The 144,179-nt window shown below is 44.7% G+C and overlaps 1 protein-coding gene across 1 annotated transcript; it reads right to left on the bottom strand.

Moving 5' to 3' along the window:
- Window positions 1-2,447: 2,447 nt before the first annotated feature.
- Window positions 2,448-89,361, bottom strand: SLC7A6 (solute carrier family 7 member 6). Its single transcript, XM_077455481.1, has 10 exons — window positions 89,207-89,361; window positions 67,634-68,170; window positions 56,602-56,727; window positions 53,858-54,002; window positions 43,607-43,730; window positions 33,516-33,619; window positions 25,895-25,991; window positions 19,559-19,708; window positions 9,560-9,743; window positions 2,448-3,055 (listed from the first exon to the last, which is right to left on the bottom strand). Exons 2-10 carry the CDS (start codon window positions 68,139-68,141, stop codon window positions 2,952-2,954), a joined length of 1,542 nt encoding a protein of 513 aa, XP_077311607.1. The 5' UTR covers window positions 68,142-68,170; window positions 89,207-89,361; the 3' UTR covers window positions 2,448-2,951.
- Between the last annotated feature and the right edge of the window lie 54,818 nt (window positions 89,362-144,179).

Genomic DNA, 144,179 nt, shown 5'->3' on the forward strand with positions numbered 1-144,179 from the left:
CGATCCGTGCAAGTGGTCGATCCCGACCCCTTATTCCTCCTCGCGCTGTCCTCCCGGCGGCCGTGATCGGGACATCAGTCCCGATCATGGCCAGCCCTGCTAGTGCCCACCTGCCCCATGCAGTGCCAAATGTATTAAAGTAAGTGCCCCCCCGTCAGTGCCACCCAGCAGTGCCCACAATCTGCCTCAAAGGTGCTGCACCCCGTTCTTGGACAGGCCAAAACCTGTCCAACAATGTAGAGAGGTTTGGAGTGCCTTGGTACCTGACTTTGGAGGGGAGGATTGGGACGACATGTGGGGATACCCGTTCCAGACCTTAGTATCGGATAGAGACAGACTTATCCAGTTTAAAATCCTGCATAGAGTATACTACACCCCAGCCAGACTGACTAGAATTTACAGTACGGGGACGGGGGGATGCTGGCGTTGCACAGCTGACCGAGCTGATTTTGACCATGTGTTTTGGCAGTGCCCGCGGATTGAGGAGTTCTGGAGGGGAGTGACACAGGTTATACAATCTGTCCTTTCGGTGCCAATTCCAGTCACAGTTGCGGTATGTTTGCTTGGATTCGTGGAGGAGTTGGCACCTCGAAAGGCGCAGAGGACTCTGATCTCTCTGACGCTGTTTTATGCACGCAAATCTATCCTGCTATGTTGGAAGAAACCCGAACCTCCTACGGTTTCTTATTGGAAAGGTTTAATTAATAAATCTTTACCGTTATACAAAGCCACCTATCTCAACAGAGGGTGTCCTAACAAATTTGAGAGGGTGTGGAGGTATTGGCTTGATGCCGCTGACACTGTGAATTGATCGCTAGGCGGGTGGTGTACTCCTTGTGTGTCGGGTGAGGGGAGGGGTAGGGAGGTGCTATCCCTTGGGTTGGCTTACATCCCCATCTCGGGTAGCTAAATACTCAGTAACGGTACAATTAATGTGTTTCTTATTTGTGTGATACTGTCGATGATCACAGACTGAGCTCCAGAAGGAGAATGGAGGGCTGCACGGGAGGGAGTTTTGTTGGGTGGGGGGAGGGAGTGGCTGGGAAGGGCGGGGGGGCGGGGGGTTATGTTTATGTTTGTATGTTATTACTGTGTTGAAAAACTTTCAATAAAAATACATTTAAAAAAAAAAAAAGGTGCTGCACCCCAGTGCCACATCCGTGCCCATCAGTGTCATCTACCAGTGCCCATCCGTGCCGCCTTATCTGTGCCTATTAGTGCCGCCTTAACTATGCCTATCAGTGCCCACCAGTGCAGCCCATCAGTGCCGCCTAATCAGCGCACTTCAATGAAGGAGAAAAATTACCCGTTTGCAAAATTTTATAACAAACTATTAAACATGATTTTTTTTTTTGCATCTTTTTTTGTTTGTTTAGCAAAAAATAAAACTCCGAGCTGTAACTAAATACCACCAAAAGAAAGCTCTATTTGTGGGAAAAAAATGATAAAAATTTCATTTGGGTACAGTGTTGTATGCCCGCGCAATTGTCATTCAAAGTGCATCAGTGCTGAAAGCTGAAAATTGGTCTGGGACTGAGGGGGGTTTAAGTGCCCAGTAAGCAAGTGGTTAAAGAGGAAGTAAACCCTGCTGGGTTTACTTCCTCTTTGATTCCCTGCCAACGTTCTTTATTGTGCATGCGCCAATGATGTCGGCACTTGTCCATACAGTGAATATGTCCTAAACGGTGCAAGTTTAGAAGATATGCATGGTACCTACAGGTAAGCCTTATTATAGGCTTACCTGTAGATAAAAGTGATACTACGGGGTTTACAACCACTTTAAGTCCTTCCTCGACACACTTAAGTCTAGTGCACATGGGGCCGAATGTTGGCCGGTTTCTACTGAACTGGCTAACATTCGACCCATAGGTATGGCAGTCGAATGCTCATGACCATTAAAAGGTCTGCCGACCAGCTGCCCATTAGTGCTCTCAGCCAATGGCTGAGAACGCGGACCAGAGAGTTCTGGCAGGGGGCCGTCCCCCTGTCAGAACACAATAGCTCAGCAGGGGAGATTGCTATAGTAACATTGGATTGGTTGAACGAAAATAGTAGCGTGTATGAGGCTTTATAGTTGCCGTTGCAACATCTCCTACCACTCCTTTCTCTGTTTGCCCTGATTATGCAAACGATTGTTCTGCAATATTGTTCCATAGTTTGCAATCCTTTGAAAATATCAACCAAAAATCGAATCTGAAAGAAACATTCAATCTGTAATAGAACCGGTGCTCTGATACTCATGCAGATATTTGTTTTATCAGAAGCAATTAAGAGCTTACTAAATTGACTGAATAAATGCAAATTTTATTCAATTCAATCAGTTTAGTCGCATAAAGTGTTTGACTCATTGATCATATAGATAAACAAGGTCACCAGAACAGGTAACTGATAAATACTGGCTTTATAAAAAGGGGTACCTAGTTCAAATAAGTAGTGAAACACTGGTCTACAACACCGTTAGATAGTTATTTATCATAGTACAAGGGTTTAACATGAAGAGCAGCAATTTTCATGTACAGAACTCAACCACAATCCACACATCTCTTCCCCCTTAACACAGCTGGGTATTGGACGTTTGGGTGTTCTTTATTTTTTAAACTTGAAGGCTGTAAAGGTTAAGTAGTTTCCCTGATGAGCAGTTGCTGGTGGATGTGGAAAAGGTTTTTGGCAGTTTAAAAAAGGAAAAAACAAAAATACACATAAAAATGACATTAAAAAGGAGTGTAGAACACTTAAAACATTTAAGATTTGGAATTGTGAAACCTTTCGAAAAGGTGTCGTTTTAGCAATCGTTTCTTTTTTTGTCCATCTTCACTGCTGCTGGGCCTCTTCTTGATCAAACAAAAGCAACAGAAACCGTCTTCAGTAAAGCAAAACACTTGTCAAATGAAATTGCCTTTTCTTAATAACAATGTTTTTGTTCTTTTTTTTTTTTTTACCAAGGTCTGTAATCATAATGGCTTCTTTGATTTTACCATTGGCTTTTTCTCTTCTGCCATGTCCATCTCCGTCAAGACACAATTGAAAATCAGCTGGGTCCATCTCGTGAGGAAAGCTAAAAAGGCAATATAAAAAAAATAAAGTTAAAAGTAAAAAAAAAAAAAAAAAAAAAAAAAAAAAAAAAAAAAAACACACAACACACTTCAGACTATGCACTTACCAGTATTTCTCTAATTATACATTTACTGTGGCCTTTACCTTCACATCAATTACACGTGTTGTTCCCTAACCATAGACATTGAAAGTCTTATATTTTCAGTTTATACTGCTGGCTACCAGAGCATTGGACAGTGGTAGCCATTAAAAAACAAATCTGAAGGCTAGCCCAGGATAAACCCTGCCACTACCAATATGCTTCAGTTTTGCAGCCAACATTGTGTTGAGAGCATGACCATGAACACAGAGTGGTGGGACCTTTGTCCCCCAATGGACTTCTGGAAATGGGTTTTACAGAGAGTATGCAATCCTACTTACTTTCTCATCTTGTCTATTGAAGGACACAGGAAGTCAAACCTCTAGGATGTCCAAAAGCATTTTAACTGCTGGGTGGGCAACAAAACAATGTTGCACCAACATTCGCAAGAAAACCGGACACTGTCTGCAGCTCAAAGAGCTGGCTGAAGGACCTTAGAACCTAATGCCAGATTTACTGTCTTTAAATTTGTTTGAGTCAAGCTGGCCCAGACAAACTATTTGTTACACCAACAAGTGCACCTGCTGGACGTACTGTATAAACTGTATTTTTAGCTACAGGCACCATATAGCACTTTGTTCTGGCAGCGGAATGAAAACTTCCCACCCCACACACCTGTAACAAATTTGAGCCAGATTGAGCGCTGCTCAGCCATTCATAGGCAGCTTTGTATTCTAGGAATACAAAAAGGTTCCTTTGATTGACTGAGGCAGAGAGGCAGGTGGATGAAATCACAAGGAAGCTTTGTATTCATTTATAGAATACAAAGCTGCCTATTGAGCAGTGCAAAGCCAGACTCAGTTTTTGTTCCATGAGTGGACAGGAAGTTCTAATCCTGCTGCTGGAACACAGTGCTGTAAACTGTATGTAACTGATAGCACATACAGTTTATACAGCACACCCAGAGTGTGCATCTGTTAGTGTAGCCAATAGTTAATTTGGGCCAGCTTGGCCCAAATAACTAGTTGAAGGGGCAGTAAACCTGGAGTTAAGCTTTAAGCCTGAAGCTGGTATCAGAGAAGGCCACAAGCTCTTTGAGAATCTTTGGGACAGAAAAACTGATTCTGGAACAGTTTTAAACCAAAAAGCTGAGGATGCACAGATCTAGCAGAGTGTAGAACCCGATCCTGGAGTTCAAAAGCCTGAAGGATTGTCTCAGTCACCTAGACTGATAATAAGAAGCCTATGCACCTTTATGGGATTCATCAAGGATCACAAAAAGGGATCCAGTCTTCCTTAAAAAAGCAGGGATTGAGAGACTATCATAGCCTGGCACTAAATCCAGATAGCGGGAGGGGAACATTTCTTTTTGGTGAGATGGAGGAAAATGGGTACGAAAAAACAAAGTCCTGACTGAAGTGAAAGCAGAAACTACCTTAGGCCTCATGACCACCTTGTACCTATGCAGAACCAGAAATGGTTTCTTGAAAAATAAGGCCACCAGTTCCAACACCTTTTAGAGGTGATGGCAACAAGAAACATCACCTTGTAGGTGAAAGTAGAGAGAGGAACATCTTTAATGGGTTCAAAGGCAGTTTCTAAAGTTCAGAGAGAACCAGATTCACAGGTTAATGGGCAGATAGAGTTATATGTAAGACCCCCCTGCACAGAGGTTGTTTGAGAAAGTGAGATACCAATGGTCTCTGAAACAGAACAGAAACCTGACTCTTGATAATTCTGAGACTAAAACACTTATTTAGACTCCAATTCAGAAACTCCTGGGGTGGAAGCACCTAGATTCACACACCTTTGTCTGATAACAGATCTTGCAAGAAATAAAAACGTCTTTTAGCTTTTACTATTGTAGGAATCACAGACTCAGATTTGCCCATTCCTCAGAACCTGGGCTTCAACATGCAGTTAAAGCCAGCTACTGTGAAGTAGGATTACAAAGTGGTCCTTCCCACAGTGCACAGCTTAGTGCACAAAAGGTGAAATTCCAGGTTAGCCTTGAAATGTACAGTGGGGTCTGGGTATGGCCTCCAAAGCTAATGCAGAAGAAACGCAGATTCAAATAGCTGCTATATAGAGCAGGGTTTCTCAACCAGGGGGGCCACAGGACCCTGGGGTGCCACAACAAAAAGCATAAAAAAAAAACATCCCCAACTAAGGCCGGCAAAAACATTTAGGCCACTTTTACACTGAAAGCACCTCTAGTTTTAGCAGTGCTTTACCGTTGTTTCAGTGGCGCTTTTTGTCCGCTAGCGGGACACTTTTAAACCCCCGCTAGCAGACGAAGAAAGGGTTAAAAGTGCCTGTGTTGCGGTACTGCCAAAACTCTTTGCAGGACTTTTCAGAATGTCCTGCAAACGCACTATCCCAGTGTGAAAAGTCACACTGAAATTAATGAGGAGGTGTTTTCAGGCATTAGTTTGAGGCCATTTCTAGCCCTGAAAACCACCTCAACGTGAAAGTGACCTTACTGCCGGCTAAAGCTTTTGTTTAACGGCACTGCCAATCTTGTGCCTTTTAAACTGGCATGTAACCTCCTGGGGTATTCTCTGCTGAACAGACCTCCCGAGGGTATCCTGCAAACTGATGATGTCATTGGTTGCTGAGGAGCGTGTCAGAAGCCTGCCCAGCATCCTTAATTTCCCCCGACTTGCCTCCCTGGCTGATAAGGGGGTACAGGCCAGGGACAAGGAGCTGTCTGTGGTGTGCTTATCTCTGAGTTTGCATGCAATTTTCCTCCCCAAACTTCTCCCAGTGCAGCCAGAGGTGGTGGAGTGGGGATGTAGCCACCTTCTTCCCTTCTCACAGAGGTGGCTGCTATGGTTGATTCAGCAGCTGAAGATGGAGGAGGAGAGAGAGCAGCCCAGCAAGTCTTCCTTCACCTCCAGTGGTGTCTTAAGTGACTGACCTAGAGAGGCTTCTCCAGTAGGCATTCCATGCTTTTACTCACTGACTGATGCTACCATACCACTGACTGATTTCTACAGGTATAAGGCAAGTTTGCCTCACAACCTACATTTTAAGGCTTGTTCACACCAGGTGTGGTTTGGGAACATGTGCTAAATTGCGTTTTCCTGCACCACACAAAAAAAAGATACCTTTTGCAGACAATAATTCTTAATGGCAACCCCACGCATCTAGTAAATGTGTATGTGGCTGCTAAAATGCATTTTACTGCAGTACCATGCAATTTGTTGTGGCACGATTTAAAAAATGTGACACATGGGAAACTTTGCTTGTTTCACACACATAGGCCAGCACATTGAAAAACACAGGAACCTGCAAAAAAAGCTTGTACTCAGACGTGTGGCCAAAGAATTCTTTCTAAACTTGCCTTGACAAAAAAAAAAAAAAGGGGGGGGGGGGGGGAGGGTTGACAAACACCGATCTAGAGACCAGCGCTAGCAACAGTGTAGCAAGGAATCCTAACTGACCCCACAGAGAAAGGATTTGCAAAAAATTCTAGATTTTTCTCAGCAGAGCTACAATTAAAAGTGCCCAAACTACTAGGACACTAGCAAAATAAGGTATTCTTGGTGATTGTCCGTTTTTGTTTTTGCGCTGGCGGCTCATTAAACTGAATAAGTTGCCTTAACGCAATGCATATCACACGTTAATGCACCAGAGCATGAAGGTGTGAATGGGGCCCCTTTAAGGCTATGTGCACATCTTCATGAATTGGATGTGGGTTTCTCTGCATCCAATTTGCATAGCAGGAGATTGTGATCTGCTCTCTATGGAGACGGTTCACACATCTCCGCAGCGGCTCCGGTGCAAATTGCACAGAAGCCCTGTGCATCTGTTTCTTTTGTTTCAGGTCTGAATTCAGCGCAAAATTCAGGCTGAAATCGGACCTAAAACGGTGAATGGAGATGCACCACACTGTGAACCGCTGCATGTTCTAGTGTGAACCCAGTTCAAAGCATTAACTGAACTCTTAATTTGTGTTTCAAGACATTTTCAGGTCTCCTTTCTGCATCATTTGTGGTTTGTAATTTGGTTGCTTCTATTGATAAGTATGAAAATGTTCATTCAATTTAACATTCTCAACACTAGACTGTCAGATTACAGTTGAATCGGTAAGAAATCATTTGTCTAAAAGGACTCTTCCACCAATTGACTGCAGGGAAAATAAAGAAAAAAGTTAAGGCCATTGCAAAAGGTGCTAGAGGAAGTAATCAAAAACATAGGCAAAAGGACTGGATGTTGATACAGTATATTGGCAAAAGTGTTTGACACAGTCCCCCACACATGGCCAACGTGCAAGTTAAAGTCTATAGGCTCAGAAAATTCAGTCTTACGGCGGTGGCAGTAGGGGGCTTTGAACCCTGCATAAGCCAAACTTTCTACTGAAAGCAAACTGGTGGCTGGATCATTTTCTGTGAACTCTAAAGTGTACCCCATGACCCTCCCTCCCAACGTGGGACCCCACATGGCATGTGTCACTGGGTGGAGGGAGGGAAAACCAATGAACATATGATCTCCCCTAGCTGGAATGAAGCCAAAACCAAAGTGTACGACACTCCAGTTTCTCGCGTCATTTTGCCTGGCCTGTGATGCTAAGCCAGATTAAGGCTCTGCTGCCTCTGAATGCCAGCCTCCGGGAATTTGCTTGTGTCACTGCTCTGTGCAATGAGTGCCACGCTAATCCAAAGAAATGTTTTTAAATGTACAGCAAGAAAAAAAAAAATTATTAAAAAAATAAATAGCTTTAAAATTCTGAAATTCTGAAATCACATATCAAAAAAAAAAACTGCAGAAATTTTTTTTAAATCAAATCCACGGCGCATGTAATATCAAAACTACTACGGAAATAATTGTAGCATGAATAACAAAGTCCAAAATTCCGAGTGTAAATGAGATTTGGAAACAACAAAAAAAACAGTCCAAGCAAACTCTGTAGTGAAATCCACACCTCCATGACCCCCATAATCAGGGTGGCCATGAAACGTGTGCTCTCCTTTCTGTGTGTTCATATGGCATTTATGAGAGGCTGGCAAATAAGTTAAAACTGGAGGATTCCTTTACTAACTTGCTGGTTCATGTGTTGTCTGTGCTTTCATGACTACGTAAGATCATGGGGGTCATTGTCTTCTTGTAAATGCCCAAACGTTACACATTGGTGGTGTAGCATTCACTACAGTATGTATGGATTTTCACTGCTGTGCAGCTAACTGTTCTTGTTGGAGGCTGAATCATGTAGTAGCAGCAGTCCTGCCTCTACCATGATAGCTGCATTCAAATAGAGACAAACTGCAGAACATGGCATGATAAGGCTTCGTTAAGATGGGCATTGTCAACCTGCACCTAACCCAGACTGCGTGCAGGCAGCGTGTGAAGGCGCATGCAGAAGCACTGGCTGCACAGATACAGCTACGTGTCAAAATCTGACAGTCGTGCAGGAGGGGCTCCACAGCCCCTCCTTGAGTTTGGGGGCCATGCAGCATTACTGTCAAATTCTGACATGCAGCTGCCAAGATTAGCTGCAGGGGACCACAGCCAGTCCTTTGTCCTCTGCATTTTTGGGCACAGCTTGCATTATTCAGTTCCTCTTTAACCACTTAAAGACCGTCCCACTTACATATACTGTGGAAGGGTGGCCCTTAAGCACAAAATCGCCTGCCTGTACTTGATTTCCTTCTTAGGCTCTGGGGCGTGCACCAATCAGCGGGTCCGGTGGACGCACTGTGTGCCGGGAACCCATCGATCATTCGGAGAGAGGCGATCTGCCCATGTAAACAAAGCAAACCACTGTTCTGCCAGAGGTGGAAATGGAGATCTTGTATTCCTTCTAAGCAGAAACACGGATTTCTGTTTTCCTTTATTTAAAGCGAGGCCTTCCCTCCCCTCCAAGTTAGAAAGCACTCATAGGGAACACATTTAACCCTTTGTTTGCCCCTGATGTTAACCCCTTCTCTGCCAGTGACCGTGCATATTTTTTTTTTAGCACTGATCGCTGTATTGATGTCACTGGTCCCCAAAAGGTTTCACTTAGTGTCAGATTTGTCCGCAGCTATGTCGCAGTCCCGCTAAAAATCGCTGATCGCTGCCATTACTGGTACAAACAATAAAAAGTCCATAAATCTAGACCCATAGTTTGTAGCCGCTATAACTTTTGCGCAAACCAATCACTATACGCTTATTAGGATTTTTTTTGCCAAAAACATCTAGCAGAATACATATTGACCTAAATTGATGATAAGGTAACGCATGCCGTATTGCAAAAAATTGTCTCGTCAGGAAGAGGGTAAAACCTTCAGGAGCTGAAGTGGTTAAGGACTAATTGCGAGTGATTATGGTTTCAAGCATTCCTAAAAGTTGCATTTGATCCAGTCAGGTTTCATATGTTAGCTTAGCAATAAAATGAAAATAAGCACTTTATGAAACACGCACTTCCTTCTCAGCATTACTTACCAAATAATTTGCCAATAAACGGTGGCCTTTTAGACTCTGGAAGATAAACTCCCATGAAATAGACAGGAACACCAGAAAGAGCAATCCCTATTCCAATGAGTGAGTTCACTGTATCACTGTACAACGGGACTGCGATGAGGAATACTGTACACAAGCAAAATGTGATTGGATAGAAGAGACTAAGCTGAAAAGAGAAAGAAAATATTGGAAAAACCATTAATCATCAAAAAAATAAAAATAAATAAAAAATACAGGTAATTTAATAAGGTAGCAATACTGATACAAAGTGCTTTTAACCAAATACAAAATTCCCATTGCAACCCAGACAATGGTATAATTTCTACTGTGTCTGGCAGTATTGTAAACTGAACCTAAAGTGGAACTTCCTCCCCCAAATTTTTTTTTAAAAAATCCATGTTGCACACAACATGCTGATATCAAAAGCATCAAAGTTTCTATAGTGGAATAAAAATTAAATTGGCTATTACTCAAATTTAAATTACAATTCACGTTTTTGGGGGCACTGGTGATGCACAGCCATTGCCAAAAGTTTTGGGAATGACACAAAGATTACATTTCACAAAGTCTGCTGCTTCAGTGTTTTTAGATCTTTTTGTCAGATGTTACTATGATATACTTACAAGCATTTCAGAAGCGTCAATGGCTTTTATCGACAATTACATTAAGTTTATGGAAAGAGTCAATATTTGCAGCATTAACCCTTCTTTCTTATTGTACATCACAGGACACAGAGCCATAGTACTTACTAGGTGGGTTTAATAGGCCCCCTTCAGGTGCTGGACACTGGCACGCCCTAAATTAAAAAGTGCCCTCCCTATATAACCCCTCCCACTGGTGGGAGTACCTCAGTTTTTTCGCCAGTGTCTAAGGTGTTGGGGAACTGATCCAGGAGGTCAAATCAAAGAAGAATCCTTCTATTCGTCTTTGCATGAAATTGTTGGGAAAGATGGTGGCTTCTTTCAAGGCCATTCATTATGCGTGATTTCATTAGAGACTGTATCCTAGCTACTTGGAACAAGAAGGTCCATGCTCTGGACTTTCCAATGCATTTATTGCCCGGTGTGCTTCAGAGCCTCAACTGGTGGTTGAAGGGAAATCCCGACAGTCACCTGGAAGGTGGTAAGGACAGATGCCAGCCTTTTAGGCTGAGGAGCAGTCCTGGAAGAAGCAGCTGTCCAGGGGAAATGGTCCATCTCAGAGAAGACCTTGCCCATCAATATTCTAGAAATTCGGCCAGAACGCCTCGACGCTCAGACTATGGAATTATCAGGCGGACTACCTGAGTCACCAACAATTGTTCCCGGGAGAATGGTCTCTTCATCTTTCTGTCAATATGTAAAAAATGGGGTGTTCTGGATGTGGATCTGTTTGTGTCCAGGTTCAACAACAAGATCGACAACTTTGTGTCAAGGGCAAGGTATCAGACGGTATGCGGAACAGATGCCTTGGTCTTTCCTTGGGATCAGTTTTCACGGATCCATGCGTTCCCTCCTGTTCTGCTGCTTCCGCAGCTTCTTCGCAGGATCAAGCAAGAAGGGAAGGAGGTGATTCTTGTAGCCCCAGTGTGGCCCAGGAGATCTTGGTTTGCCGAGATCATAAAAATGGCAGTTGGACCTTACCACTGTGGCCAGACCTTCTCTCGCAAGGTTCGGTATTCCATCCTACCTTACAAACGCTAAATTTGACAGTTTGGCTATTGAGACCCACATGGTAAAGGACCGTGGGCTGTCAACTTCAGCAGTTTCTACTATGGTTAATGCTAGAAAGCCGGCCTCCAGAATCATATACTATAGAGTCTGGAAGGCATAGGTCTCCTGGTGTGAATCCAGGTGTTGGCACCCAAGAAAATATGTCATAGGTAGGATCCTTGAATTCTTACAAATGAGATTAGAGATGAAGCTGGCCTTGAGTACTATCAAAGGCCAGGTGTCGGCCTTATCAGTGTTTTTTCAATAACCACTTGCCTCACATTCTCTGGTTCGTAACTTTATTCAGGGGGTAACACGGATTAATCCCCCAGTTAGATCCACCTTGAACCCTTGGGACTTAAATCTAGTCCTATCGGCTTTGCAAATGCAGCCTTTTGAGCCTATTCGAGATATTCCCTTGGTCCTCTTGACAAGGAAATTCGTTTTTCTTGGTTGCGAGTTGGCTGCTCTTTCTTGTAAAGAGCCATATTTGATTCTGCATAAAGATAAGGTTGTATTATGACCTCATCCTAAATTCCTACTGAAAGTAGTATTAGGTTTTAATTTAAACCAAGATATTGTTCTGCCTTCTTTTTTTCCAGAGCCTCATTCTGTGAAGGAAAAGTCACTAAATTGTCTTGATGTGGTGAGAGCAGTCAAGGTCTATTTGAAAGTGACCGCTCAGATTCGTAAAACAGATGTTTTGTTTGTGTTGCCAGATGGTTCTAAAAGAGGACAGGCAGCGTCAAAATCTACTATTACATTTTTAAATGTATTTGTCAAGTGATTGTGCAAGCCTACGGTTTAAAGAGGAAAATTCCTCCTTTTCAGATAGATGTGAGAGGTCATGGGGATAGCGCTTTCAGGCGCAGTGTACTGCAGGCTGCAGTATAAGTTCTCTAGCCTCTTGGTGCCCTACTTTTGTTGCGTCTCCCTCCCTTCAGTTAGCATTACTATGGAACATCCTACATAGTAAGGCTCTGTGTCCCGTGCTGTACGATAAGAAAATAGGATTTTTATAACAGCTTACCTGTAAAATCCTTTTCTTTGAGGTACATCATGGGACACAGAGGTCCCTCCCTTCTTTGGTATACACATGTATTGCTTTGCTACAAAACTGAGGTACTCCCACCAGTGGGAAGGGTTATATAGGGAGGGCACTTTTTAATTTAGGGCGTGCCAGTGGCCTATTAAACCCACATAGTAAGTACTATGGCTCTGTGTCACATGATGTACCTCAAAAGAAAAGGATTTCACAGGTAAGCCGTTTTTAAAAATCCTATTTTTTCAAGACCTCTGCAATTCTCCCTGGCATGCTCTGAATTTCTGGGCCACATCCTGACTGATGGCAGCCCATTCTTGAATTATCAATGTTTATAAAAGGAGCGAAAAAAGAGAAAAACTGCGCTACGGAATACAAATGGTATTGAACGGAAGCTGCAATTCAAATGTACACCAAGAATACACCAAACAGAAATAGCAAAAAGAAAGAACTGCGCTAACCACGAATACCCAATGTGAGTAGGGTATGTATATGTGCCAGACCCACGATATGGGTCTTAGTATCTTAATGTCTCCAAGACCACCTCCAAAATATAATACAAACCATATACAAATAAGTGAAATTTAAATACAAAAACAAACCATAAATGCGTGTCAAGAGTGTGAGTTCCCCAAACACAATATGAGTATATCAAACTCAGTACATATACCTCTAGAAAATAAACAATTAAAAAATAGAATAGAATATGAAAAAAATGTTTGCAATTTTTTACATAAATGAACTATCAAGAAAAAAAGAGATTGTATTTAAAGACACTCTATATAATGTCCATATAGTCATATGTCAAAAAATAATAATAGAATGTCCATATAGTAGACAAACACCAGTGAAGTAAAGCTTCTAGTGGAGTGCAGCAGTGAAGGACAAACTTCAAACAGCTGAGTTATAAGTACACAAATTAAAATCTTCTCCAAAGATGTGCTGTGCTTTTCCCAACACCGAATGAATGAATTGGCTCCTTACCAGATCCAAGCGACCCCCCGTTACAGAGGGTCACCACAGGCGACAATAGTCAAAGGATATCCGGATAGCGATTCCTCCTCAAGCGATCCTGAATCTTTCACGCGATAGGGTTATGGCTGTTATTCCACATATCACTCCCAACTCAACGTGGTATCACATAGGGAAAAACATAGGCTCCAGATAGTGTAAAACCAAATGACTTTAATTTGCAAAAACGAACGTATACACTTACATAAAAGACTTTAAAAGCAGGTTCAAAACAGAAGCGTGCACCGGCCGGGCCCCTGGACGACGTAAATTATTACGAAACGCGTAGGGCGGTGCGAACGTGTCGACGTCACCCCAGTCGTGTTCGTTCTTTGTGGACCAGGAAGGACGGGTCGGTTTCTGCGTTGGCGTGCATCCGGCCGGTGCACGCTTCTGTTTTGAACCTGCTTTTAAAGTCTTTTATGTAAGTGTATACGTTCGTTTTTGCAAATTAAAGTCATTTGGTTTTACACTATCTGGAGCCTATGTTTTTCCCTATGTGATACCACGTTGAGTTGGGAGTGATATGTGGAATAACAGCCATAACCCTATCGCGTGAAAGATTCAGGATCGCTTGAGGAGGAATCGCTATCCGGATATCCTTTGACTATTGTCGCCTGTGGTGACCCTCTGTAACGGGGGGTCGCTTGGATCTGGTAAGGAGCCAATTCATTCATTCGGTGTTGGGAAAAGCACAGCACATCTTTGGAGAAGATTTTAATTTGTGTACTTATAACTCAGCTGTTTGAAGTTTGTCCTTCACTGCTGCACTCCACTAGAAGCTTTACTTCACTGGTGTTTGTCTACTATATGGACATTCTATTATTATTTTTTGACATATGACTATATGGACATTATATAGAGTGTCTTTAAATACAATCTTTTTTCTTGATAGTTCATTTATGTAAAAAATTGCAAACATTTTTTTTCATATTCTATTCTATTTTTTAATTGTTTATTTTCTAGAGGTATATGTACTGAGTTTGATATACTCATATTGTGTTTGGGGAACTCACACTCTTGACACGCATTTATGGTTTGTTTTTGTATTTAAATTTCACTTATTTGTATATGGTTTGTATTATATTTTGGAGGTGGTCTTGGAGACATTAAGATACTAAGACCCATATCGTGGGTCTGGCACATATACATACCCTACTCACATTGGGTATTCGTGGTTAGCGCAGTTCTTTCTTTTTGCTAAAAATGTTTATAGTTTGTCAGAATTTGTGTTTTTTGTTCACCCACCTGGAGGATTAACCACAATTTCTCAATGGGATCAAGTTCTGGGAAGTTTACTGGCCATAGACCCAAAATGTAGATGTTTTGTTCCCTAAGCCACTTCATTATCACTTTTGCCTTATGACAAGGTGCTCCTTCATGCTGGAAAAGGCATTGTTGGTCACCAAACTGTTCTTGGATGGCTGGGAGAAGTTGCTCCATTCTTTATTCATGGCTGTGTTCTTTGGCAAAATGGTTAGCGAGCCCACTCCCTTGGCTGAGAGACAACCCCACACATGAATGGTCTCAGGATGCCCCAAACAATCGGAAAAGGGGGATTGATCAGAGAAACAGTTTACCCAAGTCCTCAGCAGTCCAATCCCTGTACTTTTTGCAGAATACAAGTCTGTCCCTGATGTTTTTTCCTGGAAAGATGTGGCTTCTTTGCTGCCCTTCCTGACACCAGGCCATCCTCCAAAAGTCTTTGCCTCACTGTGCGTGCATATGTACTCGCACCTGCCTGCTGCCATTCCTGAGCAAACTCTACACCAGTGGTGCCCAGACCCTGCAGCTGAATTAACTGCAGGAGACGGTTTTAACGCTTGCTGGACTTTCTTGGGTGCCCTGAAGCCTCCTTTACAACAATTGAACTGCTCTTCTTGTCAACTGTCAAAATAACCAAACTAAACCAAAACATCCTAATCCTATCAAAAAAGTTGGCACACCCTAAATGCCAGTGAAGGCTGAAATAATAGGACTATTACTCAGTAGATCCTCCTCCCAGACATTCTACAGAGCTTGACTCATGAAATGATAAACTATGCCCTTTAACAGATTGCAGGACCGACTCCCCCAAATAGAACATAAATGTAAAATTCCACCACAATGTCAACAGTAAGTACCCAACTACATGTCAACTAGTCTTCTGTAGAGTCACTAGTGTAGGGAGATTCCATCCAAATGTCCCCCACTTTATGTAATTTCTTGGCACAGCCTCTAGATAAATATGTCGTTTTGTATAATGGAAGGGCTGAATTAATCAAACATTTCCATAAGGTAATTGATGGGGCAGAGGAGGATTTCCATCGTAGGACAATAGCTTTACGGGCGTAATAAAGTAGTATCCCCAAAAGGGTTCTAACTACCTGGGTATGGGCTAGAGGAGTCAAGTCCCAACAGACATACTTCCACCTGTAGTGGGATTTGAACTGTAGTGCTTGCCTCAATAGTTGCAGCAACCTCACCCCATAAAAGTCTCGACCAGGGAACAGCGCCAACAAATATATTTAAAATATGCTGTGGGTGAGGCACACCTCCAGCAGGAGTCAGTTATAGATGGGTATATTTTGTGTAGACGTCTGGGCATAAAATACATATGCATTATTTTAAACTAGATTAGCCTGTCCCTGGCCAAAACCAGTTGGGAAAAGGAGCACTCCCACTCCTCCGAGTCCAGTGTGGGAAAGTCGTTCACTCATTTATCTTTTAAAGCATCTAGTTCTGTATGTACATTGAGTAATAACTCTTTATAATTGCTGGACAAGGACTTGTGTAGGGATTCATCCCTGAGGAAATCCTCTAGATTTGAAGTATAAAAGGCCATCTGGGAATTCTCAAATTGTGCATTGAAGGCATGTCTAAGCTGCAGAAACCTAAACAAAATGCGAATTAGGGAGGTCGTATTTTTGTTTCAGGTCAATGAAAGTTTGTAGGTGGCCCCAATATATATTTGGTCCACATATTTAATATCCTTGAGTGCCCACACACTGGGGTCAGAGATTGACAAATTCTGATAATCCTCTCTGGTATAATCTGAGGCTATGTGGTGAAATATCCCCAGGGAGGTTAGGACGCAAAAAACTAGCTGCTAGCCATGCTTTCACAACGGCTTTCATGGCCAATGTCAGAGGGAGGGTGTGCTGGGCCCGCAGTAAAGTAGGTTTCTTAGTGCTTCGTAGGAGCCCAAGTAGGCTGCCTCCAGAACCACCACTGCGTTGGACTCATCTGAGACTAGCCACATGTGTGTATGCAACAACAAAGCCACTAGGAAATATTTATGAAGGGTCAGGCCAGACCCCCCCCCCCCCACCAAGGTCTTTGCAGTACTTTCAATTTAAATCTTGGCTGACCTGACAGGAGACTGTCTAAGAACATATAGCAATACAGGTAAAAAGATTCATCTTAGATTGAGTTGCCCAATCAGGGATAAAGAGAGATGCGCCTAAGCCTTCAATCTAGCCCTCATGACTTGCATCAGTGGGGCAAGATTCAATGCACAATCGAGGGTGGATGAAATAGAAATGCCAAGATATTAAAATTTTGTCCCTCATTACTAATGGGAGATTGAGGCACCACACTCCTTTTAAAGCTTCCAGCCTGGTGTTCTAACTCAATCAGCATTACAAAGGGATTTTCAGCCTTGCCCTCATCAACACTGTCACCTGTGTTAACCAGAGAATCACGACATCAGCTGGTCCTTTAGTAGCCATGCTGAAATGTAGTGGAAATGTTTTTTGGGGATTAAAGCCGAGTTCCACCCATTTAAAAGTCAGCAGCTACAAAAAGTGTAGCTACTGACTTTTAATAATCAGACACTCACCTGTCCCAGGGTCTAGCGATGTGGGTGTAGGAAGCCCCGCTCCTCTCTGAGGCGCCAGCGTTCTAACTGTGGGCGCCTGGCTGTGGCTCAAGCCGCGCTGTGAATGGCCGGGCAATCTACTGGGACCTGTGACGTGTCCCAGAAGATTACAGGGAGGGAGAAGGGAGAGGTGATCTTCCTTCCTGGCGCCGCGGAGCCAGGGGAGGAATTGGCAGCCTGTAAAAACAGGGCATCTGTCCCCCCCCCCCCCCCCCCCCAAAAAAAGACATGCCAAATCTGCCATGTTAGGGGGTCACCAGTACTTAAAGCGGAAGTTCCATTTTTTGGGTGAAACGCCACTTTAAGTTCATTTTCATGGCAAAGAGGGACTTTGCAATTAATTGGATCACTCTTCATAACATTCTGGAGTATATGCAAATTGCCATCATAAAAACGGAGGCAGCTGACTTTGTTAAAATGAATATGTGTCATTCTCAAAACTTGGCCAGGGCTGTAGTCAGAGCCTCACAAATGCATTCTGGGAAGGCTACCTTACCCAGTGCCTTATTGGCCTATCTCATGTACATACTGTGAGATCTCACAAGATTTCTGGCAAAGATATATTTTTCTTTACTCAGATGATGTCACATAGGCAAAGGGGGCGGGTTAGGACATCAGGTAGTAAGGGGGAGATTGAATGCCTTTTGAAAAAGGACTGTGAGGAGGAGAGCGTGTTGAACAGACGAAAACTGTGAAAATTCTGGGAAAAAAAAGCCTGCAAGAGTAAAAATGTATTTTTTGTTATGTCCTTTCCCTTCTTTGCGATGGTCCAGGGAAGGCCTATTAACCAATTTGGCAAATATCAAATTCCAACATTCCTGTAGCCTCTTTGTTCCTGCTACTTACAAACCTTAGGAAGTGTGCCCAAACGGGAATAACGGTACTCAAAAAATGCCATAGTAACTGAAGTGAGTGCACCAATCTGAGATGCACCAATAGTGTTAACACCCCCTTTGAATGGTTCAGCATCTTACCTTCTAATTGTCCTACATTTTACAGCAGCTACAAAAACTCACTCAGCGTTTGTGTCTGGGATTTGCAGTAAATGAGGAGTTGATGTCACAAGGATTATAGCGATATGTACTTCAGTCACCGAGTAATCAGGGTTTGTTTGTTTTCAACCAAACATTACTATTGAATTTTACTTCTAAAAAATGTAATTCAATTGTTATAACCAATATTATGAATTTGGGGTGTGTCTGATGGTGTGGACACCCCATCAGGTTTAAAAGACATACAGATTAAATGGTCCCTGCAATAGAAAACCTTTTAAACTCCTTTCTGGCAGCCTGTGTAACCTACCATCCCACCGTTTCAGAGCTGCAGTCTTTGTAAGCCACTTTAGCAGTCAACATTTCTGGATCTGTCAGATGCCTGTCTTCCCACCATGTGCCAGGATTTAACTTTCCAACCCGTTTCAACAGAGGATACAATGATGATGTAGTGGCTGGCTGATGGAACCACGGTGCCCCGGTGGGGGATGCATTTGATACATCAGAAGTTTTAAATGCTGGAGGAGGGAAAAGTAGGAGACACAGGCTGCTGGAGAACGAAGTATAATAAAGCCAGCCATAGACGGATTGTAACTCAGCCAGTTCAGCAGGAACCAGCCGAATTTTGATCCATCTATGGGCAGGTTGGTTGTACTAAAGTCGATCTATCAATTGACTTCAGTATAACCAGCCTGTCGGGTTTTGTTTGTTTGATCACTACCAGCGGCTAAAGCTGTCAGCAGCGATTATTGTAAACCTCCGGTTGTCAGAATACAACAGCGCAGCGGAAGGGATTTCCCCATAAACACTGACTGTGTTAATGAGGGAAAGCAAGCAATTTTCTTTCCTTCAATCCGTGGTTGAAGGAAAGAAAATTGCATAGCGTATGGCCTGCCTAACTCTTCTTTTGCCGGCACTTTTCATCTGGATTTTAAAGCTGGCAGGCTTACTCTAACCTCCTGAGCTCCAGCATGATTATTAAAGTACAGGGATCAAGGGCTTTTAAACACACTCCCAGCTACTGTGTGTACTCGTGTTAAGCTGTCAGCTGGAAATTATTCCAGCAGCTTTGAAGGCACCCAATTACTTCCATAACCACTGTAATATGCCGACTCCCATCCCGCCATGTATCCCCATCTCTACTTTCCCACTTGCGGGTCCAGGGCAGGGTGACGCTAGGGAAGCTCAGCAAATGTCCATTCGCTGATCCTCCCACCGGTGAACCAGGAAGTGACATGTCTTATGTCATTTTGGGAAATTATTGCTATAAAGTGTCTGCAGCTGCACACAATAAATTCTTTGTGTATTTTGACACAATACCAATTGCCATTAAATCTACTACAAATGATGCAGTTTCTGGACCTGTATTATAATGTTGTCACTTACCTTAATAGGTCTCGGCAGGTCAGGCTGCTTCCAGCGCAGATATATTTGTCCAGCAATGGACAATCCAACAAAAAACCAGTAACTGAAGCTGTAGTAATTTATCAGCTGGAAGACATCTCTCACAGACAGGTATACAAGGGTAGCAGCACACTGCAAAAGGGAAATACCATTATTAAATCTATATTACAGCTCTAGCTATTCTCAATTTAAATGAAAGAATTTATCAGCAAGAGACAGATCATTCACTGTTCAAAATGAAGAGCGTTTCCCCAACTAAAAATAAACTGGAAAGCACAAAAGTAAGAAAAACCTCATTAGGCTGTATGATTTCACACAGACAGCTATAAAATGTACAGAGACTTAAGGTGACACTAAACGCTGGTTTTAAAAATAAATAAATAAAATTCTATATAAAACTTAAAAATGTCCCTTCTATTGCGCTTACATTCATTCCTCTAAGCCCTTGTACACACGGTCGGAAATTCTGACCACAAAATCCGTCTGATTTTTTCTGACAGATTTTGTCCGAAACTGGTCAGACAAAATTGTTGGAAAATCCGATCGTTCGAAACGTGATGACGTTCGTTCGTTACGATGGCACTACATTCAGGCTAGTAGCCAATAGCTTTGGTCTCGTAATTTGATCTGAGCATGCGTGGTACTTTGTCCGATCGGAATTCTCTACAAACGCTCAGATCATGTGGTCGGAAAATTTTATATCCAGCCAACATTGCTGGCCGGACATTCCGACGGAAAAAGTCAGATGGAGCCCACACACGGTCGGATTATCCGACAACACAGTCTGATCGGACATTTTCCGTCGGAATTTCCGACCGTGTGTACAAGGGCTAACTCTCCAAATTCCTTCTTTTTTTGTATTGCTGCTGTCATCCAACATACTGTTAAGAGGGTGGCTACATTATTGCTTCATGGCCCCACTGTATGTAGGAACTACTTAGCCACCCTCTCTTGCTTGATCCAGAGATGGCCTATGGAATTTGTAGTGTGCATTAACATGACCACAACTACAGCCCTGCCCAAAAGTTGAGTACGACACAAATATTAATTTTCACAAAGTCTGCTGCTTCAGTGTAGATCTTTTTGTCGGATGTTACTATGGTATACTGAAGCATTTCATAAGTGTCAAAGGCTTTTATTGACAATTACATGAAGTTTATGTAGCTTTAATATTTGCAGTGTTGACCCTTTCTTTCAAGGTCTCTGCAATCGCCCTGGCATGCTGTCAATCAACTTCTAGGCCACATCCTGACTGATGGCAGCCCATTCTTGCATAATGAATGCTTGAAGTTTGTCAGAATTTGTGGGGGTTTTTTCTTCACCCGCCTCTTGAGGATTGGCCACACGTTCTCAATGGGATGAAGATCTGGGGAGTTTCCTGGCCATGGACCCAAAATTTCAATGGTTTTGTTCCCCAAGCCAGTTATCGCTTTTGCCTTATTGTAAAGTGCTCCATCATGCTGGAAAAGGCATTGTTCCTCACCAAACTGTTCTTGGATGGTTGGGAGAAGTTGCTTGGAGGATGTTTTTCTATCATTCTTTATTCATGGCTGTATTCTTAGGCAAAATTGTGAGTGAGCCCACTCCCTTGGCTGAGAGACAACCCCACACATGAATGGTCTCAGGATGCTTTACAGTTGGCATAACACAAGACTGGTGGTAGAGCTCAGCTTTTCTTCTTCTGACAAGATTTTTTCCAGATGCCCCAAACAAACAATCAGAAATGGGATTCATTCGAGAAAATGAATTTACCCCGGTCCTCAGCAGTCCAATCCCTGTACCTTTTGCAGCATATCAGTCTGTCCCTGATGTTTTTATGGAGAGAAGTGGTTTCTTTACTGTCCTTCTTGACACCAGGATATCCTCCAAAAGTCTTCTCCTCACTGTGTGTGCCGATGTACTCACACCTGCCTTCTGCTATTCCTGAGAAAGCTCTGCACTGGTGGTGCCCAGACCCCGCAGCTGAATCAACTGTAGGGGACGGTCCTGGCGCTTGCTGGACTTTCTTGGGCGCCCTGAAGCCTTCTTTACAAACGCAGTGGTAATGTTTTTTATGGGATTAACTTTAATTTCATGGCAAAGAGGGACTTTCATCTGATCACTCTTCGTAACATTCTGGAGTATATGCAAATTGCCATTATAAAAACTGAGACAGAAGACTTTGTAAAAATTAATATTTGTGTCACTCTCCAAATGGTTTGCCACGGCTTTAATGTGCACTGCTCATTCCAGATAAACGAGGGAGCTCACAGAGGATGTTACAATGAGGCAGAAAAACACAGTAAGAAACAATTTCATGAAAAATAATTACAGGGCCACTAAGTAATGGTTGTGTATGAATTAATTTTGCAGAATAAGGATATTGTTTAGAATCGCTTTAACCAATCAGATTGGATGTTTCAGACCTGCAGAGACACACTAGTGACAAAGGGGACAGCTATAGCCACAGCATACAGCTGGGACACGCAGGCATCAAAACATACTTCTAAAGCAATCATAACAAGAGAGAAAATATCTGATTCACCAGAGGGGATACGAGTAACTATAGGAATTCTTGATGGTCGTGTCTCTAATGAAAAGCTGAACTGAGGGAAACCCAGGGGGCTGACATTGCTGACTTCTTTCTGAAAATGCTACTTTTGTTGGTTGTTACACTTTTGACATGACATGGAACAAGCATGCAGCTAGAGAAGTCAGAGCAATACTCTGAGTAACTGCATTAGAAAAAGTACACTGATTAACCAGTGTACTTTCTATAATGCAGTTACTGCCCTTACACTGATTAACCAGTGTACTTTCTCTAATGCATATTTTCTCAGTGCAGGCTCTCTTTAAAACTTCAAATGAAGGAATTGCTAAGCTTGTAGAAGAGTTGGCTTTCAAGCAGCCAGTATATAATGTCTGTTCAGTAGGAAACTATATAAATAATAAATGAGAACACAGACAATCAATGTGATGGCCTCAATTTCCTAGGCAAACAACAACACAGCAGAATACATAAAAATAAGTGAAAAGCTAGGCAAGAACGCATAGTCAAAGAAATCAAGGCTAAATCTTAGCAAGTAAGAGAACCTCAAAAGGGTAGAGAATAAAAAGTAGACCACAGTTATAAAAAAAAAAAATGGAAATGGGAGGAGAGCAAACAGACAAGACAAAAGGAACGGGAAACTAAAGCCTCGTACACACGATCGGATTTTCGGCAAAGCGTCAGACTTTTGTCCGAAGGGAGTGTGCCAGGAACTTGTCTTGCATACAAAACTGTACACAACTGTCAGCCAACAAACACAAATGTAGTGACGTACTACAAGGAATGTCAGCTCTTAAGCGCCACCCTTTGGGCACCTTCTGCTAATGTCGTGTTTGGTGAGCATTGATTCTGAGCATGCGTGTTTGTACTTTCAACTTTTGTGTGACAAACTTGTGCACACACCATATTAAAATATCGTTGTCCGCGGAAAATTTACTAGCCTGCCATCCAGCATTTGTTGGTGGAAAGTTGGACAACAATTGTCTGATGTAGCGTACGAATGGTCGGATTTTAGGCCAACAGTCTGTCATCACACAGTTACATTCCGAAAATCCGATCGAGTGTATGAGGCTTAAGAAGGTTTCAAAATGTTTAATGACCCATTTCTTGCTGATAGACCTTTATGTTTTGATGCATTTTGTATACATTTCAATTATTTTATTTATCTGACCGGTGGGTAAAAAAGCATGGCTACAGTGAAGTAGCCACCCAAAGCCTGGCATTTGTTCATGACAGGAAAGGTAAGGGCTAAATTATCAAGTGACAATGGAAAGGTTTGTTATTATTCATAGAGATATCTTTCAACATTCTGCAAAATCTTTGCATTTGATGTTGAATTGCATATGTAGTAGCTGTATTGTTCAGCTGCTTAATTGTCAACATGGCAGCTCTCTTCACAGGAACAAGTAAATCTATTCAAGCCCTTATCCATCCAGAAGGCAGGCAGTCTCCGGTAGTAGAGTAGGGATGTGGATGACCAAACTTCTACCTGCATTGTTACAACCCCCAACATGCAACTTTAGATCAATAACAGAGAATGCAGTTCCTATTTAATGTGTCCCTGTCACCCATCTTGAAGCATTTAAAAAGGTTATGTACTGCAAGGTGCCTCCTTATACATTTATTGACCTATTTTTGTGACCCTTTATTCATTAACTTTGTTTTTAAGGCAAAATTTATACTCACGGTTGCTGTGCACAAAAAAAAGGTATCTGAAACACATTTTTACTCCCCCCACCCTTATGCTGCAAATTAAGCCATATGGGTTAGAATACTTGCCATATTTGCAGCGCAACAAGAATTGTATCCCTACATGCGACCAATTTACGTGAACAAGGTCATGCTAAAATCACCTTGCAATGTGGCCGCAGTGTTGCCGGCTTTTAAAATGAAAGCAGGAGGCAACAGGCTATAGATCGCCTCAACGCCTGTCATACACTCTCAGAAAAGCTGTCTATCATGGTACACGCTTCAGAGAGCAACGCTTATGTAAGCGAGCCTAAGGCTGGGTTCACACTGCAGCGATGCAGGAACACTGCGAATCCGCTGCGGGTTCCCGCATCGCATGCCTCCCGGCGGCAGTTCACACTGCCCTATGCGAACTGCTGGGAGTGTCAGTGAAACGTTAATGACACCCCCAGATCAGTTCGCATATCGCAGTGTGATCTGCAAACTCGGACAGGAATCGGATCGCACCCATGCGATCCGATTCTGCTGCGGACCAAAAAAAGGGTCCTGTGCGAGTTTGGGCCGGATGCGATGCGAATTCAGCCATACTATCTGTATGGCTGAACTCGCATCGCACAGAGATCGGATGTGATTTGCACTACAGTGCGGTGCGGTGCGAATCACATCAGATTCTCGTCACCGCAGCAGTGTGAACCCAGCCTTAAAAAGGAAGTAAACCCTGATGGGTTTACTTCCTCTTTCATTCCCTGCAAAGGTAAAGCATAATAGACTACTATGCATCGCATAGTAGTCCATTATGTGTCACTTACCTGACACAGGAGCCAGCGAAGTCACCGCTGTCCCCTGTAGTCCGGCGCATCCATCTTCTCGGTGGGTCTCGCTGCTATGCCGCTGTCATTCGGCGAAGACGCGATGACGTCACTCGCGTGCATGCGCATGGAAGCCGCCAGGCGTGGCATATCGCCGTTGACCGCGGTGCGCCTAATCTGATCATTAGTACACAGCTTTCGAGAGCCGATCACAACAGTTCAGATATTATCCGGACAAGCATGAAAATTACTTGTACGGTAGCAGATCGCACAATTTTAGTTTAATCAGTACAGTTGTTGCTTGATAATACAATACAAATACACTACAACACATGGCATCACTTTCAAATGTGTATTTTGTTGTATTGAGAATTTTCGCAACTTTAGTAAGTTATTTGATTTCTACTTGCGACTAGCAAGGCAAAAAAGTCGGACGATCTGTCATCAGATTTTCGCATTGTGTGTACAGGAATTAAAGCGGAGGTCCACCCTAAAGTGGACCTCCGCTCATCGGAACCCTCCCCCCCTCCGGCGCCACAATTGGCACCTTTCAGGGGGGAGGGGGGTGCAGATACCTGTACAGTACAGGTATCTGCACCCACTTCCGGGATAGCACTCTGCGGAAAGGGGCGTAGATTACGCCCCTTTCCGCAAGTGCCCGCCCCTTTCCGCAAGTGCCCCGCTGCCTGCTGGGAAACACACAGATCCCAGAGGCAGCGGGGACCATCCTTATTGCGCAGCGCGATTCGCGCATGCGCAGTAGGGAACCGGGAAATGAAGCCGAAAGGCTCCATTTCCTGATTCCCATACCCAAGATGGCGGCGGCAGCACCCGACAAGACGATCTAGAGATCGGCTTCGGGTGCCGACATCGCGGGCGCGCTGGACAGGTAAGTGTCACTATTTTAAAAAATGCGAATAAAAATGTGCACTTTATTGGATTATTCCGAGTAGCTAGCTGGAATTTACTAATAATCCCGTTGTTCAATTGTGGAGACACTTCATCCAGAGCACTGGCCTGACCACAATGCTGTTTTTTGCAGCTGAGAGAGGGTAACTTATTTCCCTCACTAACACCCCTAGAGGGTTGTCTTATTGGACAGGGGATGTGTGGGCAGATTTAGATCCATGGAGCCAGGTTGCAGTTGCTCTGTGATTGTGACCAAGATGGGTAGGTCTCTAATCATTCATTGTTCATATGAAAGATATGTCTTTACTTGCAATTTCAGAGATCTCTGCTACTTCTAAGAATTTGTACACGTTCCAGTAAAATTACTGCAGAAACATTCCTTACATTGAAGAGCAGAGCCGTCACTGGTGTGAATCGCTGGAGGTGTATTAAACATAACATATCAGGGAGATGTCCTTCCCTCGCTCCAACAAAGAACAGCCTGCAGAAAAATGACACAGAAGAGAAGGACTTCAGCAAAGGATCTCTCCCAGAAACCATATTCAATTCTGCTGGCTGCATGTGGTTAACACTTGTAATAACAGTCGCATCGATCTCAATGTAAAACTAAAGTCTCATATTTTATTTTTAAATCAGAAGAAAAAATTTATTTTGTCATTCACAATACAGGATATATGCCATTCAGTGTACAATAGGAAAAGAAAAGAGGTATATCATTGGTATTGAGACATAATTGAATACAGTAAAGTTCTTTTTCAATGATATTCTGCCGGTCAGTATAGTGCATACAGAATCATGTAAACCAGAAGTACAAAGATCGACACATGTATAACGACTAACAGTTTAACCTATCCAAGCCCTCAGAGCCCTGAGGTTAAACAAAAAAACAAAACAAACACGGCCCACCAATGCCATATGGGATCCTATGTGGTGTGAGACCCAGTCAGCCACTGTTCTGGACTTCCTACACCATTCACCCCTGTAGGAGCCAGTCTCTAATTAGCTGATGCGGTGCTAATCCCGAGACATCCAGCCAGGCCTGCCACATTGAGTAGAATTTACGTGGGACTTTTCTATGCTGGTACTTCAACTTTTCCCATATCGATAATTTATTAACATGCTCTACCCATTGCCACCTGGTGGGCACCCTGGGAACAAACCAAGATTGTACGGTCAGATAATGTGCAACATACAGCAGTCGCAAAACCACAGTGTGAGTTTGTCCTCGTCCAGGGCACCCAGCAGGCACATAACCGGTTTCCGTGGGATAATAAACAAAAACCTGAGAGATCACGTCAAGAACCTCCTTCCAGTAACAGAAAAGCTTGGGACACTTCCAAAGCATATAAATGAGGTTGCCATGATCTCTTTCGCACTTCAGGCAGAGGAAGGTATTACGATTCCCCCATCTATGAAGTTGTACAGGAGTTCTGTATACCTTGTATAGCAGATACAGTATCTCACAAAAGTGAGTACACCCCTCACATTTTTGTAAATATTTTATTATATCTTTTCATGTGACAAACACTGAAGAAATGACACTTTGCTACAATGTGTACAGTTTGTATAACAGTGTAAAATTTGCTGTCCCCTCAAAATAACTCAACACACAGCCATTAATGTCTAAACCGCTGGCAACAAAAGTGAGTACACCCCTGAGTGAAAATGTCCAAATTGGGCCCAAAGTGTCAATGTTTTGTGTGGCCACCATTATTTTCCAGCACTGCCTTAAACCTCTTAGGCATGGAGTTCACTAGAGCTTCACAGGTTGCCACTGGAGTCCTCTTCCACTCCTCCATGACATCACAGAGCTGGTGGATGTTAGGGGCCTTGCGCTTTTCCACCTTCTGTTTAAGGATGCCCCACACATGCTTAACCACTTGCCGACCGCCGCACGACGATATACGTCGATATACGTCGGCAGAATGGCACGGGCAGGCATATGGGCGTATATATAAGTCCCTGCTTTCCACGCGGTGCCTGCGGCGGTCGGCATTCGTTCGGGAGTGATGAGATTCGTTCATGGCCACCCCCTCGCGATCGCTCCCGACGAATAGAAATGCTCCGTGACATCACTTCCTCTCCTCACAGGAGAGGAAGTGATGTAATCTCTCCTCTGTGTCGGTATTTTTCGTTCCGGCACCGAGGAGAGAGGATCGGTGAGTTGCACCAACACACCACACGTACAGTAGAACATGCCAGGCACACTCACACCCCCCCTTTACCCCCCCAATTACCCCTGCCCCCCCCAGTCACAGTGACACCAATTGCATTTTTTTTTTTGCATTGGTGTCATTTGTGACTGTAATAACTGTTAGGGCAGTTAGGGTTAGCCCCCTTTAGTTCTAATGTGCCCCCCTAACCCCCCCAATAAAGGTTTAACCCCGTGATCACCCCCCGTCGCCAGTGTCACTAAGGCTGGGTTCACATTGCAGCGGTTTATGAGAACGAATGTGATTCGCACTGCACTGCAGTGCAAATCACATCCGATCTCTGTGCGATTCGAGTTCAGCCATACAGATAGTATGGCTGAATTCGCGCCGCACCCGCCGCAAATTTGCACGGGACCCTTTTTTTGGTCCGCAGCAGAATCCGAGTTTGAAGATCGCACTGCGATATGCAAACTGATCTGGGGGTGTCGTTAACATTTCACTGACACTCCCAGCAGTTCGCATAGGGCAGTGTGAACTGCCGCCGGGAGGCATGCGATGCGGGAACCCGCCGCGGATTCGTGGCGTTCCCGCATCGCTCCAGTGTGAACCCAGCCTAATAAGCGATCATTTTTCTGATCGCTGTATTAGTGTCACAGGTGACGCTAGTTAGGCAGGTAGGTATTTAGGTTCGCCGCAACTTTTTATAGCGCCAGGGACCCCCATATACTACCGCATAAAGCCCCCTGATTGCCCCCTAGTTAACCCTTTCACCAGTGATCACCATATAACTGTTACAGGTGACGCTGGTTGGTTAGTTATTTTTTTATAGTTTCAGGGCACCCGCCATTTATTACCTAATAAAGGTTTAACCCCCTGATCACCCGGCGGGTGTCATTTGTGACTGTAATAACTGTTAGGGCAGTTAGGGTTAGCCCCCTTTAGTTCTAAGGTACCCCCCTAACCCCCCCAATAAAGGTTTAACCCCGTGATCACCCCCCGTCGCCAGTGTCACTAAGGCTGGGTTCACATTGCAGCGGTTTGAGAACGGATGTGATTCGCACCGCACTGCAGTGCAAATCACATCCGATCTCTGTGCGATTCGAGTTCAGCCATACAGATAGTATGGCTGAATTTGCGTCGCACCCGCCGCAAACTCGCACGGGACCCTTTTTTTGGTCCGCAGCAGAATCGGATCGCATGGGTGTTCACACCATGCGATCCGAGTTTGCAGATCGCACTGCGATATGCGAACTGATCTGGGGGTGTCATTAACATTTCACTGACACTCCCAGCAGTTCGCATAGGGCAGTGTGAACTGCCGCCGGGAGGCATGCGATGCGGGAACCCGCCGCGGATTTGTGGCGTTCCTGCATCGCTCCAGTGTGAACCCAGCCTAATAAGCGATCGTTTTTCTGATCGCTGTATTAGTGTCACAGGTGACGCTAGTTAGGCAGGTAGGTATTTAGGTTCGCCGCAGCTTTTTATAGCGCCAGGGACCCCCATATACTACCGCATAAAGCCCCCTGATTGCCCCCTAGTTAACCCTTTCACCAGTGATCACCATATAACGGTTACAGGTGACGCTGGTGGGTTAGTTATTTTTTTTATAGTTTCAGGGCACCCGCCATTTATTACCTAGTCTCACTCGTGTACCCCTAAATTTAGGGGTGTCTACTTTCCAAAATGGGGTCATTTGGGGGGCGTTTGTGCCATCTTGGCATTTTATGGCCTTCAAAACTGTAACGCCCTTAGAAAGCCTGAAGGCGGTGCTTGGTTTTCGGGGCCCCGTACGCGGCTAGGCTCCCAAAAAGTCCCACATATGTGGTATCCCCGTACTCAGGAGAAGCAGCAGAATTTATTTTGGGGTGTCATTTCACATATGCCCATGGCATGCGTGAGCAATATATCATTTAGTGACAACTTTGTGAAAAAAATAAATAAAAAAAAAAAGTTTGTAATTTTCCCGCAACTTGTGGCAAAATATAAAATATTCCATGGACTCAACATGCCTCTCAGCAAATAGCTTGGGGTGTCTACTTTCTAAAATGGGGTCATTTGTGGGGGTTTTGTGCCATCTTGGCATTTTATGGCCTTCAAAACTGTAATAGGTAGTGAGGAGTGAAGTCAAATATTTACGCCCTTAGAAAACCTGAAGGCTGTTCTTGGCTTTCGGGGTCCCGTACGTGGCTAGGCTCCCAAAAAATCCCACACATGTGGTATCCCCGTACTCAGGAGAAGCAGCAGAATTTATTTTGGGGTGTTATTTCACATATGCCCATAGCATGTGTGAGCAATATATCATTTAGTGACAACTTTGTGTAAAAAAAAAATAAAAAAATTTTTTTTGGTCATTATTCAATCGCTTGAGGCAAAAAAATAAAATATTCAATGGGCTCAACATGCCACTTATCAATTTCCTTAGGGGGTCTTCTTTTCAAAATGGGGTCATTTGGGGGGGTTTTGTACTGCCCTGCCATTTTAGCACCTCAAGAAATGAGATAGGCAGTCATAAACTAAAAGCTGCGTAAATTCCAGAAAACGTACCTTAGTTTGTAGATGTGACAACTTTTGCGCAAACCAATAAATATACAGTTATTTACTTTTTTTTTACCAAAGACATGTGGCTGAATACATTTTGGCCTAAATGTATGACTAAAATTGAGTTTATTGGATTTTTCTAATAACAAAAAGTAGAAAATATCATTTTTTTTCAAAATTTGCGGTCTTTTTCCATTTATATCGCAAAAAATAAAAAATCGCAGAGGCAATCAAATACCATCAAAAGAAAGCTCTATTTGTGGGAAGAAAAGGACGCAAATTTTGTTTGGGTACAACATTGCATGACTGCGCAATTACCAGTTAAAGCAGCGCAGTGCCAAATTGTAAAAAGACCTCTGGTCATTTACCAGCAAAATGGTCCGGTCTGAAGGTGGTTAATAGGGTTTAGGTCTGGAGATATGCTTGGTCAGTCCATCACCTTTACCTTCAGCTTCTTTAGCAAGGCAGTGATTGTCTTGGAGGTCTGTTTGGGGTCGTTATGTTGGAATACTGCCCTGCGGCCCACTCTCTGAATGGAGGGGATCATGTTCTGTCACAGTACATGTTGACATTCATGGTTCCTCCAATGGACTGTAGCTCCCCAGTTCTGGCAGCACTCATGTAGCACCAGACCATGACACTCCCACCACCATGCTTGACTGTAGGCAAGACACATTTGTCTTTGTACTCCTCACCTGGTTACCGCCACACACGCTTGATGCCATCTGAACCAAATAAGTTTATCTTGGTCTCATCAGACAACAGGACATGGTTCCTGTAATCTATGTCCTTGGTCTGCTTATCCTTAACAAACTGCAGGCTTTCTTGTGCATTATCTTTAGAAGAGTCTTCCTTCTGGGACGACAGCCATGAATCAATTTGATGGAGTGTGCGGCGTATGGTCTGAGCACTGACAGGCTGACCCCCACCCCTTCAACCTCTGCAGCAATGCTGGCAGCACTCATATGTCTAATTCCCAAAGCCAACCTCTGGATATAACGCTGAGCATGTAAACTCAACTTCTTTGGTCAACTGCGGAGAGGCCTGTTCGGAGTGGAACTTGTTCTGTTAAACCACTGCATGTTCTTGGCCACAGTGCTACAGCTCAGTTTCAGAGTCTTGGCAATATTATTTTAGACCATGCCATCTTTATGTAGAGCAACAATTTTTTTTTTTTTCAGATCCTTAGAGAGTTCTTTGCCATGAGGTGCCATCTTGAACTTCCAGTGGCCAGTATGAGAGAGTGAGAGCAATAACACCAAATTTAACACACCTGCTCCCCATTCACACCTGAGACCTTGTAACACTAACGAGTCACATGACACCAGAGGGAGAAGGGCTAATTGGGTCCAGTTTGAACATTTACAATTACAGGTGTACCCACTTTTGTTGCCAGCAGTTTAGACATTAATGGCTGTGTTGAGTTATTTTTAGGGGACAGCAAATTTACATTATTATACAAGCTGTGCACTCACTACTTTACATTGTAGCAAAGTGTCATTTCTTCAGTGTTGTCACATGAAAAGATATAATAAAATATTTACAAAAAAATGTGAGGGGTGTACTCAATTTTGTGAGATATTGTATAAATAGGATCATTTTTGAGAGGCAGATACCGACACCAAAAGGGGCAGAGGTCAGGCAAAGATCTCATGTCTCCCCATCTAAGGCACCTATAACCTTTCCCCAGCCACGTCTGCAAGGCAGCTTGGAGGAATTCTGTACAGCATTAAGGAAAAGATTATAACTTCTAGAAATCATTCCCTTTTTATCATCTTCCATGAGAATCCCCCGTATTAGAGTATTGTCAGCTAACTTAAATTGAGCACATCTTGACTCATAATCCTTAAAATGTTCATGTGATTTTCAATCTTTTTAAAATTTGCAGCTTTTATTAACATAATCCCTAGTGATTTAGTGTTATAAGGCAATAATGTTCTGTCACTGTCACATGTGTTTCCAGTACAGACTATAAGCAGCTGTGTCTATGCTTATTGGGTAAGCATGTTCAGCCACAGTCACATATGCAAATTTAATGAGTTTTCAAACATATTTGTGGTGTAGCGGCAGTGCAAATTTAAAAACAGTCCTGTGCGTGTCCTGAGCACTGCGGTGCAGTTCAAAAGTGAATTCTATGCTCATTGCCTTTTATGGGAAAGCTTATGAATCGTGCACGCCATCAGTTTTGAACACAAATTGAGAAAAAGAAAAAAAAACAGCGTAGGACCAAAATAGGATAAAAAAAAAAAAAAAAAAAAGTGGTGCGGGGGTCCCCAAAATCTTTACCAGACCCTTATCTGTGCATGCAGCCAGGAAAAAAAGGGGGAGGGGTAAGAACACGTGAGCACCCCCCTTCTGAACCATACCATGCCCTCAACATTGGGGGGGGGGGGATTTTAGGGGGACCCCAAGCCATTTAAAAAATATATATATTTTAATTTTGACTAAAGGGGGGAACGGATGAAGCGATCCCCCCCAAACCATACCAGCCCACTTTTCCTCAACATGGAGGGGGGGGGGGGGTACTTTTCTTTTTAATTTTGGCATGGGATTCATCTCAAAATCCATACCAGAACCGAAGGGCCTGGTATGGATTGGGAGGGACCCCACACTGTTTTTTTTTATTTTTATTTTTTTTATTAAGGGTGACATGAACTATGTAAGTATATTTTAATGTTATTAATTTTTTAAATAATAATGTCCAACAATATGTAAAGCTACGTGTTTAAAAGTTTATAGCTAAACTTTCCACATAGTTACATTGGTCCAGCTTGGATGAATGTAGGCATATAATTTGTCATAACTATGTAAAAACTGCCATATCAGGAATACTGCTTTAGCACTCAGTTACCAGCATCTGATCATCACTGCCCTGCCTCTCCACCTCATCCAATAAGAAAACTTTTTGCATTCTTTCAGAAAATGTAAAGCATTCTCTGAACGACACCCATGTCAAGTGGCTGACCTCCTGTGTTCACAATGCATCAGGCCAGCCACTCAGCATAGGACCCGGAAGCAAGGCAGTATTGTCTACTTCAGTGATTTCCAACTTCCAGGGGGGATCAGCCAGGTATGGTACATATACGCACGCACGCACACACACAATTACACTGGACAAATGAAATCTGGAATTCTTCTTTACTTGTTGGCTAGATTTGTGTGCATGCCCTTCAGTACTATCCATTTGACTATGAAACCACAGGCACCTAGGTGTCAGCATGGTAAGCAGGAGCCCTGGCATAGCAGTGAAGATGCCTTTTGCAATACTAGACTTTAAGAAGGTCTTTTAAAGAATATGAGCTATGGATACAAACCTGGAGGCAGCGAGGATGGAGGAGTTCAAACCACCAAAGCAGGAAAGGGCCACAGCCAAGGGGATGGTCCAGCTAAATATGCCATACACAAGGTCAGCAAAAGTCTGAGATGGAGAAGACAAAAAGTATAAGACAGTTTGACAAAAACATGACAAATTAAAGCAAAACGTAAAGCACATATTATGTAAGAAAGATCAATCACAAACACCATCTAAAGCAAAACAATCCCAAAAAGATGACAAACTGAAAAAATTGTTACATTATTTTTATTTTTTTTCCTTCTGGTTACTGCACAGAGAAAAAAATGATTGACAGCAATCATACAGGCTATAGCAAGTCGAAGTGGAAAATAACAGATTTTCAGAATTTTTATGGGTGTACGTCTTCCTTTAAAGCTTTAAATGAATAAATCACAGATGCCTCACAAGGCTGGGCACCATCTGATGCGATTTACAATGGAAATCACATTCATTTCCTGGTGCAAAGTTTTATTGGCATAAAAGGAAAACCAGATAAATTCCCACCCAGGGTATACAAGTGTGAAGCATAAGACAAAAGTTCACACAAAAATACAAAGCAAGACGTGTTATAAGATAAAAATTATAGACTAACAATGGAAATCATTCATTTCAATGATGCCTGTTCACATCAATGAAACGCAACTGTGATGGGACTTTGGGGAAGGCTCCTGTGCTACTTTGGTGTGATGCAGTGTGATTTTGTGCCCTATACACTTCAATGGAAATGCATCAAAAATGCATATACTCGTTTATATGGAGCCCTCAAAATCCCCCCCCCCCCCCACCCCGCTCGCATTTTGGGGGCTGGCGAGCATAGGCTGCCTGGGAGCGGGCGGGGGAGTATGGGAGTCCTTCTCCCAACGCTCGCGGAGGGAAAGAGAGGAGAGCAGGCAGCCGGATCAACAGTGCATGAGGAACATCACTAGCGGCTTTCATTTCAATAACAGCGTTCCTCGCACTCACTTTCACATACAGCCCCACCCCCTGGTCCCGGGACTTTGATAGACAGATCACCCGTCCAGGACGAGTGAGGTGTATCATAGTTACAGCCAGGGCTGTATTTGACGCAGAGCGGCGGGAACACACTGCTATTGAAATGAAAGCTGTTACAGTGATGTTCCTCTGCGTTCTGATCACCCGGCCAGCAATCCTCTTCCTCCCCTCTCTTCCCCTGCATGATGGACACAGGGCAGGCTGCATTGGTGAACAGGGATAAAATTGTTGTTAATATTTAGTTTTAGAACTTAATTCTGCATAAAAAACATTTAAGTGTCATTTAATGAGATGATTTAGGAGGCGTGTTTAGGGGTGGAATTAGGGGCAGGACAGGGTAGAATTTGAGTGGGGCAACTGGTGGCGAGTAACCCTTGAGGCCTGGCTAGTAGCTCAGGACTTGAAATTTTGAGCCCTGGTTATGCGAATTCCAAAAAAGTTGGCATACGGTGTAAAACAACATAAATACAGAATGAATGCAATTAAATTTCAAAATCACCTTATTTTTTCTTTAAATGGTACTCTCTCAGTTTAAACATTTGATAGGATTTATATTGTGAATAAAATACAGGTGTATGAGATTTGCTAATTATTACATTCTATTTTTATGGAGATTTTATACAGCGTTCCAACTTTTTTTGGATTTGGGGTTGCAAGTTCAAGCCAGCAGCTGTCTACAACTACAGTGTTACAGTATTTTCAGCACACTCCATTCAAAGTAACTTCTTCAATACCGCAGCCTCTCACAATCCCCCCTGGCAGTGAAATGAATTCATGTGTTTTATAAGACGCTACTTTTCTAGTTCAGTCTTGCAAATAATCAGCTTTCTAGTGCTGGACATAATTTTTGCAATACTTTGTTATTAAAAAAAAATAAAAATCACTAACATGTCATACTTACTCGCTCTGTGAAAAAAACACCCCAAGCACAGATCCTGTTCCCTTAAAGCATTTTATACAGCACAGTGTTTGTGCTGTGTCATTTGGACCCCTGTGACACCTAAAAATACCTGTCTGATCCTGCCTGGCTATTACCCTCCCCTTGGTAAACTGAGCATGGTGTATCATGGCTGCTGAGCCCTGACACCGTGGTCAGTTTACGTGCTCCCGTCACCCGCAGCCCTGCTCTGCCTTCTCTCTGCTCCTCCCCTCCCTGCCTGTCTGCTCGTGTCAGGGCTAACAGGGCTAACACATCGGCTCCCTCGACTGTCTCTCTCCGGCTGCCAGAGCATATTTATCATATAACACAGGCACAGGGGAACTTCTTGTAATATTACAGAGGGAAGGGAGTATTTTATAGAAGTGGTTTAACAACTACTTTAATAGTGAGAGATTCTTTGACGAGTCCTATTTGTACTGGATAGTATATGTGGTGTAGGAAATGTATACATCTAAAATGGAGTTTCTGATTATATAGTTTTGAATATAGATCCTTACATGTAGTAATATATTTTATTGAATGATAGTAAATCGGTTACAAAAATAGTAACTATGTGAACACAAAAAAAAAAACTATACACTACAATTATTAACAGTATACTGCAAAAAGGGGGAAAATACTGCGCTAAACCTAAATATAGTGAAAAAAAGCTGCCAACACTCAAACAAAGTCAAGCAAACGTGGAAACCTCTGGGGATCCCCACTTACGGCAGATGCACTTGGGTGACGTATCTGAGGTCCTTCCTACACCTTAGTGGCTGTGGATTGTGAGCTGCTCCTCCATTCATCCCAGGCGGTTTGCGCAAGAGAACTACAGGCCTTATTGACTGACTGCCATTGGTATGTGTCTCCATCACATTTGGTAAGAGTACCTCACCACGTGTATATCACCTTTGGGATTCATTTGCTTCACTTATACTTTCATCAAGGCTTATAGGAAGGAAGATCTTTCGAGACTCTCCTATTGGCTTATGTACTGTTTTATACCTTTTTTCCAGCACCCACGGGGCCTTTCCTTAGGACCTTGGATTTTATACACAAATATTTTTGGGACACTTTATGTTTCAAATCATATTATATATTATTGTCAGTTTTCACTAGTGCTCATGTATACGATTATAACTCTTAGCGCTACACATATTGTTTTCCAAATTATCAACAGTAAACTTGTATTAAACTCTGATGGGGATGGATGTGATATGTAAAACAAAGGATTCTTTATCTGGTTTGCAAACATACATACACAGCTTTACCCTGGGTTTGGACAAATCTTTAACGAAGCAGTCAATCCACAAACAATGGTCATACCCTCGGAGGCGTCTCACCCTACATGCATATTTTTCCTTTGCCACAAACACCATAATTGGCCAAGATTAGCCAAAGACAGGTGACAATTGCTGCAATGAAAATGACCAGTAGTGAGAGACATCTCTGAGCAGCAGGACCCAGAACAAAAAGGGAAAAGACATTGTCTGGTAATAGAAAGACTTTCTAGGTTTGAAGCTCTCATTACGGCTCATAATTAATCCCTGTGGAGTATGATAGTGATGCTTGAATCTTTTGACTCAATTAACTTAAAAATAGCTTGACTGCCTACATAACAGTCTGGAGTATGAGCAAATTATTTCCCAATCCCACATAGAGCAGTCTGGGTGAACCTTACTAAGAGGCATCATATTAAGACGTGTCTTGTCAGCGCAACGAAACCAAAGTTAGAAAACCATGACTATTTTTACAGTCTGATTAAAGCTGTGAAGTAAACCTTCAATGAATGATGTAACCATTCTAAACCAAAAACACAGCTGCAGTAGGGAAGACACCATGGAAGAACAGTATAATCCTTTAATCTCAACTCCCCCCCATAGTCACATAGTTAAGAGAAGTATGGGAAAACATTTTCTCCAATAAATCATACTTACCTAGGTGGATGCAGTATCAGACAGCTGCCACCTCTGAGACCTGAGTCAATCGAACAACGCAATGGCTCGGCTCCCCAAACAGAGAGCTGCTGACTGACAGCTGCAGACAGCTGCTCCACCACGCTCACCGGAGCGCTGAGCTGTGGAAGGGCGGGGAGCGGCCATCTCAGTGGCTCGCTGAGACGACCATCAGTCCAGGCACCTGACGGATCCAGACTCCCAGGGCCAGGATGACGTGGTGCCTGGATTGATCTGTGCAACATCAGCAGAGAGCAGACTTCAGATTGCTCTTTGCTAAAACAATTAGTTTTGCACTCGTGACCCTTAGGAGAAGCCCAGCCAGACAAGCTCAGGCTGGCCTTCTTTAATCTGGTTGAAAAAAGTCCATCCAGTTCAACCAACACAGAAAAAAAAAAAACACACACACGCACACACACAACCTCAATCTACACTATCCTATACCCTATGGTGAACACCTTCCGAAAACCTACAGATCAAATTAGATGGGGGGGGGGGGGGGGGGGGGTAATTGAAACCATCACATAAGGACTGCATACATGCTGCTTTGATTCAAATCATTCTAAAGGCTGAAAGTTTTTTACCCTTGTGCATTCTTTGCATAAAAAAAAGGTGAAAACTTCTGTGTGCAGCATTCCTTCACTAGCCCCAATACTTACCGCAGCCCAATCTCGAACCAGCGATGTGCACAAGAGAAGCTACTCTTGCCCTCCTCAGTGGCTCAATCACGCATTCATTCGGTGTGTCAGTGGTCAAGTACGTGTGAGTGCCCCCAGAGCAAACAGCTTGTTATAGGGGCACTCAGGAGGGGGAGCCTACAAGAGGAGGATCTGAGGATCTGGGCTGCTCTGTGCAAAACCACTGCACAGAGCAGGCAAGTATAATATGTTTGTAATTAATTCCAATCACTAACTGTAGTGCCATTATGCAGGTCACAGACCATCACAATGAACACTGGGTCAGTTTTTAAACTCATAGATACTGCATCACTTGAATTATTATCTCTATGAATATGTTTATTATGATGCAGGATTTATATAGCGCCAACAATTTGCACAGTGCTTTACAGTATATAGGGGGACATAAAGTGCTGCACAAACTGTTGGTGCTATATAAAACCTGTATAATAATAACAATACAGAAGGAATAATGGGATTTTTATAACAGCTTACCTGTAAAATCCTTTTCTTTAAAGTGGGACACCATGGGACTCAGAGCCATAGTAGTTACTATGTGGGTTATAGGCCACCTTCAAAGCAAAAGCAAAGCAATACACGTGTATACCAAAGAAGGGAGGGACCTCTGTGTCCCGTGATGTACTTCACAGAAAAGGATTTTACAAGTAAGCCGTTATACAAATTCTATTTTCTTATCGTACCTCACGGAACACAGAGCCATAGTAGTTACTATGTGGGATGTCCCATAGCAATGCCAACTGAAGGGAGGGAGACACAACAAAGTAGGGTACTAAGAGACTAGAGGACTCATACTGCAGCCTGCAGTACACTGCACCTGAAGGCGATATCCTCATGACCTTTACATCTACCTTATAGAATCTGCTAAATGTATGGACTGAAGACCAAGTTGCAGCCTTGCACATCTGAGCCATAGAGGCTTGGTGATGCACTGCCCAAGAAGCACTAACAGCACTGATGCAGTGCGCTTTAACATGAAAAAGGAGGAATTTTACTCTTTAAAACCATAAGCTTGAACAATCGCTTGACGAATCCATCTAACAATAGTAGATTTTGATGCTGCCTGTCCTCTTTTAGGACCCTCTGGAAACACAAACAAAACATATTTTTTAGGAATCTGTTTTTCAAACAGGCCTTGATCGCTCTCACTACATCAAGAGAATGTAGCGATCTTTCTTTCACAGGATGAGGTACTGGAAAAAATGAAGGCAGAACAATATCCTGGTTCAAATGATAACCGGACACTACCATCGGTAGGAAATTAGGATGAGGCCACAATACAACCTCATCCTAATGAATTAAATATAGCTCTTTACAAAAAAGAGCAGTCAACTCTGATACTCTTCTAGCAGAAGATATGGCAACCAAGACAATTTTTTTCCTCATCAAGAGGACCAAGAGAATATCTTGTATTGCCTCAAAAGGCTGTTTCTGTAATGTCAACAGGACTAAATTCAAGTCCCAAGGGTTCAAGGGGTGACCCAACTGGAGGATTAATCCGTGTTATCCTTAAATAAAGTTATGAACCAGAAAGCGTGAAGCAAGTGGTAGTTGGTGGAAAAAAAAAAAAAAACAACAACAACAAGGCCGGCACCTGGCCCTTTATAGAACTCAAGGCCAGCTTAATTTCTAATCCCATCTGAAGAAATTTCAAGGATCCTACCTATGACATATTTCCTGGGGTGCCAACCCCTCGATTCACACCAGGAGATATATGCCTTCCAAACTCTATAGTATATGACTCTGGAGGCTGATTCCTAGCATTAAGCAAAGTAGAAACTACTGAAGCTGACAACTCACGGTCTTTCAGAATGTGAGTCTCTATAGCCAAACCATTAAATGTAGCGTTTGTAAGGTAGGATTGAATACCGAACCTTGCAAGAGAAGGTCTGGCCACAGTGGTAGGGTCCAAGGGTGCCCTATCGCCATCTTTACGATCTCTGCAAATCAAAATCTCCTGGGCCACGAGAATCACCTCCTTTTGTTCTTGATTGATCCCGTGAAGATCCCGTGAAGAAAGCGCAGAAGCAGCTGAACAGGAGGGAATGCACAGAGCAATGAAAACCGACTCCATGGAAAAAAAAAGGCATCTGTTCTGAATGTCATCGGATCCCTTGTCCTCGACACAAAGTTGACGATCTTGTTGTTGAAACTGGACGCAAACAGATCCACATCTGGGACTCCCCATTTTTGACATATTGACAGAAAGATATCAGGGTGAAGGGACCATTCTCCCCGTAACAATTGTTGGTGACTCAAGTAGTCCGCTTCCCAATTCTCTATCCCTAGAATGAAAATTGCTGTTAAGCAAGGAATGTTGTTTTCTGCCCGAGAAAGAATGATTCACCTCTCTCTGGGACGCAAGACTTCTTGTGCCCCCTTGGTGATTGATATAGACCACTGCTGTGGCATTGTCAGATTAGATCCTGACAGGATAATTCCGTAGTCTGAGCGTCCAGGCCTCTAGGGCCAGGCGTACTGCCTGAATCTCTAGAATATTGATGGGCAAGGTCATCTCTGATTTGGTCCATTTCCCTTGGACAGACGCTTCTTCCAGGACTGCTCCCCAGCCCAAAAGGCTGGCATCTGTTACCACCTTCCAGGTAACTGGTAACCAACTGAGGCCCTGATGCACTTCGGGGGATAAACGCATTGGGAAGTCCAGAGCTTGGACCTTCGTGTTACAAGTTGACATGATACTGTTTTGTAGCAGTCTTGAATGAAACTGCGCATAAGGAACGGCCTCGAAAGAAGCCACCATCTTCCCCAATAACTTCATGCAAATAGAAGGATTCTTCTTTGTTTTGACCAATTGAATCAGTTCCTTTATGGAACTGACCCTTTCCTGGGGCAAAAACACCTTCTTCTGAAATGTATCTATGATCAGCCCCAAGTAGTGCAAACTCCTTGAAGGTTTAAAGAAGGATTGAGTTGGGAAGTTGAGAATCCAACCTAGGCATTCCAGGTAGCCGACTGAGGTGACCAAACTTTGGTTTAAGTGGGCTACCGACAGATCTATCAAGAGTAGATCGTCTAAGAAGGCTAGTATCATTATACCTTGAGCCCTTAGCCTGGCTAAAGAAGGAGCCAGGACCTTTGTAAACACTCAAGGTGCAGTAGGTAGACTGAACGGCAGAGTTACAAACTTAAAATTAAGATTTTCTACCTTGAAGTGCAGAAAATTCTGGTGAGCAGGGAAAATCGGCACATGGAGATAAGCATCCTTGATGTCGATTGATGCCAGAAATTCTCCCCCTTGTAGGATGGAGACTACTGATCAGATTGACTCCATACGAAAAGAACGGATATTCAAAAACCGGTTTAGATCAAGAATAACCTTGAGTACTTCCCTAAACTGGTCCTTTAAGGACTGAGATACTCCGATTGCTGCCAGCATAGGCTGAAACTGTGAGCATTTTAGTTTTAGTTTTTTTTTAAATTCCAACTTCTTATCTGTTGGACCCTTTAGCAAATGAGCATTGTCTACTGGACAAGTCAGGTTTTCGTTTACAGAGGCCATAGCAACGTCAATTGCTGGAATTCCCCATTTTCTTATAAAACTCTTCCTCCATAGGATAAAGTATTGAAAACTTTTTCAGAGGAATAAAACTTTATCTGGGTGCTCCCACTCAGAATACATAAGCTTTTTTAAACCATAAATGGATAGGAAAAGCATGAACCGATTGTGGAGGTTTTAGTGAACCCAAACCAGAAGTGGGCTCATCGACTGACTGCGCTGCTGGCAGTAAAAATGTGGAGCGGACCAATTCAGCGAGAGATTGTACCAACAACCTTTCCTGTGAACCTGATCTTTCCATATTAGGTTCTTCGGAAGAGGAGACATCAGCCTCTTCCTGGTCCATTGAGAGAAATTCTTCATCTCTCGCCACTTGTTCCTCAGCATGATGGACCTGAGCAAATGGACAGATACTTGTTACGCTTAGTCCCACTCTGGTATGCGATTAAGCATACATTTTTTTCTCCAAACTAAAAAAACCTCCTTAGTAATATACACAGGGGAGGGGCTGCAGTGTTAAGAGCAGCTGCAACACTTGCCACTCCTGATGGCTCACTCTGACCAGCCATATTACTCTCAAGGGGAGGATGCAATCTTTACTGAGATGGTTCTAGTCTTCCGTGTGACTGTAGAAGTCCTTCTAGAGCCCCTTTTGAGGCGTTTTTACCCAATCTTCTGACCATAGCCCGATGCACAAAGCAGAGTAACTACCCGAAGGAATGTATTCACTTGCTTGAGCAATAGTCCAGCTCTGTTGCAGGCATTAATGCCCAGCCTGATGCAGCAGTAAATGTGTCAAAAGGAATGCCTATGTCACAAAACCTTTAATATGCCACCTTTGCTCTTGTGTCCCTCCGCAGCCTGCAACAGCAAAAATGGTGCCTTTTAAAACACTTCTCCTTGTGCTGTGTTGGAGGATGCCAACACCGCGCTAAGCATCCCCCCCCCCCCGTGGAGTGGCTTAGCCAGTTTCCAGACCTTAATCCTATAGAAATTTTTTGGGAGGGATCTGAAACTTCGAGTTGCCAACTGACAGCCAAAAAACCCTATGAATTTAGAGATCTGTAAAGAGTGGACTAAAATCCCTCCCGAGATGTCTGTAAACCTGGTAACCATTTCCAAAAACATCTTACCTCTCTGCTTGCCAACAAGGGGTTCTCCAACAAGTATTAAGTCAATACTTATTTTACTAACTGAACTGCAACTCAGTTTAAAAAAATAACATTTGTATTATGGATTTTTGGTTGATATTCTACTTTATCATTTAAAATACACCAATGATAAAAGTTAAAAGTGGTGTTGCCACCAAAAAATAAAAAGTTGTTTAAAATTCTTTAAAAAAAAAAAAAAAATTGGATTTTTTTTTTTTTTTACTCACCTCTAAATACCTGTTGCTAGGGGGTCCATCGTAGTCTGCCTTCTTCCTTGCCCGGGCTGGTGACATCACTTCCCCTCGCGACACACAGTCACCTGGGACCTGTCACGTGTCCCAGGTGACTGTACAGCGGAGCAGGGAACGAGGGGGGGCTTCATTCCCCCGCATCGCTGGACCCTGGGACAGGTAAGTGTCCGATTATTAAAAGTCAGCAGCGGCAGTATTTGTAGCTGCTGACTTTTAATTTATTTTTTATTTTATTTTTTTATTAGGGGGTACCCCACTTTAAAGACTCTTCTTCTCTTCGTAAATGGGCAAACTTATAAAATCTGCAGGGGATCAAATAATTATTTTCCCCATTGTATATGAAAGCCTGATCAATATAATCTATAAAATCAGACATCTTTGGATTTAGTCTAAAAATCCCTAAAGTGCCTTATTCTTTTTTACCATTTCAGGGCATACATCTTCAAATAGCTTTAAAATGTGCCACCCTGATTAGATGCAAGACGAGTCCTGATTGGATGTAACACCTCTCCTACTCACTTCACATGCATTATTCAGAAAAAAAAAAACCGCAGTATTTGATCACCATCACAGAAAGGTTTACTCACCACAGCCACGGCATCACTGGCAATAACTGCATTGAAGTCTAGTACTGTATAATAAGCCACATTGGTGAGAATATAAATGATGGTAACAATGGGCATCGAAATACCAATGGACAATGGCAAGTTCCTGAAAAAGAGATTAACGTGACATTAATAGATGCTCACATAGTACTATGCAATCTGTACTGGTAATGTAGCACAGCCACAGGGGAACTTCAGGGAATCTACAAAAGGCACGGATTACAGCAACGCCATGCCTCTAAGAGCCACACACATGCCAAGAATGAGAAGTTCTAATGCCATGCAATAGAAACCATTGGAAGCTAGGACTGCTCAGCAATTCACAGCTGATATTGAAGTGAGATCCCACGGACTCACAATGTGACTGCGTCTTGAAGTAAAGCTCCTGTGTTCTTAGGTTCTGATGGAAGCATACATTCCTGGCTCTTCTCAGGCTAAATTGGTTCAGCTTTTCTATTTCAGAATGAATAAAACAGCTAGAGAAAAACAACTTCCAGCAGTAGATAGTTACATAGCTATGAGACTTCACGAGAAATTGACTTTAAAAATAAATAAATTAAAACAAAAAAAAAGACCCTGTCACCACATTTTTTACATTGCAATTTTTTTTCAATTGCTCACAACGTGTTAAACTTGTTAGAAAGTGTAAACTAATAAAAAAGGGTCGTGCGTATTTATTTTTATTTTTTTACATTGCTAGAAAATGTGACTACACCAGGAAAAGACCATTCCCTCCTTCTCTCACCTTGCACATTATAGCCCTCTCATAAACATGGAGTGTCTAATTACTCTGTGCTGACCCAGCTCCTCCCTCACCAGCCTACATAAAGCTGAGGTGGGGGGGGGGGGGGGGTATACTATAGGGTGTCACTTAAATGGTAGCTCTGTGTCTGACTTATGGCGGCCTACAGAAGGGAGGCATTGACAGGTATACGGCATGTATAAAATACGTTTATTACAGATATAATCTGATAGGAAGATTTTGTTGAAATGAATGACCTGACATCATGATCTGTTTGAGGTGACATGCAGATCCGGTGTCTGGGATTGCCCCATAAAGACGATGACTCAGTGAGCAGGAATGGCCAGTGACAAAGAGGATTTCTGCCAAGGAGAAATGAGCCGTCTCTGTTACAGAGATAAGAAGATTAGGTAAGCAAGGGGGTGCTGGTTGGTATAGATGGTGTGGATTAAAGGAGCAAATAATTTAAGGACCAATTCCAATAATGAAATAGGATTAAATGTACGTATTGTAATAGTACAGTTGCCCTTTAAAACGTAACGTAGTGGTACACTACGTTATATACACTGATCAGCCATAACACTAATATCACCGACATGTAAAGTGAATAAAGTTGACATGTTAAAATGTCATTTGAAAGTGGGTGGGATATATAAAAGGCGGCAATTAACCACTTCAATACCGGGCACTTTTACCATCTTCCTGCCTAGGCCAACTTTCAGCTGTCACATTTTGAATGACAATTGCACGGTCAGGCAACGCTGTACCCAGACTAACTTTTTATCATTTTGTTCACACAACTAGAGCTTTCTTTGGTGGTATTTAATCGTGACTGGGATTTTTTTTTTTTGCTAAACAAAAAAGACTGAAGATTTTTAAAATGTTGCAAATTAAAAAGTTGTTCTTCATAAATTTAAATAAAAATAATCCAAATCAGTGTATATTATTTAGTCTGTAGAAAAGGTAAAGAGTCCACAAACTATGGTATACAGCATATCTGAAAAATGATCAATCCTGATGTACTGACGGATGGCCCATCTCATTTCTTGAGGCCCTAAAATGGCAGAACAGTAGAAATACCCCAAATAACCCATTTTTGAAAGTAGACAGTGAAAGTTGTCATTTTGTGGTCAGAATTTCGTTGGAAAAATTAAAAAAAAATTAAATAAAAAAAGTTCAAAAAGTTCAGTGCAGTACAGCATCATCATAGAACTGGTGTGGCGGTGATGAGGGACACTGACTGGTGACAGTACGGAGAACTTTTTTTTTTTTTTGTAAACACACTGTGACCAGAGCAATATAATGTTACCATAGTAACATTGTACTACTTTGGGGAAGTGATCAAGATTTTTTTTCCCCCAAATACATTAAGTTTGCTAAAAGCAGTGAATTACATTGCTACAAGCAAGCATTTTACTGAATTAAACTGAATCTTTCAGTTTGTTGTTTTTGTGTTTAGTCAAAGCTAAAATCACATGGTACAGATGGGTGCGATTGGTCAATTTGACAGGGCCAATCGCAGCTAGCAACACAATTGTACACGAAATGGCATGACAGGAAGCCATTTATTGTGTACAACCGTCATGTGACCTGCTGTGATTGGTCATGGTGGCCAAATGGTACCGGGAGTGAGCCAGTGCTCTGATCAGTTATCGGCTGTGTCCCATGGACACGGTCAGTGTCCGATCAGGCTGCTGCACGACCACACAACCGTACGATCATCGCTTCCTGACAGGACTTCATATGATGTCCAGTCAGGATGGGAAAGCCACCACTCAGCCGTCAATTGTCTATAGCATGGGTGCTCAACCTGTGGCCCTCCAGCTGTTGCAGAACTACAACTCTTATCATGCCTCTGCCTTTGTAAATCATGCTTGTAACTGTCAGCAGCTGGAAATGCTTCATGGGACTTCTGCAACAGCTGGAAGGCCACAGGTTGAGCGTCCATGGCGCTGGGCAGGAAGTGGTTAAATTTGTTCTCCATGGATCTGATGTGTTGAAAGCAGAAAAAAAAAAAAAAAAAAATGTGTATCGCACTTTGTTGTGTATGGGCTGCGAAATCGCAGACCGGTCGGGGTGTTGATGCTGACCTGTGTTCACAAAATCAGAACTGGAGCACGGAGCAATGCAAAAAGGTGGCCTGGTCTGTCAAATCATGTTTTCTTGTGGATGGCAGGGGTTGTGCGTGTGTCACTTACCTGGGGAAGAAATGGCACCAGGATGCAGTATGGGAAGGAGGCAGCTGAAGCAGTGTGATGCTTTGGACAATGCTCTTCAGGTCTTGTTATTCATGTGGATGGTACTTTGACACAGACCACCTACCTAAACATTGTTGCCAACCAAGCACACTCCTCCATGGAAACAGTATTCCCTGACGGCAGTGGTCTCTTTCAGCGGTATAATGCTCTGAATCTTAATCCAATGAGGCATCTGGGAGATGTGCTTAAAAAACAAGTCCAATCCATGGAGGCCCTACCTCACAACTTAAAGCAGGGGTAGGCAACCTTGGCCCTCCAGCTGTGGCAAAACTACAAATCCCATTATGCCTATGATTGTTGGGGTCTTGAAATGTCTTATGGGTCTTGTAGTTTCACCACAGCTTAAGGGCCAAGGTTGCCTACCTACTACTGACAGCTTACTGTTCAATACCACAGCATCCCTTCAGAGGTTTAGTATTGTCCATACCACAACAGGTCAAGGCCGTTTTGTCAACAAAAGAGGGACCTACTCAATATTAAGTAGGTCATCATAATGTTATGGCTGATCGGTGTATATTGAGTACATTTTCAGCTTATATTTTGAGTTACTATTATAGCACTGACCCTATAGTATTTATGATTGGATCATTATTTTTATTCATTTTTTTGCACATTTGCTCTTCCAGATCTATTAAATGAAATATGAAGATTTGTTGATTAGCCACCAGAGGGAGCAAACAATTAGCAATCACTCACCCTACTATTGAAATAAAGAAGCAGTTAGGTAGAGAATGCATTGTTTTCAATTGGCTCATTCACGTTCATTGTGAAAGAAAGCAATAAATCAACCACTACAGGAGTATTGCTGAAAAAACAGAAACAGCCTGCAGTAATGTAAATAAAATGAGCAAATATGGCTGCCCTCCATGTATGTATACAATTATGCAATGAAATATTTAATAGGTTATAGTTCATGATCTAAAAAGCTTTCATTAGATTGGGATTTTTCTTTAACACCAGCATGCAGGCTGAAGACCAAATAAATCCAAAAGCAGTGCAAGCCATGGCCGTGATCTGGAAGTCTGCAGGCTGTTTAACAAGCTAAAGAAAGAAATGCTGGCTCAACACCAACAACCTACTAATAAAGGAAACTTAAAGAGGAAGTAAACCCTGATGGGTTTACTTCCTCTTTTTTTCCCTGCAAAGGTAAAGCATAATGGACTACTATGCATCGCATAGTAGCTCATTATGTGTCACTTACCTGACACAGGAGCCAGCGAAGTCGCCGCTGTCACCTGTAGTCCGCCGCATCCATCTTGGTTGTGGCGTCTCTCGCAGCTCCGACGAATGACAGCGGAGAAGCCGCGATGACGTCACTCCCGCGCATGCGCACGGGAGTCGCGTCTCGGAGCTCCGACGCTGCCATTCGGCGGAGCCGCGATGACGTCACTCCCGCGCATGCGCACGGGAGTCGACAAATCCATTCTTGGACTTGCCGCATTTAGTGCGCCTGCGCATGCGCCGTAGACAGCGGTGCCCATTTTCGGGCAAATATCTCCTAAACCATATAGGTTTAGGAGATATTACTTGGACCTACAGGTAAGCCTTAATCTAGGCTTACCTGTAGGTCAAAGTTGTTTGGAAGGGTTTACTTCCATTTTAACCACTTGCTTACTGGGCACTTAAACCCCCCTCAGTCCCAGACCAATTTTCAGCTTTCAGCGCTGATGCACTTTGAATGACAATTGCGCGGTCATACAACACTGTACCCAAATGAAATTTCTATCATTTTTTTCCCACAAATAGAGCTTTCTTTTGGTGGTATTTAATCACAGCTGGGAGTTTTATTTTTTGCTAAACAAAAAAAGATGCAAAAAAAAAAAAAAAAAAAAAATCATGTTTAATAGTTTGTCATAAAATTTTGCAAACAGGTCATTTTTCTCCTTCATTGAAGTGCGCTGATGAGGCGGCACTGATAGGCTGCACTGGTGGGCAATGATGGGCTGCATTGGTGGGCACTGATGGGCATAGTTAAGGCGGCACTGATGGGCAAAGATGGGCACGGATGGGTGGCACGGATGGGCACTGATAGGTACCACTGATAGATGGGACTGATGGGCACTGATAGGTGGCACTGCTGGGCACTGGTAGATGACACTGATGGGCACAGCACCTTTGTTGAGGCAGATTGTGGGCACTGCTGGGTGGCACTGTGGGCACTGCTGGGTGGCACTGACGGGGGGCACTAATTTTTTATTATGAATAGTTATGAGGGGGCAGGTGGGCACTGGCAGGGGGCAGGTGGGCACTGGCAGGGCTGGCCATGATCGGGACATCAGTCCCGATCAGGGCCGCCGGTGATCGGCTTTTTTTTTTCCCCCTCGCGCTGTCAGCGCGAGGAGGAATAATAGCCGATTACCGGCTCCGTTATATCACATGATCAGCTGTCATTGGCTGACAGCTGATCACGTGATAAAAAATAAATAAAAAGCTGCGCCAACCCTCTAATTAATTAAATAACTAAAATAAAATGTGAATAATTAATATATGAATAATTAATACAATCAAATAAACACCTCAAGTGTATAAAAATCGAAAAAGTGCATAAAAAATGACACAAACAAAAATCCAATCATAAAAAGTTCATATGCGAGTCCAGATAATAAGCGTTTGTGTTCTTAAATGGCAGCACCACAGTGGTTCAACACATTCCGAAAGCGCATGAAGTGCCCGTCACCATATAGTGAATGCGCTTACCAGAAAATATATAAATTGAAGCGTTTGTATATAGTCGGTAGGTCACATCAAAGGCATGTAGAGTTCCCTATTGGGACCACGGAACAGATCATTGTCCGGGGAATACTGTTATGAGATGGAGTGCTGACCCACTGAAAGGAGGATATCTTTGATGTGACCTACCGACTATATACAAACGCTTCAATTTATATATTTTCTGGTAAGCGAATGTGTTGAACCACTGTGGTGCTGCCATTTAAGAACACAAACGCTTATTATCTGGACTCGCATATGAACTTTTTATGATTGGATTTTTGTTTGTGTCATTTTTTATGCACTTTTTCGATTTTTATACACTTGAGGTGTTTATTTGATTGTATTAATTATTCATATATTAATTATTCACATTTTATTTTAGTTATTTAATTAATTAGAGGGTTGGCGCAGCTTTTTATTGCTGTTGAGTGCCATATCGCATTTATTGCTGCTGCCTATATTACATATAGTTTGTTTGTTTTCACTATTTTCCCCAGCGCGGTTTATTTTTCCTATTTTTACTGATCACGTGATAAGGGGTCGGGATCGACCCCTTGCACAGATCGGTGATCAGGCGAGTCTCGTAGACTCGCCGATCACAGGGTGCGCAGGCCGCTCGTGCACGGGACTACGTCAATAGACGTAGTCCCGGAAAAGGAGATCCGCGCTGTAGCCGTCATTCGGCTATAGCGCGGGTCTCAAGTGGTTAAAGAGGATTTCCACGTATGATTGTTATTACATACGTCCAGCTTGCCCATATCCAAGTATGTATGTTTTACCTATTTTGTTACATTACAGCCTTTTAGTTCAATTTTTTAAATCTGAATTATATGTGATGGATCAGAACACAATAGTCTAAATTAGAAAAATATATAAATAAAACTATTTTTAAGAAGAAAAAAAAATGATAATTGGCACATGCGTATGTATTTACCCCCTTTGTTATGAAGCCCATAAAAAGCTCTGGTGCAACCAATTATCTTCAGAAGTCACATAATTAGTGAAAAGATGCCCACCTTTTGCAATCTAAGTGTCACATGATCTGTCATTACATATACACACCTTTTTGAAAGCCCCCAGAGCCTGCAATACCTAAGCAAGAGGCACCACTAACCAAACACTGCCATGAAGACCAAGGAACTCTCCAAACACTGTTGTTGAGAAGTACAAGTCAGGGTTAGGTTATAAAAATAAAAAAAATATCCAAATCTTTGATGATCCCTAGGAGCACCATCAAATCTATCATAACCAAAAGGAAAGAACATGGCACAACAGCAAACCTGCCAAGAGACGGGCGCACACCAAAACTCAGACCAGGCAAGGAGGGCATTAATCAGAGAGGCAGCACTGAGACCCAAGGTAACCCTGGAGGAGCCGCAGAGTTCCACAGCAGAGACTGGAGTATCTGTACATAGGATGACAATAAGCCGTACGCTCCATAGAGTTGGGCTTTATGGCAGAGTGGCCAGAAGAAAGACATTACTTTCAGCAAAAAACAAAATGGCACATTTTAAGTTTGCGAAAAAGGCATGTAGGAGACTCCCAAAATGTATGGAGGAAGGTGCTCTGGTCTGAGGAGACTAAAATTGAACTTTTTGGCCATCAAAGAAAACGCTATGTCTGGAGCAAATCCAACACATCACATCACCCAAAGAACACCATCCCCACAGTGAAACATGGTGGTGGCAGCATCATGCTGTTGGGATGCCTGATGAAGGAGCATGCATGCTACGAACGCGTGCGCAACGACGTCATCACAGCGCGACCCCGAACAATCCATCAGCTGACCCCCGTGACGCTGCGATACCGAGCCGGAAACACTGGGAACCACCGGCGCCACCGGACGAGAACCCACAGCCAAAGAGGACAGCTTACCCCAGGGAGCCCTGTGATGTACCTGATGACCATATAAACGATGTGCCTGTTTTACTCCAATAGAGAGTGAGTGGATTACCTTGTGAATAAATACCTGTGTTTTATCATACTGCACTTAGGTTGGCGCTGTTTTTTTCTGTTTTGTATGCTGTTGGGATGTTTTTCAGCAGTCAGGACTGAAAAACTGGTCAGGGTTGAGGGAAAGATGGATGGTGCTAAATACAGGGATGTGTGCGATTTGAGGCTAGGGGCGGAGGTTCACCTTCCAGCAGGACAATGACCCAAAAGACACTGCTAGAGCAACACTTGAGTGGTTTAAGGGGAAACATGTAAATGTGTTGGAATGGCCTAGTCAAAGCCCAGATCTCAATCCAATAGAAAATCTGTGGTCAGACTTAAAGATTGCTGTTCACAAGCACAAACCATCCAATTCGAAGGAGTTGGAGCAGTTTTGCAAGGAGGAACGGGCAACAATCCCAGTGGTAAGATGTGGCAAGCTCATAGAGACTTATCCAACTCTTGGAGTGGCTCTACAAAGTATTGATTTTAGGGGGGTGAATAGTTATACACATTGACTTTTTCTATTATTTTGTCCTATTTGTTGTTTGTTTTTGTTTTTTTAATTGTGAAGCATCTTCAAAGTTGTGGGCATGTTCTGTAAATTAAATGATGCAAATCCTCAAACATGCCATGTTAATTGCAGGTTGTGAGGCAACAAAACACAAAAAATGCCAAGGGGGTGAATACTTTTGCAAGTCACCGTATATATCATGATCTGTGCCAACATTAGCACCCTCCAATTTTCTTATATCCTGTATCAATATTAACTAAATATAATAATCAAACAGCCAAAACATACAGTGCTCCTCTTCTGATACATAGGTTGGAAAGGAGAGCCGTGTATTTGATGCTTTTCTCTTGCCTGAGGGGCCACTGGGGAAGCGGACAGTCACTATAGTAGTCTGCGCTGCTATACTGATAGCCACAATCTTCTGGGTCCCATGCCTGGAATTAAAAGCATGATTGGACAAGGTGGAAGGGAGGGGCAGTAATATCATGATTTTTACCTTGTCCAATCAAAGGATGCCTTGTATTCATTGAAAAAAAAAAAAAAGGCATTTTTGAAGGATGGCAGTGCCACAAGAGTGACCCCTATGGTCAGTGTGCAGAAGGGAAACCACTTGGTACAGGACCCAAAGATTGTGGCTATCACTGTAGTAGCACCGACTACTATAGTGGTTGTCAGCTTCACCAATTCCCACCCAGTATGAGATATGCACTGATTTAAGCAAATACAATGTAAATACGCAATAAAGGTCATCGGTGGAGTTCACCTTTGGACTTGCTATAATCAAAAGGTATATAATAAAACATTCCATCAGTCAATTTATATAAGGAATATAAACATAAACACCAGAGAAGTATTACTAACTCTTATATTATTTATGCAAGGTTAAAATAAAATACATTTTATACACTAAAAATGAATACGGTCTCTTAATGTTCCACTTTATTGACGCAAAGCTGACACTGAACAAACACTGACCAGGTCATAGTGGTCCTCTACCCCAACAGCAGCACAAGCTAAACGCAAAATACTGGGAGGTACCCACTTAAAGTGGAGTTCCACCCCAAAAGCGGAAGCTCCGCATCTGTCTCCTCCCCTTTCTTTGGGGAGTGGGTACCTGTTTTTGACCGGTACCCATTCCCACTTCTGTCGGCCCTTGCCGCGGCTGTGTCCATCAGAAGTTCTGCCCCCCTTTTCCTTCCCACTCTGCCAGGCCATTCAAAGCGTAGTAGGGAATTGGCTGTGAAGCCACAAGTCTTCACTGCCGGTTTCCCCTGGCTATGGCAGTGGCAGCACTTGAGAGCCAATGGAAACATTGGCTGGGGTGAAGAAGAAAAAAATATATATCGCTGGATTTCAGGACCAGTCAAGTGTCCAAATATTAAAAGTCAGCAGGTACAGTATGTGTAGCTGCTGACTTAATTTTTTCATGCAGGGGGTGACGACTCCGCTTTTAACAAAAAAAAAAAGCAGCCATTTTAAATGATAACCAACACACACACGCACACACACACACACACACACGCACACACACGCACACACGCACACACGCACACTTTTGAATTCATATGGTCCCCTTGGATAAATTACTATCTCCTCAACAACATTGATAGGTCATTATTATTTGTATGATCCAATGCATGCTATGAACTCTATGGTATAATGAAATCTGGCTAAGAAAAGCTCATTCCCTGGCACCTCACCTCTCCCTTACTGTATCTTTATTTCCCTCTTTGCTCCTTTTTCCCTGATCCCACCCCCACCCATTAGGTTTAAACACCCAATAGGGTGTCAAAGTCAAAAAAAGAAAACATTGTTATCTAGATGGGCACATTGAGTGACATCGCCCATCTTCAAGTGGGATTGTACATACAGGCCTACGTTATATATTTTATGCATCACTTGCAAAAACGACAGTGTTTGGCCAGAGAACGGCTGGGCACACAACAGTATTTGGTTGGTCAATCTGCCTAATTTTAACTTTACTAAGGGTGGTGTTAAAGACTGAAAAACCCATCACACTCCTATAGTGAATTTCCATCTAGCCAAAAGCTGGTCTTTCCTAACCCGATTGATACCTTTCTGGGTTCTTAATTTCCTCGGTGACATAGTTCAGTGTGTCCCAGCCAGAATAAGAGAAGAGGGCGGAATACAGCGCTAAAGATATGTCACCAGCGTCCCAGGATGACCCAGCAAACGAATCCTCAAAGTGCTCCGTGCGGCCTGGGGAGACAAATCATAGGAACAATTAAGCAGACAGCCAACTTGTGATCTTCACAGCACAGAGCATCTAATGAGAACCGTGAATGCTTTTGTCTTATAGTCTATCCAACCTGACAATAAATATGTTTATTTACATTAATCGCTAAGCAAATTGGATCAAAAAAGTCCACAACCATGTCCAGTTGTCAGTCATATTCAGATACAATGATAAATGGTCTAAAAATAATGTATTGTTCTTAAATAAAGCAGACTTGTTTAACCACTTGCTTTTGGTGGTATTTGATCACCTGTGCGATTTTTTTTTTTTGCTAAAAAAACAAAAATTTAAAAATACCAAATTTAAAAAAAATCAATTTTTTTTTTATTTTGTTATAAAATGTTAAAAACGGGTAATTTTTGTCCGTCATTGATGTATGCTGATGAGGCGGCACTGATGGGCACTGATCGGTTACACGAATAGGCAGCACTTCTAGGTGGCACTGATTGGCACCACTGGTGGGCATTGATAGGTGGCACTTGTGGGTACTGACAGGTGCCACTTGTGGGCATTGTCAGATGGCATAATTGCCTCTTCCTTTTCGGGACCGATGTCCCTTTAAGATGAGCTAGTGATCTGCTTTTTTTTCCTCCTCCGTTGTCAGTGTGAGGAAGAAAAAAAAACAGTCACCGAGATTTTGTTTTGATCATGTGATCAGCTGTCTTTGGAACTTCACTCAAAAGGGGAAAAGTCCACAGCGCACAGATACTAAAATGATATTTAAATCATTTCATTTAAACGTGATTTTAGTATGTGTGCGCTGTAATCTTTTTCTCTGTTTGTCGGTCTTATAGCTGCACCATCTTTAATGTTATGCATTTATAGGATGTGCCCGCCAAGTCTATTTTTATTTGTTCTTCACTCAAAAGGGTCACCAGGAACCGAAGATCAGTGAAGAAACTGACCTGGGTGAGAACTGGATCCCTGGACAGACAAGTATATGTTTATTAACCGCTTCCTGACCACCTCACGCCGATATACGTCGGCAGAAGGGCACGTACAGGCAGAATCACGTACCTGTACGTTGCCCTTTAAGAGGCGACGGGGGCGCCCGCGGGAAGCTCCGCGAGTCGGTCCACGGGGATACCCGCAATCGTCTCACGGGGAGGAAGAAGGGGGAGATGCTAAAGTAAACAAGCATCTCCCTGTTCTGCCTAGCAACCGTGTCACTGATCTCTGCTCCAATCACAGGGAGCAGAGATCAGTGATGTGTCATACACAGCCACGCCCCCCACAGTTAGCAACACGCCTCTAGGACACACTTAACCCCTACATTGCCACCTAGTGGTTAATCCCTTCACTGCCAGTGTCATTTACAAAGGAATCACTGCATTTGTATAGCACTGATTGCTGTATAAATGACAATGGTCCCAAAAATGTGTCAAAAATGTCTGATGTGTCTGACATAATGTCGCAGTCATGATAAAAATCGCTGATTGCTGCCATTTAAAAAAATAAAATTTATAAAAATGCCATAAAACTATCCCCTATTTTGTAAACGCTATAACTTTTGCGCAAACCAATCAATAATCGCTTATTGCGATTTTTTTTACCAAAAATATGTAGAAGAATACGTATCGGCCTAAACTGAGGATTGTCGCAAAAAATTAAAACTGCAGGGGTGATCAAATACCACCAAAAGAAAGCTCTATTTATGGAAAAAAAGGATGTCAATTTTGTTTGGGAGCCACGCTGCACGACCGCGCAATTGTCAGTTAAATCTACGCAGTGCCGAAGCGCAAAAAGTGCTCTGGTCAGGAAGGGGGTAAATCCTTCCGGGGCTGAAGTGGTTAAAAGTTAGTGGCTACAGTTTTTGTAGATGCTGACTTTCAATTTTTGCACAAGGGACTGAATAATCATTGAAGTCTTAAGGATCCAAGCTGTTTCTGAACTCCACTACTAAAGGGCTCATTCAAATTGGTGGCAATGGGATGGTAAAATCAGCCGGATGAGCTATGGTTTTACCGCCCACCAAAACACAGGCACCAACACATTGTTGTACGCATGCTGTGGCCACGATGCTATGCCAACCTATTGCACTAAGGTTGTAGGGCAGTTGCAACGCACCCGTTCACTTGAATAGGTCGTGTTCCGCGGTGGTGCCGCCCAGTGGAGATCTTGAGGGTTACAACAGGTGATGAGGAGGGGACATATCACTCCCTCATCGCATGTCAAATGCCCTCTGAAACATAATCCAGTCCTAACAGATGTAGTGTGTAAAGAGGAAGAGTGGCACAATCTTTTTTCTTTTTTTGTCTATTGAGTCATTTGGGACCCATAAACACTACAGGCCTAAAAGGAGTAGTTCTTATTCATTGGTGTCCATTTTTAGACGCAGTGATTCACGGTAAACCATCAGAATCCATCTAGTTCTGGTCCGCACAGGAAATTCTGATTGGTTGCTATTGGGTTCTGCACCTTTGAATTATCACTCAACTGAATAACATCACCGCATTAGGTTTTCACATTATATAAAAACTGCATTTTTTTTGTAGTCATTCTGTAACACAAGCACAATATTTGTAAAAGGTCAGATGACAAAACAAAGATTGGAACTCTTACCTTGGCACAATTTAACAATGCCCGTTATGATGATTGCAATTAACGCAATGACTTTAGCATAAGTGAAGAGATCTTGCACCCGTGTCCCCCATTTCACATATGCGCAGTTTATAAAAGTGATGAGACCTGTAGGTGAGAAGTCACAGGGTCACAAAGAAAGCAAAACATCACTTTACCTTATCAGCAGAAAAAAGATTTATCATCACACAAGACATACCATGAGCTGTCAGAAGAGTATTCAAACCACACGTGTCTTGGTAAGTCTGCTGGGAAGTCTGAGATAGATATTCTACCTCTATCTATATCTCTCTCATATAATATATATATATATATATATATATATATATATATTTTTTTTTTATCTCTCTATATATAAAATATTATATCTATCTATATCTATCTCTCTCTCATACATATAATATAAATATAAATATATATGTATATGTATATATGTATGTGTATCTCTTTCACACACATTATATATATATATATATATCTCTCTATCTATCTCTATATATACACATCTCTAATAGAGAGAGAGAGAGAAAATATATTTTATATATATATATATATATATATATATATATATATATAAAATACATCAAGAGAGAGATTATATCTCTCTCTCATACCATTACTCACTGACGCACGGTGTGCAGGATATAAGCTGGATACAGACTCATTGTACAGCCCTTGAGCAATGAACACATTAGCATTTTGCTTCTGCTCTTTCCCAATGGCCCTTCTGCTGGTTCATTTAAAAAAAGAAATCCGGTTATACCAAAAAAGGAACCAAAGTGAGACGATAGATTCACACAGTTGAGATGTGTTACCACCAGTGACAGACACTTTATTTTAAATGAAGATCACCACTGCCTGGGAGTTCTGGAACAATGCCCTGCAAACCACAGGAGAGAGAGGTACTCTTTTGTCGGATTCAAGTCTGCCGGGATGGGACATGACGAGTGTTTTTCCTCCCAGTAAGGTAGCAGTGCTTAGCACTGTGTAAAACAGGGGTGCCCAACCAGTGACCCGGGGGCCACATGTGGCCCGCGACCTCCTTCTGTGGGATGGCAGATTGGCAAGCCCAGATCATGGGTTGCAGACCCACCATCCCAGAGAATCTGTGTTGTTAATGAAGCTGGCAACGACGTCGTGGGATAAAAACGCCCAAAAATGTCAAACGTGGCAAAACGTGGCTTTAATGCTTTTTGGGGCGTTTTTCGTTTTTACAGCTCCTGGAAGCACAGGATAGCTGTTTTTTTTACTGCCACTAAACACTTATGACTCCACACGCCTCTGACAGTTTACGTGTGCATGGACACATATGCTAACAGAGAGGGTTTTAGAGGCACTCAACCACTTAAGGACTGAGCCTGTTTTTGAGATTTGTTGTTTACAAGTTAAACAGTTTTTTTTGCTAGAAAATTACTTAGAACTCCCAAAACATTATACATTTTTTTTTATAACACCCTAGAGAACAAAATGGTGGTCGTTGCAATACTTTCCGTCACACTGTATTTGCGCAGCAGTCTTACAAGCACACTTTTTTTGGAAAAAAAAAATGCACTTTTGAATAAAAAAAAAAATAAGACAACAGTAAAGTTAGCCCAATTTTTTTTTTATATATATATTGGGCAAGATAATGTTACGCCGAGCAAATCAATACTCGGCATGTTACACTTAAAAATTGCTCCCGCTCGTGGAATGGCGACAAACCTTTTACCCTTAAAAATCTCCATAGGCGATGTTTTAAAAAAAATAAAAATAAAAAAAATTCTACAGGTTGCATGTTTCGAGTTGCAGGTCTAGGGCTAGAATTATTGCTCCCACTCTACCGATCGCAGCAATACCTCACGGGTGGTTTGAACAATGTTTTCATATGCGGGCGCTACTCATGTTTGCGTTCCCTTCTGCATGTGAGCTCGGCGTTTTTTCTTATTTATTTTACCTTTTTACACTGTTCTTTATAAAAAATAAAAAAAAAAAGTCACTTTTATTTCTATTACAAGGAATGTAAACATCCCCTGTAATAGAAAAAAAGAATGACAGGACCTCATAAACATGAGATCTGGGGTCAAAAATACCTCAGATCTCAGATTTACACAAAAAAAATATGTTTAAAAAAAAAAATGGCCCTTTAAGGGCCCTATGGGTGGAAGTGACGTTTTGATGGCACTTCCTCCCTGCAATGTTATGGAGACAGGTGGGGGCAATCTTCCCCTCGTCTCCATGTCAAGCAAGGGGAAACATCCGATCGCCTCCACCGCTGCCAACAGCTCCGGTAAGTGGCGGAGGGCACTAGAGAGCAGAGGGGGGGGGGGGGGGGCTCTCCCGCCTCTGATAAAAGCGATTTTGCCACGAGTCCACTGCAGAGACCACTCTTATCTGAAAGCAGACCACCACCCAAAGAAGAGTATACCGGGGTTATGGCAGCTAGCTGCTGCCATGACGATATTCCTCTTCAAAGTTAGGACGTATATCGGCGTGTGGCGTTCAGTAAGTGGTAAAAAAAATTAATTAAAAAAAACCCCACACAACACGTCAAATGCCCTTAACAGCAGCTGTAAAAAATGTCCTGTGTGCATGAGCCCTAATACAGCCTAAAATGCAACAAATGTTGCCAAAAATTCTTCACACGTGAATATCAATATTTAAACAACCTAAGCACTTCCTGGTCACATGCAGCCTGGGCAGTCTAGCACCTTCCTAACGCATCTCGGGGAGATTCTTTTCTAGTATTTTTTAACTTTTTTAAAACAGCCGTACACAATACAAAACATCATATGTGCTTTTGTACTGTACATTTTCAAACAAACGTGACACAAGGGGGTTGATGTACTAAAATTGGAAACTGTAAAAAAGGTTATATAATGTGCAGTTCTCCTTGTGTAACTTTATTGTGGAAAATGCCTTATTTACAGCACCACTGGGCGCTCATGTGACCTGCTGGAGCTCTTCTCCTCTCCTCCCGCCCCTCCCTCTGCAGTGCTCGGAGCAGGCTGATGTCAGCGGGAATCTCGGCCCCTCCCTCTGCAGTGCTCGGAGCAGGCTGATGTCAGCGGGAATCTCGGCCCCTCCCTCTGCAGTGCTCGGAGCAGGCTGATGTCAGCGGGAATCTCGGCCCCTCCCTCTGCAGTGCTCGGAACAGGCTGATGTCAGCGGGAATCTCGGCCCCTCCCTCTGCAGTGCTCGGAGCAGGCTGATGTCAGCGGGAATCTCGGCCCCTCCCTCTGCAGTGCTCGGAGCAGGCTGATGTCAGCGGGATTCTCGGCCCCTCCCTCTGCAGTATTCAGAGTGGGGAAGAAGAGCTCCAGCGGGTCACATGAATGCCCAGCGGAGCTGTAAATAAGGTATTTTCCACAATAAGACACACTGCACATTATATAATATTTTTACAGATCCGATTACATGATTTTTTACAAGGTCTTCAACTAAGGTTTATTTTTGGGGATTACAGAATTTCACAATTTCTCTCCCTGACGGGGAGAAACTTTTTTGTGCATACCATAAATAAAATTGGACATTCCCAGAAAATAAGCCCCAGTGCAGTGGTTCTCCACCTTCATAGTGCCGTGGCCCCTTGATAAAATTTCCCAAGTTGTGGGGACCCCTAACAGTAAAATTATTTTCATAGGGTGGGTTGTCAGCACCCAAGGCAAGACAAGTAATTTGCACCCCTAACCCACTGATATTTAGCGCTCCCCGAGTCCCTACCACTCGTAGAGTATTAAAACCCCTTATGGTACGTTTTAGGATGTACCACTCATTCTCTTTGTTCTCCTTTCTTTCCCTTTGATCTCTCATTATCCTAATTTCTTTTTTTTTTCTCCCATCTCTCTCTCCCTCTAGCCATCTTTCTTGTTCTCCTATTCTTTCTCTCCCTTTTTCTTTGTTCCTCCCCCTCTTTTCCACTCTCTTCAATGTATTCTCTATTTTTATTCCATCTCTTACTCCTTGGTGGGAGGTGAGGGGAGTTGGGATGAGTGGCAGAGCCGGCGGGGAGCTGGGATGGGTGGCAGAGCCGGTGGGGAGCTGGGATGGGTGGCAGAGCCGGCGGGGAGCTGGGATGGGTGGCAGAGCCGGCGGGGAGCTGGGATGGGTGGCAGAGCCGGCGGGGAGTTCTGATCATCTAACTTAGGTGCTCTTGATCAAGGTCATCTGCTGATCTGAGAACTATAATGGGGACTTTTAATGGCAACTATAATCACAGGTAGTGTTACTCACCATGTCTCCGACTTTGTGGCGTTGCGCAGCAGTGAAACCCAGGGGTTGACAAATTTGCTTGGAATCTAGGAGCCAGCTTAAAAAGTTAGGAGCCAGGTCCGTGACGACGATCCGGACCTGTCCCTGGCCTGACATGGAGACAAGTGAGGGGAAGATAGCAGCGCCGTCGCCGCCCCCCCCCCCCCCCCCCCCCGTCTCCAAGTCATTGCCCATAGCTCTTAGAGGGACATTTTATTTATTTTTTTCAATTGCATTTTAGTGTAAATATGAGATCTGAGGTCTCTCTGACCCCAGATCTCATATTTAAGAGGACCTGTCATGCTTTTTCTATTACAAGGGATTTTTACATTCCTTGTAATAAGAATAAAAGTGACACAACATTTTTTTTAAAAGAACAGTGGAAAAAAAAAAAAAGTTAAAATAAAGCAGAAAAAGTAATAATTTTTAAACGCGCCCTGTCCTGCCCGCATATAAAATCGGTGTTCGAACCACACATAGGAGGTAGCGCCGTGATCGGTAGAGCCAGAGCAATAATTCTACCCCAGACCTCCTCTGTAACTCAAAGCATGCAACCTGTAGAATTTTTTTAAACGTCGCCTATGCAGATTTTAAAGGGTAAAAGTTTGTCGCCATTCCATGAGCGGGTGCAATTTTGAAGCGTGACATGTTGGGTATCAATTTACTCGGCGTAACATTATCTTTCACAATATAAAAAATAATTGGGCTAACTTTACTGTTGTCTTATTTTTTTATTAACTAAATTATTTTTCCCAACAAAAGTGCACTTGTAAGTCCGCTGCACAAATACGGTGTGACAGACAGTATTGCAACAACCACCATTTTATTCTCTAGGGTGTTAGAATAAAAAATATATATAATGTTTAGGGGGTTCTAAATAAAAGGGAAGAAGAGGCAGGTAATATAATACAGGCAGAGGAATCTTCATTAACATTGCTGGTTTGTCATACCAACGGCGACCACAAGAGGAGCGCCAGATTCCATAAGGAATCATAGGACCGCAGAAGGCCTCAAAGCCGCGGCCTAAATTTTCGGCCGCCGGCGGAACGGCCCGACGCGATCACGCTGGGGGGGTCCACAGACACAGGATACCCCCAGCTGTGCTGCCCCAGGCGCGAGGTCGCTATTTCTAGTCGCCAATGCGACCTGGCGACCGGGTTTTGTCGATGCCAAAATCAGGAGATAGGGTCTCCTCCAGGCCCTCCTTCTTCACCAGTCAGCTGACCTCTAGTCTCTGACCCCCAGCCATGCCGTGAACTGAATGGGGGCTGTGAAGAGGCTGAGTGGGCAGCCGCAGGCTTCAGGTATAGTTCAGCTGGGCGGCCGCAAAAAGTCTGGGAGAACAGCGTGGGCTTCAGGAACAGCCCAGGATTCGGTGACCCCTGGCAAATTGTCATTCAACCCCCGAGGGGGTCCCAACCCCCAGTGCCCTAGTGTGTTTTTTGTTGTAGCCAAAACTATTATAAGACTTGGTCTTATTTTCGGGGAAACACGGCAGTTTACTTCTAATTACAGCTTTCTGCAGTGTACTGGTTCTCTGATTGGTCAAGGTAAAGAGGCAATCAGATGACATCTCAAGGTCCAATTCAGCCAACCAGAGAATGCCTTGTATTCATTGAAAGAAATACAAGGCGTTTCTTGAATGGCTGATATTCCACATCACTGTTTCTTTCCAGCCACAGAAAGGATGCATGTAGGACTCGGCTAGAAACACAGCAAGGGGCACTGTGTGCAGCACAAGCCATGGCACTATATTACAGCCTTCACAGGGGCCTCCGAATTCTGCCACAGTAATGCTCTGTACACACGATCCGAAAAGCGTACAAAAAATGCCGCATTCGAATTGATCATATGATAATCGTAACATTAGTACAGAGCTTTGGAGAGCCAATCAGGACAGTTCATCGGATATTATTCTATCGGACATGCACAGAATTTTTTTTTCGTACAATGCCAGATCGTACGATTCGTTTAATCAGTACAGCTGTCTTTCGAAAATGCATTACAAATGCATTACATCACTAAATTTTATTCTGTCGTATAAGAATTTTCGTGACTAGTAAATTCAACGTGAGATTAGTATACAAAAAAAAAAAAAAGAAGAATGATGATTCGTCTGATAATCTCATCGTGTGTACAGGGCATTAGTAAACATTTCTACCTAGCTGTCCCAAACTATATTTTTAGACCCCTTTTACATCTAGCGATTTGGGGTTGCAGGAAGAAGCGCCAATATTCTGCCCTCGATTCCAAATAACACTGCAATGCTTTCAAAAGGCAGTACGCGTGTTCGGGTGCCATTCACCTTCACCTAAAAATAGTGTGGTTTTACTGCAATTGATGTGCGATAAATCACTCTGCAATCGCGCCAAAACCGCATCACGCAGTTTGTCACCCAAAAATAAGCTGGGCTACAAGCTTTTCGTGATGCGGATTGCAGCAAAAACGCAAAAGAAACCACGTTCTGGTCCTATTGAAAATGAATAGCACCCGAACACGTGTGCTGAGTTTTTCCAGCACTGCAATTTAGAATCTCAAGCAGAATTGTGGCGATTCCACCTGCAATCCCAAATTGATAAACGTGAACGGGGCTTTAAAGTCAAAGGAAACATTGAGTTTCCATTTAACCTTTTTCTATACAATTTTTTTTTTTGAGTTTGTTATCAACACTGAGCTCAGCTAATGTAGGGAATCCCTCCCTGCTCTGACCAGGAGAGAATAGGAGGTTTAAAAAAATAAAAAATAAAAAAATTATTTAATTTTAATTAAAAATATTATTATAACAATAAGGTCATGCCTGATCTGTATTTTGTGCTGGAAAATTACCTAAATTGGTTGTAACCAAAATAAAAATTATCCTTTTCTTTTAAAGCAGAATATGTGCCATGTAATCCGTCCCTTTCTATGCTGTACCTGGTTGATCCTGTCTGTTCCTGTGTCCCCCTTAGTGTGCTGACCATGGTAATCATGGCTGGATTTGAATCTTGAATCGAGTTGAGAGGTCAAATCGATTATTTTTTTTCCTCACCAGGACCAGCGCTGACCACGCATCGGACCGGAGGAGCTGCAGGCAGGAGTTTTTATGCGAGGCAGCAGCTTCGGCCTAGTCAGCGAGGCCGGACGCCGCGGACTAGGCCGAAGCTGCTGCCTCGCATAAAAACTCCTGCCTGCAGTTCCCCAGGACCGGCACTGACATCGCTCCTCCGGACCGGCGCGGTGTACAACACACACCACACCTCGATTCGAATCGTGAATCGAGTTTTTCTTTTTTGAGAAAACCGCCCAGCTCTTCTGCTGATCCATAATACCGTGGTCAGTTTATGTCCGCCACTATGCTGCTGTGACTGTAAAGTCACTGAACACAAATCCTGGAATCCCCTCTCATTACAACAAGATATATTGTGCATCATCTGTTTTTTTTTTTTCCCCCTAAATTATGCAGCAAAATACCCAATTTCAGAGCGCCGCCATGCACTCATGTGACCTCCCGGCTGACATCAGCCCCTCCCACTGTAGTCATCAGATCGAGGATGGAGAATGCCGGGAGGTTATGCGACCACACAGCGGCGCTCTGAAATAAGGTATTTTGGTAAAAAAAAAAAATTTCAACATACACTGCACAGTGAAACTTCCTGTAACAGGGGATTCCAGCATTTGCAATTAGTAACTTTACAACCACTTTAAAACCCTGAAAAAATTATATATTTTCTGAAAGCAGAGGCCACGTAGAATAAAATGGTGGCAGTTGCAATTTTTTGTGTTGCCCGATATTTGATATGTTAAGAAAGCAAACCTATGGCTATCACTTAAAGCGGAGGTCCACCCTAAAGTGGACCTCCGCTCATCGGAACCCTCCCCCCCTCCGGCGCCACAATTGGCACCTTTCAGGGGGGAGGGGGGGTGCAGATACCTGTACAGTACAGGTATTCTGCACCCACTTCCGGGATAACTCTCTGCGGAAAGGGGCGTAGATTACGCCCCTTTCCGCAAGTGCCCCGCTGCCTGCTGGGAAACACACAGATCCCAGAGGCAGCGGGGACCATCCTTATTGCGCAGCGCGATTCACGCATGCGCAGTAGGGAACCGGGAAATGAAGCCGAAAGGCTCCATTTCCTGATTCCCATACCCAAGATGGCGGCGGTAGCACCCGACAAGACGATCTAGAGATGAGCTTCGGGTGCCGACATCGCAGGCGCGCTGGACAGGCAAGTGTCACTATTTTAAAAGTCAGCAGCTGCAGTATTTGTAGCTGCTGGCTTTAAAAAAAAAAAAAAAAAAAACGCGAAGTCCCGGCGGACTCCCGCTTTAAATTCTTAAAGGACAACCAACTACAAATCCAATTTGTTAGCTTTAAATGAATGCTGTTCTTGTTTTTTCCCTCTCTTAAAGTGGTTGTAAACCCTTACAAACCACTTTGACCTACAGGTAAGCCTAGATTAAGGCTTACCTGTAGGTCCAAGAAATATCTCCTAAACCTATATGGTTTAGGAGATATTTGCCCGAAAACAGGCACCGCTGTCTACGGCGCATGCGCCGTAGACAGCGGCGCGCAGGCGCACTGAACGCGGCATTCTCAACGACGGAGCTGCCGCGCGTGTCGGCTCCCGTGCGCATTGCGCGGGAGTGACGTCATCGCGGCTTCGCCAAATGACAGCGGCGGAGCTGCGAGACCCCACCAAGAAGATGGATGCGGCGGATTACAGGGAACAGCGGTGACTTCGCTGGCTCCTGTGTCAGGTAAGTGACACATAATGGACTACTATGCGATGCATAGTAGTCCATTATGCTTTGCCTTTGCAGGGAATGAAAGAGGAAGTAAACTCATCAGGGTTTACTTCCTCTTTAAAGAGGAAGTAAACCCTGATGAGTTTACTTCCTCTTTCATTCCCTGCAAAGGCAAAGCATAATGGACTACTATGCATCGCATAGTAGTCCATTATGTGTCACTTACCTGACACAGGAGCCAGCGAAGTCACCGCTGTCCCCTGTAGGTCCGAGCGTCCATTTTCTTGGTGGGTCTCCGCGGGTCTCACTGCTCCGGCGCTGTGATTCGCCGGAGCAGCGATGACGTCACTCCCGCGCATTCGCACGGGAGCCTAGACTCGCGGCATTGCAGTCATTGACGATGCCCCGCTCAGTGCGCCGCTGTCTACAGCGTATGCGCCGTAGATAGCGGTGCCCGTCTTCGGGCAAATATCTCCTAAACCGTATAGGTTTGGGAGATATTTCTTGGACCTACAGGTAAGCCTTAATCTAGGCTTACCTGTAGGTCAAAGTGGTTTGTAAGGGTTTACAACCACTTTAAGCCCCATACACACTATCAGATTTTCTGCTGATTTTTTCCCTTCAGATTTACCAAAACCATATAATATGAGGTCAAACCTTAGGAGTTCCAATTTGTATGCAATCAGGCAGGGCCTTACACTACATGGTTTTGGTAAATCTGAAGGGAAAAAAAAAAAATCTGCAGAAAATCTGATAGTGTGTATGGGGCTTTAGACAATCCAATCCTGGGGGATTTTGCAGCAATGGTTTGCCTCCCCATCTTCTCACAAGGCCAAAAATAAAAGCTAATTAGAAAAAAGTTAGTGTCTAGTAAAACCATTTGTGGTTATAATATGAGCTTATTTTATTAAATGTTCCTGGATCGATTTTTTAATTAGTTTAGAATATCATACGGCGGATTTAAAGTGTTACTAAACCCACAACAGTAAAATCAGTCTGCATATGCAGTAAAGCATGCTCGTTATACTCACTGTGGAGCCTAAGGGTTTAATCCTCTGCATTGTGTAAAAAGGCTGTTTGATCCTGTCTGCTCTGTTCCTGCCCTTCTTTTACAGTCCCCAAGCCACCTCCTGATAGTACAGAGCCTTGGAGGCACTCTGCACATGCTCAGTTTGGTGTGTATTGCTGGAAGTTTGTTTTTTCCTTGGGAGGGTGTATGTGATCAGCACAGGGCCAATCAGCATTGTCCAAACAGGGATCCTGCAGCCTCATAGGACAGTCGGAGGAGAATGAAAACTCCTCCTAAAAGCTTTAACCAGACACTGATAGAAGTCACAAGACTGCTATATACTGCTGATTAGAAAAGGTATTTAGCAGATTTACTAAAATATATGCATTTCCATGTTCTGTGCACTTTGGGAGACCAGATATAGTGAATGCAGGGTCCTGGGTTTAGTAACACGTTTCATCATCAAAATGCACCGTCTTCTGGAGCAGATATTTTTGGTTAACTATCTTTTACATATGCACCAAAACCCACCATCTTGCTACTCTCTCATGTGTATACACCCATCGTCCATGGTGAACTTTATAAACACGGAGTCACAGAGAGCCATTAACAGCATGTGAAATATAAATCATACCATCTAAATACCTGACTATATCGGTTTCAGCGGTACTACTATGCTGGCTTACTAAAAGAAATATGAACTTAAATGCACTAGGTGGCACTGTTAAAAGGTGTACATTAAAGTAAAAATTACAAATGTGTAGGAATAAATGATGTCTATTATTTAGTTTAATGCACTTATTTGCGATTTTTTATAAGAGCCTTCCTAAAACCAACCACCTATTTTTACCGCCCTCGGCTGCCCATCTGAACGAGCCCTTAAAGTTACAATTTTGTAATATGACACTACATAAAATTAAAAAATGACATACATAGGCAAGCAGCAATAAATTACGTACATATGCCAACAGCATCAATAAATCAAGTACATACGCACGCAGCAATAAAACAAAGCACACTACATAAGAAAAAAAAATAATAATAATTACGTACATACGCAAGCAGCAGCAATGAGACGGGAGGCCACATAGGGAGGTTCACAGGTAGGGAAGACGGGCTGTACCAGGTAATTGGCAAAAGTGATGGCAATAACCGCCTGGCTAGTGGGTTCTATGATGAGCAGAGAAGTCCACAGTCTGATGAAGGCCACAAATCCACCAAAAGCCTCAAGGATATATGCATAGCTTGCTCCTGACTTTATAATTGTGGTACCAAGTTCTGCATAGCACAGAGCTCCAATCACTGAGAAAATACCACCAACAGTCCAAAGGACTAAGGATAACCCATAAGAGGCAGAATAAATGAGCACTCCCTTAGGAGACACAAAAATCCCTGAGCCAATCATGTTGCCCACAATAAGACAGACCCCATTGAGCAGCGAGATCTCTTTCTTGAGTTGCATGGTATCCTGAGGACTGTCTGCGTCAATGCTGGATTTATTAGTAGCCTCTTCAGGGCTAGAGGAAGTAAGAGGCACCGCCAGGCTTTTCGTCTCTTCCATGATGAAAGTCCAAAGTGTCTGGAGTCAACCTGGAGGAGAGAAAAAAATAAAAAGCCATGGATTAAACTCAAAGATTTTTTATTTTTTTTATTTTAAATATAGCACAACATTAAACTAGGTAAAGTATTTTAGGCCTCATGCACACTGGACATTTTTACAGCTGCTGTTTTTGGCTTTTTTTCTGCAGCCAGTAAACTCCCCAGCATGTTATCCTATGTCCATGTACAAATAGGCTTTTATCAGCGTTTTTTTTGGGAAGGGTGTTTTCTGGATGGGGAAAAAAAAACCCTTAGAACTAGTGGGGTTTTAAGAGGAGTTTTTCAGCTGTAAAAACACTAACTCTGATAAAAGCTTAAAAAAAATTAAAAACAAAAAATTTAAAAAACACCACACCTCATTCTACAGCTACAGCTTTCTACAGCCAACGCTACTGCCGTTTTTTTTTTTTAGAACATCCAGTGTGCATGATGAGGCCTTAAAAAGTGGAGCTTCAGTGTACATTTAATGCTTACATGGGCAGCTCGGCATACAATTCTGGCATTTGCCCGATGCCAGGATGAAGGGACTCCTCTGTGCCATGCATCCGAGTTATATCATCCCAGGTGGACAATTAAGACGGCCAAAGATCCCCAACCCAAAAGAAGCCAGTGAGAAGATGTCGGTGACGGAGCTTCTGCACTTGACACTGCTTAGGGGAAGACGAATACAGCTCCTCTAATGACATAACTTATATATGAAGTGAGGAGGGCCGAGGCAAAAGAGGAAATTACATACCTTGTCACAGCAAGGCTAGGACAAAAGAACGCCTTTGTACATCATAAAAAAAAAGGTAAAATATAAAAAATGTATATCCAAAAAACAATGGGTGGTCTTTAGTTTAAGACCAAGTAGTAAAGTTGGATGGAACTCCGCTTTACGTCGGTAATAGAAGCCTTATACTTGCCTATCTGTTTAGAACAAGGGCATCACACAGCCCAGACATCAATTATGGACTGTTGGGCTTGAGCTGCTGATGCAATTCCTTGATTGCCTTTGATGAGCTGCTACACAGTCACTTAATAAAAAAAGAACAGCAGAGAGGGCTGGACTAAGTGAGGTAGAACTACCGAAAACAGTTAAAAATTCTTTTAATATATATATATATATATATATATATATATTTTTTTTTTCTCCCCATTATTATGAATTTATCGTTGCCCATTATTAGCACCTTTAGTGCAAGAAAGGTCAAGAAAAGCGCAGTCTCCAACCATCTCTTACATCATATCTGTCATCTCTTACTTAAACACACTGCTGATAGTATTAGCAAAATTTCCATTTGGTGCATCTCTAGCAGACATGATACAGGAGGAGAGGGTCAGAGACTGCAGACATGATACAAGAGATCAATGCAGCCTCACCAGATCAGAGCTGGATTTGAATGTCCCGCCTCCTGTGATCATGTCACACTGATTCAATGTCCCGCCATTGGACCAGTGTGCTGTCTATCACAGGGAGAAAGAAAGAAAAGAAAAGAAAAAATTTCGGTGAACCACTACCAAGAACCAGACTTTTACACATAGGAACACTAGGCCAGAAGTCATGCGATTGTGTGTGGAACTGGAAGCAGAGGGGGGTGGCAGCTACAGCAGCATCTTGACCATCCACCTTGCAGAGCTATGGAAAGCAGTGATCTATAACATGGAGACATGCTTTGTTTTCACATTTAAAAATGAGTTGCCAATGGTCTTAAAGCGAAGTTCCACACAAAAACTGAACTTCTGCTTTTTGGAATTCTACCCCCCCTCCGGTGTCATATTTGGCACCTTTCAGCGGGGAGCAGATACCTGTCTAATACAGGTATTTTGCTCCCACTTCCAAGCATAGATACCCACACCATCCGTGGGTATCTACGCCACCCCCCCCCCCCCCCACTGTCTTCTGGGAGACACGCGGGTCCCATGAGACAGCAGGGACCAGTTGGAACGCTCAGCGCGAGTCGCGCATGCACAGTAGGGAACCAGGAAGTGAAGCCACAAGGCTTCACTTCCCGATTACCTTACCGAAGATGGCGGGGGCAGCACCCGAGAGCCGAGGGACAGATGGGCTTCAGGTACCAACATCACGGGCACCCTGGACAGGTAAGTGCCCATATTTTAAAAGTCAGCAGCTGCAGTATTTGTAACTGTTGACTTTTAAAATAAAAAAGAAATAAAAAATAATAATAATTTGGCAGAACTCTGATTTAAAAAATACTGTGCTCATACTACTGCACACTATTGAACCCAGCGGGTTGAATGAAAAATAACTGAAGAGCTCAGGAGGAGTACTTACTATGCGATCTCCCCGCTGAGCTATTGTGTGCTGACAGGGGGACTGCTTTTAACACAAAAAAGGGCAGAAATAACAATTCCATTGTTAAGAGAACAGAGAAATCCCATAACAGGACTCCTGATGAGAAGAGTTTATCTTGGCAGGAGATATTTTGCACTGTTTGCAGGTAACCATTCTTCCTTTCCAAACTCATATTTACATCAGTTGCCTGCAGCAAAGCAACCAGAGACCTAAGCTGACCATATTCTGTCTTACCACTGGGCAAAACCACTGTCTTACCACTGGGCATTTGCAACATGGCTAAGGCTTGGTTCACATATATGTGGTGCGGGAAATACAGCAAATCCTGCACCACATTGAAATCACACAGCGTTTATGCAAACCACAGCGGGTGTCAATGTTACATTAACGGCATCCGCAGTGAAATTGACAGAATTGGATTGCAGAGGTGGAAAACACGTGCAATCCTATTCCAGTGCGGGGGGGGGGCACCTTTTTTTGTGCAGGTGTGGATATGGTGCGATTTGAGCCATACAAAATTTTAACAAAGAAAAAGTTTCTTTTTATTTTAAATTTAAAAAAAAAATTGTGTCTATATTGTGTGTGTGTGGGGGGGGGGGGGGGGGGGGGATTGGTAAGGAACAGCAATGTCATTTGGGTACGGAGTCACACGACTGCGCAACTGTCAGTTAAAGCAATGCAGTGCCGTATCGCAGAAAAATTGAATGGTCGGGGGGGGGGGGGGGGGGGTTGAAGTGGTTAAATATAAACCATTGCAATAGTGGGAAGGGGAGGCAATTAGTGTTAAAGTTGGAAACTAAACGGTCTTTTCTACAAATACCGCTTTAAAAATATGTTCTTTAAATTTTGTTGAAACTATTCCCCTGTTCGCTGGTTGTAATGTAAATCCATAAGACAGAATCCCAGTATCTTAATGCCTTTCCCTGGCATTGCAAGTAACACACGGATGACAGAAGTCACAACATGCCAATAGATGTGAATTTCATTAACACCCCATGTGGCGGAATACTTTGTAACAGCCGCAGTATCCGTCACACATTCTCCTTCCAACCCTAATGTAAAGTGATCACATCACCAGGAATGAATCTCTCCCAAGTAGGGCAGCCAGGAACCACATTGCAAAGTCAAACAATGACACAGAGTGTTTACACACTGGAAGTATACATAGCTGCCTATTAGGCCTGATCCACACCTATGCATTTTGCACTACAGTCCATTTATCATGGTTTCCTCTGGAACACGTTCTGTAGGGCAAATCTGCAAAATGCAAAAAGCACAAAAAATGCCTAGGTGTGAATCCAGCCTTAGGCCTCATGCACACTGGACGTTTTTTACAGCTGCTGTTTTTGGCTTCAGACATTTTATTCAGCAGTCAAATTCCCCATCATGTTAAGTTGTAAAAAAAAAAAAAAAAAAAAAAAAAAAAAACCACACCAAATCTAGTGGGTTGTGAGGAGTTTTTCAACTGTAAAAATGCAGATAAAGGCTCACAAACGTGGCTCACCAGTGTTTAACATTTTTGATCCCATTGAAAAAAAATTAAAAATAAAAAACCATGCTCAAAAGCGCAAAAAATAAAATAAAAATTATATATTATATATATATATATAAATTTAAATAAATAAAAAAAAACACACACACACACACACACACACACACACACACACACACACACACACACACACACACACACACTATTGCAAAAATTCTGGAAAACTCACTGCAAAGCTACTGGCGTTTATTAAAATGTCCAGTGTGCAGGAGGCCTCAAAGATAAATGGCAGTCCTGGAGAGTTCCATAGTCATACATACAAGGCCCACAACACATTCTATACACGCAGGGATGCTGTTAGAAAAATCACAGGGCCCGGTACAATCTACACCCCGCCCCCCGAAAATATCAAATATTTATATGAAAAATGCACAAAAAATTATTATTAGTGGATACAAATACAACATAGTTCCTGCCAATTCTAAAAGATACAACTGTATTGATTTAATAAATAAAGCTCTGTGTGTGAATGAGGCTCATTGACATGCATGATGTGGCCAGTACTGTAAAAAAAAAAAAAAAAAATAGGAATCACATGGTTAAAGCGGGAGTCCACGTTTTTTTTTTTTTTTTTTAAAAGCCAGCAGCTACAAATACTGCAGCTGCTGACTTTTAAAATAGTGACACTTACCTGTCCAGCGCGCCCGCGATGTCGGCACCCGAAGCCGATCGCTAGGTCATCTGTCGGGTCCTGCCGCCGCCATCTTGGGTATGGGAATCAGGAAATGGAGCCTTTCGGGATCATTTCCCGGTTCCCTACTGCGCATGCGCGAGCCGCGCGGCGCAATCCGGACGGTCCCCGCTGCCTCTGGGAACTGTGTGTTTCCCAGCAGGCAGCGGGGCACTTGCGCAAAGGGGCGGGCAGTTGCGGAAAGGGGCGTAATCTACGCCCCTTTCCGCAGACAGCTATCCCGGAAGTGGGTGCAGTTACCTGGATTATCCAGGTAACTGTACCCCCCTCCCCCCTGAAAGGTGCCGATTGTGGCGCCGGAGGGGGGGGATTCCGATGAGCGGAGGTCCATTTTAGGGTGGACCTCTGCTTTAAGTTGTACTTTTACCACTCACTACCCCCTTTATCAACAGAGGCATTGTCTACGGGTGTACAGTCATGGACAAAAGTTTTGAGAATGGCACAAATATTTTTCAAAGTTTTCTGCCTCAGTTTTTATGGTGGCAATTTGCATATTCTTCACATAAATTGCGATTAATTGCAAAGTCCCTCTTTGCCATAAAAAGGAACGTAATCCCATAAAGAAAACACATTTCCACTGGATTTATGAAGAAGGCTTCAGGGCACCCAAGAAAGTCCAGCAAGCGCCAGGACCGTTACCTACAATTGATTCAGCTGCGGGGTCTGGGCACCACCAGTGCAGAGTTTGCTCAGGAATAGCAGCAGGCAGGTGTGAGTACATCGGCACACACAGTGAGGAGAAGACTTTTGGGAGGTTGGCCTGGTGTCAAGAAGGGCAAAGAAGCCACGTCTCTCCAGGAAAAACCCATCAGGGACAGACTGACATTCTGCAAAAGGTACAGGGATTGGACTGCTGAGGACCGGGGTAAAGTCATTTTCTCTGATCAATCTTCTTTCGGATTGTTTGGGGCACCCAGAAAAAACCTTGTCTGGAGGGGAAGGTGAGCGCTACCATCAGTCCTGTGTCATGCCAACAATAAAGCATCCTGAGACCATTCATGTGTGGGGTTGCTTCTCAGCCAAGGGAGTGGGTTCACAATTTTACCTAATGCCGCGTACACGAGTGGACTTTGATGGACTAGGTCCAACGGACTTTCCGAATGAACGGACTTGGCCACACACAATCACACCAAAGTCTGACGGATTCTAACGTGATGACGTACAACCGGACTAGAATAAGGAAGTTCATAGCCAGTAGCCAATAGCTGTCCTAGCGTTGGTTTTCATCCGTCGGACTAGCACACACACGAGCGGATTTCTTGATAGGAACTGGGTCCGGCAGAGTTCCCGCGAAAAAATTTTAAAGCAGGAGTCCGCGTTTTTTTTTTTTTTTTTTTTTTTTTAAAGCCAGCAGTTACAAATACTGCAGCTGCTGACTTTTAAAATAGTGACACTTACCCGCCCAGCATGCCCGCGATGTCGGCACCCGAAGCTGATCTCTCGATCATCTCTCGGGTGCTGCCGCCGCCATCTTGGGTATGGGAATCAGGAAGTGGAGCCTTGCAGCTTCATTTCCCGGTTCCCTACTGCGCATGCGTGAGTCGCGCTGTGCAATAAGGATGGTCCCCGCTGTCTCTGGGATCCGTGTGTTTCCCAGCAGACAGCGGGGGACCTTCGGAAAGGGGCGTAGATTCTGCGGAAAGGGGCGTAGCTTCTGCAGATATCTATGCCGGAAGTGGGTGCAGATACCTGTACTGTACAGGTACCTGCACCCCCCTCCCCCCTGAAAGGTGCCAATTGTGGCGCCGGAGGGGGGGGGTTCCAATGAGTGGAAGCTCCACTTTAAACATGTTCTATTTCTAAAGTCCGTCAGGTTTTTGGACAGCAAAAGGTCCGATGGAGCCCTAACACGATCGAATTGTCTGACAGATTCGCTCTGTCGGACCTTTGCTGTTGAAAAGTCCGGTCGTGTGTATGTGGCATAAGAACACAGTCATGAAAAAAAAAATATATATATATATATAAAAAAGCAACATCTTAGAGCAACTTCTGCCAACCAGCCAAGAACCATGCCTTTTCCAGCATGATAGAGCACCTTGCCATAAGGTAAAATTGGTTAACCAAAGTGGCTTGGAGAACAAAACATTGCCATTTTGGATTCATGGCCAGGGAACTCCCCAGACCTTATTCCCATTGAGAACTTGTGGTCAATCCTCAAGAGGCGGGTGAACAAAAAACCCCACAAATTCTGACAAACTCCAAGCATTGATTATGCAGAATTATGAAGAATGGGCTGCCATCAGTCAGGCCCAGAAGTTGATTGACAGCATGCCAGGGGGAACTGCAGAGGTCTTTAAAAAGAAGTGTCAACATTGCAAATATTGGCTTTTTGCATAAACTTAAAGCGGAGGTCCACCCTAAAATGGACCTTCCGCTCATCGGATTCCTCCCCCCCTCCGGCGCCACGATTGGCACCTTTCAGGGGGGAGGGGGGTGCAGTTACCTGGATAATCCAGGTAACTGCACCCACTTCCGGGCTAGCTCTCTGCGGAAAGGGGCGTACATTACGCCCCTTTCCGCAAGTGCCCGCCCCCTTCCGCAAGTGCCCCGCTGCCTGCTGGGAAACACACAGATCCCAGAGGCAGCGGGGACCGTCCTCATTGCGCAGCGCAGCTCGCGCATGCGCAGTAGGGAACCGGGAAATGAAGCCGAAAGGCTCCACTTCCTGATTCCCATACCCAAGATGGCGGCGGCAGCACTCGAGTGTCGATCTAGAGATCGGCTTCGGGTGCCGACATCGCGGGCGCGCTGGACAGGTAAGTGTCACTATTTTAAAAGTCAGCAGCTGCAGTATTTGTAGCTGCTGACTTTAAAAAAAAAAAAAAAAACGCGGAGTCCCGGCGGACTCCCGCTTTAATGCAATTGTCAATAAAAGCCTTTGACACTTATGAAATGCTGGTAATTATACTTCAGTATACCATAGTACCATCTTACAAAAAGATCTTAAAAAAATACAATAAAAATAAAAAACGCTGAGGCATGAGACTTTGTGAAAATTTATATTTGTGTCATTCTCAAAACTTTTGCCCACGGCTGTACACATGCCACAGCTGGGATGCCATTTTTCGCAGTCACGGCATCGACTATATCCCCGTCAAACAAGACCCATTTAAGTGCAATGCACACGGCGTGCTAGTACAGGGTTAAAGCGGGCAGTGAGAAGGCAAAATACCTCCTCATCACCTGAAAAATGCTCTCTGAAGAATGATCTAAATGCTGACTGCTCTTCAGAGAGCAAAATACGTCAACAAGCCCTACATTTATCTTACATTTTTTATTATTATTAAATTAATTACACAGGCATTCCCTGAAGTTGCTTCAAAGTCACCTGGCAAAGTCACCTGGCAAAGTCACCTGGCAAAGTCACCTGGCAAAGTCACCTGGCAAAGTCACCTGGCAAAGTCTCATGTCAGAGCAGTATGAACCCGGCCTAAGGCAGTACCGCCATCCCTCCTGCATAGCAGGTGCCCAGACCCCTCTCTTGAACTGACGGGGCCCGGTACAGGAGAGGCTGAATGCCGGAGATGTGACGTCATCTACTGGCTTCCATTGCCTCACCGATGTTGGCGCTCCATCTCCTGTGCCAGAGAGCAGCTGCTGTGGCTGAGGAGAGGGAATGCTGACAACAGAGGGGCAATGGAAGCCTGTGGCTGAGGTTATGGCTCCATAAATGTATTTCCATGATCTGGATGCAGCAGCTGTTAAGCTGAAAAATTTCCAGCAGGCACCTTTGTCAAAAATCAGTTGAACGTTTGAGGAACAGAGCGGGTCAGCATGAGATGTCCTTAAAGAGAAATGGTTAACACACAGATATCGAAAACATGGCCTTTCAGCCATTCACAAACAGCCTTTAAAGAATGCACACCGACTACTATTATACAAGATAATTATAGCTTAAAAGAGACTGTCATCAAGGAGAAGTGTATGTTTACACGAGAAAAAAAATAAAAAGCTCCCCCTCCAGACATTCTCTATTCTTTTTTGAGCAAGATAACATTGTCCTTCTAACCCTGAAGCCTCGGCACACGTCCAGGGTGTCAGGGATCAGATCTCCTTTAGATATGTTGGAAACTTGAGAAGTTTCCGGTGTTCTGACAAAAAGTGTCCGCCACGTACTGCGCAGGCTCATTTGCTCGCGCTGTACAGAGGACAAGGAGACTCCGAAAGTCTCTGAAGAAGAACGGCGCCTAAGCACTGAGTCCAGGTTGAAGCCCCACCATCCATGTGGACATACGGTTGCTCATAGTAACAGGGCCCCTTGCGGGCTCGCTTCGCTCGCTGCACTTCGGGCGTGGCCTCGCTTCGCTCGGCTATTTTTTATTGTAGCTATGTCCACTTGGATGGTGGCGCTTGAACCTGGACTCACTGCGCAGGCGCCGTTTATCTTCGGAGATGTTCGGCTTCTCCTTGTCCTCCGAACTGCACAAGAGCAGTACAGGGCAGGCACTATGTGATGGAGACACTATTTGATACATCACCAGCAATCGGATTTCCATTAAAGACCGGTCACTTAGGCTGGCCATACGTACAGCAAATTTCTTTCCTGCAACCCATGGTTTGCACGATTCCCCCCCCCCCCCCCCCATCAACACACATAGGGCGTTATTTACAAAAGGAAAATCCGCTTTGCACTTGGAAGTCGCTGTAGATCCGAGGGGGACATGCAAGGAAAATAAAAAACAGCATTTTAGCTTGCACATGATTGGATGATAAAATCAACAGAGCTTCCAATCATTTCAGACCTTAAATTCAGAGCGACTGCACTTCCAAGAGAACTTGCAGTGCAAAGTGGATTTGCCTTTCGTAAATAACCCAGTTTGGAGCCTCTTTCTCCTCTCCATTCATTTTCAGTGCAGCTAAGGCTGCCGAGAAAGGGACCGGGGAATCTCTATCCTCAGTCCTCTTATCTGTCTCAAAAGAGATGTGAAAGCATTGAAAGAAAAAAAAAAAAAAAAAAAAAAACAGATTACTGCCACTGTTACATGACATTGGGAAAAAATAAAAATTAAACTTTTCGGTATCGGGGAGTACCTGAAAAAAAAGAAAAAGTAAATCGGTACTTGTACTCAGTCTTAAAAAAGTGGTATCGGGACAACCCTACCATACATGGACCAAAATTTGGCCAGTCCCTGCTGAACCTGGCCAATTTCGATCCTTGTATGGCTTGCTTAACACTGTCCTCCAAATCCTGCAGATATTTTTCTCGATTTCACATCAAAAGCAAAACGGAAATGCCTGTGTCTGGTGCTTATGTGTGATCCAATAAAACTGGTAAGAGTCCATTAACTGAAAATGGCCTATAGCACAATTATTCCAGCAATGGAGCCTGTACACACCTGCCAGGCATAAATCACATCTCCGCTGGTTCAGCATGGACTATCCAAGATTTGATCCATGTATGAGCAGGCTGACTGTGCCCAAGTTGATCCATAAATCAACTTGGGTACTACCAGCATGTCGGATTTTCAGGATTCGATTATTGCCAGAGCCTGTATCCCAGATACAATTCAACAAAGCCACAAATTTGTGGCAAGTTGATCTTGCCAAGTCTCTACTTGCTGCACATTTTCACTGGAAGTTGTACACTTGCAGAGCACTTGAAGCACAAGTTCTAGTTGACACTTTTCCAATTTGTTGCAAATTTGCATGGCAAGTCTCTAGCAAGAGCAAAATTGCAGTGGTGAGTCTACAGCAAGAAAATTCAGCCACAGTGACCCCTGTGGTGGGATGACTATTGTACAACATAACTGAACCAGAACTTGCAGCAGACTTGCAGAATGTTTGCAAAGAAAGGTGATCTGGAGTCATGCAATGCGGACTTGCAACTTACCATGCAATCGTGCAACAAACTTGCAAAGTCTGGTAAGTCTAGCAATAGCTTAGCAAGTCATTTTTAAACTTGCAGCACAATTGCTTCCTATCTGGGATAATTACTGTGTTCTCCTTGCAGGGACTGCTTCCTGCGCTTTCCTCTCCCTCACAATAGCTCCTGACTGTATGTGTGGGGGAGGGGGGCAGGTAGTTGATCCATGGATTTACTGCACAGCGATATGCAACATGTTTATTTATACCTGTTCAGGGGGTGCGTGAAAGCGATCAGGCAGCTTGCAATGTTTATACGAGATCATGGTGGAATTGGTGGTGTCTAGATTTCTCCATGGTGTTGGCAATGTGAGTGTCAGAAATTGTAATGCTGCTTACACTACCATAGCCATGTATAAACAACAAAAACGCTAGAGTTCGTACTGCACTTGCACAAGCTCTGGTGTCTTTGGCAGGAAAACTGCTGGCCACTGATCACATCTTCAAGGAAGAGGTTTGGAGGAGGAAGAGAAGTACAGCAGCTTGCAGGAACAGTGGCACAGTGGGCAGGTTAACGTCACTAAGACTTGTGAGATGTAAACACTGCATGCAATTCACACAGGAATCATACTGCACATCACATTTTGTATGGCTGAAAATGCATCACAACCGCACCAAAATGGTGCAAGACCCCCCCCCCCCCCCCGAATCGCATAAGTGTCAATCAGGGCTAAATGGGTTTAATCTGCAACAATGTTTTGCTTGGGTTCACACATATATGAACGCAGACATTGCATGGGATTCACACCTGCACTGCTGCCTCGATCACATACCATGTCTGTGCAATGCAAATTCACACACAAAAAAAAAAAAAAAAAAGGGGCGCAGGAATGCCCCCCCACCCCCGCACTGGAATCAGATTGCATGCGATCTGATTCCTGTCTGAATTCACTTTAACTGTTCTTGGAGTGTCATTAACTTTGTATTGACACCCACAGAGGTGTTATCTAGACTTCCTTTTATGCTCTCTGAATGATCAACTGAAAAAACAAAGGCCACCTGTTTAAAGACACATCCAGATATAGGACACCATCCCCCACAATCCTTTGTTCTGAGATGACATCTGTTAGTGTGCATTGTCCCAGGATTAGTGCTTTCAATAATAGGATTGGCAATGCAGAGGAAGTTCGGTGGGACCCCAAAAACAGATTCCTACAAAAATGTTCCAGTGCCAAATGGCCCATTAAAGGCTGGATGTACACCGATACCGTGCAATAGAGCATGTTAAATAAGCCGACATCGGCAAAGGCACCAAAATAAAAGAAGCATTTAAAACGAATAGCAACGCAACGCACCACACCAACAGGCAATACTACAAAACAACTGTGTGAATCTGGCCTTAGGGCTGCTCCACACCAGATGCAACCCAGTGCGTTTGTATTCTGCATTATTAATCTACAAGATTTTTAGTGCGCAGCGCTTTACAACGTAGAGGGGGGACAGTACAATTACAATACAAGACCCTAATATAGCGTCAGGACCCTTCGGGGTAAGACCGCGCTATATTAAGATTCCTCTCAATTCAACAAGAGGGACAGGAAGGTCCTGCCCATGGAGCTTACACTCTAAAAGGGAGGGGGAAGTGTTACAAAACGTAATCGCTTCGGAGGGAGATGACTTGAGTACAGTTCTTGGGTAGGCTTCCCTGAATAAGCGAGTTTTCTGGGATCTCCTAAAGGCAGACAGGGTAGGGGCTGACTGGACATACCGGGGTAGGGAGTTCCAAAGGATGAGAGAAGACCTGGAGGTGATCATATAAGGAGGTAACAAGTGAGTTAGACAGAGGTCCTGGGAGGAGCAGAGAGGACAATATCTGCAGGTGACATTCGTGATGTAGCTGGAGGGCAATGTTGTGGATAGCATGGAATGTTGCGGTTAGTATTTTGAATTTTATACGGCGGGTAGGGATGAGCTCTGGCGTGTTCACATACAGCACATGCAGAGCCCACCAGGATGTCGGCGCAGCGCTAATCACAGGCAGTGAGACATTTCCCGATCTCTGCAGCCACGCATCGGAACAATGTCTCACTGCCTGTGATTAGCGCTGCGCCGACTTCCTGGCGGGCTCTGCACGTGCTGTATGCGAACACGCTGGAGCTCATCCTTAACGGTAGGGTATGGAAGCCAGTGAAAGGATTGGCTGAGAGGAGCAGCAGTCACGGATCCGTTAGTAAGGTGTATTAAGACGATACACCTACATATACAATGTTTAAATATGGATTCCAATGGCCTTAGTTCACACCAGTGCAGTCAACAAAAAGTAGAACATGTATTTTTTCTATATGGAACACATCTGAAACACAGAAAAAAAAAAACAACTCATAAAAAATGCCCCAGGATGCACATGTCCCTAATTAGGGCCAATTCACAACAGAACACAATGCAGGAAGCCCATGTCCTGTGCACGCTTCACACACTACATTCAAAATGTATTGCAGTTGCAGCGGGTGTCAATGCTAACTTAGTGACACCCCAAAACGCAGTGCGTTTGGCTGCACTGGGTTGTGTGGTACAGTAGTACCATGTGATCCGGTTTCTGTACATTTTATAAGGTAGTACATGCACTACTTTTGCTGCAGTCTGGTAAAATTTAAGCCCATTCGGTGAACCCGGCAGAAGATTGCTCATACTTGGAAAACACTCGCATACCGTACTGGTGACCCCACAAGAGGGATAAAACTTTCGCTGAATGGAGTTTAATAAGACATGCATAATAAGACATAACACTCATTAAAATAAGAAGAAAAGAGGTTTAACCTTAAACTATGTAGAGGGTTCTTTACTGTAAGAGCGGCAAGGATGTGGAATTCCCTTCCACAGGCAGGCGGTGGTCTCAGCAGGGGGGGGCATCGATAGTTTCAAGAAACTATTAGATAAGCACCTGAATGACCGCAATATACAGGGATATACAATGCAATACTGACATATAATCACTCACATAGGTTGGACTTGATGGACTTGTGTCTTTTTTTCAACCTCACCTACTATGTAACTATGACTGAGGATAGACCTGCCTGTACTACAACCTCACTGGGAAATCGGACATCTGTTACGTTATATTTGACTTTGCTCTCTATACTATCCGGGAACGCTCATTACTTTGTACTAGTGTTATACTTTATGACCTTCGTCATTGACAGTCATATCATCTGTACTACTTGTTTGTTTGTTTAAAATAAATATATTGAACAGGAAAAGTGTACTGGAAAGAACATTTCTTGTTGTCCCAGAATCCTTATGCAATATTCAAACCACTGCCTGTAGAAACAGCAGTTGGCAGGTGAAGGGTTGTTATAGAGATAATCTAAGCCACGTCTCCTCTACAGCAATATTTCAATTGTTCACACGTTTAAATCTGCAGTTTGGGCTGTATAGTTACTTAAAGCCCCCAGAACATTATATATTTTCGGAATGCCGAGACCCTGTAGAATACAATGGTGGCAGTAACTCTGCTGATACAGGAGGTACAGACGGACAGCGATACTCAGGTTCTGCAGGAGCCCGACATTGCAAATGACATTGATCTGTTGATCTGTTGATTACAGGTGTAATGCTCTGCAGGCTCCAGAAAAACAAAATGCAAACTTTTACCTGCAAAATGATGTGCAATGTATTATTATTATTTTATTTTTTATAAGGTGAACTTATCCTTTAGGAATCTGGACATACTATGTACATCCAGAATGAATTGCTTGTTTTTCAGTTTATTAAAAGTCAGCAGCTACAAAAAGTATAGCTGCTGACTTTTAATAGACACTCACCTGTCCCACGGGTGAACGAAGCCTCGCTCCTCTCTGCGGCGCCAGCATTCCAAGTGTGGGCATTCAGCAATGACAGCTTGTGGCTTTAGGGCTGGGTGTGCACCGCGCATGCGTGAGTCGCAATGCGCTCTCCTACTGACCAGGCAATCTTCTGGGACCTGTGACATGTCCCAGAAGATTGCAGAGAGGGAGGGGCTGCTCCTAGGGGGAGAGGATGGAAGCAGGAAGTGGGACAGGAAGTACCTGTAAAAAACAGGTACCCCCCCCAAAAAAAAATTATGACATGCCAAATGTGGGGCATGTATGGGGGTGAGAAGTGCTTAAAGCGGAAGTTCCACTTTTGTGTGAAACTCCGCTTTAATGTGCAACAAACAGCAAAACTAAACCCTCCTATGCCTTACAGCCAAGGAAACGGCCATCTTGGCCACTGTTTGATCTTAAGCAACACAGAAATTGTAAATCAAAGGGTGTCGTACGGCCCCGTTTACCTGGACGGCAGTCATTACCACTCCTTTGGGGGAAAAAAAAAAAGCAATCTGTGGGGGACAGCTCTGCAGGCAGCAACATTGCCACCTTTCGAATGCCTTTTATTCAGCTGAAGGGAGATTTGGCACTGAAATATTGCATTGCAAATGCAAGCTAAGCATTTGGTTCTTCTTTGTGGCTTAGTCCCATTGACTTCAATGAGCAAGTCTGATAGGTGGTGCCATCCGTCAAACTCGATATGCCAGGTGATAAATTACTGCACCTTGGCCACAGCAATCTATCCTCACCTGAGCAGCTGCCATGTTTGTTTGGACGTGGGGAGGTAAAAGCATTGATCACTAAGGCTACTTTCACACTGAGGTGCTTTACAGGCGCTACAGCGCTAAATTAGCGCCTGTAAAGAGCCTCTCCAGTGTGACAGCCGAGAGCTTTCACACTGGAGTGGTGCGCTTACAGGACATCAAAAAGTCCTACAAGCCACATCTTTGCAGCGCTGTATTCACTGCTCCTAAAGCGCCCCCTCCCATTGAAAATGGGGCAGTGCCGCTAAATCGCCAGCATAGTGGCACTACAGCTAAAACCACCCCGCTAGGGGCCAAATAGCGCAGCTAAAATCACGGTAAAGCGGCGGTAAAAATAGCGCCCGTCCCAGTAGCTTTATTTTTATCGCTCCAGTCGCTTAGGCCTCTTTGCTATGAATATTTGTGCATTGTGGCAATAGACCACCCTGCACAAAGCAGTTCAGTTCTGCTTTGAAATACATTTCAAACACAATCCCGGATACGACAAACAAGCCACACGTTACACGTTAAGGCTGGGTTCACATTGCAGCAATGCGGGAACGCCGCGAATCCGCTGCGGGTTCCCGCACTGCATACCTCCAGGCGGCAGTTCACACTGCCCTATGCGAACTGCTGGGAGTGTCAGTGAAACGTTAATGACACCCCCAGATAAGTTCGCATATCGCAGTGCGATCTGCAAACTCGGACAGGAATCGGATCGCATGGTGTGAACACCCATGCGATCCGATTCTGCTGCGGACCAAAAAATGGTCCTGTGCGAGTTTGGGCCGTGTGCGATGCGAATTCAGCCATACTATCTGTATGGCTGAACTCGTATCGCACAGAGATCGGATGTGATTTGCACTGCAGCGCGGTGCGAATCACATCCGTTCTCATAAACCGCTGCAGTGTGAACCCAGCCTAAAGTCTACAAACCCCGATGTATCAAAGCGCTAGCATTGGTCTTTATTAAGATTTTATCTCATTCTGCTATGAAAGCCTTGTTTAGCTTATACCTGCTTGTTTAGCTTATACCTGGCATGTAAACAGCTAACCAGATGTGATCGTTATTCTAAGCATAGCATTTGAGATGTGTACATAGATTTCTTGTCATTCTGGTTTTCAGCTGTCAAAATGTTAAAGTCTGCCATCAGCGGCTAGATCTGATGCATCACTGCAAGAAGATCGAAGTCAATCATCAAAATAATCAAAGCAAGTTCTTCTGCTTCAGGCTCATGTGAACTTGATGCAGAGCCAAGGGGTGGCCGTCTTCTCCTGGAGGGTAGGTTCACACTTGTACATTCTCACTTCTCCCACTAAAGTCTATGGGGCCAAAACTTACACTGCTGCACCCAAAAGACGCACTCGATGTTTCTGCCCCCAGGACACAAAGAAAGGAAACAGACAGGTATGAATGATCCCTATAGAAAACAATGATAATCCCCTTAGCGTACATTGTCGTGTAGTAGCAGACAAAACAAGGCAGTTTGCACAGATGTGACCCGTACACTTACTGCACCAATTGCTAGTAAAGTTCACTTCCAATGCTGCAAAGTAGTAGTACCAACCAGCAGCTTTGTTTGCCGATATAATACAACTTTTCATAAGTAGGGCCAAAGTTCTTTCAGTCCTATTTCTCCTGTGGGTCACAGCTGTGCTCTTAGTTCTGCACTCCTGTGACCCATATTCAGCCGAAAGCAGGCTAATTGGTGTCTGCTGTCATCACTCAGCCGCTCCAGACTCTGGAGGGATCCCGACTTTAATGTCAGGATCCAACCGGATGCCTCTCTGCGCACTGCTGCTGCTACCACCCCCTCCACGGCCCAGTGCTCCAGTGAGCGCTGGAGGGGCAGGGCACGTAGCCACTGACATGATGGATGCCAGTTCTCTGCAGGCTGAAGACCGACAACTGAGGAATCGCAGGTCTTTGATCACTCAGTTCTCAGGCTTAGAGGTGGCAGAGGACAGATGGGTGCCGCATCCACCTCGGTGAGCACGATTGTTTTTTTTTTCTTTTCACACTTCTCTTTTAAATAAAATGATGCGAGGAGCAAAGCACAGAGTGAATGTGCACGATTACAACCAACTTTGTATTGATCTGACATCAGTGAAGTGAATTCTGACTGATATGGATACTAGAAACCGGCCGGCATTCGGCCTGTGTGCATGGCAGCTGGTCCGATGGGGATGGGGGCAATAGTGCCCGCCATTGGTGATGGTGGGGGGAGGGAGGGGGATAGTGCCCGGTCATATGTGTCGGTGGGGGGGGGGGGGGATTGGTGCCCCGTCATTGCGGGCGGCGAGGGGAATTGGTGCCCCGTCATTGGTCTCAATGGGGGGGGGGAATATTGCCCGGTCATTGGTGTCGCCGGGGGGGGGGGGGAATAATGCCGGTCAACGGTCTCACCGGGGGGACGACTAGGAATAGTGTCCAGTCATTGGTGAGAGTGGGGGGGGGGAATAGTGCCCGGTCATTGGTGTTGGGGGGAATAGTGCCCGGTCATTGGTGTTGGGGGGAATAGTGCCCGGTCATTGGTGTTGGGGGGAATAGTGCCCGGTCATTGGTGTTGGGGGGAATAGTGCCCGGTCATTGGTGTTGGGGGGAATAGTGCCCGGTCATTGGTGTTGGGGGGAATAGTGCCCGGTCATTGGTGTTGGGGGGAATAGTGCCCGGTCATTGGTGTTGGGGGGAATAGTGCCCGGTCATTGGTGTTGGGGGGAATAGTGCCCGGTCATTGGTGTTGGGGGGAATAGTGCCCGGTCATTGGTGTTGGGGGGAATAGTGCCCGGTCAGTGGTGTTGGGGGGGAATAGTGCCCGGTCATTGGTGTTGGGGGGAATAGTGCCCGGTCATTGGTGTTGGGGGGAATAGTGCCCTCAGTTATTGGTCTCGGTGGGGGTGGGGGGGGGGGAAATAGTGCCCCGGTCATTGGGGTTGGGGGGAATAGTGCCCAGTCATTGGGGGAATAGTGCCCAGTCATTGGGGGAATAGTGCCCAGTCATTGGGGGAATAGTGCCCAGTCATTGGGGGAATAGTGCCCAGTCATTGGGGGAATAGTGCCCAGTCATTGGGGGAATAGTGCCCGGTCTTTGGGGTTGGGGGAATAGTGCCCGGTCTTTGGGGTTGGGGGAATAGTGCCCGGTCTTTGGGGTTGGGGGAATAGTGCCCGGTCTTTGGGGTTGGGGGAATAGTGCCCGGTCTTTGGGGTTGGGGGAATAGTGCCCGGGTTGGGGGAATAGTGCCCGGGTTGGGGGAATAGTGCCCGGTCTTTGGGGTTGGGGGAATAGTGCCCGGTCTTTGGGGTTGGGGGAATAGTGCCCGGTCTTTGGGGTTGGGGGAATAGTGCCCGGTCTTTGGGGTTGGGGGAATAGTGCCCGGTCATTGGGGGAATAGTGCCCGGTCATTGGGGGAATAGTGCCCGGTCATTGGGGGAATAGTGCCCGGTCATTGGGGGAATAGTGCCCGGTCATTGGGGGAATAGTGCCCGGTCATTGGGGGAATAGTGCCCGGTCATTGGGGGAATAGTGCCCGGTCATTGGGGGAATAGTGCCCGGTCATTGGGGGAATAGTGCCCAGTCATTGGGGGAATAGTGCCCAGTCATTGTTGTTGGGGGAATAGTGCCCGGTCTTTGGGGTTGGGGGAATAGTGCCCGGTCTTTGGGGTTGGGGGAATAGTGCCCGGTCTTTGGGGTTGGGGGAATAGTGCCCGGTCTTTGGGGTTGGGGGAATAGTGCCCGGTCTTTGGGGTTGGGGGAATAGTGCCCGGTCTTTGGGGTTGGGGGAATAGTGCCCGGTCTTTGGGGTTGGGGGAATAGTGCCCGGTCTTTGGGGTTGGGGGAATAGTGCCCGGTCTTTGGGGTTGGGGGAATAGTGCCCGGTCTTTGGGGTTGGGGGAATAGTGCCCGGTCTTTGGGGTTGGGGGAATAGTGCCCGGTCTTTGGGGTTGGGGGAATAGTGCCCGGTCTTTGGGGTTGGGGGAATAGTGCCCGGTCTTTGGGGTTGGGGGAATAGTGCCCGGTCTTTGGGGTTGGGGGAATAGTGCCCGGTCTTTGGGGTTGGGGGAATAGTGCCCGGTCTTTGGGGTTGGGGGAATAGTGCCCGGTCTTTGGGGTTGGGGGAATAGTGCCCGGTCTTTGGGGTTGGGGGAATAGTGCCCGGTCTTTGGGGGAATAGTGCCCGGTCATTGTTGTTGGGGGAATAGTGCCCGGTCTTTGGGGTTGGGGGAATAGTGCCCGGTCTTTGGGGTTGGGGGAATAGTGCCCGGTCTTTGGGGTTGGGGGAATAGTGCCCGGTCTTTGGGGTTGGGGGAATAGTGCCCGGTCTTTGGGGTTGGGGGAATAGTGCCCGGTCTTTGGGGTTGGGGGAATAGTGCCCGGTCTTTGGGGGAATAGTGCCCGGTCATTGGGGGAATAGTGCCCGGTCATTGGGGGAATAGTGCCCGGTCATTGGGGGAATAGTGCCCGGTCATTGGGGGAATAGTGCCCGGTCATTGGGGGAATAGTGCCCAGTCATTGGGGGAATAGTGCCCAGTCATTGGGGGAATAGTGCCCAGTCATTGGGGGAATAGTGCCCAGTCATTGGGGGAATAGTGCCCAGTCATTGTTGTTGGGGGAATAGTGCCCGGTCTTTGGGGTTGGGGGAATAGTGCCCGGTCTTTGGGGTTGGGGGAATAGTGCCCGGTCTTTGGGGTTGGGGGAATAGTGCCCGGTCTTTGGGGTTGGGGGAATAGTGCCCGGTCTTTGGGGTTGGGGGAATAGTGCCCGGTCTTTGGGGTTGGGGGAATAGTGCCCGGTCTTTGGGGTTGGGGGAATAGTGCCCGGTCTTTGGGGTTGGGGGAATAGTGCCCGGTCTTTGGGGTTGGGGGAATAGTGCCCGGTCTTTGGGGTTGGGGGAATAGTGCCCGGTCTTTGGGGTTGGGGGAATAGTGCCCGGTCTTTGGGGTTGGGGGAATAGTGCCCGGTCTTTGGGGTTGGGGGAATAGTGCCCGGTCTTTGGGGTTGGGGGAATAGTGCCCGGTCTTTGGGGGAATAGTGCCCGGTCATTGTTGTTGGGGGAATAGTGCCCGGTCTTTGGGGTTGGGGGAATAGTGCCCGGTCTTTGGGGTTGGGGGAATAGTGCCCGGTCTTTGGGGTTGGGGGAATAGTGCCCGGTCTTTGGGGTTGGGGGAATAGTGCCCGGTCTTTGGGGTTGGGGGAATAGTGCCCGGTCTTTGGGGTTGGGGGAATAGTGCCCGGTCATTGGGGGAATAGTGCCCGGTCATTGGGGGAATAGTGCCCGGTCATTGGGGGAATAGTGCCCGGTCATTGGGGGAATAGTGCCCGGTCATTGGGGGAATAGTGCCCGGTCATTGGGGGAATAGTGCCCGGTCATTGGTGTTGGGGGAATAGTGCCCGGTCATTGGTGTTGGGGGAATAGTGCCCGGTCATTGGTGTTGGGGGAATAGTGCCCGGTCATTGGTGTTGGGGGAATAGTGCCCGGTCATTGGTGTTGGGGGAATAGTGCCCGGTCATTGGTGTTGGGGGAATAGTGCCCGGTCATTGGTGTTGGGGGAATAGTGCCCGGTCATTGGTGTTGGGGGAATAGTGCCCGGTCATTGGTGTGGGTGGAATAGTGCCCGGTCATTGGTGTTGGGGGAATAGTGCCCGGTCATTGGTGTTGGGGGAATAGTGCCCGATCATTGGTCTTGTTGGGGGAGGGGGGTCTGACCCCATACATTGTACACTAGATACATATAAATAAAGTTGTGTGTACATCTGACATTCCAGTGCAGTAGAATGGTGATCTCAGCACACAGGAAGAGTCGCACATCCCCCGAACTGACCTCCTCCTGACCCCCGGTGGTGGTGGTGATGATGATAAGCGCCCCCGGTACCGGGCAGAGTTGCGGGATAAACAAGTCTCCTCTCCTCTCCCCCCGCTTTGTCCTGCACAGATGTTTCCTGCAGATCCTGGTCGGGTACACTGCCGGCTCCGCCATCCTCACCGGGGCACACCGGACACATCCCGGAGGGAGGGGGGGTCAGGACTGGGGTTCCGGGATCTATTTCCAGCATCTGGTGTGTACAGAGCCGGTTATCACAGGGATGGGGATTACTCACTCAATCACATCACCGGCTCCTCCTCTCCGCTCTCTTCCCGTATCCCGCTCAGCCTCCTCCGTGCTCCCCGGTACCGTCTCCCCCCCACCCTCCCGGTGTCCCCCGATCTACTCCGGTCTTCTCACTTCGTCCTCTCCTTCTCCTTCTCCGCATAGACCCCGCCCATTGTACCGGCATCACGTGACACACCAATAGATGCCGCCCAGAGAAAGAACAAAAATACTGTATGAGTTCAGCCCTCAGCATACCTACAACGTGGGGATAGTATATACCTCACAGAGCATACAACGTGGGGATAGTATATACCCCACAGAGCATACCCACAACGTGGGGATAGTATATACCTCACAGAGCATACAACGTGGGGATAGTATATACCCCACAGAGTATACCTACAACATGGGGATAGTATATACCGCACAGAGCATACAACGTGGGGATAGTATATACCCCACAGAGCATACCTACAACATGGGGATAGTATATACCCCACAGAGCATACCTACAACATGGGGATAGTATGACACCCCACAGAGCATACCTACTACACAACCATGGTATGAGCTTATCTAGAGCTGGGGGATAGTATGAGTCCCTCACAGAGCTTATGGGGGGATAGTGCCCCATTATTGGTGTGGGGGAGATTTTGCCCCATCATTGGTGTGGTGGGGGATTTTGCCCCATCATCGGTGTTGGGGCGGGAATAGTGCCCCGTCATCGGTGTCGGGGGGGGGGGGAGGATAGTGTCCTGTCATTGGGGTCGGTGTGGGGGGAAATAGTTCCCCCGTCATTGGGGTCGTGGGGGGGGGGGATAGTGCCCTGTCATTGGTGGCGGTGGGGCGTTTGAAATATTGCCTGTTCATTGGTGTCTGTGGGGGGAATAATGCCTGGTCATTGGTGTCGTTGGGGGGAATAGTGCCCGGTCATTGGTGTGGGTGGGGGAAATAGTGCCCGGTCATTGGGGGGAATAGTGTCCAGTCATTGGGGTCGGTTGGGGGGGAAATAGTGCCCTGTCATTGGTGTCGGTGGGGGGAACAGTGCCGGTCATTGGTGTCAGTGGGGGGAATAGTGCCCGGTCATTGGTGTGGGTGAGGGTAATAGTGCCCGGTCATTGGTGTCGTTGGGGGGAATAGTGCTCGGTCATTGGGGTCGGTTGGGGCGGGGAATAGTGCCCTGTCATTGGTGTCGGTGGGGGGAACAGTGCCCGGTCATTGGTGTCAGTGGGGGGAATAGTGCCCGGTCATTGGTGTCAGTGGGGGGGAGGGGGGATAGTGTCAGTGTGTGAATAGTGCCCCATCATTGGTGTCGGTGGGGGAATGGTGCCAGACATTGGTGTCAGTGGGGATTGTACACTACAGGGGGTCCCCTACTTACAAACATCCGACTTACAAACGACTCCTACTTACAAACGGAGGGAGATAACAGGAAGTGAGAGGAAATCTACCCCTAGAAAGGGAAATTCTCTCCTGTAAGAGTTAATATGGGAAAAAGGTGTCTCCACTGATGCTTTATCACCAATCCTTGTTTCTCTAACAGCCCAAAATTTTCAAAATCCAATTATCATTGGGACAGAAAGTGAGGTGAAATCTTCTGTACAGGGGCACAGACAGCAACACAAATGTTACAGGGGTGATAACCCTTCCCTATGTTATCCAAAAAGCTTAAAAAAAAGATTTTTTGGCTGGAGCTACACTGAAAAAATGTACCTGTTCCGACTTACAAACAGATTCAACTTAAGAACAAACATACAGTCCCTATCTTGTTTGTAACCCGGGGACCCCCTGTATATACATATAAATAAAGTTGTGTGTAGATATGGCATTCCAGTGGAGTAGAATTGTGATTTCAGTACACAACCATAGTATGACCATTCACAGAGCTTACCTACAATACAACAATAGTATGACACCTCACAGAGCTTACCTACATCACAACCATGGTACGAGCTTATCTAGAATCGGGGGATAGTATGAGTCCCTCCCAGAGCTTATCTAGAGCAGAAGGATAGTATGAGTCCCTCACAGAGCTTATCCAGAGCAGAAGGATAGTATGAGTCCCTCCCAGAGCTTATCTAGAGCAGAAGGATAGTATGAGTCCCTCACAGAGCTTATCTAGAGCAGAAGGATAGTATGAGTCCCTCACAGAGCTTATCCAGAGCAGAAGGATAGTATGAGTCCCTCACAGACCTTATCTAGAGCAGGAGGATAGTATGAACCCCTCACAGAGCTTATCTAGAGCAGAAGGATAGTATGAGTCCCTCACAGAGCTTATCTAGAGCAGGAGGATAGTATGAACCCCTCACAGAGCTTATCTGGAGCAGAAGGATAGTATGAACCCCTCAAAGAGCTTATCTAAAGCAGAAGGATAGTATGAGTCCCTCACAGAGCTTATCTAGAGCAGGAGGATAGTATGAGTCCCTCCCAGAGCTTATATAGAACCGGAGGATATTATGAACCCCTCCCAGAGCTTATCTAGAACCGGAGGATAGTATGAGCGCCTCACAGAGCTTATCTAGAGCAGAAGGATAGTATGTGTCCCTCACAGAGCTTATCTAGAGCAGAAGGATAGTATGAGTCCCTCACAGAGCTTATCTAGAGCAGGAGGATAGTATGAGTCCCTCACAGAGCTTATCTAGAGCAGGAGGATAGTATGAACCCCTCACAGAGCTTATCTAGAGCAGGAGGATAGTATGAGCGCCTCACAGAGCTTATCTAGAGCAGGAGGATAGTATGAGCGCCTCACAGAGCTTATCTAGAGCAGGAGGATAGTATGAGCGCCTCACAGAGCTTATCTAGAGCAGGAGGATAGTATGAGCGCCTCACAGAGCTTATCTAGAGCAGGAGGATAGTATGAGCGCCTCACAGAGCTTATCTAGAGCAGGAGGATAGTATGAGCGCCTCACAGAGCTTATCTAGAGCAGGAGGATAGTATGAGCGCCTCACAGAGCTTATCTAGAGCAGGAGGATAGTATGAGCGCCTCACAGAGCTTATCTAGAGCAGGAGGATAGTATGAGCGCCTCACAGAGCTTATCTAGAGCAGGAGGATAGTATGAGCGCCTCACAGAGTTTATCTAGAGCAGGAGGATAGTATGACACCTCACAGAGCTTATCTACATCACAACCATGGTACGAGCTTATCTAGAATCGGGGGATAGTATGAGTCCCTCCCAGAGCTTATCTAGAGCAGGAGGATAGTATGAACCCCTCACAGAGCTTATCTGGAGCAGAAGGATAGTATGAGTTCCTCCCAGAGCTTATCTAGAACCGGAGGATAGTATGAACTCCTCACAGAGCTTATCTGGAGCAGAAGGATAGTATGAGCCCCTCACAGAGCTTCAGATAAGTTCCCACTCACACCATTGATCTTTTTAGCTATTTGTAAGGAGGTAATTCTTCCCAAAGACCACAAGTGTAAGGACCATTCTTCCCACTGACCATCACACTAATGTATCATGAGTTGTAGATTTCAATTTTTTAGCAGGGGTTCCCCAAGACTGGAGAACTATTTCAATGGTTCCTCTGTGTTGAAAAGGTTGAGAAAGGCTGTATGTTAAAGCGGTTGAAATAGCTGCAATAAAAAATAATAATAATAATAATTAATAAAAAATTTGAAAAAGTGAAAAAAAAAAATTCCCCTGCAAAATAATAGCATAAGATACATACTAGCACATTATGAAATACTAAGGGCCGGTTCACACTGCGGGCGATGCGAGGCGACACCGACTTGCCTCGCCGCGACCTGCCGCGACCTCAGCGGCGATTTGCAAATGACTTCTGTATAGAAGTCAATGCAAGTCGCCCCGAGGTCGCCCAGAAGTAGTACAGGAACCTTTTTTCTGAGTCGGAGCGGCTCGAGTCGCTCCTCTCAGAACGGTTCCATTGTACAGAACGGGGGCGACTTGTCAGATTGCGGCGAGGCAAGTCGTGTCGCCTCGCATCGCCCGCAGTGTGAACCGGCCCTTACTCACCACTGACAGGGCTTCCACCTTCCCCTGGTCTTTCTTCCGGGTTCGCAGACTGTGTGAGTGGCCGGATCTGCGATCACGTCATGCGTGGGAGCCCTCAGTTACGGCATGGTGGTCTATAGGTCTGGCGTGGTATGCTGGACCTTCAGAGCACATGCGCTGGTGATGTCACCAGCTGCATCCAGGGTGAATATTACTTAAACGGTGCACGTTTAGGTGATATTTATTTTACCTATGCCTTATTATAGGATTTCCCAAACCAATGATCAGCTGCAAGCGGGTTTGGGATACACAGAGACTGGCCTGACCTTGGTTACACCACACTTTTCAAGTGTGGTGACATCGGTGGCTTTTGCCCCTGTGGAGGGATCCTCCAAGCCTGGTCTCGGTAGGTGGGTCCACACCTGTGATCAGATACATCTTGCATCAGCAGTGAGGTTAACTAAGATGGTCAATTGGAGCATGGCGTGTCCGTGTGGTGGTGCCCTTTGTGATACCATGTGGTGGCCGGGACCCCAGAGTAACTGAGGGGAACGTGGGTTCTATGGTTGGGGTGTATTTTTTCTCCCCAATAACCCCCGCTTTTGGTCACATATTCAAACTTCCTTTTATTCTTTGGGCCCTCTGACCTCGGAGGAGCTGTGGCCGATCTATCTTCTCCCTCGATGTTATAAGAAGCTTAGGCCGCGTACACACGTGCGGACTGTTCGCCCAACTTTGTCCGCTGAACAGTGTTTGGGCGGACAGTCCACTCGTGTGTGGGCTTTCAGCGGACAGTTTCAGCGGACAGTTTGACGAACAAGGTTTTTCGGAAATTCCGTAAAACTGTCCGCTGAAACCTTGTTTGAGCGAACAGTCCGCCCGTGTGTAGGCTTGTTCGTCAAACTAAGTTCCGCGCATGCTCAGAAAGGATTTTCACGCCGAAAGTTATAATGCAGTGTATAGGACGTCGTATTTTTCGTCCCGTCGTACGTGCCGTTCACGTCATCGCGCACGGTTTCAGCAAACTGTTCGTTCGTCGTGTGTGGGCATGTCCGTCCATGCTAATTTTGAGCGGACTGTTTGCTGAAACTGTTTGACGGACAAAGTTGGGCGAACAGTCCCCGCGTGTGTACGCGGCCTTACTGTTCATATATATGATCTACATTATTTGACCATAAATTACCCCTGAAGAAGAGGTCAACTGTTCATATATACCTCGAAACGTTGGGTTATCTTTATTGTACAGATTATTCACAATAGAGCTGGTCATCTACTGTTCCATGTATATATGTCATATACTTCTAGTATACATCCAATTTTTTATGTGTAATGTCATAGGTTACTTGTTTTTAGTGTCTTTTTGCTAAATAAATACAATTCTAAATAAAATCTTTTTTATTAATTAATAAGTGCTGGCAACCCAATTTAAATTCCCATAGAGGTTATACACTCATATTTGAGTGTTTTGTGTTTCTACTATTATAGGGATGTGGGTTTGCAAAGGCACCAAATATATATAGGGTGGACACCAAATCTTTCTTGTTTAAACATAGATACTTCTATTCAGGACACGGACACCTTCTTCACTTAATAAAAGTCCTTTTACTGGCAGATTTGAAATTAGCTGTACATTATACAACATTCTTCACATACATGCAAGATAGAAGAAATTAAATTGGCTGTGTAGCATAGCTGTGCTGCTAACTTGTAACACAAATAGAATAGGTGCAAAGAGAATATGTGTGGCGCATACCTGAGAAGTTTATTAATCCATTGGCATTTAGATCCATGAAAATGTGGATCCCTGTGACAGGCCCATTTGTCAGAAACCATGAAACAGACTGAGACAGAAGTACAATCAAATCACACTTGTTTATTAATAAAAATAAAAAGGTACAGAGGGAAACCGCTATTAAGATCTTGATGTTTTGGTATAGGACCCCGGACTTGCTGCATGCTCGCAACCCAGCCATCTCCAATATTTGCTGGAGATGCGGCGAGTCTGTAGGTTCTCATTTCCATATATTTTGGGAATGCCCCTTTATTAGCCCTTATTGGACTAAAATTCAGGATCTTTTACAAAAGGTACTAATGACACCTATCCCTCTGAATCCCATGCACTTCCTTCTAGGCCTTCCTTTTCCGAGACTGTTTAAACCCTCGCGCAACCTGATGTCCTATATCCTTCTGGCCGCTAAGAGAGCAATTCCTAGACAATGGCTATCCACCACTCCCCCCACATTCCATCTTTTTCTTTCCATAATGGCAGATATACGTAGGATGGAACACTTGACTGCTAAAACGGAAGATACACTACCCTCTTTTTATAAAATATGGAAGAAATGGGACGACTCTGAGTTCCCCCTTGAGTCTGCTAACCCTTAAACCTCCGGATTCCCATGATGCCAATGTCTGATTAAGTTGTACCCTGCTATCTTTCTCTTTCTTTTTTTTTTTCCTGTATTGTTGTTATACGTAACTATATATCCTCTTCCGCTTTCATTTATCACATGATATGGTATGCTAATTGCACTTGAATGATCCATGGTTGGAAGATGCTTACTTTATGAACATACCTGTATGTACGCTCAATTTCGTACGTTTCTATATACATGGCTTTGTATTATCGAAAGTTGAAATGCTTTTTCTTTATACTGTATTGTACCTTTTTCTTTTTTTGGAAAAAACTTTATAAATAAACAATTAAAAAAAATAAAAAGGTAAATAGAAAAAAGCATAGTCAAGCATAGCCAGGGTCCAGTAGCCAGATCGGGTAGTCAGCCAGTCCAAAGTTCATTAACCAGATCGGGAAATCAGCCAGGCCAGAAGTCAGGGATCCAAGGAGAGCAAATGCAAGCAGGATAAGAAGCCAGGTGGGATGTCAGCAAGCCAGTCTTGAAACAAACAGCAGGAGATGGTTCCTTGTGATGTGACCAATGCGAAGGCAAGGGAGCTGGAAGGCTTTAAATAGGCAGGTCAGATGAGCATCATCAGGAACAGCTGGTAACTGTGGAAAGAGAAGAGAGCTGGCAATTAGCCAACAGCTGAGCGGCCAGCCCAGAGGAGGAAGGGCTAAGCCAGCCCTGACACCATTGAAGGGATTGCATGGAAAAAGAAGTACTACAAGCACTCACATATCTACTTCCCTTACCAGATTCCACCACAAGGTTGGCTCCACTACATCATGCATGACCCGACCCTGCTGCGATGAGCCAAAACATTAACACTACACCATAATAATTAACACAGGCAAACTACAACAGAATAGTGACATACAGTAGGCACTTGCCCATTTGCTTACTTATTTTTGAGGCCATCCAGTCTGATCAAGTGATCTCCCCAATGATAGCAAGCACCAGCTGCAGTGGAGAGGAAAGATCGCTCTGTCAACAAATGGTAATGCCTGGGAGTGTGGTATCACCCATAGGCTAAGTGAGAAGTTAGGGATTGCCTTAAGGGAGTCAGAGTAGAAGATAGGCAAGCAGATTGAAGTAACACATTCCAGAGGATGAGAGAGGCTCTAGAAGAAATGGAGGTGAGCATGGAAGGAGGAGAGGAGGAAGCTAGAAAAGAGGGGGGTCTTGAGAGGAGCTGTAGAGGATGGTTCGGTGATATTTTGAGACAAGGTAATGATGTAGCTCGGGGCTGAGTTTTGGATGGCTTTGCATGTTGTTAGTATTTGGAATTTTATTTCTTTGGCGAGCAGGAACCAGTGGAGGAATTGGCTGATAGGGGTGGTGGACACTGAGCGGTTTGTAAGGTGGATAATTCTGGCAGCAGAATTTATAATAGACTGAAGGGGAATAGCCTGTGTATCGGTAGGCCATTGATGATGCAGGTTACAATAATCAAGGCGAGGGATAACTAAGAAGTGAATTATGACTTGGTCGTATGGTTGGTAAAGACGGGGCATATTTAGAAAATGTTATGGAGGGAAGGGCAGCTAGATTTAGTCAGTGATTGTATGTAGGGCCAAAAAAGAAGAGCCACACCTAACACCCTGGGCCTGATAGCTGCTACTGATAGTTGTGCTATTAATCTCAGTTGGGGAAGGGGACGTGAAGGAAGGAAATATTATAAGCTCAGTTTTAAGAGAAATTTACAGCCATATTGTTTTTTCAGTTAATACATTTGTGATGCACAAGGAGACTGAAGGGGTAAGCTGAAAAGTAGAGAGATAGATGTTGGTATCATCAGGATATAGATTGTATTGGAAGCCATGAGAGGCTATCAAATGACCAAGGGAGGTGTAGATAGAGGACAGAACCTTGAAGGACCCTTACAGAAAGATGAGAGGAGAAGATAGAGCTGTAGGTGACACTAAAGGAGCCCAGATCGGTAGGAGGAGAACCATGAAAAAAACAGTCTTGAAGGCCAAGGGAAATTCTTTTTTATGTGATGTGCATAGACAAATTGTAACAAAGTCAGCAGAAAGGTCTAATAGTATGCGTTAGCCCTTGTACACATGGTCGGAGAATCCGTCGGAATGTGTCCTATCGGACTGTGTTGTCGGATAATCCGACTGTGTGTGGTATGCATCGGACTGATTCCGTCGGAATATCCGTCGGACCCAATTTTCCAACTTGTTGGAAATATTTTCTAACAAACTGGGCCGATCGGACATACTCCGATCATGTGTAGAGAATTCCGATCGGACAAAGTGCCCCGCATGCTCAGATAAAATTCCTACACCAAAGCTATTGGCTACCAGCCTGAACGTAGTCCCGTCGTAACGAAATAACGTCATCACGTTCTGAACGATCGGATTTTCCGACAACTTGGTCCGACCGTGTGTATGCAACAGTTTCGGACACAATCCATCGGACAAAATCCGTCGGACAAAATCCAACGGATTTGGTTGGCAGAATGTCCGACCGTGTGTACAGGGGCTAAGAAGTAGTGACTATGGGTTTTAGCCGTTAGTAAGTCGTTTTCAGGAGGTTTCTATGGAAAGGGTAGATGTACAATGTATACTACAATGCAGAGAAGTCTGCAAGAATTATGTCATGAATCTGATTAATGACTCATGCATTATATATATAACAAAGCAGACTCAGAGTCTGTTACTGCCAGAGGTAAGTCAGGAATTCTGTATTTACTGTTTCTTCATGGTATGCAAACCAACCCGTCCCTGCTGATTAATGTAAAAATAACTTCTAACTATATGAAGAAGCAAAAATGACACCACAGATCTCTGGAAAGCAGTGTGACTCTGCAGGAGAAAATTGAATGTAACTATCACTGTATGTTCTGTAACTCCACGTTTGTTGAACCAAAAGAAATCCCCTCTGGGTAATCAGTGTACATTGTAGAGATTTAAAAAAAAAAATATTTTAAATAACAAACATGTTATACTTACAGTTTTTGTGCAATGGTTTTGTACAGAGCTGCCCTGATCCTTTTCTTCTGGGGTCCCCCACCATTACTGGTTAAGAATACATTAAGGTTAAAAAATGTAAGGGCCGGTTCACACTGCGAGCCGCGGCGAGGCGTCTCCGACTTCCTCGCCGCGACTTGCAGGGGGGGTCAGCGGCGACTTGCAGAGGACTTCTGCATAGAAGTCAATGCAAGTCGCCCCCGAAGTCGCCCCGAAGTAGTACAGGAACCTTTTTTCTGAGTCGGAGCGACTCGAGTCGCTCCTCTCAGAACGGTTCCATAGCACTGAATGGGGGCGACTTGCGGGAGCGAGGCGAGGCGAGCCGTGTCGCCTCGCCTCGCGTCGCAGTGTGAACCGGCCCTAAAGTGGTTCTAAAGACAGAAGGTTTTTTTTTTTATCTCGATCCAGCAATGTTGCACAAGAGCCTCAGCTGTCCAGGACTCTCCCTCCTCATTGACTGAGACATATTAGTGGGCGCCATTGGCCCCCAATCAAAGTTAGCAAGCCAATGAAGAGAGTGAGAGGGGGTGGGGCTGAATCGCGGCTATGTGTCTGAATGGAAACACAGAGCAGTGGCACCACTCAGGTGCCCCCCATTGCAAGCTGCTTGCTGTGGGGCACTCGCCAGGAGAAAGGGGCTAGGAGCGCCGGAGGGGACCTGAAAAGAGGAGAATCCGGACCGCTCTGTGGAAAACCACTACACAGAGCAGGTAAATATAACATGTTTGTTATTTTTAAACAAAAAAAAAGTTAATATCACTTTAAGACTTTAGAACCACTTTAACCACTTGACTACTGGGCACTTAAAACCCCTTCCTAACCAGACCAATTTTCGGCTTTCATTTACTTACATTTTGAATGACAATTACTCAGTCATGCAACACTGTACCTTTTTTTCACACAAATAGAGATTTCTGTTGGTGGTATTTAACCACCGCTGTTTTTTTTTTTCATTTTGCCCAAAATTTATACTGCTACATATCTTTGGTAAAAATAATCCAAATTGGTGGATATTATTTGATCTTTGTGAAAGTTATAGTCCACAAGCTGTGGTGCCAATCTCTGAAAATTGATCACACCTGAAGTACTGATGGCCTATCTCATGGGAGACCCAAACAAGCCAGGAAAGTACAAATACCCCCCAAATTACCCCTTTTGACATTCTAAGGTATTTAGTAAGAGGCATGATGAGTTTTTTGAAGTTGTATTTTTTTCCCACAATTCTTTGCAAAATCAAGATTTTTTTTTACATTTTTTTCACAAAATTGTGATATTATCAGGTTATTTCTCACACACAGCATATGCATACCACAAATTACACCCCAAAACACATGTGTGAGACTTTTAAACAGCGTGGCCACATACAGAGGCCCGACATTGAGGGAGCACCTTCAAGCGTTTTAGGAGCATAAATTACACATATAATTTCTTGACTTCCGCCTACAATTTTGAAGGCCCTGGAGCACCAGGACAATGGAAACGTTCCAAAAATGACCCCATTTTGGAAAGAAAACACCCAAATGTATAATCTCTGAGGCATAATGAGTCTTTTGAACATGCCATTTTTTTCTACAAGTTTTTGGAAAATGTGGAAAGAAAATGAAAACTTTTTTTACACAAAAGTTGGCCATTTATACAATATTTCTAACACATAGCATGTGCATACCAAAAAATACACACCAAAATAGATTCTCCTACTCCTCCTGAGTATGGTGAACCCACATGTGGGAGACTTTTCTACAGCCAGGCCACATACAGAGGCCTAACATGCAGGGCGCACCGTCAGGTGTTCTAGGGGCATACATTTCAAATCAAATTTGACTACCTATTACACTTTTGTGAGGCACTATAGGGGCATGGATGTGGCATGGATGAGAACTGATGTGGCATGGATGAGCATGAATGGGGATGGATAAGCCGTGGATTGGGAAGGCTGAACATGGTTGAGCCATAAATGTGGATGGCTGAGTATGGATGGGATGACTGAGCATGAATGAGTATGGCTGGGTATGGTTGAGTATGGCCATAAATGTGGATAGCTGAGTACAGGTAGGATGGCTGAGTACGGATGGGATGGCTGAGTGCGGATGGATACGGCTGAGTACGGCGGGGTATGGCTGAGTATGGCTGGGTACAGCTGAGTATGGCTGGCTAAGGCTGAGTAAGGCTGGGTACGGCTGAGTACGGCTGAGTACGGCTGGGTATGGCTGGGGATGGATGGATGAGTAGTGCTGAGTATGGATGGCTGAGCATAGATTGATGGATGGATGAGTATTGCTGAGTATGGATGGCTAAGGATGGATGGATGGATGAGTATTGCTGAGTATGGATGGCTGAGCATGGATGGATGGATGAGTATTGCTGAGTATGGATGGTTGAGCATGGATGGATGGATGAGCATTGCTGAGTGTGGATGACTGGATGAGTATGACAGAGGGATGGCTGAGCATAGATGGATGGATGAGTATGACAGATGGATGGCTGAGCATGGATGGATGGCTGGATGAGTATGACAGAAGGATGGATGAGCATGGATGGATGGCACCATGTTAAATATTATGCCCTATATACGGGTGTCAGGGACATGCAGTCAGGGGAGGCAGGTGAGGCTGTGTTCATAAAAAAAAAAAAAATAACCAAAAAAAAAAGAAAGCTTGAGCTTTGAGGATTGTAGCTCAGTGCCCTGGAGTCACAGAGACCCCAAATTTTGGGGCGTGGGTATCTGAAGTCCTACCCCACCACTGGTTGGGGCTCCTATAACCTATGGTTCCAGGGATACGGAGCTCCTTGCACAGCCTGTCAGAAGCTACATACAGAGCAGCCAGTTTAAATACAAGCTGGCACACTCTGCAGCAGACTGAGAGGAGGAGCTCACAGTTTCTCTCCTCACTTCTCGTCAGAGGCACTAAGCTCAATGGACATCTTGGAGCCTTAGACCAATGGTAAAGCACCATTGGAACAAGCTGCCCAATAAAAATGCTGCAGTGGATGCTGTCTTCTCACTGCAGTGTCATAGAAGGGAGTATGTGTCTAAAAGACACATGCTCCCTTCCAGCCCAGCCCTCTTAACTACAAGGAAAAAACATGTGTTTATGGGTATAATGTTTACCCATAATCCCATGTATTTGTAACAGAGTTAAAGCGGACCTTCACAAATTTTTTCAATTTTCCATCTATTAAATATTCTGCCCTTGTCGTTTTAACTTTGGATAGTAAAACTTTTTTTTTTCTGCCAGTAAATACCTTATACAGCCCACTTCCTGTTTCTTTTGTCTGGTAAAAAGCCCAGGCTTATGACATCATGCACAGCTCTCTCTCATGAGCATTTGCCATGAAGGGGGGGGGGGGGGGGGGTGAGTCATAAAAGTGCCAATGAAAGGTGCGGAGCTGGAGGTGTGCCTCTGTGTGCCTGTGTAAATTCAGGAAGTGAACAGGCAGCAGCTTCAGCTGCCCACATTTAAAATGGATGCAGCCAGACTTAGTGGAGGGAGATTTCTGCAGCATATTTATCAAGTACAGAATCACAGTATATACAGTATCTCCCCTCACATTTTTGTAAATATTTTATTCTATCTTTTCATGTGACAACACTGAAGAAATGACACTTTGCTACAATGTAAAGTAGTGAGTGTACAGCTTGTATAACAGTGTAAATTTGTTGTCCCCTCAAAAATAACAACACACAGCAATTAATGTCTAAGCCATTGACAGCAAAAGTGAGTACACCCCCAAGTGAAAATGTCCAAATTGGGCCCAAAGTGTCAATATTTTGTGTGGCCACCATTATTTTCCAACACTGCCTTAACCCTCTTGGGTATGGAGTTCACCAGAGCTTCACAGGTTGCCACTGGAGTCCTCTTCCACTCCTCCATGATGACATCACGGAGCTGGTGGATGTTAGAGATTTTGCGCTCCTCCACCTTCCATTTGAGGATGTCCTACAAATGCTCAATAGGGTTTAGGTCTGGAGACATGCTTGGCCAGTCCATCACCTTTGCCCTCAGCTTGTTTAGCAAGACAGTGGTCGTCTTGGAGGTGTGTTTGGGGTCCTTATGTTGGAATACTGCCCTGCGGCCCAGTCTCTGAAGGGAGCTGATCATGCTCTGCTTCAGTATGTCACAGTACATGTTGGTATTCATGGTTCCCTCAATGAACTGTAGCTCCCCAGTGCTGGCAGCACTCATGCAGCCCCAGACTATGACACTCCCACCACCATGCTTGACTGTAGGCAAGACAAACTTGTCTTTGTACTTCTCACCTGGTTCCTGCACCACACGCTTGACACCATCTGAACCAAATAAATTTATCTTGGTCTCACCAGACCACAAGACATGGTTCCAGTAATCTATGTCCTTAGTCTGCTTGTCTTCAGCAAACTGTTTGCAGGCTTTCTTCTGCATCATCTTTAGACCAATGCAGACCAATTTGATGCAGTGTGCGGCGTATGGTCTGAGCACTGACAGGCTGAACCCACCCCTTCAACCTCTACAACAATGCTGGCAGCACTCAAAGTATATTTCCAAAAGACAACCTCTGGATATGGCGCTGATCACGTGCACTCAAGTTCTTTGGTCGACCATGGTGAGGCCTGTTCTGAGTGGAACCTGTCCTGTTAAACCGATGTATGGTCTTGGCTACCATGCTGCAGCTCAGTTTTAGGCTCTTGGCAATCGTCTTATAACCTAGGCCATCTTTATGTAGAACAGCAATTATTTTTTTCATATCTTCAGAGAGTTCTTTCCCATGAGGTGCCATGATGAATTTCCAGTGACCAGTATGAGAGAGTGAGAGCAATAACACCAAAATTAACACACCTGCTCCCCATTCACAACTGAGACCTTGTAACACTAACGAGTCACATGATACCAGGGAGGGAAAATGGCTAATTGGGCCCAGTTTGGACATTTTCACTTAGGGGTGTACTCACTTTCATTGCCAGCGGTTTAGACATTAAGGGCTGTGTGTTGAGTTATTTTGAGGGGACAGCAAATTTACACTGTTATACACTACTTTACATTGTAGCAAAGTGTCATTTCTTCAGTGTTGTCACATGAAAAAATATAATAAAATATTTACAAAAATGTGAGGGGTGTACTCACTTTTGTGAGATAGTGTATAAAATAATTTACAACGTGGTTGGAGGGAAGCTTCAGAAAGGATAAGATGTTTTTATTACAAATTATGTGATCAGACTGCAGTTCCTCTTTAATGCCGCGTACACACGACCGGACTTTCCGTCCGAATAAACTCTGACGGTCTTTCCGGCGGCGTTCCACTGAAACGGACTTGCCTACAGACGATCACACCAAAGTCTGTTCGTTTAGAACGTAATGACGTACAACACGGGACTAGAAAAGGAAGTTCAATAGCCAGTAGCCAATAGCTGCCCTTTCGTTGTATTTGGTCCGTCAGAATAGCATACAGATGAACAGTTTTCCCGATAGGAATTGATTCGGTCTGAAAGATTTAAACATGTTTTGTTTCTAGGTCCGTCAGAATTTTTGAAAAAAAAGTCAGATGAAGCCCACACACGATCGGAATATCCGATGAAATTATTCCGTCTGACCTTTTTTTTGCCGGAAAGTCCGGTCGTGAGTACGCGGCATTAGAGGGAGGATCTGCTGCTGTTGAAAAGGTATTATTTTAATCAAGCTAAATACTATATTATTATGCTATATGTTATAAGATAATAATTTATTATTAATTAATTATTAAGTTGTAACTTTAAACTTCAGTAGTTTGTCCATTAAGCCACCTGCTTGAGTACAGTTTTTGAAAATATAATAAATGACCTTAAAAACAATATATAATAATTATCTTTATATTACTTATGGTAATTAACCACTTGCCACCCAGGCCAATTCTGACATTTCTCTCCTACATGTAAAAATCATAATTTTTTTTGCTAGAAAATTACTCAGAACCCCCAAACATTATATATATACATATATATATATATATATATATATATATATATTTTTTTTTTTTTTTTTTTTTTTTTTTTTAAGCAGACACCTTAGGGAATAAAATGGGGGTCATTGCAACTTTTTTATGTCACACGGTATTTGCGCAGCAATTTTTCAACCTTTTTTTTTTTTTTATATAGAAACTGTTTCATGAATAAAATAAAGAAATAAAGTTAACCCGATTTTTTTTTTTTTTATAACATTTTTTGTATAATGTGCAGTGCCATCTTTAATATTGATTGGACCCTGGGAAAAAAATTTCTTGGGCCCCCCCCCATGCAATTTTACTCTCCACCTGCTCCGAGACATATAATAAAACTTAAAATCAGTTTACTATATCAGATCAGGCAGCAATTGCGATTGGTTACCAGCGGTTACAGCATATCATTTCTGCTTACTGACTGGTTGCTAAAGGTTAGAGGTTACAGCAAATGATTTCTGTACAGTAATACTGCTCACTGCAGGGGGGCCAGATCTACATATGAATGCTGCCTTTATTTACATATCAATACCGCTGGTCGCAGCTATTTCGTTATGAATGCCGCCACTATTTACATATGAATGATGGTTATTTACATGTAAACACAGGGTCTGCCTGTGAGTCATCTGTACACAACAATAGGGCAGAGCTGGACCCTAGTACCAGCACTTCACACTAAGATATCGGGACACAGTACAGGACTAAAATGTCAAAGGACAAGGGAATTTAAACCAGGATAGTTGGCAAGTATGGGGCAGCTGCTTTGGGCCCCACAACAATGACAGGGCCCAGGGCAGCTGCCCCTTTTGCCCTGCCTTAAAGATGGCCCTGATAATGTGAAAGATGATACGCTGAGTAAATAGATACCTAACATGTCACGCTTTAAAACTGCGCACATTTGTGGAATGGCGCCAAAGTTTAGTACTTAAAAATCTCCATAGACGACGCTTTTAAAATGTTTGCAGGTTACATGTTTAGAGTTACAGAGGAGGTCTAATGCTAGGATTATTTTTCTCGCTGTAACGTTGGCGGTGTATGTAACCTGTGTGTATCTGGCTCTGATACTAGCCAGTGCCTCACCAGCCACTTACCTCACCGCTTGTCCCTGATGGGTGTAAAATGTGTTTTCCATAATGGAGAATGCATCAGACAAATCCTTGAAAATGTAGGAAACCAGTGAGTGATTTAGCTTTAATATTATCTATCATATGTGTCACCACCCGGATTTTCCCAGAGTATACTTTCCTTTCCATTAAATGTAATTAGCGTTGGCGGATGTTTGAGTAATAAGTGGCTTTAGGTGGTAAAAGTCATCATTGTTTCTCTCAGTGGTTATAGGGCTCTGGTACAAACAAGGAAGTAATATACAGAAGAAACAACAATAGCCATTTCTAGATGTATGTTACACAAAACAAGAAGGTCGGGTCAGGTCAGATGAATATGCTGAAATGTAGCTATTTTTTAAAAAAGCATCGTGAATCTCTTCTTGTTGAGCTGTCATAGTCCATCATCATGTAGTGCTAGTCCCACGAAGGGTCCGCTGGAAAATTCCCCAGGTTTTTGTAGTGGTGAACCCAAATGAAAATTCCGGTGTCTAAACCAAAAAATCAGGAAGAACTTGGCCAGAAACCGAAATAGACAGTTTAAAAAAAATGTAAGGCCGCGTACACACGCGGGGACTGTTCGCTCAACTTTGTTCGTCAAACAGTTTCAGCGGACAGTCCGCTCAAACTTAGCATGGACGGACTTGGCCACACACGATGAACGAACAGTCTGCTGAAACCGTGCGCGATGACGTGAACGGCACGTACGACGGGACTAGAAAACGACGTCCTATACACTGCAATGCAACCTTCGGCGTGTAAATCCTTTCTGAGCATGCGCGGAACTTAGTTTGACGAACAAGCCTACACACGAGGGGACTGTTCGCTGAAACAAAGTTTCAGCGGACAGTTTTTCGGAAATTCCGAAAAACTTTGTTCAGCAGACTGTTCGCTGAAACTGTCCGCTGAAGCCCACACACGAGCGGACTGTCCGCTGAAACACTGTTCAGCGGACAAAGTTGAGCGAACAGTCCCCGCGTGTGTACGCGGCCTAAGTAATAAGGCTAGCGTTTTCGTATTGAAATCAATGGGGCGTGATTTTGCATTGAAGTCAATAGGGACACTTTTTCATTGAAGTCAAAAGGACGTGATTTTGCATTGAAGTTAAAGTGATTGTAAACCCTTACAGACACCTTTCCACTCGAGGTAAACCTATAATAAGGCTTACCTGCAGCTACCGTGGATATCTCCTAAAGCTGCATGGTTTAGGAGACATCCACTGTATCAGCATGCCCACTGAAGCAAAAGCTAGTTCGTGCCGTTGCTTCCGCTAATGTGCCATTACTGACGGAGTGGCGTCATCACGGCTCCAGCCAATCACAGCACTGGAGCCCGCGATACCCGGAAATAACTCTGGGAGACAAGTCACTGGGCAGAGCAGTGTGCCGGGAACACTGTGGGTGCTTTGATCTAAGGTGAGTATTTCATAATGAGCTAGTATGCTATGCATACTAGCTCATTATGCCTTTTTCTTGCAGTGGGTTTACAACCACTTTAATGGAATGCGATTTTGCATTGCAGTCAATAGGGAAGCTTTTGCGTTGAAGTCAATAGGATGCCATTTTGCATTGAAGTCAGTGGAATGGGATTTTGCATTGCAGTCAATAAATAGGGGGTGTTTTTTGTATTGAAGTTAATTTGACTCGATTCTGCATTGAAGTCAGTGGGACGAGATTTTACATTGAAGTCAATAGGACGCAGCATGCCATTATGAACGCTTTTTTTTCTTTCTGCAAAATGCTGATAACCTTATTTTCAGACGATATTTTTTGGCAGCCAATATATCGTCCACCCCTAGTGGATTGCTGCACAGCTAGGCACACATTTGGAGTCACTCTTTGGCTCAATAACAAGTCTAGAGGTGTTATTTTTGTTGTTTTTATTTTTGGATAAACTGGGATAGGGTTGAGGGAATTGAGTGGGATACTTAAAAAATGAGAACTTGTAGAATAAGCAGTGGAAAGCAGGCTTCTTTCATTAGAGCACCAAGCGCAGAGTCCCTCCTCAAATAACTGGATAGACTAAGTTCTTCAGGACACCAGCCAATGTCCCCTTTGATCAAACACACACACCGCTGATTCTCTAGCACAAGAGGGATGGCAGCAGCCCAAAAGTCTCCAAGATCTCTCAAAGCAGTCCATAGTGGGTGTCCACAGTCACCCACCCAAGGCCTCACGAGCAGCAAGCACATGGCAGCCCTCGAGGGTAGCAGCGGCAGCCTGTCCATTAAGGGCGCACTGGCGCCGCTCCCTCTGTCACGCCACCCTCCTATATGGTTAATGAATAGGTTCATGCAAAGAGCATGAATTCCAGCGGTGGGAGTGTTTTTTTTTGAAGCACCTGATTAGACGCATAGGCTCTAATAGGCTTCAAAATAAGGTGGACTCGGAGTGCAGAGCCTTGCGCTTGGAGCCCACCTAGATGTGGTAGAAAAGCAAATGAATATTTGTTTTTTTAACATGAATAACCTCTCCGCCAATCAGGAAGCACGGGTCTGTTACCCACTTCCCGATTGGCTGAAAGGTAAGGCGATCCTATTTGGTGCCTAGGAGGAGGGGAGGAGATGCACGGCAGAAGCCACCATGATCTCAGAAGGGAACAGGACACAGGAGACGCTACCAGATGCCCACCGCAGCCTGTCCCCCTGCCCAATGTGCCCGCCCTTCCCCGATGTGCCTGCCGATTCCCACCACCGATGGGGTAAGTGCAGATGGACTGGCAGAAAGGGGGGGGGGGCTGGTGGTTGATTTCCACCCTCCCAAACAAAAACCCACCAGCTGCCACTGAAGGGCAGCAAGTCCTCCAGGCTGAACTTCCCTACTACATTCAAAGGCCCAGCAGCTCTGTGTCTCAGAGTATTTATACAGATCCCCAGCAGCCTTCAGCACCACCCTCCCTGGGATTGGCTGGGGCTGTTTAAATATTATTGGTGCTATTTGCTTTGCTTTACACCTATGTTCCAGAGAGTTCTCCAGCTCTCTGGAAAGCAGATGCAACACTGAGCAAACCTAACTAATCGCATGCAGCTGCACTGATTACAGTGAGCACAACTAAATTTACCTAACACAGGAATTGCAGCATCCACACTGGTTACAGTGAGACAAGCTAAATTTACTTAGCAAACAAAATACTGCTCCACTGAACATAGAGAGCCAGAACTAAACCTGCCAAAACCTAGCACCTAAATGGAAAAAAGATCATACTGCCCTGTCAACAAAACATGCAGTAAAGGAAGAAGCTATCAAAATCAGCTTCATGTAATATAGTTGGAAGTTTATCTTGTTTCCTCAGGCCATTATGATGGGGGATAATGATCTCTTATCTCTTAAAAGCTAAGCTCATGCAGTTTACTAAGAAAGGCATACAGTGTGTCAATAATAAGAAAGATCCCGCGCTTTAAAGCGGAGGTCCACCCTAAAGTGTAGCTTCCGCTCATTGGAACCCTCCCCCCCTCCAGTGCCACAATTGGCACCTTTCAGGGGGGAGGGGGGTGCAGATACCTGTACAGTACAGGTATCTGCACCCACTTCCGGCATAGATATCTGCAGAAGGTACGCCCCTTTCCGCAGAATCTATGCCCCTTTCCGAAGGTCCCCCGCTGTCTGCTGGGAAACACACGGATCCCAGAGACAGCAGGGACCATCCTTATTGCGCAGCGTGACTCACGCATGCGCAGTAGGGAACCAGGAAATGAAGCCGCAAGGCTCCACTTCCTGATTCCCATACCCAAGATGGCAGCGGCAGCCCCCGAGAGACGATCAAGAGATCGGCTTCGGGTGCCGACATCGCGGGCGCGCTGGGCGGGTAAGTGTCATTATTTTAAAAGTCAGCAGCTGCAGTATTTGTAGCTGCTGGCTTTTAAAAAAAAAAAAAAAAAAAAACGGCGGACTCCCGCTTTAACTATACCATCTGACATTACCGTAAACTGTTTTTTTAAGTTTTAGATAGAGAGGAGAGGGATTAGCGTATTGGCAAAAAGCCCAACAAGCATAGATGGATCTAATAGATTGCACCTTGACAAGAGATGGTGGAAGCCCATCCTTTAAGACCATAAGCTTGGATAATGACATGTCGGATTCAAATCAGACAATAGAGGAAAATTTCCTATTGGTGAACTGGAGGAAGACAGAAGGATGAAAGAATGATGTCCTGGTTGAGGTGAAAGACAAAAACTACCTTAGGCAAGAAGGAAATCCTAAGCCTCCACGCCACTTATGCAAAACCAGAAACAGTTCCTTGAAGATAAGATGGCCAGCAAAAACACTTGCCCTCCAGTAGTGGAATATCTCTAATGCCGCGTACACACGACCGGACTGAACTCCGAAGGAGTTTCCAACGGAGTTCCGCCGGAGTTCCGACAGAGTTCCGTGGAAACGGACTTGCCTGCACACGATCACAACAAAGTCCGCCCATCTGGTACGCGGTGACGTACACCAGGTCTGACGAGACTATAAAACGGAAGTTCAATACCAAGTGCGCCACCCTTTGGGCTCCTTCTGCTAATTTTGTGTTTACCTCGTGTTAGCAGAAGTTTGGTGAGAGACTATTCGCGCTTTTCAGACTCATATTTTTCAGAACGTTTAACTGCTTTTCAGTTTGTGCTTGTGAGGTTTGTATCTGTTTTTTAGTGCGTGTAGTCAGGTCGTCTCTGTATTTTGCAGTGCGATCTGCTGCGCTCGTTGCTGACTTTCAGCTCGCTCTTCACAGGCCTTGCTGTTCTTCAGTGACTTCTGTTAAGTTCGTTCTGACAAGCCGACCGTTTTGAAGCCATGTTGCGTGTACGTACTCATCGTCGAGTTCGTGCTTTGCTTGTGCTTGGTGTTGTAGTTCATTCTTCAACCCAAGACCAGTCCGTGAACAGGGTGGGGAGGAGTTCATGGACGAAGAATTGGTTACTCCAGCGTGACCAGTTCTCGCACATGCCTTTGCTTCGTGAGATCCGGGAGAATAATCCTGATGATTTCAGGAATTATCTCCGGATGACGGACCCCATTTTTCACCGTCTGCTGGCTTTGCTGACCCCTTATATCACCAGGCAGGATACCTGCATGCGGCAAGCCATCACTCCGGAGCAGAGGCTCATCGCCACGTTGCGCTACTTGGCGACAGGGAGAAGCCTTCAGGACCTCAAGTTCTCCACAGGCATCTCCCCCCAGGCTCTGGGGATCATTATTCCAGAGACCTGTTCTGCCATCATACAGGTCCTGCAGGAGGACTATATTAAGGTAAGATTTATCATTTAACATCACATTTTATTGTCTTTAATGTTTGCTAATGTCTTGTATTTCTTTCCTCAATCTCTAATTACCGTGATTGCAATATGCTGTAAATGTCCCCTTTGTCCTCATGCATGCTGTAATCTTTTAATGCTCCTTTTTTGTCTTTAATGCATATTTGCCTTCATTAAACCTCACCAACATGCTATGGTAGGCCCATATCCACCTAGTCTAGTCACTTAAAATGTCTTTTGTCAGCTCCATTGTATTGCTTTATCCTAAAACCAAACATTTAATATTATTCCAAATGGTATGTGTGTCCTTAACTGGATCCCCCCCCCCTTAATAGTATCCCAAATGGTCTGTGTGTCCTTAACTGAATCCCCCCCCCCCCCTTAAAATAGTATCCCAAATGGTCTGTGTGTCCTTAACTGGACCCCCCCCCCCTTAATATAATTCCAAATAGTCTGTGTGTCCTTAAATTAATATTGAATTATATATTGTATTTTTAACCCACTTCAACCCTGGAATGATTTTCCCCCTTCCTGACCATCAGCACTTTTTGTGATTTGGCAGTGAATTGACAATTGTGCGTCCTTGTAACATGGCTCCTCTAGTAAATTATCGTCATTTTATTAGCACAAATAGAGGTTTTATTTGGTTGTCTTTGATCAACTCTGCTTTTTTTGTTTTTGCGATTAACCACCAACAAAACCAAACCGCATTTTTACAAATATGCATTATTTTTCAGTTTTCGCTATAAGAAATATACCCCCAAAAATATATTAACCAGAATTTTTTGTACATCATTTTATGCTGATACGTATTCTTAAACAAATTTGTTGATAAAATGAATCGCAATAAGCGTTTATTGATTGGTTTGTGCAAAAGTTCTAGCGTATACAAAATAGGGTCTAGTTTGATGGCATTTTTTTAATCTTGCAATTTTTGGAAATAGTAATGGCGGTGATAACCGATTTTTTTTTTTTTTTTTTTTTTTTTTTTTATTGTGACTGCCACATTATGGCGGACACATTGGACAATTTCCATACATTTTTGGGACCATTGTCATCAATACAGTGATCAATGCTCTAAAATTGTATTGATTACTGTAAAAATGTCACATGCAGTGAAGGTGTTAACCACAAGGGGGCCGAGGAATGGTTAGGTGTGTTCTGGGTGAGTGTTTATAACTGTCTGGGGGATGGGCTAGCAGTGACATGACCCTGATCACTGCTCCCGATGACAGGGAGCAGACGATCGGTGTCCTGTCTCTAGGCAGAAGCGGGAAATAATGTTTTTGTTGTAATGTACAATGTTTAATGTGCAAAAGTACTTATTTTGTTTTTTTATGCTTTGCCTCCCCAGTTTCCTTCATCGCCACAGGAATGGCAGACTGTGGCATCCCATTTTGCCACCCGTTGGGACTTTCCCAACTGCGGTGGGGCGATAGATGGGAAGCACATCCACATCATGCCACCACCCCATTCGGGGTCATACTATTACAACTATAAGGGGTTTCACAGTATTGTGTTAATGGCGGTGGTGTCGGCACAATATGAATTTATGTATGTGGACGTGGGGAAGAATGACCGGATGTCGGATGGAGGAGTCTTCGCCCAGACGGAGTTCTACCAGCGTCTACAGACAGGTGGCCTGGGATTGCCACCTGATACAGAGAATGTGGAAGGACTCCCCTTCGTCTTCATAGCTGATGAAGCTTTTAGTCTGGGCGAGCACGTGATGAGGCCATTCCCCCAAGGAACCCTCACCCCGGAGAGGAGGGTTTTCAACTACCGGATGGCCAGAGCGAGAAGAGTTGTTGAAAATGCCTTTGGAATAATGGCCAGCCGGTTCCGCGTTTTTCTAACTCCCATACACATGGCGGAATACAAACTTAATCATGTTGTCCTTACATGTTGCGTCTTGCACAATTATTTAAATAAGAACTCTTCTAATTATCTATCTTCATTTGGGCCTGAGGCTGGACTTGTTCCCGAAAATATGACAGGCCTGGATACTGGCCGTACTGGCTTGGCCCCCCAAAGTGCCCGTGAGGTTCGGGAAAAATATGTGACTTATTTTAACGGTAGGGGGGCCATTGCAATGCCACACAATCTTTAGTTTTTAAAAATTAAAATAATAAAAGAAGATAAAATCAGGAAATGTTTTTCTTGCTTGCTTTTTGTTTGTGCTGTCTCCTATGTTATCCTAGTGCACTTGTAGTGCCAAGTGTATTTTCATTAATTAAATAAGGTCCATTGTCACTGGAAACACAAAATCACTTTTCCAAAACTGGTATTGAGCATTGAAAGAAGACGCCACACATTGTTGATTATTCCAATTTTTAATTTGGCCACATTCACATGTGCCTTTTAATATTTATATGTAAAATATATATTTTTTGTCTTAATTTTTTTATTTATTTTAAAAACATTTTATTTGACACTTTTTATATTTTTTTACTTTTTTATATATATTTTTTTAAATGTTTTTTTTGCTTTTTCGTTAAAATTTTGAAAAATTTAACAACAATCAGCCCCAATATTTATAATTTGGGAAGTTCCAATCTTAATAAAAACTACGGAAATTAAGAATATGATCGATATTCTGGAGAAACGGATTATATTCTCCCCAAAATATCGATCATGTTCTTCATTTCCTGCTGCATATTGTCAAGCCGATTCTTCATGAGATCCAGGCTAGTTCGCATGGCATCTATTTCCCCATTCCAGCTCATTATCTGGCCAATCAGCCTTAGTGCGCTGTCACTGGAAAACGGGGCCCTTTCCACAACCAGAACACCTACAATAGATGATAAAAAATGTTGGGAAAAATATGCAGTCATACATGGATTTAACCAAGCTGGGGTGTCAGACACTCACCTGGTGGGGTGCCCATCTCCCCTACTTCCTCCACCTCTCCTTCCTCCACATCCTCGGGGGGGTGGGGGGTGGGGGGGCACTGGTGCTTGGAAATGTGTCCCTTTCCCCAACCAGAACTTCACCTAAAATAGATGTAAAAACATGTGTTTAGAAATATGCAGGTATACATCGATTACCTGAAGCTGTGGTGTCAGACACTCATCTGGTGGGGTGCCCATCTCCTCTCCTTCCTCCACCTCTCCTTCCTCCACATGCACATCAACGGGGGGATGGGGCTAACCTCACATTCATGCTGGCAAGGGCGGCGGTCCCTGGGATCCTGCTTTGTGAGTCTTTTCTCCCCTATGAGAATTTAACAAAACAAAAGGTATACTTAGCACACAGATATTTGAGGCCAGAACTAGGAAGATGAAACATTGATTAGAAGTGTTGTACAATTGTCTGTTTATGAAGAGATGCAAAAGGACATGGTTGTGGACATGATTAATAAATTCACTTTGCAAAAAACTACAATACTTACCTTTTTTGGCCAAGTTTCACAGATGCCCCCCCCCCCCCAAGTATACCAAGGAACCCCGTGTGGTTTACCCTAATAAATGTTCTCTGGTGTCCCACACTTTTGCTCATGAGTGCAGATGTGTTAACCAGCTGCCAAGTGTCCTCTCCTTCAATTCCACTGAATGTTCTTTTCTGGTCATTGTAGTTTGAAACACATCTAACAATGCCCTAATCTTTTTTTTCTTAAGACAAATTACACAGAAAAAAAATTATGATTAAACCCTGTATCATAAACGATGTTTGACACGAACAACGAACGAGGGTTTGTTATGAACGATATGATTATTGTATCCACCAACATGAAAGCAGCAATTTTACATTGTACAAAGGTAAAGAAAAGCATATGGATCAGTATGCAATAATCATAATAGGAACACACGACAAGTACCTACTTTTTTTAAGAACTTTCTTTATCCTTCTGTACTGATCCGGCTCCCTCAATTTAAGGTGGGACCACCGTTTCCTCAATTGGTCTTTTGACCGTCGTACCCCAAAAAGATTGTGCAGGGTCTTAACAACTTTGGCCATGATTCTGGCCTTGCGCAAGTTCGGATGGGTGTATGGTCCATGCTTCCCATCATAATCCTTACTTCGCAAGATTGCCACCATCTCCACCATCTCTTCAAAGGCCATATTGGAGGCCTTAAATCTCCTCTTCCCGGATTGGGACGTTTTTGGCTCCGGGGATTCGTGACTACTGGAGTCATTAATATGAAGCACCTGTTGTGTTTCCGCCATGTTTCTCCTACTGCGCACCGTAGAGAAAAAGGGGCGGGAAATATTCTTGGAAAAGAACGTCATGGGCGGGCAACGCAGGCGTGGTTTTTACGCGGGCGCACTGTATACAACACCCACATGCACATGTCGTACGTGCTTACGTACGTTATGTGCGCACAAAAGGGCGGGAAAAAAGACTTGACCAAAAGAACGTCATGGGCGGGCAACGCAGGCGTGGTTTTATGCGTGCGCACTGTATATAACGCCAACATGCACATGTCGTACGTGCTTACGTACGTTATGTGCGCACAAAGGGGCGGGAAAAAAGACTTGACCAAAAGAACGTCATGGGCGGGCAACCCAGGCGTGGTTTTACGCATGCGCACTGTATATAACGCCAACATGCACATGTCATACGTGCTTACGTACGTTATGTGCGCACAAAAGGGCGGGAAAAAAGACTTGACCAAAAGAACATCATGGGCGGGCAACGCAGGCGTGGTTTTACGTGTGCGCACTGTATATAACGCCAACATGCACATGTCGTACGTGCTTGGAGAAAATAGGATCGGAAGTTGTGAGCAAGGAAAACGAAGGTAAGTTTAAAAAAAATCCCAAAATCAGTAGCATATACTGCTTATAGATTGAGGTCAATATTGGGCTAAGATTAGGAGAGTCTGGGCTAACATGATTGTTTTTGTCTTGTGTATTGTCTTTCAGAAAAATGAATAAGACATTTAAAGATCCAGAATTCTTGAGCCTATTTATAGATAAGTACAAGGAGCTGACAAATCTGTGGCAAGTAAAGCACAGTGCTTACTAGGGATGAGCTTCGTGTTCGAGTCGAACATACGTTCGACTCGAACATCGGCTGTTCGTCCGTTCGGCGAAGTCCGAACATTTTGGTCCGTTCGCGCCAAATTCGTGTAGCGCTCACGGCCCACAATGCACTGCGATGGCGCAGTGCATTGCTGGTTCATGATTGGCCAAGAATGCACTGTGACCCCGCATGCTTGGCCAATCACAGCGCAAGCAGCGAGGAGAGCCATGATTGGCCACAGGCAGGATGCCTGTGGCCAATCATAGCTCAGGCTGTGTAGTGCACGCCCCACACTATATAAGGCCGCCAGCGCGGCGGCCTTGTGTAGTGTGTTGGCGTCTGAAGCAGTGGGTGTTCTGTGTACCTTCAACACAGTACACATCGATCGTTTTCGGCCGATTTTCGATCTTGCTGTTGTGTAGTGGTTGTTGTCTGCGTGCCCTGACCGCAGTATACACCGCTATATTCACCTCACCTATATAGCTAGTGATCTATCTTTTATTAGTGATGGACGAACTTCCGACGGGACGTTTCGCGAACGCGAAACGCGAACGGGCACAAACGTTCGCGAAAACGACCGTTCGCCGCGGGCTCCATTGACTTCAATGGGAGGCGAATTTCGCAAACCTTTAGGTCGAATTTGCGGCCACGGGGTAATTATTAGGGGGTAGCACGTAGTCCCACCACCTGGACAATAGCATAATACATGTATGAGGTGAATTTGGGATCGATAACTACAAGCATTTTTTTTTTATTTGGGAAATTGTTCTGACAATTCAGGACTATGGAGCTAATGAAGGCAATGGAGGAGAGGGAAGGTCAGGGACCAGGGTAGGCAAACAAGAGGGTGCAGGAGATACAGAGCACTGACAGCAGCACCGTAATACAGAGCACTGACATCAGCACCGTGACATACAGCGCTGACAGCAGCTCCGTGACATACAGCGCTGACAGCAGCTCCGTGACATACAGCGCTGACAGCAGCTCCGTGACATACAGCGCTGACAGCAGCACCGTGACATACAGCGCTGACAGCAGCTCCGTGACATACAGCGCTGACAGCAGCTCCGTGACATACAGCGCTGACAGCAGCTCCGTGACATACAGCGCTGACAGCAGCTCCATGACATACAGCGCTGACAGCAGCTCCGTGACATACAGCGCTGACAGCAGCTCCGTGACATACAGCGCTGACAGCAGCTCCGTGACATACAGCGCTGACAGCAGCTCCGTGACATACAGCGCTGACAGCAGCACCGTAAGCAGCCCCAGGAGGAAGTCAGCACAGCACAGGGATGGTGTGATCCCCTCATAATAAGAACCCCCAGGAGGAAGTCAGCACAGCACAGGGATGGTGGGAGCCCCTCATAATAAGAACCCCCAGGAGGAAGTCAGCACAGCACAGGGATGGTGGGAGCCCCTCATAATAAGAACACCCAGGAGGAAGTCAGCACAGCACAGGGATGGTGGGAACCCCTCATAATAAGCAGCCCCAGTAGAAATATGACACCGCTCAACCTCTTCAAAGAGGAGGGTAGGGGCATATAGTACGGTGTGCTTTTTTGGGTCAGGGAAGTGAGCCAAATGAATTAAGAAGGTCTGTGTGCTTGATTCCAAAAATTGTTTATAGACATATACATGGTCTACTGATCACATGTGTTGAATTCCTCCGAGATCCATGCCTCATTCATTTTTAGAAATGTGAGGTAGTTAACACTGTCGTGAGCTAGGCGAGTACGCTTATCGGTCACAATCCCCCCTGCTGCGCTGAACGTCCTTTCGGACAGGACACTGGATGAGGGGCAAGCCAACAGTTCGATTGCAAATTGGGCAAGCTCTGGCCAGAGGTCAAGCCTGCCCACCCAGTAGTCTAGGGGTTCATCACTCCTCAGAGCGTCCACATCGGCCGTTAACCCAATGTAGTCGGACACCTGACGGTCTAGGCGTTCCCTGATGCTGGATCCGGATGACACCTGTCGATGGGTCGGCTGAAAGAATGACCTCATATCCGAAGTCACCAACACATCTTCAAACCGGCCTCTTCTTGCAGGCGCTGTTGGATTGGTACCCGCAAATCCTTCTCTGGGAGTGGGAATTGCTCCTCTGCCAGCGCACGCAAAAGCAGAATGCAGCATTTCTCGAAGCAAGGCCTGGAAGTGCTGCATTCTGACAGCCCTCTGCGACGGCGGTAACATTTCCGCCATTTTGTGTTTGTACCGGGGATCTAAGTACGTTGCCACCCAGTACTGGTCCTTGACCCTCATGCTTTTTATACGGGGGTCCCTATTAAAACACTGGAGCATGAAGGCCCCCATTTGCACTCAAGCGGAAGGTATGTGGTGGTGGTGGTGTTGTTGGTGGTAGTGTCTTTGGGGGTGCACATAGCAGAGAGTGAAGAAGAGGGTGCAGATCGAGAGGATGAGGAGGGTGCAGAAGAATAAGGCTGAGTGAGCCACTCAACCAAGTCTGGTGCGTCCTTTAAAGTAATTGAACGCACCTTCTGCAACTTCCCACTTTGGCTCAAGGCTGTTGCTCCTGCCCTACCCCTACCACCCCTGCGGAAGGGCCTGCCTCTTCCTCTGCCTGTCATTTTTTAAATCACCCTGTGACAAAACTCTTAGTCCCTATACCGCTGAAGGACTGCTGCAGTATAGGGCAGCGGTCAGCAGTAGTGCACGTCAACCCTATGTATTGTGGACCGATAGCGGTCCTTACAGAACAGCAGACTGTACTGCACTCAGGCCTATGTACCGTAGCACCCTATACCAAGTTACCAGTCCTTATAAGAACTTTTGTGGACCAAGCAGGTTGTGTGTTAGTGATTAGCAGACTGTACGTCAGTCCCTATACCAATGAAGGACTGCTGCAGTATAGGGCAGCGGTCAGCAGTAGTGCACGGCAACCCTATGTATTGTGGACCGATAGCGGTCCTTACAGAACAGCAGACTGTAACGCACTCAGGCCTATGTACCGTAGCACCCTATACCAAGTTACCAGTCCTTATAAGAACTTTTGTGGACCAAGCAGGTTGTGTGTTAGTGATTAGCAGACTGTACGTCAGTCCCTATACCAATGAAGGACTGCTGCAGTATAGGGCAGCGGTCAGCAGTAGTGCACGGCAACCCTATGTATTGTGGACCGATAGCGGTCCTTACAGAACAGCAGACTGTAACGCACTCAGGCCTATGTACCGTAGCACCCTATACCAAGTTACCAGTCCTTATAAGAACTTTTGTGGACCAAGCAGGTTGTGTGTTAGTGTTTAGCAGACTGTGCGTCAGTCCCTATACCGCTGAAGGACTGCTGCAGTATAGGGCAGCGGTCAGCAGTAGTGCACGGCAACCCTATGTATTGTGGACCGATAGCGGTCCTTACAGAACAGCAGACTGTAACGCACTCAGGCCTATGTACCGTAGCACCCTATACCAAGTTACCAGTCCTTATAAGAACTTTTGTGGACCAAGCAGGTTGTGTGTTAGTGTTTAGCAGACTGTGCGTCAGTCCCTATACCGCTGAAGGACTGCTGCAGTATAGGGCAGCGGTCAGCAGTAGTGCACGGCAACCCTATGTATTGTGGACCGATAGCGGTCCTTACAGAACAGCAGACTGTAACGCACTCAGGCCTATGTACCGTAGCACCCTATACCAAGTTACCAGTCCTTATAAGAACTTTTGTGGACCAAGCAGGTTGTGTGTTAGTGTTTAGCAGACTGTGCGTCAGTCCCTATACCGCTGAAGGACTGCTGCAGTATAGGGCAGCGGTCAGCAGTAGTGCACGGCAACCCTATGTATTGTGGACCGATAGCGGTCCTTACAGAACAGCAGACTGTAACGCACTCAGGCCTATGTACCGTAGCACCCTATACCAAGTTACCAGTCCTTATAAGAACTTTTGTGGACCAAGCAGGTTGTGTGTTAGTGATTAGCAGACTGTACGTCAGTCCCTATACCAATGAAGGACTGCTGCAGTATAGGGCAGCGGTCAGCAGTAGTGCACGGCAACCCTATGTATTGTGGACCGATAGCGGTCCTTACAGAACAGCAGACTGTAACGCACTCAGGCCTATGTACCGTAGCACCCTATACCAAGTTACCAGTCCTTATAAGAACTTTTGTGGACCAAGCAGGTTGTGTGTTAGTGATTAGCAGACTGTACGTCAGTCCCTATACCAATGAAGGACTGCTGCAGTATAGGGCAGCGGTCAGCAGTAGTGCACGGCAACCCTATGTATTGTGGACCGATAGCGGTCCTTACAGAACAGCAGACTGTAACGCACTCAGGCCTATGTACCGTAGCACCCTATACCAAGTTACCAGTCCTTATAAGAACTTTTGTGGACCAAGCAGGTTGTGTGTTAGTGATTAGCAGACTGTACGTCAGTCCCTATACCAATGAAGGACTGCTGCAGTATAGGGCAGCGGTCAGCAGTAGTGCACGGCAACCCTATGTATTGTGGACCGATAGCGGTCCTTACAGAACAGCAGACTGTAACGCACTCAGGCCTATGTACCGTAGCACCCTATACCAAGTTACCAGTCCTTATAAGAACTTTTGTGGACCAAGCAGGTTGTGTGTTAGTGATTAGCAGACTGTACGTCAGTCCCTATACCAATGAAGGACTGCTGCAGTATAGGGCAGCGGTCAGCAGTAGTGCACGGCAACCCTATGTATTGTGGACCGATAGCGGTCCTTACAGAACAGCAGACTGTAACGCACTCAGGCCTATGTACCGTAGCACCCTATACCAAGTTACCAGTCCTTATAAGAACTTTTGTGGACCAAGCAGGTTGTGTATTAGTGTTTAGCAGACTGTGCGTCAGTCCCTATACCGCTGAAGGACTGCTGCAGTATAGGGCAGCGGTCAGCAGTAGTGCACGGCAACCCTATGTATTGTGGACCGATAGCAGTCCTTACAGAACAGCAGACTGTACTGCACTCAGGCCTATGTACCGTAGCACCCTATACCAAGTTACCAGTCCTTATAAGAACTTTTGTGGACCAAGCAGGTTGTGTGTTAGTGTTTAGCAGACTGTGCGTCAGTCCCTATACCGCTGAAGGACTGCTGCAGTATAGGGCAGCGGTCAGCAGTAGTGCACGTCAACCCTATGTATTGTGGACCGATAGCGGTCCTTACAGAACAGCAGACTGTAACGCACTCAGGCCTATGTACCGTAGCACCCTATACCAAGTTACCAGTCCTTATAAGAACTTTTGTGGACCAAGCAGGTTGTGTATTAGTGTTTAGCAGACTGTGCGTCAGTCCCTATACCGCTGAAGGACTGCTGCAGTATAGGGCAGCGGTCAGCAGTAGTGCACGGCAACCCTATCTATTGTGGACCGATAGCGGTCCTTACAGAACAGCAGACTGTACCGCACCCAAGCCTATGTACCGTAGCACCCTAGACAGACCAAGTTACCAGTCCTGATAAAGAGCTTTGTGGAACAAGTGAGTTGTGAATGATTAGCAGACTGCAGCAGAAGGGCAGCAGTCAAGTATAATATTCTTTCTATATTTGGAAGAAAGAATATTATACGTGTACAAGCCTATTACCGTACCACTGATACCAGTCCTGAAAAGAACCTTTGTGGAACTAATAGTAACAGCAAGTCTTTAAAATTATCCTCACTGCCTGACACACTGCTTCCTGCCTGTCCCTATACAAATTGGCAAAAAAGAGTAGGCTGGAACGATTAGCTGGAACAGCTCTTTTGTGGACCTGATAGTAACAGCTAATGATGATGATGATGATGATGATGAAGAAAGACTAATCTGGCTGAGCTGTCCCTAAAATAGCAGCATACAGCGCTCTGTCCCTTTATCTAAACTGACAAAAGAAACTCAGGCTGCTGACCTAACACCTATACCAGTCCTGAAAAGAACTTTTGTGTACCAAATAGCTAGCGTTTTCTCTGTCCCTACTCCACACAGGATCCTTTCCCTACAGTGACAGAAGAAAGAATGTAAAATGGCCACCGGATCGGGTGTATTTATAGGTTAGGGGGAATGTCCAAGTGTCCATGAGCTGTCATGTCTCAATTGGTTGTCCTGTAACACATGATAAACGTGTCACGAAAGGTTAAAGTTCTTGTATACATTAAACACGTAAGTCCGCCGGGGCGAACGACGGAAAAAGGCGTTCGAACCCGCGGACGGCGAAAGTCGGAAATTCGCCGCGAAACGACCGCCGGGCGAACCGTTCGGCCATCACTATCTTTTATAATAGAGCTTGCAGTCAGTAGTGTTAGGAGCTAGTGCGTGCTGTCTGCGTGCTCTGTACCCAGTACATACCGCTATATCCACCTACATAGCTCTTCTCTATTTGAGCCCACTTGCCATCTGCAGGAGTTATTGGAAGTTGTGTGTGCCTCCAGCACAGCACAGTATTCATCTGTATATACCCCTTTATCTCTGGTGTTCTATAATAAAGGCATCTGCAGGAGTTAGTGCGTGTTCTGTGTACCTGCAACACAGTACACACCGATCGTTTTCGGACGATTTTCGATCTTGCTGTTGTGTAGTGGTTGTTGTCTGCGTGCCCTGACCGCAGTATACACCGCTATATTCACCTCAACTATATAGCTAGTGATCTATCTTTTATAATAGAGCTTGCAGTCAGTAGTGTTAGGAGCTAGTGCGTGCTGTCTGTGTGCTCTGTACCCAGTACATACCGCTATATCCACCTACATAGCTCTTCTCTATTTGAGACCACTTGCCATCTGCAGGAGTTATTGGAAGTTGTGTGTGCCTCCAGCACAGCACAGTATACATCTGTATATACCCCTTTATCTCTGGTGTTCTATAATAAAGGCATTTGCAGGAGTTAGTGGGTGTTGTGTGCCTCTAGCACAATATACACTACCCAACTGCTTTTTTACCCAACTCCCTTCAGGCCATTACCATGTCTGGAAGGCCAGCAAGGAGAGGCAGACAGGTGCGAGCCGATAAAAGAGGGCAAGCAGGCTCTGTGTCTAGAGACAACAGTGCTGGTCGTGGACGCGGTGCATTGTCATCAGCACGTGGCCATGGGACACGCTTGTCCTTCTTTTCGGCAGCTGGACATGTTGAGCCGCAACATGCCAACGACTTGGTAGAGTGGATGACCAAGCCCTCTTCATCCTCCTCATCCTCTCTCACCCAGTCTCAGGGTACTAGCAAAGCAGCTGCCAACGCATCGTCTTCCCTCCTCTCAATGTCATCATCAGTGACTCCTTCCCTAGACCCACCACGTCCTCCTGAGGAGTCTCCTGAACTCTTTGAGCACAGTGTTGGGTACATGCTCCAGGAGGATGCCCAGTGTTTTGTGGGCTCTGATGATGACACTCAGCTAGAGGAAGGTAGTAGCGTGAGCGCAGAGAGAGGGGATGCTCAAGAAGGACAGCAATCTGGCAGTCATGTTCCACAAGCTGTAGCATACTGCCAGGTTTGCTACAGCGATGAAGAGGGAGGGGATGATGAGGGCACTGACTGCACGTGGGTGCCTGGAAGGAGAGAGGAGGAGGAGGAGGAGGAGGCACATGTCCAACGAGGCAGGATGCCCTCCGGGGGCCAGCTTAGGGGCAGCACACCGACTGAATCACACTGCAGAGCTCCGCCTGTGCAGGGCGCTGCCTCTGCGCGTTATTCTAAAAGTTCTTTGGTGTGGGCCTTTTTTGAGACGAGTGAATCAGATCGCACCGCTGCTATTTGCAACATATGTCTCAAGCGTATCTCGCGTGGCCAAAACATCAGCCGCTTGGGCACCACATGCTTGACCAGACATATGTTGACCTGCCATGCAGCTCGTTGGCAAGCGTACCTCAAAGACCCACACCAAAGAACAAAGCGGACCTCTCCTTGCTTCTCATCAGCTGGCATCTCCAACCCCACTAGACCTTCAGTCCTCTCTGAAACCTGCTCTGAGAGGAGTGAAGGTGTATAATTAGGTGTGTCACAGCCAAGTGCTTCCGGGAACTCTGCTAGCGGTACACCCACGTCCGATTATAGCAGGCAAATGTCCCTGCCCCAGCTGCTGGACCGGCGAAAGAAGTTCACTCCCAGCCATCCACATGCCCAGCGGTTGAATGCTAGCTTGGCTAAATTGCTAGCACTTCAACTGCTGCCTTTTCAGTTGGTAGACTCGGCCCCCTTCCGTGAGTTTGTACAATGTGCGGTTCCTCAGTGGCAGGTCCCCAAACGCCACTTTTTCTCACGGAAGGCGATTCCGGCTCTCTACCGGCATGTGGAAGGCAATGTCCTTGCCTCGCTGGACAGGGCGGTCAGCGGTAAGGTGCATATTACCGCTGACTCATGGTCCAGCAGGCATGGACAGGGACGTTACCTGTCTTTCACGGCCCATTGGGTCACTCTTCTGGCAGCTGGGAAGGATGCAGGACAAGGTGCAGTAGTGTGGGAGGTTGTTCCACCACCACGCCTCCAAAATACTACTATTGGTTGTGACACACCTCTCTCCTCCACCCCCTCCTCTTCTTCTTCCTCCATGGCCTCTTCCAGTGCTCTGTCCTCAGAACCAGCGGTGCTTCGTAGGCGTTCCAGGGGCTACGCAAGTACGCAGGCAAAACGATGCCATGCCGTGCTTGCGCTGGTTTGTTTGGGGGACAGGAGCCACACTGGGGCGGATGTTTTGTCAGCTCTGCAGGGGCAGGCCGAGAGGTGGTTGACGCCATGCCAGCTTAAGCCAGGAATGGTGGTTTGTGACAATGGCACCAACCTCCTCTCCGCCCTCCGACAGGGACAACTGACCCATGTGCCCTGTGTAGCTCACGTCCTTAACCTGGTGGTGCAGCGGTTCTTGGGCAGGTACCCCGGCTTACAGGATGTCCTGAAGCAGGCCAGGAAAGTCTGTGTGCATTTCCGCCAATCATTTAATGCCTGTGCTCGGCTGGCTGAGCTCCAAAAGGAGTTGAACCTGCCCAAGAACCGCCTTATATGTGACATGCCCACCAGATGGAACTCAACGTTGGCCATGCTGCAGCGGCTGCACACGCAGCAGAGGGCCATCAATGAGTACCTGTGCAACTACGGCACCAGGACAGGGTCAGGGGAGCTCGGTTTTTTCTCACCACGCCAGTGGGGCATGATCAGGGATGCATGCACTGTCCTGTCACCGTTTGAGGAGGCCACAAGGATGGTGAGCAGTGACAGTGCATGCATCAGTGACACTGTACCTCTTGTCCACCTCTTGGAGCATACGCTGCGTGGAATAATGGACAGGGCACTTGAGGCAGAACAGAGGCAGGAAGAGGAGGGCTTCCTTGCCTCTCAAGGCCCCCTTTATCCAGACAGTGTTCCTGCTGTGCCACCCATCACACAGGAAGAGGATGAGGAGGAGGAAGAGGAGGAGGAGGATGATTGTGTCAGCATGGAGGTGGAGGCTGGCACTCAGCATCAGCAGCAGCAGCAGCAGCAGTCTTGTAGGGATGATTTACAGTCCCAAGAAACACGTGGACTTGTACGTGGCTGGGAGGAAGTAGCTGCGGATCATGTTGTCCTTAGTGACCCAGAGGACTCCGGACCGAATGCCTCAGCTAACCTACGCTGCATGGCCTCCCTGATCCTGCAAAGCCTGCGGAAGGATCCTCGTATTCTTCGGATCAAGGAGAGGGACCATTACTGGCTGGCCACTCTCCTTGATCCACGGTACAAGGGTAAGGTTGCCGACCTTATCTTGCCATCGCAGAGGGAGCAAAGGATGAGACATCTTCGGGAGGCCTTGCAGAAAGGTCTGTGCAACGCGTTCCCAGAGACTGGGAGGTTACAAACTCCTGGTCCTGGACAACATGTTGCTGAGGCATCGGTCAGAAGGAGCGGTGGAGAAGGTGGCCGCCTGACTGATGCTTTCAGACAATTTTTTAGTCCGCAGCCCCAAGGTATGATCGGTTCCAGCACCTATCGCTAGCGTCTGATTTACATGGTGCAGGAATACCTAGGGGCAAGGTCAGACTTGGACACCTTTCCCACCGAAATTCCTCTGGCTTACTGGGTCTTGAGGATGGATCACTGGCCAGAGCTTGCACAGTATGCAATTGAGCTACTGGCCTGTCCTGCATCCAGCGTTCTTTCGGAACGCACCTTCAGTGCTGCTGGTGGCTTTGTTACCGATCACAGGGTGCGCCTGTCCACCGAATCAGTTGATCGACTGACCTTCATCAAGATGAATCAGTCTTGGATCACCCACAGCTACCTAGCACCTGAAGCTGATGTAACAGAATAATTTTTTTTGAAATATCACATCCCTTCAAGACTGCCTATGCTGATGCTGAGTGACTGTCCTGTTATGTTGATTGTCTATCCTCTTCCTCCTCCGCTGATATGTTGGAAGAACATTTCTGGTTCTGGTTGATGCCATCAGCACAATTTTTCTGCCCCTGTTTAAGAGGGGCGTTTAAGTACAATTTTTGATGCAATGTTTTGCAGCAGGGCTAATTCCTGCAATCAAACAAGAGTATATGGGAGAGGTTGCAGTGTGGTGGCACCAGCACCAGTGCCTAAGGCCCAATTTTTATGCCCCTGTTTAACAGGGGCATTTAATTACAATTTTTGATGCAATGCTTTGCAGCAGGGCTAATTCCTGCAATAAAACTAGAGTATATGGAAGAGGTTGCAGTGTGGTGGCACCAGCACCAGTGCCTAAGGCCCAATTTTTCTGCCCCTGTTTAACAGGGGCGTTTAAGTACAATTTTTGATGCAATGCTTTGCAGCAGGGCTAATTCCTGCAATAAAACTAGAGTATATGGGAGAGGTTGCAGTGTGGTGGCACCAGCAGCAGTGCCTAAGGCCAAATTTTTCTGCCCCTGTTTAACAGGGACATGTAATTACAATTCTTGATATAATATTTCACAGGAGGGCCCCTTCCTGTGCCCACCCAGAGTAACGGTGAGGACTTATAGTGTTGTGGCACCAGCACCACAAACACCAAAGGTAAATTTTTCTACCACTGTTCAACAATGGCATGTAATTACAATTCTTGATATAATCGTTCACAGCAGGGTGCTCCAGCACCCACCAACAGTCACTTTGAGGGCTTATAATGTTGTGGCAAAACCAACACCTTGTTCCGCCATTTCTGCAGAGCATATAGGGCAGGCCCCTACTTTCAAACATCCAATTTACAAACATCTCCTACTTGCAAACGGAAGGAGACAACAGCAAGTGAGATGAAAAAAGATGGACGACAAAACAAATTATACAGGGGTGATAACCCTTCCCTATGTTTTCCAAAAAGCTTAAAAATAGTTTTTTTGACTGGAGCTACACTTTAAAAATGTACCAGTTGAAAATTACAAACAGATTCAACTTAACACAACAAACCTACACAGTCCCTGTCTTGTTTGCACTGCCTGTATACTGCTGTTCTGAGTATATAGGGCCTGGGGGCCACACACATTTCCTTTTTTTAATATGGGTACAGGGTTCTCCTTAATATGCGTACAAGACCCAAATAGGCTGGTAATGGGCAGGGAGGGCTACCCATGCCATTTTTCTCAATGATTTTCAACCATATTGCAGGAACCAGATATAACATTAAAACCGCAAGCAGTTTTAAATGGTGTTATTTCCGTTAAATGTCATTTTGTGCAGGGACTGTTCTAAACACGGGAAACACGTGGCACTTCACAGGCATACTACAGACACCCCCCAGGCACCATATTTAAAGGAATATTTCACTTTTTTTTTCACTTTAATCGTCATTAAAATCAGTGCTCCCGCCAAAACGGCCATTTTTAAAAACATTTTAGGCATTGACCCATGTCCCCTGGGGCAGGAGCCAGGTCCCCAAACCCTTTTTAGGACAGTATCTTGCATATTAGCCGTTAAAATTAGCACTTTTAATTTCGAACGTTCGAGTCCCATAGACTTCAATGAGGTTCTAAAGTTCGTTCGAATTTGGGGTCCGTTCGAAAGTTCTGGTGCGAACCGAACCGGGGGGTGTTCGGCTCATCCCTAGTGCTTACTATAATAAACAAGTAAGGAAGGCAACGCTGGAGAAACTTCTGGCATTTGTGCAGACTTGGATCCCAGAGGCAAACGTGGACTTTCTGGAAAAGAAAATTGGCATATTGAGAAATATGTACAGAAAGGAGCATAATAAAATCCTTCAATCCATCAGATCAGGAGCATCCGCAGATGCTGTATATGTACCCAGGCTGTGGTACTTTGACAAACTACGTTTTCTTGGCGACCAGAGTAAGGCCAGGGAATCGCTTTCAACCCTTCCCTCTACCCTTCCCTCCACCCCAGCAGAGGCTGATGAGCAACCTGAGCCTTCCATCCTGGAAGAAGCGAATGCACCCAGCTTGAGCCAGGTATATTGTTACAATAAATATTTGTCATAATATTAATGATGTTAACTAGATGTTATAATTTAAACAATATTATTGATGTTACAAAAAAAAAGATTTTGACATATCAATTTACAGTAGTGGCCAAAAATGTTTGTCACCAGCAGAAACAATAAATACTGGGGTCAGAATGATACTCTTTTATATGTATTAACAGAATTTTAAAGTCAGGAGCTGAAAAATGTTTATGATTGATGAACAATAAACTAAAACAATGTCCCTTTTTTATACACAGGATGAGCTCAGCCAGGAGGAAGTTGTGGAAAGTGGCAGGCAGGAGGAGGCTGGGCCCACTGTCAGCCAGGAGGTGGCCGGGCCCAGTAGGAGCCTCACACAGTCGCAGGTGCCTCCCCTCCGTCTTCAGGCAAAAAGGCAAAAGAAGATGACGGTCACACAGGAGGAATCACTGCGCCTCATTAGAGAGGCTACAAATGTCTTAAGGAGCCCCCCCGAAGCTGAAGAGGCCTATGACTGCTATATAGCCAGCCGGTTGCAGCAATTAGAGAGGGGCCAACGCCTCCAATGTGAGCGAATCATTTTCTCGGCCTTGCAGAAGGGGCTGAGTGGCGAGTTAACTGCCACAAGCGAAATCGTGGATCAAGTTCCTCCTGTTCCTCCTCCTGCCACAAGTACACTACCAGAGACACAGCCTCACAGGAAGGCTGCAGAGAAGTCTGCAGGGAAGGGTGCAGTGAAGGGTGGAGCGAAGAGAAGAAAGTGATGACCTGGCTTCAAGCTGGTCTGACCAAAGACGCAGCCTGTTGTACCACAGCCTGGGGACATATATACCATCTGCTGCTGCTCTTGATCTCTGGGATTCATGGACCAGATTGTGCTCCCCATTATATGTACTTCTCAATATGCCAATTTTCTTTTCCACAGACTTTAATGTTTGCCCTGGGGCCAAAAGGCTACACAAATGTCACAAGTTTCTCCAGTGTTGCCTTCATCTTTATTTTTTGAACCAGAATAAATGGATATTTTATTTTGAAAATATACTTGCCTATGTGTTTTTAGTCAAATACATTTCTAAAAGACAATGTGAAATGAACAAGGGACACCAACCTCCGTGAGGTTCCAAAAAAGTTATTGTGGTAATGACACACACAAAATAAAAAGGTTATTGTGGTAATGACACACACAAAATAAAAAGGTTATTGTGGTAATGACACACAAAAAAAAAACTTGACAGAATAATTAAATATGGAGATCACTAGAAAATAATTTGGAAATAATTATACTAAAAATATGGATGAAAAAAAAGAAGACTACCAAAATTTTTTTTTAAATACATTATTAATGAGATGGGGCTTTAAACTAAAAACAATATCATTCATGAGATGAGGAGAAAAAATCCAGAAATGTGTTTGTGAGAACTCTGTGTGAGTGAATATGAGCAGCAAAGCAACTTCGTTCTTCTAGCATTATAAAGAAGATGCGCTGCATTTAAACGAGCACAGAATTTGAAGCATGGCGAATGTGCTACTTCCAATACGAACTGGAGTTTTACAAGACCGAGCACTTCCGTCTCGTACTTGCTTCAGAGCATGCGTCGTTTTTGGTCTGTCGGAACAGCATACAGACGAGCGGAATTCTACATCGGAACTGGGTCTGGCGGAGTTCCGTCGGAAAAATTTGAAACATGTTCTATTTCTAAAGTCTGTCGGATTTTTGCAAATCAAAAGTCCGCTGCAGCCCACACACGATCGAATGGTCTGCCGGAATTGTTCCGTCGGACCTTTGATGTTGAAAAGTCCGGTCGTGTGTACGCGGCATAATAGGTTCAAAAGGCAGTTCCTGAAAAGCAGAGACAACATTATTCAGGTTCCAATGAGTCAAAATCAAGACGTAGCTGCATGTTACGGTCAGCAAGTAGAATGTTCTACCTGCCACATATCCCATATTTCAGAATTTTTTTCAAGCAAGCTCTGTGGTCATACATCAGTATCCTGTATGGGAGTGTTTTATTAATCATAACTTTTCATTGTTGTAAGGTAGGCACTCCACCTTGGATCCACCCCTTAAATAGCAGCTTTTTGGTAGTAGACAATACATAATGCAAAAAGTTGTGCAGATATACGTTTAATTCTGAAGACTCAAGAGGACCCAGCATGCATAGTCAAAAGTCTAGTTATACAGGGATTTTTTTTCATTGTAAGACCACCCTTGCCCTGTTTAAGAAAACACCACGAAGGGAGCAAGACTGTAATTAAAATGCTTGAAAGTGATAGGAGCCATGGACTAATGATCAAAGATCTACAACTGGCTGGAGGTGGCCCAATATGCACTTGAGGTACTAGCCTTCACTGCTGCGCGTCATGTCAGAAAGAAGAGAAGATGACTTTTTATAAAACAAAATCAGACCTGGATCACAGAGGAGTCGGACTACCACAAATCCAGGTGTTACTCATAATGTATTTATTTTATGTACTGTATGTTTAAGAAAATACCAAACACTTTTTGGATTTATGGGGATACAGCAGGTGGTAGGGGTTCTCTTGGGGTGATCATGTGCAGTGCTTTCAGTACACAGTGTTTTTACATTTATATTACATTTTTTTCAAAGGTTGCAACAACTCCCTGATTTGTGGTTGTTAACCCACTGTAGGAACTTTATATACTCCTCCTTGTCTCCTAACGATAGGTGCCCCTGTGTCTTATAAAATAAATGCAGATTACCTGATTTCAGAGCGCCGATCAGTGCTCACATGACCGGCCAGCTCTCTCCTCTCCCCGTCTGACAGATGCAGCGGGCATGGCCGGGATTCTCCCACTGACATCAGTCAGGAGGGGAGGAGGAGAGAGCTGGCCGGTCATGTGGCCGCCGATCGGCGCTCTAAAATGAGGTATAAGCATTTAAAAAAAAAAAACACATGCACTGGAGCACCTATCGTTAGGAGACAAGGAGGATTATATATGATATGAAATATTTTTTCAATAGCAGGATAGGAGGGAACGGGCCCTGACACAGGAGCCAACAGGCAGGGAGTGAGGGCGGAGAGGAGGACAGGAGAGACAGGAGAGCTCAAATGATGGAGGCATGTAAACAGACCACTGTGTCAGGGCTCAGCAGCTATGATACACCGTGGTCAGTTTACAGAGGGGAGGGCAGAGCCAGGCAGGATCAGCAGGTATTTCAGGTGATACAAAGGTCTATATGACACAGCACAAGCACTGTGCTGTATAAGATGGGAACAGGATCCAGTTTTTTGGTTTTTTTTTAGGTTCACAAACACTTTATCCACCCAAGCTAAAAGTTTTATTAAGGAAAAAAGTAAAAAGACCCGAAATAATCGAAAAAAAGTAGCTATCAGTCAGTTACAGATAGATATTGGGCCTTAAAATATTTTTTGAGCGTACTAATCTGTGTACTGTAGGATTGCAATTCAAAGAATTCAAACACAGTTTGTTAAAGCAGATGTGAACTTCATCTCTACAATCTAAAAATATAAGCTTTAACATAGTAATATTATTATTATTATTATTATTCAGGATTTATATACCGCCAACAGTTTGCGCAGCGCTTTACAATATGAGGGCAGACAGTACACTTACAATACAAATCAATATAGGAGGGATCAGAGGGCCCTGCTCGTTAGAGCTTACAATCTAATATCACTTGTAATGTCTATTTTTACTTAATTGCTAACTTTCATTAAAAAAAAGGCCAGTGATACTAATATAATATATGTTGTGAGACTTTTGTGTTATGGGTTGACAGTGCTCTGACCCTGTCCCCCAAAATCTCTTGCATGTAAATTACCCTGCCATATTGTCTTTCAAACGCCCATTAAGGGCACACGGGCACCGCCCCTTCGCTCCAGTCACCCCCTCTATGACTAATGGATAGATTCATGCATTGCATGAATCTATCCATGGCCGCTACTGCCACCCCCTATTGAGGCATCCAGACCCTTTTCGGATGCTGGGTGCCTAAATTACAGGGGGCGTGTATTTTTGAAGCATCTGATTAGAACTCTAATTAGGCTCTAATAGGCTTCAAAAAAGGTTAATTGGAGCATTGCGCTCGGAGTCCACCCAGGTATGTTGAAAAGTGAAAGAATGTTTGCTTTTCTAGCACTCTCCACCAATCAGGTAGTGCGGGTCTGACACCCTTCACCTGATTGGCTGCGATTGGATGCCTATCAGGAGGAGGGGAGGAGACGCATAGATGACACATCTCGCCACTGTCTGACCTGCTGCAAGGTCCAACAGCTCGCCGCCATCACCTGATGCCTGACCCGCCACTGAGATAAGGTAAGTGCCGGACAGACGGCGAGCAGGCGGGGGGGAATCACAGTGGCAGCATTTGATGGGGCACAGTTTAGTAGCACCACGTTAGAAACAAAATACTTTATGCCAGCCAAACATTAAAAAAGTAAAAATGCAAAAAAGGTATATAAGCCCATGACTTCTAATGACCTTACCTGGATTTACGGATTTCAGTAGTGTGCAGTTTACCCCCGGCTGTGGTAAATCACGATACTGTACAGCTTATCCCTGACTGTGGCTCTTGGCAAACGATGATGCCTCATTAATTGTATTAGCATTGACAGATTTATGCACAGCTTGAAGTAGTGTAGAATTTTCAACCTAATGAAATAAATGAGTTTCTGTTCATAATAAGTTCCGACAAACACAAGTTAATGGCAGTACCATCTCAAGATGTTGAAAGATGTCATTATACCCAAATGGTTTAGGGACACATGCACTTTTTTAGTTAATGTCCCCAGTACATTTATCACTTAAAAGTATGTAAACTCTAACAATGAGCTCATATTTTTTGGTCCCAAGTTCCAACTCCAATCTCAGAGAACTGGAACAAATAAAGCAATGATTACTATAAGGCCAGGTATGCCTGCAGGCAGCCCAGGGAAACACTAAAAGAAAAGTTGGGACATCACTTTACAGGGGAACTTGATGAAGAATACAGTTTCCACAACTATTTGCAAGTGTTGTGCAAGTAAAACCTTACGTTTTAACACAAATTGTTAGTGTATTTTTTTCCAGGCTAGCTGGTAAGCGTGCTATTTGTTTGTGCTGTGTAAAGTCCTTCTATGTGCACCTTACTTTAAAACCTAGCTATAAATTGGAGGGGTTGCCATTAATACTTTTCATTCATTCACATCCATTTAGCCTATATTCACTGAACAACTACTAAACTACACATACTAAAGCCTGGTACACACTATGAGTTTCTTTTTAAAACCGGTCGGAGCCGATGTACTAACTATGCCAACTTAGTACAGTGATCTCCCCTGCTGAGCTGTTGTGTTCTGACAGGGGGACAACCCCCCCACCAGAACATTCTGATCAGTGGTCTCCTCCATTGGCTGAGAGCGCTGATCTGGGGGCGGTCGGCCACTGGTTTTTCATCATACTCGTCCGACAGAAGCCGACCAAATGGCTGGCTTCAGTTGGACAGGGTGGCATGCACACAGGCCGAATTTCGGCCATTTTTTTTTTAACTGGCCGATGTCTCCCGTGTGTACGGGGCTTAATGTGAATGGTGAGTGTTTAAACAGAAAGGACAAACAATGTTCAAACAAAAAACATGAGTTGAGACTCCTTAGAAATATAGATGTAAATGGTCATTAGCTATTATTACTGATTAATATTACATTATTAATATTAAATCATTATTGCCAGGAATTTGCAGAAAAGTGAAAAAAAACCTACATACAACTAAATAACTACATACAATAGAGTTAGCGGATTGGAACCTTGTACAAAAGTTTAAAAAACAAGAGTACAGCCACTACAATAACTTGGTCTCTGCATTTCCCAGGGTACTATTTCTCTTAATAAGTCAACGCTAGCTGCAGCTGGGAAACAGAACAGTCCTATTGGCAGACATGGCAATACCCTTAATAGGTTACACAGTCCTTGTGGCAACACTGAATACGTGTTTTATAGGCACAGAACAGCTTTATCTAACTCTGGCTTCAAAGAGTCTTTAAACAGGCAACAGAATCTTTGAACAGGAAATCCTCTATGCTAATAGCATCCACCAATGCTCATGCAGAACTTTATAACAGCCCATTGTTATCCAGTCCAGTGGGTAGTGTTCCAATTGTCAATGCAGCATCAGAGTTAATTTACCCAACCATGTCCCAATATAGCAGCAGGTTTTATTTGCCAGGTGTAAATGGTAACTCTTCTACTGGTTGAGTATTTTAAATGATACTCACTCTAAATTTCTTACTGTGTGGTCACCTTGGTGGTCCTATGCTCTTCCCACTTTGCACCCAAGCACTCTGGGCCTCTCCTAAGAGCAGGCCTGTCACCTTCCCCTCCTGCTGGAGTCCCCCTTCTCCCTTTCCCCCTCCCCCTTCTTTTCTTTATATTCTGTTCTTTATTTCCTGATCTTTTCTTTTTCTCTCTTCTTTTTTGCAACCAGAGACCATACCTTGGACTCTTTTGCTTTTAGGTGGCCCTGGATTCTTGGATTTAGGGCGACCTTATGTCGACAAGTGGCCTCCGTTACTACATCCCAATTTTTTTCATATTTCGCTACTGAATGTTCACCCCGACCTGTGCGGGGGGTATATAATGGACCAGCACACGCAATACGCCGCTGTAATCTTGTGCACCTGCATTGAGGGCCCTGGTTAGTCGGACATTATGCCCTGGAAATCTATATGGACTTCTGGGTTATCCCATTAGGTCGCCCAGTGGACAGCCAATGCCTAGAAAAAGTTATTTGATTGTTATGCTCACTGAACGTCTGTCACATTGTTCTATTTACAACAATAGAAATTATTGTACCATAAAATCTAAAATGTTCCTTGCAGCACTAAAAAGAAGTCACTGTATGGGAAATCTGGTTCTTTTGTGCTGACTCCCCAGGTGCTAAGTAGTGAACCATGGGCTGAATATTCAGTCACAGCTGGTTCCTTGGGTATTTTCTGGACTTGACAGTCTGCCTGTATAAAATATGGCACCAACTCCTCCCATCCAGAGCTGCTTAGGCTGCCGTTTGCCATGCTTTAGGGCCGGTTCACACAGCGAGGCGCGGCGAGGCGTCTCCGACTTACCTCGCCGCGACCTGCGGGGAGCTCAGCGGCGACTTGCAGAGGACTTCTGTATAGAAGTCAATGCAAGTCGCCCCCGAAGTCGCCCCGAAGTAGTACAGGAACCTTTTTTCTGAGTCGGAGTGACTCGAGTCGCTCCTCTCAGAACGGTTCCATAGTACTGAATGGGGGCGACTTGCGGGAGCGAGGCGAGGCGAGCCGTGTCGCCTCGCCTCGCCTCGCTGTGTGAACCGGCCCTAACTCTCAGGATCAACCACAGCTCAGGATATATTCATCTCAATTCTAGATATGTTATCCAAGACCCAGTGTTCACATAATAATTAAAGGGGTTCTAAAGGTTTGTGTTTTATTTTCTAAATAGGTTCCTTTAAGCTAGTGCATTGTTGGTTCACTTACCTTTTCCATTCGATTTCCCTTCTAAATGTTGTTTTCTTTGTCTGAATTTCTCACTTCCTGTTCCTCCTCAGTAAGCTGTTCTGGCTGACTAAACACCGCTCAGATGATGGTGTGAAGTTTACTGAGGAGAAAAAGAAATTAGGAAATTCAGACAAAGAAAAAAAAACATTTAGAAGGGAAATCGAAGGAAAAGGTAAGTGAACCAACAATACACTAGCTTAAAGGAACCTATTTAGAAAATAAAAAACGAACCTTTACAACCCCTTTAAAAGCTGTTACAATTTTATACAAACATTGATTTCATTTTGAAGGACAAATCTTACCTTTTGTATTTTTGAGCTGTATGGCCGCAAACTGATATCCAGTTGAGAAGCCGACTTTTGTAACTGTTGGGCAGCACAGTGGCTAAGTGGTTAGCGCCTCTGCCCGGCAGCACTAGGGTCATCGCTTTGAATCCCAACCACGTTACTACCTGCCTGAAGTTTGTATGTTCTTCCTGTGCCTGCTCGGCTTTCCTCTCACACTCCAAATACATGCTGGTAGGACCCTAGTATGCATATGTATGAATGTGAGTTTGGGACCTTAGCTTGTAAATTGATGACTAGGGATGAGCTTCGTGTTCGAGTCGAACGTACGTTCGACTCGAACATTGGCTGTTCGGCTGTTCGGCCGTTCGGCGAATTCCGAACGTTTGGGCCGTTCGCGTCAAAATTCGAGTGACGCGCGCGCGGACCACAATGCACTGCGGTGGCGCAGTGCATTGCTGCCCCATGATTGCCCAAGCATGCACTGTGACCCCGCATGCTTGGCCAATCGCAGCGCAGGCAGCGAGGAGAGCCATGATTGGCCACAGGCATCCTGCCTGTGGCCAATCATAGCTCAGGCTGTGTAGTGCACGCCCCACACTATATAAGGCCGCCTTTGAGGCGGCCTCGTGTAGTGTGTTACTTAGCATCTGAAGCAGTGGGTGTTCTGTGTACCTTCAACACAGTACACACCAATCGTTTTTGGCTGATTTCCTATCTTGCTGCTGTGTAGTGGTTGTTGTCTGTGCCCTGACTGCAGTATACACCACTATATTCACCTCACCTATATAGCTAGTGATCTAGCTTTAACCACTTAACAACTGCCCATTGCCGATTAACGGCTTCAGGGGGGTTGTTTAACTCTGAGAGGCCGTTAATTAACGGCCTCCCAGAATTCTGCTCTCGCGTGCCCCGAGGTGTGCGCACTCGAGAGCATCCGTGACCGCCGGGTCGCATCACGGATCACGGTAAACGGCCGCTCATAGCGGCCGTTTACCACGTGATTGCTCCGTCAAATGACGGAGTGATCACTTGGAAACAAACCGGCGTCATGTTATGACGCCTGTTCCTCCCTCCCCTCTCTGTACCGATCGGTACAGCGGAGGGGAAAGAGATCGGTGTCAGCAGCGATGTGGGCTGCATCTGCAGTGCCCACATCGCTGCTCACCGAATTTAACCCCTCAATTCCCTGCCAATACTCTGCAATACCAGTGCATACTCTGCAGTACCCTGCCATTACTCTGCAGTACCCCGCCATTACTCTGCAGTGCAGTACCCTGCCATTACTCTGCAGTGCAGTACCCTGCCATTACTCTGCAGTACCCCCCATTACTCTGCAGTAACCCCCATTACTCTGCAGTACCCCCCAATACTCTGCAGTACCCGCCATTACTCTGCAGTACCCGCCATTACTCTGCAGTACCCCCAATACTCTGCAGTACCCTGCCATTACTCTGCAGTGCAGTACCCTGCCATTACTCTGCAGTACCCCCCATTACTCTGCAGTAACCCCCATTACTCTGCAGTACCCCCCAATACTCTGCAGTACCCGCCATTACTCTGCAGTACCCGCCATTACTCTGCAGTACCCCCAATACTCTGCAGTACCCTGCCATTACTCTGTAGTACCCCCCAATACTCTGCAGTACCCTGCTATTACTCTGTAGTACCCCGCCAATACCCCGCCAATACTCTGTAATACCCTGCCATAAATTGCCATACCCAGCCATACTCAGAGATACCCAGCCATACTCGGTGATACCCTGAAATACCCAGCCATAGACGCCCCCCACCCCTCACCGCCCTCCGGTGCTTCTACCAACTCGCCAGTACGATCAAAGCCAGAATCTTTTTTTTATTTTTTATTTCAGGCTTCCCAGCCTAGAGGTGAGATGTGGGGTCATATTGACCCCCCAGATTTCACTGTAAAGAGGACCTGTCACCCCATATTCCTATTACAAGGGATGTTTACATTTCTTGTAATAGGAATAAAAGTGATCAAAAAGATATTTTTGGGGAAAAAAATGTCAAACTAACATAAATAAAGTAAAATGAACAATAAAAAAATAAAATAAAAATTAAAGCGCCCATGTCCCCATGTGCTCGCATGTGCCACACATGTGAGGTATCGCCGAGAATGTTAGAGCGAGAGCAATAATTCTAGTCCTAGACCTCCTCTGCAACTCAAAACATGTAACCAGTAAAAAAAAAATTAAAGCGTCGCCTATGGGGATTTTTTAAGTAGCGACGTTTGGCGCCATTCCACGGGCATGTGCAATTTTGAAGAGTGACATGTTTGATATCTATTTACTCAGCATAACTTCATCTTTCACTTTATGCAAACATTGGGCTAACAAGTGGTTAATAATAGAGCTTGCAGTCAGTAGTGTTAGGAGATAGTGCGTGCTGTCTGCGTGCTCTGTACCCAGTACATACCGCTATAATATAGGGCAGGCCCCTACTTTCAAACATCCAACTTACAAACATCTCCTACTTGCAAACGCAAGGAGACAGCAGCAAGTGAGATGAAAAAAGATGGACGACAAAACAAATTATACAGGGGTGATAACCCTTCCCTATGTTTTCCAAAAAGCTTAAAGATAGTTTTTTTGACTGGAGCTACACTTTAAAAATGTACCGGTTGAAAATGACAAACAGATTCAACTTAACACAACAAACCTACACAGTCCCTGTCTTGTTTGCACCGCCTGTATACTGCTGTTCTGAGTATATAGGGCCTGGGGGCCACACGCATTTCCTTTTTTTAATATGGGTACGGGGTTCCCCTTAATATGCGTACAAGACCCAAATAGGCTGGTAATGGGCAGGGAGGGCTACCCATGCCATGTTTCTCAATGATTTTCAACCATATTGCAGGAACCAGATATAACATTAAAACCGCAAGCAGTTTTAAATGGTGTTATTTCCGTTTAATGTCATTTTGTGCAGGGACTGTTCTAAACACGGGAAACACGTGGCACTTCACAGGCATACTACAGACACCCCCCAGGCACCATATTTAAAGGAATATTTCACTTTTTTTTTTTCACTTTAATCGTCATTAAAATCAGTGCTCCTGCCAAAACGGCAGTTTTTAAAACTTTTTTTTGCAGTGACCCATGTCCCCTGAGGCAGGAGCCAGGTCCCCAAACCCTTTTTAGGACACTATCTTGCATATTAGCCGTTAAAATTAGCACTTTCCAATTCGAACGTTCGAGTCCCATAGACTTCAATGGGGTTCTAACGTTCGTACCGAACGCGGGGGTCGTTCGCAAGTTCTGGTGCGAACCGAACCGGGGGGTGTTCGGCTCATCCCTATTGATGACACTATATAAGTACCTGTAATAAATAAATAACTGTTCTGATAACGTCCCAAAATGTTATGGACAGTATTCAGTGAAATTCTAGCTACATAAAACCAACACAAATCATATACAGTATATGCAGATCAAAGCAGGCATACCTCTGTTCGAAGTGCCTACATAGCCCCACAGTGTTCCATGCAAATTCTGACTTTTACAGAAATATTATTGGCATAGACAGGGGTATTACCCCATGTGGCGTTATTTGCAATGCAATCACCACAATTATTAAGTAGATGCTAGCTTAGTATTGGTATATGGGGTGATGTTGGTTGTAGATGGATGTAAATATATCAATAGTGTAGTTGTATTTTATGGCACCATAAAGTTACTTTGATTTGCACATTTTGTTTCTATTGGTTGAGATGGCAAGTGACAGGTTCAATATGTAGCGCCGCCTCCTGAAGAGCAAGCGCTATGTGTTTTTGAAATTTAATGTTTAATCTAAACCGCAGTTTGGTTTGGGTTTAATTACTCCAAATTTTGACCTCAGCATCAGTCTGACTAAACTACAGGGTGTTCTGCCTGGCCATGGGGGGCGCTGCCACTTCTGGCAGGCATGGTAACACAGTCTGGTTGGGTGCATTAAGATTACTTTCTCTCGGAGCCAGCCCAGTGGGAGTGTCACTCTTGTTGTGCTTTCTGGGAGAGGGTACTTAAGATACGGGTGTCACGTGTTTCGGGGTTCCTGTCCAGAAGTATGTTCTGACTACATGGTCCTCTGCCTCCTGACCAGCCCCCAGGACGCCTATGGCCTGGGGTGCAGATCCACCCGACTTAATGTGTCGGGGCTGGCTAACCCAAGGCAAGGAAGGATTCGGAGGTGGTCCGGTGCCATCTCAAGTTGTGGAGAGGCCCAGCAACTTCGAAGTTATCCAGGGGAGGACTCTTCAGGAGAAGGCCCCGCAAGGGTTGGCTTCTCAAAAAGAGCCTGGTAAAGCTGAAGGACCTAAGCGAATCCAACCTCGTGTGTATCGCCGGACCGGCTGTAAGATACTGGTACCACACGAGTGTTCTACTAGTATTCAAGTTTCCTTGTTCCTGTTCTCTAACAAAGTCCGTGGCAGAGACTTATTCCTACACGTGTTCTATCATAAAGTCTGTGGCAGAGACTTGTTCCTGACTCAAGCACCCTGTTGGCTGCTAGGCCTGGTGAGAGAAGGACTATCCAATTAGGGTGAAGATCCAGCTGTGAATGGCTATTCTCTGGATTTATTCAAAGAAAGAGAGTTTTTTCATACTGTTTTTGACACTAAGAATACCTGGACTTTCCACCTAAACCCTCTGATCCTATACTGAGAGACTGTTGTTTAACTACGTGCTTTGCAAATAAAAACCCCATTAAGCTGATCTGTCGTCAGTCTCTATAGTTTCTGGGCATCTACCACGGGAAACCCCTAGACGCATACGAGGTGCAGAAGGTAACGGTAAGCCCAATAAAACCAGCCGCTCCTTCGGGGGTCAGTGCTACTAATACATACACACTATAGAAGCCCGTGAAATACGAAGACCTCGGCGCTATTTGGGAACTTACCACCAAACTAATTTTTTTAATGTGTCTAAGATTTACATCTGATCAAGGATGTACAGTGTTATTGGCCTCAATTTTTAGGTGCAGCCTATTAATTTCCGGACAGTTGCTATTTCTTACTCTACCCACACTTCTTATGGACATATCATTAGCCATGGGAACCCAAAGTAGCTGCATTGAGGGAAATGGTAGCTTCTGGAATACTAGCATGTTAAAAAGAACAACGCTGCATAGTACTCGGGTAGACTTCCTCTGCTGCACCATCCGTTAATCTTTGGAAACGGTTAATTAACTCTGCCCTCCCATTGTACAAGGCCACTTACTTGTCCAGAGGTTGTGCTAAAAAATTTCACAAAATATGGGACATATGGTAGGAATCCCCATCGACAAATGTGGACTTTCTTGATGACTAGAATATATTCTATATAGTAATTCACTGTTTCTCTGTTAACAGGACTTTGATCTCATGTTACACTAGCCAGATACCGTAAGTTTCTGGGTATCTCAGTTCTGAGAGTATATTTATCTTCATATCTTCATAGTGAGCTATGCTCTGAAGATTTGTCGGGAAAGACATGTTTGTATCAACCCGCATAGGTGGTTTTTATTGGTTGCTTCTAGTTTTGTTTGTTATGTTCGTTGATTTTTTTATGTTTGAGCCCAGGTATGCCCAATAGGCTCTATTTTGTATCTCAAAAAAAAATAAAAAAAGAACAGAGCTGGCTAGATTCTATTAGCTTTCATTGAAGTGGATGATGAAATATTACTAAGGAATCACATATGTGTAGTCAGGTTCATGACTAGTGAAAAAGAGCAAGTTAGGAAACCGTGCTGCATTTGCTTTCTGTGCCTTTTGGATTATCAGCCTGAATGAGTTAACGCTATTCCACCTCCCCCCAGCAGGGGGAGCTGACAAGCAGATGGGGCTCAGGAGAATTGAATGCTGCTGCACTGAACTTTGGGAGATGTGGTTCAGGAGAGTTTTGTAGTGGAAGTTAATAAGTGGTTGGACTACAGTTCCCAAGGAGAAACTGTTTGGAGGAGGGGAATGAGCTATATTTTCCTGGGCTGCCAACAGAGCGACATCCTCTTGCTCTGAGGGGCTGGACACAAGCCTGCGACCTGAGCTAGAGAGAGCGGAAGGTGGATATCCAGTGGGCAGAGCCGGACTGGCATCACACTGGGTGGATCCAGAAGTAGTCTTATACCTGGACAGTGCAACTAAAGCAGCTGTGTCACTAGGACTGGTGAAAGGACATTGTTGCCATTGATCTTTTGCTGCTATAAGCTGGACTGAGCTCATAAGGAGCAGACATATAACTAGCAGCCTTTTCCCACCATATGTACACTTTACTAGGACTGTATTTATGGGCACTACCATAAACCCTAGACCCAAACGCTAGCCGGCTGAGGAACTAGCGCAAAGAACTTTCCCCTCAGATAGCCGCCTTTCAATAATTTTACTTATTGTTCACTGCAAGAGGAACCTCTGTAGGAATGTCTGGGACTTAGTTTAGTCTTAATATGTAAAGTATGAATTAAGCTGTGGCGCTAAAACCTTTCCTAACAAATACCCTGGTGTCAAAAAGGTGTGTAGAGATCTAATCAGTGTAATTAATAGATGGCCCTATTTGTTGCCCCAGAAAATAATATAGATAAAAACTGTGAATTGATGTGAAATGTGTAGTCTCCTGAGGACCACCATATAAGTGGTGTCTGCCAAATACTATATATATACTTCTTATAAATGCATGTTGTATAAAAAATTAAAATACAAAAAATTGCCTGTTGGCGTGCAACTCAAAAAGTGCACATGTGTTATAACCAAAGAATAGTGAAAATATTGCATAAAATTGTAAATAAATAAACCATATATGCTCAGTGAGAGAGATCATATGCAAACCACAAGCCACAATATTAGTGGTCTGTAAACTGTGCTCTATATTATGAGTCCCAAGAGTGACAGTCCTAAATAGTCATAAATATAACAAGAACAACAAAAACAAAAGGAATTATTTCAATGCCCAAACAAATTTTTTCAAAATCGCATCACTCAGTTGCTGGAAAAAACGCATAAAGTCTTTTCAAATAAAAAGGGTAGACCAAAGTGACTAGTGCAGAAAGGTTAAGAACAATCTTCTCCGGTGCGCCACTCAGTGTCAGGAAAATAATTGCGCTCACCAGACAGAGAACCCTGAAAGGGTTAGCCGAGCAGTCACAGTATAAGCCACTGTGCAGCTTTCCTTGGGCTCTGCTCCTGCTGTGCTGGGGGAATGTTCGCCCTTTTACTTCCGCAAATAGTCCGTTTAGCAAGTGCATGAGGGAGGAAACCTGTTTCCTCCCTCATGCACTTGCTAAACGGACTATTTGCGGAAGTAAAAGGGCGAACATTCCCCCAGCACAGCAGGACTATTTGCGGAAGTAAAAGGGTGAACATTCCCCCAGCACAGCAGGAGCAGAGCCCAAGGAAAGCTGCACAGTGGCTTATACTGTGACTGCTCGGCTAACCCTTTCAGGGTTCTCTGTCTGGTGAGCGCAATTATTTTCCTGACACTGAGTGGCGCACCGGAGAAGATTGTTCTTAACCTTTCTGCACTAGTCACTTTGGTCTACCCTTTTTATTTGAAAAGACTTTATGCGTTTTTTCCAGCAACTGAGTGATGCGATTTTGAAAAAATTTGTTTGGGCATTGAAATAATTCCTTTTGTTTTTGTTGTTCTTGTTATATTTATGACTATTTAGGACTGTCACTCTTGGGACTCATAATATAGAGCACAGTTTACAGACCACTAATATTGTGGCTTGTGGTTTGCATATGATCTCTCTCACTTAGCATATATGGTTTATTTATTTACAATTTTATGCAATATTTTCACTATTCTTTGGTTATAACACATGTGCACTTTTTGAGTTGCACGCCAACAGGCAATTTTTTGTATTTTAATTTTTTATACAACATGCATTTATAAGAAGTATATATATAGTATTTGGCAGACACCACTTATATGGTGGTCCTCAGGAGACTACACATTTCACATCAATTCACAGTTTTTATCTATATTATTTTCTGGGGCAACAAATAGGGCCATCTATTAATTACACTGATTAGATCTCTACACACCTTTTTGACACCAGGGTATTTGTTAGGAAAGGTTTTAGCGCCACAGCTTAATTCATAGTTTATATCTCTGGCCTACTCCTTTTATTTTATTTTATTTTAAGGGGTAGATTCTAAGCACAGGCAGCTTCAACCTCTCGAGTCTACTTTTTATTTCATTTTTATTTCACTTGATTTTCCTTTATTTTTGTAGTGAATAGGTATTGTATAATCTGTCCATAGCGCAATCTTATTTACTTATTTCCTAGTCTTAATATGTGCCTGCTGTACCATGTACTTGTATGAAAAAGTCTCCTGTTCTCTTTGTATTGCTTTGTT

The sequence above is a fragment of the Lithobates pipiens genome, unplaced genomic scaffold, assembly GCF_037356315.1.
Source record: "Lithobates pipiens isolate NorthernLeopardFrog02 unplaced genomic scaffold, aLitPip1_a1.2 Scaffold_10, whole genome shotgun sequence".
Classification (NCBI taxonomy): domain Eukaryota; kingdom Metazoa; phylum Chordata; class Amphibia; order Anura; family Ranidae; genus Lithobates; species Lithobates pipiens.

Coding starts and splice junctions, on each gene's coding strand:
- SLC7A6 (XM_077455481.1), bottom strand. CDS start 68,141: ATGGAAGAGACGAAAAGCCTGGCGGTGCCTCTTACTTCCTCTAGCCCT. Junction 56,728..67,633: donor CATTGCTGCTGCTTGCGTAT/GTACGTAATTAT, acceptor TCTCACCTACAG/GTCTCATCACTTTTATAAAC. Junction 54,003..56,601: donor CATTGTTAAATTGTGCCAAG/GTAAGAGTTCCA, acceptor TTGTCTCCCCAG/GCCGCACGGAGCACTTTGAG.